Consider the following 127,615-nt stretch of genomic DNA (forward strand, 5'->3'; position numbering starts at 1 on the left):
ATGAGGAGGATCTGAGTCCTGACTCACTGTGTGGCACTGGACAAAGTACTCTACCTTGCTGAATCTCTATGGAAATACTTCCCTCATGGAGTAGTTATGGGAAGATTAAATGAAGCAGTGCACATATGATATCATTTTGTAAACTCTAAGGTGTGCCATAAATGTCCACATGCAAAAAAAGTCCACATGCAAACTGGGATTCATAGTGTTTTTTTTTCTTTTCTCTGACCTACTTCCACTTCTTTCAGCCACCTAAATTAAGACAAGTGATGCACTGGGTAAAGTTTATGCATTCTTTTCTGTATTGGGGTGTTTAATATCCATTCATGTGAAGATCCATGTTTGATTTAATTTGGATATCCAATAGTGCCTAATACAGAACTTGGCACTCAATAAATATTTGTTCAGTGGGTGAGTGAATGGGAAGAGTTGTGCCCACTTTTAGAGGAGAAAGAAAACGTTATCAGAAATAAATAATTATCTGGAAAATTAGATTAACAAATAAATCCATAATATTTGGTTTTCATGATATAGCTGCATTAGTAGACCAACAGGTTAGGAAATCCTTTAGTTTGAATATGCCATTACCAATGGGCTGAAAATTTACCATCAGATGAGTCCTGCATGGTCTGAGATAACAGTCACTGGCTTCTTTGTAACAGGCACAAATTATTAGCAGGATTTACCTGGTGGCTCTATAATCTGGTTCATGCAAGTAAGATCTTGTTTGGATAGACAATGCTTCTTGCTATCCTATGAGGATCCTATGTGACCATGTACATAAGAAGCTTTGTAGAGGACTGCGTACATGCTTTCATTTCCATTAATATTATTTTCTGCCCAATCAGTCCCTCCTGGAAAGGTAATTTCAAACCACTGTCAAGAAGTCCTATCCTTGAGGCCTTGCTCTAAAGTGTCACTTTCTCACTGAAGGCTGGACTTTAAGTAATTTCCTTTCTTTCGTACCAAAAAATAAGCTCCTTGATTATCACAGTACAGATATTCAATAATATTTGTTAAATAATCGACTGAATGAAATATTTTTAGAAGGCAATTTTAAAAAGAGGTGTTCATTGCTAAATGGGAGGCCTCATTCTCCCCCACTCTATTAAATATGCTGCTTCCAAGAGGAGAACTGAGCTACTTTATTTTCACTCTAGGCTTTCCCCAAGTTTGGTAGGACTTTATATAGAAACTTTATCTTTTTTATAGTGTGAGTTCAGTTTTATTTATGCTGATATATATGTATATGAAAAGAGAAAGATACATATATATAGGGAGAGAGAGAGAGACAGTCAATCTATGTTATAGTCAATACATTTGTAACTTTTTCTGCTTAAATTTTTCCAGTTAAATTTCCTATACAAAGTCATTGCCAGTTAATGTGCTCATTGATGCATTGATGACATAGAGCTTAAATTACCAAAATACACTTAGAAAGCTACAGTCTTGGACTCCCCTCCCTCTCCAAACTGAATATTTAACAATGTCATAGCTTGCATATATAAATAGTGTTTGAGAAGACAGTCATATCTCAAGTACAAGAATATCCATTCCACCTACTTTGAATTACAATATTTCCATTACTTTGTACAGTGTTTATATATAGATAATAATAGCTTCTTAAATACTCATTGTTTAGTTTAATTATTGTTACCTTTGCAGAACAGTGTGACATTATAGAAATTGTTTTGGTTTTATTTTGGAAAATTTCAAACATACACAGAAGTAGACAGAATAACATCATGAACCCCCATGTACACACATCACTCAGCTTCAATAGTTACCAACATGTGGCCTTACTTGTTGCAAATATATTCCTTCCATTCTTGCTCACTCAATTCCTATTGCACAATTTTAAAGCAAATCCCAGACAGCATATCATTTCACCTATAAATATGTCAGTTTATAGAAACTATTTTGAAAGAAGTATTTGCCATCTCTTCTTTGTTTACTGGTGTGTATAACAATATTAGTCTCCTTGAAGAAGATGTAAAATCAAATATTCTCAGCAAATAGGCTTAAATAATCATTTGGTCCTCAGTGTCCAGAATAATCACACAGTAGGTGTTCAACAAATGTCTGTTTGTGGGTGGAAGGGATAAAGGCTAAAATGTATTCATTCTTCCACTTAATAAACCAGGGCCTGGGAAAATCAAAAAAATATATTCTCAGCAAGGCAGTATTTTAGTCCTGTATTTTTAAAAAGCAGCTTAGGGACTTCCCTGGCGGTCCAGTAGTTAAGACTCCAAGCTTCCACTGCAGGGGGCACGGGTTCGATCCCTGGTCGGGTAACTAAGATCCCACATGCCGTGAGGCCAAAAACAAATTTAAGAAGCAGCTTAAAACAGCACGTATATTTATTATCTCACAGTTTCAGGAATCCAGGCTTGGTTTAGCTGGGTCCTTTGCTTCAGGGTCTCCCACAAGGCTGCAGTCAAAGTGTTGACTGGTGCTGGGGCCTCTTCTGAGACTCAACTAGGGAAGGATCCATTCCTAAAACCTCACGGTTGCTGTCAGGATTCAGTTCCTTGTGGTCTGTTGGACTGAGGGCCACAGTTCCTTGCTGGCTGCTGGCCAGACACTCACCTCATTTCCTTGTTGCCTAGGCCTCCCTAACATGGCTGCTTGCTTCATCAAAGTATGAAAGCTGAGAAGGCAACAGAGAGTCTGCTAGCGAGACAGAAGTTACCATTTTACATAACATAATCGTGGAAGTGACGTCCTATAACCCCTGCCGCATTCTACTGGTTAAGAGCAAATCACAGCCCACACTGGAGGGGAGACAATTACACAAGGTGTGAATGCCAGGAGACAGGGGTCATCGGGAGCATCTGAAAGCCAACATGTCATACCTCAGACCTAAAGTGTTGTTGATATGATCAAGGTTCAAAACAGCCTTCAGAGCTAGGTCCAATCACTACAGAGCAGGGCTCTATTAAGATTGGCTGTGGCCAAGAGGTGAACTGCGCACAGCAAAAGGTCTCTTAGACAACCTCCACTAATCTGACTAGCTGAACTAACAGATGCTTTCCAGCCTCTGTGGATGTGCTCACTAATGCCTGAGGTGACTGCCTGCGGGAGGGTGGAAAGCTTCCCTCAGACCAACCCTGGGTGCTCCTGTCTCGTCCATTTGGGTGGTATGCCTTCCACAACTAGGATCAGTTTGTCCCTGTCTTAGTCCATTCTGGCTGCTATAGCGAAACACCAGAGACTGGGTGACTTATACACAATGAACTTTTCCTCACATTTCTGGAGGCTGGAAGTCCAAGATGAATGGGCCAGCATGGTCACATTCTGGTGAAGGCCCCTTTCTAGATTGTGGACTGCCAATTTCTCACTGTGTCCTCACATGGTGAAAGGGGTGAGGGAGTTCTCTGGAGCCCCTTTTATGTGGGCGCTAATTCCATTCATGAGGGCTCTGCCCTCATGACCTAGTCACCTCCCAAAAGCCTTACCTCTTAATGCCATCACCCTGGGGGTGAGAATGTCAACATATGAATTTTGGAGGAGGGACACATTCAAACCAAAGCAGTTCCCAAACCTGATAACACCAGTTATTGTAATTATATTATAACTAAACACTACATAAATCGAATAGGTGTGACTATAAAAATGTTTTTATAAAAACTAAGTTTAGTCCCGCCCCGCCTCCACCCAGCCCTGGTCCCACTCCGGAAAAAAAAAAAAAAAAAAAAACTAAGTTTAATGCTTATAGAAATTACTATTAAGAGACTCAAGTTGCTAAAATATCATTGTCAGTTTGTGGCTGAGATATCTGTAAAGATGAGGAAAAATATGAAAATCTAGAAATATTCTGCTTTCAGATTTCTATACCCATGTCTCTAAGTCCTTTATTCATTTCAAATAAACAGAAACTGGAAATCAGACAGAGCATAAATGTGATATTTAAACAAGAAAGACAAGGAGAAAAAACCCATCAGCATATTCACACATGGGACAAAAAGCTTGGCCTTAAATCAATAGATTGGTGAGCAAGTGTACAGGTTTCAAGGTAGAATAAAATGTTCATGTACCTTTTTTCCTTTTTTTGAATGATTTTGTAGTTAGCATGTATTGATCTCCTATATCAGAACTGGCTGTTGACAGTCTACTTGTGTATCCCATGGGTAAGGGCTCACTTCCCACCTACCCTCTGCTGTGCTCTTCTTCCAGGTGGTACCACCCTTGCTTGAGCCTCTGACTTCGATTTCCCAGCACCCAGTTGTTGGTGTTCCCTGCTGGGTAGCTGACTCCATTCACCCATGGGCTTAGGTGGCTGGAGATCTGGCTGACTGCCATGCAGACCAAGCACCCTGCTTCTATTAAAACAAAGTGAAATGTTTTCTACCAAAGCAGCTTCCTCCCAGACATATGTCTGTGTGCGTGAGGCAGCAGTGACTCTTTATAGTTTATGATGAACCAGTCATAACAAGTCACCATGATCTATTTCAGGCCAGGCCCTCTTCCTTTGACTCACATGGAATCTGAAAGGTTAAAATCTTCTACTGTACATACTACAAGACACTAAAAAAAAACAAGATCTTCACCCTACAGTTAATTTTTTGGTTTATATTTTTCTGATGATAAAAGTAGTACATATTCATTGTGGAAAATCTAGAAAATAGACATGCTCTTTGACCTACCGATTCCATTTCTGAGCATCTATTCTGGCACATGATTTATGATGTGCATGGATGTTTACCGTAGCATTGTCTGTAACAGCAAAATATTGGAAACAACAGAAATGTACATCAAAAGGGAAAGAGTTTGGGCTTCCCTGGTGGCGCAGTGGTTGAGAGTCCGCCTGCCAATGCAGGGGACACAAGTTCATGCCCCGGTCCGGGAAGATCCCACATGCCGTGGAGCAGCTAGGCCCGTGAGCAATGGCCGCTGAGCCTGTGCGTCCGGAGCCTGTTCTCCGCAACGGGAGAGACCACAGCAGTGAGAGGCCCACGTACCGCAAAAAAAGAAAAAAAAAAAAAAGGGAAAGAGTTTAATTACAGTATCCCCATGCTTTGGAATCTATGCAGCAGCTTTAAAACATGATGTTAATCTATACGTACTGACATGGAATGGTTTCCAACACATATATTTCCTTAAAATTATTTGTATCTTTATCACAACCAGACATTGCTTTTCCTGTTGAAGAGGCTATCTGATTTGTTTTAGTAAAATACAGAACTAGAGAGACAGTTTTGACTAGGAAAGCTTACAGAGTAAACACCATCCCTCTCTGTGACTGGTAGATATTTTCTCTTTATCCGTATAGCTTCCATTTACTGCTTTTTTTTTTTTTGCAGGGGTAGACATAGGTGTTCTATTTTAAATTTTATCAAAGTATTCAATAACACAAGCATAAGGTTAAAAATATGAAATAGTACAGGTTTTTAATGAAATGCAATAGTTCCCTGTCCCACTCTTCTCCATTTAATACATACTTCCTAGAAGCAACTATTTTTAACCATTACTCTTTTTAATTCTTCTGGTGGTCACCCACTAAATGCTAAATAGCACACATATCATTTAAAAAATTCAAATTTTGCCCAAATGCAAAACAGTCTCCTGACACATGACCTCTATTTCTACTCCTCCAGAAGTAATCAATTTGTTGTCCTTTTTCCGATTTTATTTAATAAGGTAATATATTCACATAATTCAAAAATCAGAAGTACTTAAAAAGGTACACATTGAGAAGTCCCACTCCCTCTCCCTTCCACCCCCTTTTTATCTGGTTCTTTTATACTATTCCAGTATTTATGAAATATATATTCTATTGTCCTTTGGTACACAAAAGTATCGTACTAAAAAAACCCCACAAAAAACAAACAAAAACAAAAGTATCATACACTAAACACTGTCCTGCATTTTGTTTGTTTGTTTGTTTCTTTCTTTCTTTCTTTCTTTCTTTGGAGCAGAGAAAGTTTTATTGCAGGGCCAAGCAAGGAGAATGGGTGGCTCGTGCTCAAAAAAACACGAACTCTCCTGCACTTTGTTTCTTAATATTTGACAACACATCTTTTCGTATCAGTACATAGACAGCTTCCTTTTTTTATATATAAATTTATTTATTTTATTTTATTTTTGGCTGCGTTGGATCTTTGTTGCTGCATGCGGGCTTTCTTTAGTTGTGGCTAGCAGGAACTACTCTTCATTGTGGTGCATGGGCTTCTCAGTGCAGTGGCTTCTCTTGTTGAAGAGCATGAGCTCTAGGCACGCAGGCCCAGTAGTTGTGGCTTGCGGGCTCTAGAGCACAGGCTCAGTAGTTGTGGTGCATGGGTTTAGTTGCTCCACGGCATGTGGGATCTTCCAGGACCAGGGCTCGAACCCTTGTCCCCTGCATTGGCAGGTGGATTCTTAACCACTGCACCACCAGGGACAGCTTCCTTATTTTTTAACAGCTGTATAATATTGCATTCGGTAGATGCACCATAATTTAACCAGGCCCTTACTGATGGACACTTGGACTGTTTTCGTTCTTTTAATTGATTTAGAATGTTTTGAATATAAGACCATAAGACCCGGAAACTTTGGGAATATGACTTTGGCCATTTACTTTACAAATTGCTTTCAGGAAGAGATAAGGGGAGTAAGGAACTCCCAGCAGAAGTTAACCAGCTACCTTTTACAGCTGAGCACAATCTAAGATTTCTCCCATAAACCTTTTCAAGAGTAGTTTTGAGACCCATGGGAAAGGCAGGCCCTCGCCCTTGAAACCATTTCCACTAAGATCAGGAACAAGACAAGTTTGCCCACTCTCACCACTATTATTCAACATTGTTTTGGAAGTTTTAGCCACAACAATCAGAGAAGAAAAAGAAATAAAAGGAATCCAAATCGGAAAAGAAGAAGTAAAGCTGCCACTGTTTGCAGATGACATGATAGTATACATAGAGAATCCTAAAGATGTTACCAGAAAACTACTAGAGCTAATCAATGAATTTGGTAAAGTAGCAGTATACAAAATTAATGCACAGAAATCTGTTGCATTCCTATACACTAATGATGAAAAATCTGAAAGAGAAATTAAGGAAACACTCTCATTTATCATTGCAACAAAAAGAATAAAATACCTAGGAATAAACCTACCTAAGGAGACAAAAGACCTGTATGCAGAAAACTATAAGACACTGATGAAAGGAATTAAAGATGATACAAACAGATGGAGAGATATACCATGTTCTTGATTGTAAGAATCAACATTGTGAAAATGACTATACTACCTAAAGCAATCTACAGATTCCATGCAATCCCTATCAAACTACCACTGACATTTTTCACAGAACTAGAACAAAAAAATTCACAATTTGTATGGAAACACAAAAGACCCTGAATAGCCAAAGCAATCTTGAGAAAGAAAAATGGAGCTGGAGGAATCAGGGTCTCAGACTTCAGACTATACTACAGAGCTACAGTAATCAAGACAGTATGGTACTGGCACAAAAACAGAAATATAGATCAATGGAACAGGATAGAGAACCCAGAGGTAAACCCACGCACATATGGTCACCTTATTTTTTTTTCTTTTGTGGTATGTGGGCCTCTCACTGTTGTGTCCTCTCCCGTTGTGGAGCACAGGCTCCAGACGCGCAGGCTCAGCGGCCATTGCTCACGGGCCTAGCTGCTCTGCGGCATGTGGAATCTTCCCGGACCGGGGCACAAACCCGTGTCCCCTACATCAGCAGGTGGACTCTCAACCACTGCGCCACCAGGGAAGCCCCTGGTCACCTTATTTTTGATAAAGGAGGCAAGACTATACAGTGGAGAAAAGACAGCCTCTTCAAAAATGGTCCTGGGAAAACTGGACAGCTACATGTAAAAGAATGAAATTAGAACACTCCCTAACACCATACACAAAAATAAACTCAAAATGGATTAAAGACCTAAATGTAAGGCCAGACACTATCAAACTCTTAGAGGAAAACATAGGCAGAACACTCTATGACATAAATCACAGCAAGATCCTTTTTGACCCACCTACTAGGAAATGGAAATAAAAACAAAAATAAACAAATGGGACCTAATGAAACTTAAAAGCTTTTGCACAGCAAAGGAAACCATAAAGAAGACAAAAAGACAAACCTCCGAATGGGAGAAAATATTTGCCAATGAAGCAACTGACAAAGGATTAATCTCCAAAATTTGCAAGCAGCTCATGCAGCTCAATATCAAAAAAACAAACAACCCAATCCAAAAATGGGCAGAAGACCTACATAGACATTTCTCCAAAGATATACAGATTCCCACAAACACATGAAGGAATGCTCAACATCATTAATCATTAGAGAAATGCAAATCAAATTTACAATGAAAAAAAAAGGAAAAACAGAACAAAAAAAATCTACAATGAAGTATCACCTCACACCAGTCAGAATGGCCATCATCAAAAAATCTACAAGCAATAAATGCTGGAGAGGGTGTGGAGAAAAGGGAACCCTATTGCACTGTTGGTGGGAAGGTAAATTGATACAGCCACTCTGGAGAAAACTATGGAGGTTCCTTAAAAACTAAAAATAGAATTATCATATGACCCAGCAATCCCATTACTGGGCATATACCCTGAGAAAACCATAATTCAAAAAGCGTCATGTACCACAACGTTCATTGCAGCTCTATTTACAATAGCCAGGACATGGAAGCAACCTAAGTGTCCATCGACAGATGAATGGATAAAGAAGATGTGGCACATATATACAATGAAATATTGCTCAGCCATAAAAAGAAACGAAATTGAGTTATTTGTAGAGAGTTGGATGGACCTAGAGTCAGTCATACAGAGTGAAGTAAGTCAGAAAGAGAAAAAGAAATACTGTATGCTAACACATATATATGGAATCTAAAAAAAATGGTTATGAAGAACCTAGGGGCAGGATGGGAATAAAGACACAGACCTACTAGAGAATGGACTTGAGGACATGGGGAGGGGGAAGGGTAAGCTGGGACAAAGTGGGAGAGTGGCATGGACATATATACACTATCAAATGTAAAATAGATAGCTAGTGGGAAGCAGCCACATAGCACAGGGAGATCAGCTCAGTGCTTTGTGACCACCTAGAGGGGTGGGATAGGGAGGGTGGGAGGGAGACGCAAGAGGGAGGAGATATGGGGATATATGTATATGTATAACTGATTCACTTTGTTATAAAGCAGAAAGTAACACACCATTGTAAAGCAATTATATTCCAATAAAGATGTTAAAAAAAAAAAAAAGATGAGGGCTTCCCTGGTGGCGCAGTGGTTGAGAATCTGCCTGCCAATGCAGGGGACACAGGTTCGAGCCCTGGTCCGGGAAGATCCCACATGCTGCGGAGCAACTAAACCCGTGTGCCACAACTACTGAAGCCCATGTGCCTAGAGCCCATACTCCATAACAAGAAAAGCTACAACAATGAGAAACGCATGAACCACAACGAAGAGTAGCCCCCGCTCTCCACAACTAGAGAAAGACTGCGCGCAGCAATGAAGACCCAACACAGCCAAAAATAAATTAAATTAATTTTAATAAAAGGTTGATAACATATATCAATATTTGAAAAGTTGCTTACATTTTGAAAACAGGAGAAGAAATAGAAACCAGGTAAAATATACTTTTAGCAAAAGGCTCAGAAATATTTTTTGAAAACAAGAGGAGTCAGAAGAACCAAGAGGAGTATAATAGTGAATATATTAAAGAGTTTATAAATTTCATTCAAAATAAGGCTTCTTTTCTTTGTTGGCTTTTTTAAATTAAATATGTGATTTTGGGGGCTGCTTTCATTTTCAAAAGATAAGCACTTTCAAAATATTTAAACTAATCTTGGCTGTATTTATCATATTTCCAAATAATATTATATGCATGTTATCATTTCTTGATTTGTCCATTTGAGACATTATCCATTCACTTTCCTTTTTCTTGTTAAAAGTACATATTGAAGGTCTATTATATTCATTGTGCTACAGCTTAAACATAACATAAAAAATAAACCATGATTTATCAAGGTTTTTATAGTTTCAAGGTCTTTATAATTTAGGAACTGAGTCAAGAACACAAAAGTTAATGCATTAAAAACATAGGACTTCCCTGGTGGTCCAGTGGTTAAGACTCCACGCTTCCACTGCAGGGAACGCGGGTTCAATCCCTGGTTGGGGAAGTTCTGCACGCCGTGAAGTGCGGCCAAAAAGAAAAGTATATATATATATAATTATTATATTTTAATGTAAGGCATATACATGTTCTTTAGCACTATTCCCTAAATACCTCTTGCATTATCCTGATTTCTTTTTATTAATAGACTTTACACTTTAGAGCAGTTTTATGTTCACAGCAATACTGAGCAGTAAGTACAGAGATTTTCCATATATCTCCTACCTCCACATATTCATATCTTCTCCCTTTCTTTTTTTTTTTTTTTTTCCGATACGCGGGCCTCTCACTGTTGTGGCCTCTCCCGTTGCGGAACACAGGCTCCGGACACGCAGGCTCAGCCATGGCTCACGGGCCTAGCCACTCCGCGGCATGTGGGATCTTCCCGGACCAGGGCACGAACCCGTGTCCCCTGCATCGGCAGGCGGACTCTCAAGCACTGCGCCACCAGGGAAGCCCTCCTCTCCCGTTATTAACCTCCCCCACCAGAGTGGCATATTTGTTACAACTGATGAACCTACATTGACATGTAATCATGCAAATCCATAGTTTATGTTACCATTCACTCTTGGTATTGTTCATTCTATGGGTTTAGGTAAATGTATAATGATAGGTATCCACCATTATATTATGATACAGTCTATTTTCACTGCCCTAAAAATCCACTGTGCTCTGCCTGTTCATCCATTTTCCTCTCACCCCTGCCCCAACCCCTGGCAACCACCGATGTTTTTTTGTCACCACAGTTTTGCCTTTTCCAGAGTGTCATATAGTTGGAATTATACAATATGTAGCCTTTTCAGGTTGACTTCTTTCACTTAGTCATATACATTTAAGCTTGCTCCATGTCTTTTCGTGACTTGAGAGCTCATTTTTAACATTGTTAAAAATAATATTATTATATTAATAATATTCCATTTCTCTGATGACACATGTTGTGGAGCATCTTTTCATATGTTTATTTGCAGTCGTTATATCCTCTTTAGTGAGGTGTCTGTTAAGGTCCTTGGCCCATTTTTTTATTGTTTTTTTTTCTTACCGTTGAGTTTTAAGAGTTCTTTGTATATTTTGGATAACAATCCTTTATCAGATGTGTCTTTTGCAAATACTTTCTCCCATTGCATGAGTTGCCTTTTTACTGTTGTTATTGTCTTTGGATGCACAAAATTTTAAATTTTTCTTGAAGTCCAACTTGTCTGTTTTTTCTCTTGTTGCCTGTGTGTTTAGTGTCATATCCAAGAAATCATTGTCAAATTCAATGTTGTGAAACTTTTGCGCTATATTTTCTTCTAAGAATTTTACAATTTTAGGTCTTACATTTAGGTCTTTGATTCATTTTGGCTTAATTTTTGTATATGGTGTAGGTAAAGATCCAGCTTCATTCTTTTGTATGTGGATATCCATTTTCCCGAGCACCATATGTTGAAAAGACTGTCCTTTCCCCAATGAGTGATCTTAGCATCCTTGTCAAAAACCATGACTATGTATGCAAGTGTCAAAGGACCGTATCAAGAATATGAAAAGATAATTCACAGAATGGGAGAACATTTTTGCAAATCTTATATCTGATAAAGTTGTTGTATCCACAATATGTAAAGAACTCTTCCAACTCAGCAACAAAAAGACAAACAGCCCAATTAAAAATAGGCAAAGAAGATATATAAACTTCTCCAAGGAAGATATGTAAATGGCCCAAAAGTGCATGAAAAGATGCTCGATGTCATTACTCATTAGGGAAATGCAACTCAAAACCACAATGAAACACCACTTTACACTCACTAAGATGGCAATAATCAAAAAGATGGACAGTAATGAATGTTGGTAAGGATATGGAGAAAATATGAACGCTGATACACTGCTGGTGTGAAGCAAAATTGTGCAGCTGATTTGGAAAACATTTTGACAGTTCCTCAAAAAGTTAAACATACTTACTATATGACCCAGCATTTCCACTTCTACTTATACACCCAAGGGAAATGAAAATATACAATCTCACAAAACCTGTCTGTGAATGTTCATAGCAACATTATGTATAATAGCCAAAATGTGGAAACAATCTGTGTCCATTGATCTATCAATAAACAAAATGTGGTGTATCAATACAATGGAATATTAATCGGCCATAAAACGAATGTAGTACTGATACATGCCACAACATAGATGAACCTTGAAAACGTGATGTTAAGTCAAAGAAGCCAGACACAAAAGGCCACATATTGATAATTCCATTCATTTGAAACATCCAGGATAGGCAAATCCATAGAGACAGAAAGTTAATTAGAGGGCAGGGTTCTCAACTTGGTGAATATACTGAAAAGCACTGAACTGTACGTTTTAAAATGGTATGTGGCATGTGAATTATATCTTGGGGGAAAAAAAGAGGAAGAAAATGAGGGGGGAAAGATACCACTACGAAGCAAATGAAATTGCTGTTGTTGTCACAGATTCTCCTAAGGTGCCAATTATTTTCTCTATGAAGGGAAGGAGTAGGTTCCTGATAAAGCCAGCATCTAATTGGGAATGGCTGTGCTCCAGGAGCCTGCAGGACAAATGTTAATAACACTTCTCTAATAGTCACTCCGGTAATTTCTCTGGAAACGTGTGCCGTACATTTTGCTGTTAAAAGCACATTTCTGTTAAAAGCACACTGATGTTTTCTGTTCAATGTTCTATCCAAAAGTTAGATGCATAGGTTGTTCTAGGAAGATGTTTTCCTCTCCAGCTGGTCTATAGACATGCCAGTGAGCTGATCATGTTTGATGAAAAGCTGAGTCTCACTTATACACCTTGCTGGCCTATGAAAGAGGATTGATGCTGTGTCAGTTAAGTGACGTGCTCTGGTTCGTAATTTAAATCCCATAAGTTTGTGATCATGGCATTTGTTTTTACATTGAAATGGGAGAATATAAATACTTAGGTTTGTGTGGAATGATTTTGTCACCTAGTTTTCCAGTGAAAAGTTTTTCCTTCACTTGTTTGTTGTTAATGTTCTTGGCTTCCTGCCAATTCAGTAACAACGACCCCCCCACACACACATTGTCATCTTGTCATCTGAAAGAATTCTGCAACTGTAGATTTGGAACAAATGTCTAATGGATGAATGAATGAATGATGTGTTTTTCTTGTTTATTTTTCATGGGGGTTACAGAATCATAAATAAATGCTTTATGTTGTGATTCAGCCACTAAGAAATTAGGTCCAACATCGTTTAAATGAGAAGTCAGTTGCCAGGAAGCAGATGGACAGTAGTGTGATGGGATCTTTTATGAACATGCATCATCTTTGTCCCCAAGCAATAGCATGATACCTAGGAGCCCCAAAAAAAGCCAGGCAAGAGTGAGAATTAAGCTATAAAAGAAGGTGGGTCTTCCTGCGCTCAGTCCCTTTACTTCCTCCTCCAAGCAATTGACCTCCACTTAACTCAGTTACTGAATGAAGGCTTCATACTGGCATGGAGTGTAGTTTCCTAAAGGACCCCCATAGATTGGGTTTGTTGCGCCTAAGCTAACAGTTACTGCTCTCTGTTGCCCCTTGTGGATGCTCCGGAGGAATACAGCCTGATAAACTGATAGAAGGAACAGACAGCTTCATCGTGGGAGATGAAATAGTCAGAAGTCGAAGAGTCTTAGCAACAGTTGTCAATGAATAAGGGCAACCCCTACGTTAAGGTTGGAAGTTGCTTTGATTGCTCACTTGCGAATGACAGCGCTCAGCTCACAGGAGTCCTTGCCCTATTTTGTCTTGCCCTGTTCCTAGACCATTTGTCAGCCCTATTTTTCTCCCCTTCTTTGAAAGTGTATTGAAACTCCAACCTGAACGGCACCCGCACTTAGACCACAGTGACTGTCCCTGGTAATTACTCATGGAATTACTGAACTAACCAAAAAATCTTTCTGTGGCAAGTCCAAATTCCTTTCTTCCTGCAGCGTCTCCCTGCTGTCTAAATTTCTCACCTGAATTTGGAAGCTTGCATGGATTTTTATCATCTACTCCACAGTCCGAGTTGGTCCCATATCCCCACCACTACCAAGCTCGTATGTAAATTTTGTCCTTATATTTCAGGCCTAGTCCACCTCTAGGCCCATTTCCCATCAAGCCTTTCTGTGTGTGTCTTGTTTCTGCCAAAAGGTGGGTTCTAAGCATTAGGGTCACATCATTTCCATGCTGGCTGGCATACAACTAAGAACACAGGAATTATTTAAGAAATTTATCTGAAGAAAACGAAAACACTAATTTGAAAAGATATATGCACCCCCCATGTTTATTACAGCATTATTTACAATAACCAAGATATGAGAACAACCTAAGTGTCTGTCGATGAATGTGAATGGGTAAAGAAATTGTGGTATATACATACAATGGAATATTATTCATCCATAAAAAATAGTGAATTCTTATCATTTTCCACAACATGGATGGACTTCCAGGGCATTATGCTAAGTGAAAAAAGTCAGACAGAGAAAGACAAATACTGTATGATCTCTCTTATATGTGGAATCTAAAGAGAAAAAAACCCCACCAGGTTCATAGATACAGAGAACAGATTGGTGGCTGTAAGAGGCAGAGGGTGGGGGGTGGGAGAAATGGTTGAACTGTTTGGGGGGATTTTTTTCATTATATAAATTGAATAAATTTTTTTAATTTAAAAAGGAAGGGATTGGGACCCCCCTGGCAGTCCAATGGTTAGGACTCCGCACTTCCACTGCAGGGGGCACAGGTTCAATCCCTGGTCACGGAACTAAGATTCCGCAAGCCGTGCAGCTCGGCCAAAAAAAAAAAATATATATATATATATATGTATGTTATATATATATAAAACATATATATTATATATATATATATATGTATATTATACATACGTATAAAGGAAGGGATTAGGGGATGGTGGACACAATCCTAGCACCTTTCCTCCACTTGTCTCTGCAAGACAGTTATCCCCATACTTCCAACTGGAGAAGCCTTTACACTTAACAGTAATAATGAAAAGAACAATGGCTACCATTTATTGAATGGGCACTAAGGATCAGGCACTTGATGTGCAGCCCTATGAGGGAGGAATTATTAGTTTGATTTTAATGTTGAAGAACATGAAGCTCAAAGAAGATACAATGCTTGGGCAAAATCACACAGCTAGCTAGCTTGTGGCAGAGCAGGGGTTCAAAACTAGGTCTACCTGTCTCAAAACCTATGTTCCTTTAACCATAGCACACGGCCTCATTTTTGGTGCTATAATAAGAAAGAGGTGAACTGGGTAAGGGGAAAAGGATGTAATTTGATCATTGCAATATACATTCTATTTACTTTTATTATCCTTCCTATGATCAATTCTCAACTCCAACTATAAAGACAGGAAATATGTCTCACCTAAAACTAAATCTGTATTATACTTCTGGGAAAGGGTATTTTTATACAAATTCAAATCACAGAAAATAACAAAACATGGTTTTCTTTCTCTCCCTATTCTCTTTTTGATTCCACTTACCTTTATTAGAATTTTCAAAGGCAATTTTTCGGGTAAATTTTCTTTTGGAGTAAAACCTACATACTACATAAAGTATACAAATCTTAAATACACAGCCCAGTGAATTGTCACAAACTGAGCACAGCCATGTCCCCACCACCCAGATCAAAATAAAGAACATGACCGACATCCCAGAAGCCTGCCTTGTGCCCTCTTCCAAGTCACTATCTGGCTGTCAACAGTTATGACTCCATTTCTATTATTATTGATTACTGTTGACTGTTGTTGAACTTTATGTAAATGGGGTCATAGAGTATACTCTTTTTTTTAACTTTTTTTGAGATCATTGTACATTCTTTTCTTAAAAAAATATTTATTTATTTATTTGGCTGCGCTGGGTCTTAGTTGTGGCACGCGGGATCTTTAATTGAGGCATGTAAACTCTTAGTTGCGGCATGCATGAGGGATCTAGTTCTCTGATCAGGGATCGAACCCGGACCCCCTGCATTGGGAGCGCGGACTGTTAGCCACTGGACCACCAGGGAAGTCCCAGAGTATGCTCTTTTGTGTTAGCCTTCTTTGTTCCAACATTATATCTGTGAAACCAATCCACATTATTGTAGCATAACTTTAAAAATACACAAATGTATACATATATTATGTATGTGTATATACATATATAAACATATATGTATACATAAAATTCTTTTGTATAAATATAAAATATATTTATGCATTCTACAGTTGATGGACATTTGGGTGATTTCCAGTTTGGGACTATTCTGAATAATGCTGCTATGAACATTCTTGCAGGTGTTTTTGGTGGACATATTTCCTTACTTCCCTTGGGTATTTATTGATTTATTTTAAAAATTTATTTTATTGAAGTAGAGTTGATTTACAGTGCTGTGTTAATTTCTGTATTGGGTATATATTTAGCACCGGGATTGCTAGGTCATAGGATACACGTGTTCAGCTTGGTAGATACTGCCAAACAGTTTTCCAAAATGGTTGTATCAATTTTTACTACAATGAGTAGAGTATAAGAATTACTCCACATATTTGCTAAACTTGCCATCATCAGGCTTTTAAATTTTAGATTTTTCAGCTAGATTTGTTATCACATTATGGATTGAATTTGATAATAAGTTAAGCACTTTTGCATGTGGTAATTGGCTACCTGTAGATCCTATTTTCTGAAATATCAGTTCAGTCTTTTTATTCATTAAAAAAATGAACCGTCTTTCTTTTTCTTGATATGTAACAACTCTTTATATAGTCACACTAGGAGTCTTCTGTCATATAAATGAATTTCAAATGTTATCTCTCTATGGCTTGCCTTTCCACTTTTTAAATGGTGTCTTTTGGTATACAGAAGTTCTTCATTTTAAGAAAGACCAATTTATTAATATTTATCCTTTCACTTATTGCTTTTTATTTCTGATATAAGAAATATTTGACTACCCCCAATTTTCTTATTTTACCTTCTAGAAGTTTTATCATTTTACCTGTTACAGTTAGTTCTACAATTGATCTGGAATAAAAGTTTGTGTGTTGGGTGAAGTTAAGATTCCAAATTCATATTTTCCCATATGGATTCCAAATAAGGTACTATTTATTGAAAAGATCATTATTTCCCCCATCAATTAAAATAACACCTTTGTCAAAACTCAGGTGGCTAAATATTTATATTGGATTCTCTCTTTTGTTCCACTGGTCTATTTGTCTATCCTTGTATAAATATCTGTGTTAACCAAATCTTTTTATTTTCCGTATTGTGATGCTTTGACAATGGAGCCCTTGCTGATCTTAGAGGGACTGCCTTTCCCAAGGTTAGCTAATTCCTAGAAATAGTACACAACTCGCCTGGGAGGGTGCCCTTCAAATGCAAAACAACAACTCCAAAGCCCATATAGGAAACTATCTCCTTTGTATGAATATGACACTCTAGGTCACTATCCACCTTCCCATATCACCCCCAGGACCAGGTACCAGACAACTAGGGATAACCCTTATGCCCCAGAGCCTAGCTTGAAATTATCCAAACTAGTCAATCCTAAACTGCTCACCCTGCCTCATGCACCCTTCTCGTGGAAACCACAATAAAGGCTCTTGCCCACATTTCCTCCTGCTCCCTCTACCTCCTCTGGTGCCGCCCTGTGTCCCCCTCCCCCATGGTGTGGCATTGTTCCTTTTCTTAGGATCTGTGAATACAACATACTATCTTCAATGCAGTCGGCTCCTGGTCTGTCGGCCTTGCCATTAAAACCTCTATTTTAAAACAATACCACACTGCTTTGATTACTGTAATTTAAAAATAAGTTGGGGGACTTCCCTGGCGGTCCAGTGGTTAAGACTCTGCGATCCCAATGCAGGGGGCACGGGTTCGATCCCTGGTCGGGGAACTAAGACCCCCATATGCCAAACGGTGAGGCAAAAAAAAAAAAAAGGTTGGAATATCTGATGTTATGAATCCTATATTCTTTTTCTTCCTCAAGTTTGCCTTGACTATGTTGGCCCTTTGCACTTCCATATAAATTTTAGAATCAGCTTGTTAATTGCTATTAGAAAAAACCTGGTATCATATTGTATTTATAGGTCAATTTGTGGAGAATTTATATCTGTACAATATTGCTTCCTCCAAGCTATGAACAGGGTTTTTTCCTCCATTTACTTAAGTATTTTTTATGCTCTCTCAGTAAGGTTTTGTGCTTTCCTGTATAGAAGTCATGTTTTACCTTTTACTATTTTTCTTGATATTTAATGTTTCATGATGTTATTGTAAATGGCATTGCTTTTTAATTTTCAGTTTCTTTTTATTGCTAGTAAATAGAAATACACTTGCTTTTTTTATATTAACCTTGTATGCAGTGACTTTGCTAAATTAATTTATTAATTATAATCATTTGTGCAGACAGATAATTCAGACGAAGCTACAGATCCATGTTGCTGTATGGTGAAATTGACAGGTTTATTTCTCCTGAAACTTACACATTGTTGTAACTCCATCGATACATGAGATTAAAAACCTAAATAAATGAAATGACATCTCTATATTCATGGATTGGAAAAGCTAAAACTAGGAAACTTTTAGAAAAAATCACAGGCATAAATATTCATGACCTTGGATTTGTAAATGGATTCTTAGAAAGGACATCAAAAGTACTAGCAACAAAAGAAAAAAATAGATAAATTGGACTTCATCAAAATTAAAATCTTTTGTGAATCCAAGGGAATTATCAAGAAAGTATAAAGACATTTCACAAAATGGGAGAAAATATTTGCAAATCACATATCCAATATGGGTCTTATATCCAGAATATATAAAGAACTTTTCAAACTCAACAACAGAAAAAGAAATGATCCAATTTAAAAATGGAAAAAGGATCTGAATAGACATTTCTCCTAAGATGTACAAATGGACAATAAGTACAAGAAAAGATGCTCAACAAAATTAGGCACCAGAGACAATGATTGCTTATAGGGTACAGGGTGTACCCTATAAGGTACACCTTTATGTAGTGATGAAACTGTTCTGGAACTAGATAGAGGTGATGGTTGCACAGCATTGTGAATGTGCCATTAAATTGTACAATTTTAAATTATTAATTTCAAGTTATGTGAATTTTACTTCAATAAAAAAGAGAAAATGAACAAAAAGAAAAATAAATAACAAAATGGAAAACTTAAGCGCTAATATATCAATATTTCACTAAAAGTAAATGCAAGTACGTCTGTTGAAAAACAGAGGGTAGAAGGGTGGGTAAAAAACATGGTTCAACTAGATGCTGTCTACAATACTCACTTCAAATATAATGATAGAGAGACGTTGAAAGCAAAAGGATGGAAAAAGCTATATCCTGCAAACATTAATCAGAAGAAAGTGTTGCAGGAAGGGGGACCCCTTCCAGGGCCTGAGAGTGGGCTCTTGTCTAACACTCAGAAATGAATTATCAGAGAAGACACACGTGGGGACAAAGCAAAAGACTTTATTGGAAAGGGGCACCCGGACGGAGAGCCGCAGGGTGAGGGAACCCAGGAGCACTGCTCTGTCACACTGCTCGCAGTCTCAGGTTTTATGGGAATGGGGTTAGTTTCCGCGTTGTCTCTAGCCGCTCATCATGCTTGTGCCCATATTTGATCTGAGCCAGGGTCCTTCCTGGTGGCACATGCATCTCTCAGCTAAGATGGATTCCAGCGAGAAGGATTCTGGGAGGTTGGTAGGACAATATTATGGGCTGGCATCGCCTCCCTCCTTTTGACCCCTCCCGAATTCTCCTGGCAGCAGCACCATGCTCCTTATCGGGAGCTGTTGCGAGATTACTCATGCAAGTGGTTATCATCGTGCCTGGCCAAGGCAGGAGGTTTCAGTCAACGGTTCCCTAACGAAAGCAGGAGTGGCTTTATTAATACCATGTAATGTAGACTTCAGATGAAATATTACCAAGGATAAAGAGGAACATAGCATTGTGATAAAAGGTACAATCAACCAAGAAGACAGAGTAATCCTAAATGTGTACGCCAAAGAACAGAGCTTCAAAATACATGAAGCAAAAACTGACAGAATTGAAAAGAAAAATAGACCAATCCAAAATATAGTTGAGGACTTTAACAACATCTCTCTCAATAGAACTACTAGATAGAAAATCAGCATGGATATAGAAGAACTGATAAACACCATTGTGGTAGGGAGAATAATAGCCCCCTAAAGATATTCATGTTTTAGTCCCCAGAACCTCTAACATTACATAGCAAAGTGGTAGGCAGAATAACAACCCCTTCGAAGTTATTCATGTTTTAATCCTCAGAACCTAGGAATATGTTACATTATATGGCAAAGGGGAATTAAGGTAACAGATGGAATTAAGGTTGCTTATCAGTTGACCTTAAAATATGGAGATCATTCCAGATTATCTGAAAGGTTAAATGTAATCACAATGGTCCTTAACCATGGAAGACAGAGGCAGGAGAGGAGGTCAGAGTGATGTGAAGTGAAAAGAATTCAACCCACTGCTGGCTTCAAAGATGGAAGAAATGGGCTATGAGCTAAGGAATGTGAGCAGCCTCTAGAAGCAGGAAAGGGGAAGGTAATGGATTCTATCCTAGAGCCTCCAGAAAGGAATGCAGCCCTGCTGACAAACTGTATTTTAGCCCGGTGAGACCCATTACAGACTTCTGAACTACAGAACCATAAGATAATAAATCTTGTGTTGTTTTAAGCCATTAAGTCTGTGGTAACTTGTTACAGCAGCTGCAGAAAACTGATTCCAACCATTAGCTAACTGGCTGTAACACTCCACCAAACAATAGCAGGACATACATTCTTTCTAAAAGCACATGGCACAATGACCAAAATAGACCACATCCTGGGTCATAAAAGAAACCTCAAAAATATTAAATTAATTGAAAGCATACAGAAATTGTTCTCTGACCATCATGCAACCATTACCAGAACAGAGAGCTAATAGTTAAATCTCCAAACACTTGGCAATTGAACAGCACATATTGAAATAATTTAATGGCTAAAAGAGAAGGCTCAAAGCACTCAGAATTACATTGAACTGAATGAAAATGAAAACATAACATATTAAAATTTGTAGGATGCAGCTCAGGCAGTGATCAGAGGGAAATTTATAGCACTAAATGGTTAGAAAAGAAGAAAGCTCTCAAAACATTAATCAAGTCCTCACCTCAAGAACCTAGAAAAAAGAGAGCAAAATAAGCTCAAAGCAAGCAGAAGGAAGGAAATAATAAAGAGCAGAAATCCGTGAAACTGAACAAAGAAAAACAGAGAAAATTAATGAATCAAAACGCTAGTTCTTTGAAAAGACCCATAACATCGATAAACCTCTTGACAGATTAACAGTGGAAAAAGAGAGATAGCACAAATTACAAATATTGGAAATGAAAGATAGGCTATCACTACAGACTCTGAAGACATTAACAGGATATTGAGGGATTACTATGAACAACTCTTTTTTTAAGATATATAATTTTTAAAATTATTAATTAATTAATTTATTTTTGGCTCTGCCGCATGGCATGTGGGATCTTAGTTCCCTGATCAGAGATCAAACCCGCATCCCTTGCAGTGGAAGCACGGAGCCCTAACCACTGGACTGCCAGGGAATCCCTTTTTGATGTGATGGCAAATGCAAATCAAAACCACAATGAGATATCACCTCACATCTGTCAGAATGGCTGTCATCAAAAAGAACAAAAATAACAAATGTTGGTAAGGATGTGGAAAAAGGGAACACTTGTACACTGTTGGTGGGAAGGTAAATTGGTACAGCAACTGTGGAAAAGAGTATGGAGGTTTCTCAAAAAACTAAAAATAGAACTACCATATGACCCAGCAATTCTACTCCTGGGTATATATCCAAAAAAACCCAAAACACTAATTTGAAAAGATACATGCACCCCAAAGTTTATAGCAACATTATTTACAATTGCCAAGATATGGTAGCAACCTAGGTATCCATAAACAGATGAATGGATAAATTAGATGTGGTACATATATACAATAGAATACTACTCAGTCATAAAAAAAGAATGAAATTTTGCCATTTGTAGCAACATGGATGGACCTTGAGGGCATTATGCTAAGTGAAATAAGTCAGACAGAGAAAGACAAATACTGTATGTTATTACTTATATGTAGAATCTAAAATATACAGCAAACTAGTGAATATGACAAGAAAGAAGCAGACTGACAGATATAGAGAACAAATTAGTGGTTACCAGTGGGGAGAGGGAAGGGGGTAGGGGCAATATAGGGGTCGGAGATTAAGAAGTACAAAATATTAGGTATAAAAAAAGAAAGAAAAGAAATCTCCAGCCCCAAACAGAGAATTCTACCAAACGTTTAAATAAGAAACAACGGAAGTTTTACAGAATATCGTCCCAGAAAAATAGCGGAAAAGGGAACATTTCCTAACTCATTTTATGAGGCCAATATTACCTTCATACCAAGATTAGGCAGAGACAGTACAAAACAAGAAAACTACAGACTGGTATCTTGCATGAACTTAGACATAAAAATTCTCAACTAAATATTAGCAAAGCAAATTCAGTAATATGTAAAAAGAATTATACACCACAACCAAGTGGGGTTCATTCCAGGAATCCAAGACTGGTTCAGTAGTCAAAACATAATCTACCATGTTAACAGTGTTTTAAAAAAAGGATTACAGGAAGCTATTCAGGTGATACAAACTTTATTTGACTCTTCATGAAGTGAACAGTCTTTCTTCAGAGAACTGCAAAACGGAGTGGAAGGCAAGTTTATAGGATACAAAATAAAGAACAAGAAAGAGACAATTAGAAAATATCTGATTGGCTGGAGTCACATTGCCAGCTTTGTGTGGGTGAGAAAGCCCAGAGTTTGCTTGGCCTTTGGGGATTGGCTGACTGAATGTACTGCGTTTCTGGTCAAGTGGAGCATTTACAGGGACATGAGAGTTACCTAACTTTCAGTTTGCTGATGTGGCACCCCAGGCAGGAGTGACTCCACTTTGGGCCTAGAAAGTTATTTCAACAACAGACAAAAAAAAAAGTGTCGTCATATTAACTGATTCAGAAAAAGCATTTGACAAAATTTTAAACTCATTCAGTGCCTTAGCTTGGGCTGCTAAGTTCTGGAGGCTTCGGTGTCCAAGATCAAGGTGCCGGCTGATTAGATGTGAAACTTCTTCCTGGCTCATAGATGGCTGACTTCTCACTATATCTTCACGTGGTGGAGAGATTTTGTGTCTCTTCCTCTTTTTATAAGGGCATTAGCCCCATGGGAAGAGACCCACTCTCATCACTTAATCTAGCTCCAATCACCTCCCAAAGACCCTACCTCCAAATACCATCACATTGGAAATTAGGGCCTCAACATATGAATTTGCTGGGAGCCATAAACATTCAGCTCATAACATTGATGAGAAAAACTCTCTCCCAACTAAGAATAGAGGGGAACTTTCTCAACTTGATAAAGATCATCCTATAAAAACCCCTACAGCTAACATTACACTTAATGGTGCAATACTGAATGCTTTCCCCAGAAAATAAGAACAAGGCAAGGATGCCTTCTACTCTCTCCACTCTTTATCATCATGGTACAAAAGCCCTAACAGTACAAACATGCAAGAAAAAGAAAGGCATACAGATTAGAAAGGAGGAAATAAAACTGTCCCTATTTGCAGATGTCATCTTGTCTAAGTATAAAATCCCACAGAATCTACTAGAGAACACTAAGGATAAGTGAATTCAGCAAGACCAAAGGTCACTGGGCATAGGATAACACACAAATATCAATTGTATTTTTATATACTAACATTGAACAAGTGGAAACCAGAATTAAAAACAATATTACTTTCAATCATCAAATAAAATGAAATAAGTAACATTTTAACAAAACATGTACAAGATCTGTGTGCTGAAAACTACAAATAAGCAAATAAGCACATGAATAGATGTTCAACATCATTAGCCATTAGAGAAATGTAAATTGAAACCACAATGAGATATTATTACATACCTATCAGAATAGCTAAAATTAAAAATAATAATTCAAGCAAATGCTGGTGAAGATGTGGGGAAACTGGATCTCTCATACATTGCTGGTGGGAATCTAAAATGGTGCCGACATTCTGGAAATTGTCAGTTTCTTACAAACTTAAACATACACTTGTCATACAACCCAGCAACTATACTCCTGGCACTTATCCCAGAGAAATGAAAATTTATGTTCACACAAAAACCTGTATCCCACTGTTTATAGAGGCTTTATTCACAATCTCTAACATACTGGAAACTACCCAGGAGACCTTCAATGGGTGAATGGGTAAGGAAACTGATATATTCATGCCATGGAACACTACACAGCAATATAAAGGAAATAAGGTTTCATATACACAACAACCTGGATGGGTCTAACAGACATTATGTTGAGTGAAAAAAATCCAATCTCAAAAGTTTACATACTATATGATTCAATTTATTTAACATTATAAAAATGACAAAATTATAAAAATGGAGAACAGATCAGTGTTTCGGAACCATTTTTTCATTTTTGGCCCCCCTAAGAAGAGTTTTTAGACAATTTTTTCTAATTGCTTCCCCCCAAATGAAATACCAAGGAATAAGATTTTATCAAGTAGGGCTGAGTTTTGGAAAGCTACAAATCATTGTAATGGCTAAGATTCTTTTTCAGGGAGGAGGGGGCAGAGGCAGGTTGGAAAGGATGGGGAGGGAGTCACACTTCTCTGAGGATGCATTTTGGTAGAGTTTTGACTTTTGAAATCTTGCCATTGTTCTACATTTTCCAAGATGAAATTGAATCAACAGGATTGGGGGAGAAAACTAAAACGGAATGCAAACAGAAACAAATGAATCTAACTGTGTTTCAAATGAATAATGTAAGCACATGGAAAATAACCAATCCAAATAACTTTTGAACAAAGTACTTGGTCTATATATCCCTGGACGAGCGATAAAAAAAGAACTGCATACAACTCTTCAACCCATTTAAGCAGGTTTTTTTATATAGTAGTATGAGTGCATCAATTCTGAAACTATTTTATGTGTATTGGAGAAAATGAGTTAATATTGTCACAAACCAGACTTCTGCTGGAGGAAGGGAGATAAAAACTTTAAAAAGGATGCAAGCAGGAAATATCTTGTAGAGTTGGAATGGAATTAGAAGTATCAGTATGCACTCACAATTTCTACAAAATTAAGGAAAAATAATTGGAATGTGGACTAGAAAGTATTAAATATATCTGTATGTATGTATATATGTATATGTTTACATTAATGCATACACAGATTATATTTTATTCTACTAGAAAGTATTATTTGTATAGAGAAAATGAGAGATATCTGTATAACTACTGATTAAGAAATGATCCCAGATTGGGATTGACGTATACACACTACTATATATAAAATAGATAACTAATAAGGACCTACTGTATAGCACAGGGAACTCTACTCAATACTCTGTAATGGCCTACATGGGAAAAGGATCTAAAAAAGAATGGATATATGTATATGTATAACTGATTCAGTTTGCTGTACACCTGAAACTAACACAACATTGTAAATCAACTATACTCCAATAACAAAAAAAAAAAGAAATGATCCCTAAAAAGTTGTTTTCAAAGTAACCAGGAATTTAACTAAGTGTTCCTTCTTTTAGTATCTTTTTTAACTTTTTAAATCTTTTATTTATTATTTTTCTTCTCTTTTTTAAAAAAAATATTTATTTATTTATTTCAGCTGTGCCGGGTCTTAGTTGCGGCATGTGGGATCTTCATTGCAGCACATTTAGTTGCGGCATGCAGGCTTCTTAGTTGCGGCATGCACGTGGGATCTAGTTCCCCAACCAGGGATTGAACCCAGGCCCCTTGCATTGGGAGCACGCAGTCTTACCCACTGGACCACCAGGGAAGTCCCTAAAATAGCCTTTTATTTTTGAAACCGTACATGTTTTCATATGTTAGAAAGTAGTGTAGAAGTTATGGGGGTTTTTTTATGTTAGAAGTAGTGTAGTTTATTGGTTAATAGAATGAGTTTTGAAGTCAGAGAGTCTGTGCTTAAATCCCAGCTTTTTCAGTTATTAGCTATGTGATCTCAATCAAGTTATTTAATCTCTATGAACCTTGGATACCTGATCTATAAAATGAGAGTAATAGTTGTGTTACTCACAGGGTTGTGTACATAGAGTGCCCAGCATACTGTAGTTGCTCAATATCTAACAGGTATTATTGTTGTTGTGTGTAATTATTATTACTGAGTGACCCAAGTCATATAGTTATGGTATATTGCTTATTCCACAAGTAAGAAAAATAAATAGGGCTTTGTGCCTAATTCAGGTACCCAGAAGAAACAATCACATAACTTATCTATTCTCATGTTATGTATTCACACACATTCTGGGAAGTCTTAACTAAAGTCTCAAAATATTGATATTTTAAAATTGTCTAACACTTGCTATAACTCCATAGGAGAGGAAATCAACATAAGAAATGTTTTGTATTTTGGGCTTTTAATCGGAATGGTTTAGTTACTAATGGAGCAATAAGTTGTCACTTCTGGGCTGAAGGTATCCTTCAGGAGATAAAGGATAACCGCTCTGGGGCGGTAAAGATCCCAGAGTCAGCCATCTTGTGTTTGAGTCCTAGAACTGCCTTTTCTCATTGTAAGACCTTGGGCAAATCACTTAAATTCTTTATATATCAGTTTCCTCATCTGCAAGATCTGGATAATATTGTCTATTCATAGGATTATTATGAGGATCAAATGAGAAGGGGTGTGAACATGCTTTTGTACACAGTGAGGTGCTACACAGTATATCAGATGGTATTATACATTTTGTGGCACAAACCTCAAAGACGACAAGGGAAAATGGTTCTAGTGTACTTTGACTTGGTTTTATAAACTATGATTTTGTTACTTACTGAATGCCAATAGTATTCTCTGTAGCTATTCAAAAATAGATTTATGAGATATCAATGTAGTCCATGAACTGTAGAGTGCTTTTGCACTTTGTCCCTTCTTTCACCTTTCCCTGAGCAGCCTGTTGAAAGTGAATTATCTTTTGGTAAGAAAATAATTGCTGTGAGAAAAAAAGTCCCACAAACAAAATCTACTAAGATTTTTGTTGATCACTTGGAAAGCAATTTACCTACAAATAAAAACGAGGGTAGCCAAATCAGTATATGCTTTTTTGGGCTCCAGAATTATTGATACTATCCATTAGCATATAATCCAGAAATGGAAATAAAGTCTATATTGTTGGCTTACATTTCAAATATTTCTCTGTTTTGTTTTTTGGGTTTTTTTTGCGGTACGCGGGCCTCTCACTGTTGTGGCCTCTCCCGTTGCGGAGCACAGGCTCCGGACACACAGGCTCAGTGGCCACGGCTCATGGGCCCAGCCGCTCCGCGGCATGTGGGATCTTCCTGGACCGGGGCACGAATCCGCGTCCCCTGCATCGGCAGGCGGACTCTCAACCACTGCGCCACCAGGGAAGCCCCTTCTCTGTATTTCTTAAGACACTACCTCAAAGTGCCAAGAAAACTGGGTGTGAAATTTTAAAATGTACTTATCAACCTTTTTTTTTTTATGTATGTGAGTCTAATCTATGTCATAGATTCATTTAAATTGCCTGGTTATTTATGTATTTTGTGGATAAAGGCTAGCTGTCCCCTCTAAATGACAAGATCTTGTTACAATTTATTCATTTATTTAGTAGATTTACCTAGTTCCTTTGATCTCTAGTTCATCCTTATTCATTTAGGAAGTAATGAAAAATAAAGTATGATACATTTTTCTATGTAACTTTCTGTTTTGGTTCATCCTGTTTCACATTTTAATTTAGATGACAAATAAAAAGCATGTTTGAGCCACTTGCTAAGTCAAACTTCCCGGATTCAAGTTTTCTCATGACAGCAGTTACAGTTTATGAATTCCTAAACTCTAGTCTATAAAAATAACAAGCTTTATTTTTCATTCTCAACTCTTCAGAAAACTCTACCAAACCTCAGTTGTTCTCAGATGACATTCCTGAATCTATGGTTGAAATTTTAAATGTACATATTTTCCCCCAATGACACATATTTTAAGAAGCACTTAGGAACATTTGAAAAACTTCTTTAATGATTCATCAGACTTCCCTCAGCCTCTGTATCCCAGGAAGTCTGTGTCGTCTTTTTGCTCAGTAATTAGATATAGGGGTTGGGGTAGTGGCTGGAGACGCTGAGTGATGTGGTTACAAAAGAGTCACTTGTAAACTAAATAGTTAAAAAATAAACAACTAAGATTTCCCAGGTCGACCTGCATTTGACTTCAAGTCATTCTGTTTAGGTCCAAATGTAGTTTGACAAAGAAATTGGAAGCAGGTAGAAGGTATATAGACCTTTTACAATCCCACAGGTAAGAAAGAGAAAAAGCACTTTCATATCGTCATAGACTCTTCAGGTCTGGAAGGATTAATGAGAATTAAAGGTCATCCACTCAAGTCACCCATGTGATGCTAGAATCTCCTTTACAGTACCTTGCCAAATCTTTGTCTAGCTTCTGTTTGGATACTTGCAATGACAGTTAACTCACTATCTCAGAAGGCAGAGAGTTCCATTTTTCTTACATTGATGCAAAATCTGTAGTTTCCAGCCGTTTGTTTTAGTTCTACTCCCTGAGGCCATTCAGAAAATGTCTAATGCCTCTTCCACATGACAGTCCTGCAAATATTTGAAGACAGCTCTCATACCCGCCATGCTACGTCTTCTCTAGGCTGAACGTCCCTAGTTTCTTCAAATGTTCTTCCTAGGACAGTGGAGGAGCTTAATAAATATTTGTGGGGTGAATAAACAAGTGGTTTCTTTCCTTTGAATATATTCTGTTTTGACTACATCACTTTAGAATTAATATTTATGGGGTACTTACTATATGTTACTTCATTTAATTTTCACAACGACCTTATTATTATCTCTATCTTACAGTTAAGGAAACTGAGACACAGAGAGGTTAAGTAACTTACCCAAGGTCACAGAATTAAAAGTAGACAAAACTGGAATGTGAAGTAGGGAAGTTGTGACAGTAAAACCCACATCACACTATTCTGCATTCTTGAAAGTGTTGCTCAGAAATGAACACCAATACCTTAGGTGTGGCCCAAAGTAAGTATGGCTATGATCTCCTTTTTAGTTATTATATTTCCACGAATGTAGCCTAACATCAATTGAATGTTTGGAGGGGACAATTCATATTATCGGCACACATTAAGCTTACTCTTTCAAAGTGACAGCATTCTCAACCTGTACTCATGCAGTTGGCTTTTTGAGCTCAAATATATGACCTTATATTTTGCCCCTGTAAAATTTCATCTTTCTTGATTCATTCAGTCTCTGTAACTTGTCAATATCTCTTTGAGTTCTAATCTTGCTATCTAATGTAGTTATCATTCCCCCAGGTTTGCATTTGCTGAAATACAAGGGGCCGGTCATGCTCTCTCTATTTTCTTGAGAAGACCGATGAACAGAGGAAGGCTGCAGAAAGAACCCTGTGGCAAACCACTAGAAACATCCTTCCTCTCCCCTCCCCAGACATTAGGGGGGTGGGACTGAAAGTTCCAACCCTCTAATCCTGGTTGGTTCCTCTGACAACCCGCACCCACCCTTAGGTGAGTTCCAAATTCACTCATTAACATACAAAACACAGCTTTATGGCTCTTATCACTTAGGAAGTTCCAAGGGCTTGGAGCTCTGTGCCAGAGATGGGGATGAAGACCGAATACATATTTTTCATTTTAAATCACAGTATCACAGTATATTTTACCACACTTTAAAAGAAACAGTCCGCCCATATTTCTCCACTTGTTAAAGAGCCTTTGTCAAATGCCTTGCTGAAGTCTAGAGAGGCCATATGTCTACACTTTATGATCAACCAATTTGGTAATCCAATTCAACCTGCCTAAATTACGCTGTCAAAGAGAGAAACGAAGTTAGTTTGATATCTGCATCTATATCTATCAATATATAGATATATCCTCCTCTCCTCTCCTGTATATAAATATAATCAGATTATATATAAACATATCATATCAGTTGGTCCCTTCTTTATCCAAATATTCAAAAACAGGGAATTCCCTGGCAGTCAGTGGTTAGGACTTGGCGTTTTCACTGCCAAGTTTCAATCCCTGGTCGGGAAACTAAGATCCCACAAGCCAAATGGTAAAAAAAATTCAAAAACATTTTCCTTTAATAATCCTTGCTAGAATTAACCATTGTATTAATAACAAATTATTTTTAAGGAATCTACCTTCTTCTCTTTGGGGGGAAAGCTCTATAGTATATTAAGCATCAAACAGATAACATTTATTATTCAGACTCTTACTTTGCGTACTAGGTATATTCTCATTTTACATATGGAAAAAACTGAGGCTCTGAGAATTATTTATCTGACTCAACCAAGGCCACACAGTAGTAAATGTCAGAGTCAGGATTCATCACACTGTTGTCTGGTTCTAATGTCCACATTTACTCCTCCAAGCTACTTTGCCTACTTCCACCCCTGCTGAACACCTCTTTTCTCCAACAATTCCTCAATCAGAGAAGAAAGAAGCACAGTAAGAGTTGAAGAGATATTCCTCTTCTACGTCATCCATCAAATTGCAACATTAGCCCTAAGCACCAGCTGTATACCTTTCTTAATCTTCCTTCTCCGTCTTCTCTGACTATAAATTCCCTAAGAGTGGTTTATTGTTTCTTTGTTTTTTTTTTTTTGTTTTTCTTTGTTGTTGTTGTTTTCAACATTTATTGTAAGTCTCAGATCATTAGAGCTCCTTCTTGTCATTATTCATCATGAACTGTGACACCCTCTTGTATATTTTTCCTTGCATATGTGTCCTTGCCTTCCAGTTTTCATTCACTCACTCATTCAATCAGTAAACCTTAACTGAGTACCATATGGGTTAAGCTTTGAGACTATGGTGGTAAACATGATGGGCAGGGTTCTTGTCCTCATGGAGTTTATAGTCAAATGAGAAAGACAGTTGAGAAGGTATTTATATTGCAATGTGAAAAGTGCTGTGATAAGTGTAAACCACTGAGTTCTGTGAAACACAGAGGAGAGAAAACTAACCTTAACCCAATTAAGGATGCACAGTGGGGCGAGCAGAGGTAGGGAAGGCAGGGCCATAGAAATCTTCCAGGAATTGACATACGAATTGAATTTTAAGGGATAAGTAATAAGCTTGGAGAAAAGGGTAGGGACATGGATTCACAGCAGAGAGACTAACACGTTCAAAGCCCAGGAAAGAAAAGAAAGCCGGATTATTTCAGGAAATATGAATAATGTGGTATGGCTAGACTAGAGAGTGGAAGCAGAGGAATACCTTATTTTGAAGGTGGAAACAGTCATCTGGATCACAATCATGAAGAACCTTGTAAGCTATGCTAAGGTTATAGAAGTGTTTGATTTTAAGCAGAGGAATCATGTGATGACATACGTGTTTATTTTATAATCAATCTGGAAGCAAGGTGGCGAATAAATTGGGTGGGGGAAGAAAGAGTGAAAGTGTGAAGACCATTGAAGAGAATGCCACATGGGGTGAGAAGCTAAAAAGAGAAAAACCTCTTAAAATCAAAGCAGAGTTTTCTAGAGTCTCCTGGTTCTCAAGAGGCAAAGATCAGCATTAAGGACTATCCAGGGGGAGGGCTCTGGTTACGTTGCAGGCCCTGGAGGGCTATGCTCTAGAAACAAGGGAGAACCAAAGCACTAGCAAACTGCAAACCACCCTTAATCAGCTCAGTCTCTGCTTGGGCTAAAATGATTGATTATCCATTCTATCTGCCTAGCAGAGAAAAGGATGGACACTTTCTGAAAGAAAAGAACATCAACAGGAGTCAGAGTCTCTACAGTTTTTATACACAATGTCCAGCATTTAACTAAAAATTACTGTGTGCCATGAGAAAAAACAGACTGTAGAAACAGACCCACAGAGGATCTACAAATTAGAGTTAACAGACAAGGACTGTAAAATAACGGTGATTAACGTGTGAGAGAAAATAGATGATAAGATGGAGAATTTCACCAGCGACTTGGAAGCTGTAATAAAGAATCAAGGTGGTGGAGTAGGAGTCCCGAGGATCCATCCTCCCATACAGATCAACAGTTAGACAGCTAATCACAAACAAAAACAGCTCTGGGAGAGCTCTTGGAGTCCACTTGAGAAACTTCAGCAACACAGTAGAACAAGAAGAAACCTGAGAATAATCACACAGAAAAAGGAAAAACAGCTTCATTTTGCCTGCGTCATCCAGTCCTCCAGGCTGACACTGCTCAGTGCCAAGAGGGAACTCCCCAGCTAGAAAGAGTTCCCTCACCAAGAAAGGGAGAGCAAGGTGAATGACCAGCTTTTCCAGCCTTTCAGGGCACTACATGAAGGACTCACTTTGGTTTCACCCCACCCAGAGACCAGCAAAACTGAGATGGCTGGGAACAAGGAAGAAGGGCAGGGGCTAGCAGCCTCAGCCACATAGTGGGGACAACAGCAGTTCCCTGTGACCTGCTTTGCAGAAGACCCCAATAGCTTCTGCCACTGGGCAGCATAGTTTTCACTGGCTTTCACCCCACGGGTTATCATGTTGGAAGACACCAGCCATTGGAGTCCCTCCCTGCTAGCTCCCTACCTAAACCCCTGTAGCTGATCCCTGCCATTATGTACACACTCAAGGCTAACCTCTCCAGCTGTGCAACTGCATGTCCCCAGCCCAACTTCCAACACCAACCTCCATGGCCATGCACACCCCTGTGGTGGGATCCTGCAGCACTGGTGCAGCTACTATGGAAAGCAGGGTGGAGGTGCCTCAAAATATTAAAAATAGAACTACCATGTGATCCAGCAATCCCACTCCTGGGTATATCCAAAGGAAAGAAATTTACTATCTCGAAGACATATCTGCTCCCCCATGTTCATTGCAGCATTATTTAGAATAGCCAAGACATGGAAACAAACTAAGTATGCATCAGCAGATGAATGGATAAAGAAAATGTGACTGATATATATAATGGAATACTATTCAGCCATAAAAAGAAGGAAACCCTACTATTTGTGACATGGATGGATCTTGAGGGCATTATGCTAAGTGAAATAAGTCAGACAGAGAAAGACAAATACTGTTAATCTCGTATATGGCATCTAAAAATATCAAAGTCATAGAAACAGAGAGCAGATTGATGGTTACCGGGGCTGGGGTTGTGGAGAAATAGGAAGATGTTGGTGAAAAGATACTAACTTCCAGCTATAAGATGAATGCGTTCCAGGAATGTAGGGTACAGCACGGTGAGTGTAGTTAACAATACTGTATTGTAAACTTGAAAGTTGCTATGAGTAAATCTTGTGTTGTTGCCATAATGACAACAGTAACAACAAAATGGTAAATGTGTGAGGTGATGGATGTGTTAAACTTATCATGGTAAACATTTTATAATATATACATGTATCAGACTTCCCTGGTGGCCCAGTGGTTAAGAATCTGCCTGCCAATGCAGGGGACACGGGTTCGATCGCTGGTCCGGGAAGTTCCCGCATGCCGTGGAGCAACTAAGCCCGTGTGCCACAACTACTGAGCCTGAGCTCTAGAGCCCGCGAGCCACAACTACTGAGCCCGCATGCCACAACTACTGAAGCCCAAGCTCCTAGAGCCCATGCTCTGCAACAAGAGAAGCCACCGCAATGAGAAGCCCGTGCACCGCAACAAAGAGTAGCCCCTGCTCGACACAACTAGAGAAAGCCCACGCACAGCAACAAAGACCTAATGCAGGACTTATATATATAAGATATATATTAAAAATATATATATACATATATGTCTATAAAATATGTATATATATACATGTCTCAAATCATATACAATATATGGAAATATATAAATATATATATATACACGTATCAAATCATCACATTGTACACCTTAAACCTGCACAATATTTTATGTCAATTATATTTCAGTAAAGCTGGAAGAAAAGAATCAAATGGAAATTATAGAACTGAAAGCTAATATCTGAAATTAAGAAGTAACTAGAAACATTTACAAACAAAATAGACCTGACAGAACACAGGATCAGTGAATTGATAGACAGTTAACTACATAGCACCTAAATCGTAGTACTGAGAGAAGAAAAGAATAAAACATAGAGAAAAGAACAAACAGACATGTGGCACACATAGTCTGTTTGTTCGACAAATTTGACAAAATGTCGAATATACATGCAATTTAAGTCCCAGAAGGAGAGGAGAGAGAACAAACCGGGCAGAATTGAAGCGATTATGGATGAGCATTTTCCAAAATTGAGTAAAGACACTAATACACAGATGCAACCACACACAGGCTAAATGCAAACACACAAAAAACCACTTATAGGCATGTCAGAGTAAAATTGCAGAAGTCAGAGACTAAGTCTTAAAAGCAACCAAAGAGAAAAAGACAAATTACCTTCCAAAAAAGCAAAAGAAGTCTTAAAAATGACTTCCCCAGCCCAACCTGGAACATTTTGAAAATGACTCCCCTAAAATCAGGGTTACATTTATGAGTATGCCTTTAGTTCTTTTTCTGACAATTGCAACTTACTGTCAACCCAGTCACTTTCTCTCTGTGTTACTGACATTTCCATATTATCAGCAGATTCTCTAGAATGAGGTCCATGCTCAATGGGAGTATGGTATGGTGGAAATAGTAGGGCTCTGCTTCTAACAAGCTCTGTGACCTTGGACACGTTCACTAACTAAGCTCTTTAAACCTTGGTGATGTTTCTCATCTGTAAAATTCAGACAGTATCCACCTTGTGGGGTTAGTGTGGCAGTTATGTGAGAAATGCTTTTAGCACAGTACCTGTTATAATATAGGAATTCTGTGAAAGGCAGCCGGTATCCTCTTTTTTATTTAACATCTTTATTGGAGTATAATTGCTCTACAATGGTCTGTTAGTTTCTGCTTTATAACAAAGTGAATCAGCCATACATATACATATAGCCCCATATCTCCTCCCTCTTGCGTCTCCCTCCCTCCCACCCTCCCTATCCCACCCCTCCAGGCAGTCACAAAGCACCAAGCTGATCTCCCTGGGCTATGCAACTGCTTCCCACTAGCTATCTATTTTACATTTGGTAGCGTAGATGTGTCCATGCCACTCTCTCACTTCGTCCCAGCTTACCCTTCTGCTGCCTGTGTCCTCAAGTCCATTCTCTACATCTGTGTCTTTATTCCTGTCCTGCCCCTGGGTTCATCAGAACCATTTTTTTTTTTAGATTCCATATATATGTGTTAGCATACTGTATTTGTTTTTCTCTTTCTGACTTACTTCACTCTGTGTGACAGACTTTAGGTCCATCCACCTCACTACAAATAGCTCAATTTCGTTTCTTTTTATGGCTGAGCAATATTCCATTGTATGTATGTGCCACATCTTCTTTATCCATTCATCTGTTGATGGACACTTAGGTTGCTTCCGTGTCCTGGGTATTGAATAGAGCTGCAATGAATATTTTGGTCCATGACTCTTTTTGAATTATGGTTTTCTCAGGGTATATGCTCAGTAGTGGGATTGCTGGGTCATATGGAAGTTCTATTTTTAGTTTTTTAAGGAACCTCCATACTGCTCTCCATAGTGGCTGTATCAATTTACATTCCCACCAACAGTGCAAGAAGCTTCCCTTTTCTCCACACCCTCTCCAGCATTTATTGTTTGTAGATTTTTTGATGATGGCCATTCTGACCGGTGTGAGATGATAGCTCATTGTAGTTTTGATTTGCATTTCTCTAATGATTATTGATGTTGAGCATCCTTTCATGTGTTTGTTGGCAATCTGTATATCTTCTTTGGAGAAATGTCTATTTAGGTCTTCTGCCCATTTTTGGATTGGGCTGTTTGTTTTTTTGATATTGAGCTGCATGAGCTGCTTGTATGTTTTGGAGATTAATCCTTTCTCAGTTGCTTCATTTGCAAATATTTCTCCCATTCCGAGGGTTGTCTTTTCCTCTTATTTATGGTTTCCTTTGCTGTGCAAAGGCTTTTAAGTTTCATTAGGTCCCATTTGTTTATTTTTGTCTTTATTTCCATTTCTCTAGGAGGTGGGTCAAAAGCATCTTGCTGTGATTTATGTCATAGAGCGTTCTGCCTATGTTTTCTTCTAAGAATTTTATAGTGTCTGCCCTTACATTTAGGTCTTTAATCCACTTTGAGTTTATTTTTGTGTGTGGTGTTAGGGAGTGTTCTAATTTCATTCTTTTACACGTAGCTGTCCAGTTTTCCCAGCACCACGTATTGAAGAGGCTGTCTTTTCTCCATTGTATCAGCCAATATCTTCTTTCAAGATGGAGCATTTTCAGCAGAGCAGGCAAAGTGTTTACGAAATGTTTCACTTTCAGCAGGAGAAGCAACTGCAACCATCTGATGGTAAAGAAGATGATGGTGATGACGATGATGACTCTAACTGCCATTTATTGGAGCACTTACTATGTGCCAGTTTACCTTTATTTACCCCAATAGCAACCCTATAAAACCAGTACTATTATCATTCCCATTTTACAGTTGGGGAAATTGAGGCTTAAGGAGGATAAGCAACATGCTTAAAGTGGAAATGGCAGAGCCCAGATCCAAACCAATATGTCCCCACCTTTGAAGTTGTGCTTGGGATGTTAGATGACCCCCACCACTCATTTATGCGAGGCTGGCCATGGCTCTTGGCAAGACTATCTACACGATCCATCTGGAAGGCCTTTGTCACACCCCACAGTGATACTGCTTCCATGCCTCCTTCCACTAGCCTGGCCCAGTTTTCTCCGTAGTTCCTTCATTCTCTGCTTTTTGGACTTGTCCGCAACTGGATACCTCTGAAGTCTCAAAATATGACATTTCCTTAGGATTTTTTTTTTTATGTGGTGAGCATTCTACTAGGTTGAACTTCCCTTTCCCACTTTTCACTTGTCTCAATGACATCTTGGTCCAATCCTACCAGTTTCTAACCCCTTCAATGAGTAACAGAGTTTCATTTTAGTAATTAAGATTCAGTCATGCTGATTTCTAAGCTTTAGCCTTTGATTTCATACAAAGGTCTCTGTTCTCAGGGCAGAGTTCCCAACATGGGTCTAGAGCAGAGTAGGGGGTTTCCTTCTCTCTTGTCTCTCTTCCCTCTTCTGCAACGAGAACTTTAGGGTTGAGATAGGAAGGAGGAAGAAAAATACAGACTGTCATTTGCCTGACTGTGGTGAGGTTCCTCTCTGCTATTTATGAGCCATCATTACAGGACAGTAGATTTTAATGATCCCCAATGGGGTGTATACCCCTAGGGGAGGTGCAAGATACTCCATTGGGTACTGTAAGAGAATATTAGAACTTGTAACAATAGTTTTTAATCCAAAGAAATTTTTAAAAGTCAGCTTCACTAATGTTTAATATGCAAACTGACATCAACACCTTCCCTGGATCCATATATCAGATGGTCACAAACAAGGCCTGGAGGATTCGTGGGTAAGAGGGGAGTTCCACAAAGCAAATGACTTGCAGCGGTGCTCTCCCGCATTTCTTAGCCTTTTAGTTTTGCAGTTTACCTGTGGAGGGTTAAATATGTTTATGCATAATGTTATCTAATTTGAGCTAAACCAACTTTAATATAATGGACAAAATGTTTCAGAAGATCTTTGCAAGGAAGCCATAGGTTGAAGTGAATGCTAATAATGCAAACACAAACAAAGAAAACGGCAGAGCAGAGGTTTCCCATCCTCCCAATATAAACACATCTTCATCTCTGTTTCAAGGTGAAGACTGAGACACTCTAATCAGATGCAACAGAAAGTCAGGCAAAAGTTTTGCTAATTCTCAAGGAGACAATTCGAAACACCGAGTTACATTCACATCTTACGTCGTTTGCTTTATCACACAGTCCCATTCTACACATTTCAATATAAATAGTTAAAACATAAGCATCTCTCCTGATGCATTACTGTTGCCTGCTTCCTTTATTCTTTGATATAATATAAATAGATGGAGGAAGGGAAGGATTCCAAGATGATTTCAAAGTATCAGTCCTGGGTGACTGGATGAGTTGTGATGTGGAAAGTTAACAGTGAAATGGTAGGTGATGCTTTTGAGCAAGTAAAACCTGAGGTCAGAAGAAGACATCTAAGAAAAAACTGAATAAAACAAACATACACAGAGACAAACACAGTGCATTTAGAGATATATACTTAAAGCATTGCATTTTGAAGAACTTGAAAAATTGGATTTATAAATTCAAATCTCTATAAATGGAAGTATATTGTCCCAGCACACCAAAGCAATGTGCTATATGACACTTAAAAAAATACAGATATTCAATCCTGAGTGCATTTATAAACAATAACACATTTTGAGGGAAAGGTTTCAGTTCCAAATTGGTGGTGCATGAAAAAGTGTAAACACCATGCCATTTTAATTATACAATTTGCAAATAAAATATTGCATTTAAAAAAACCCCTGACTTCTCAACAGAAACCATAGAAGCCAAAACACAGTGGTGTTATTATAGTGTGAAAGAAAATGACTTGCCAAAGCAAAAATCCACAACCAGTGAAAATATTCTTGAAAAATGAAGGTGCCATACTTATGTCAGACAAATAAAATCTGAGTGAATTTATAGTCAGCAAGGCTACACTAAAGGGAATTCTTTAGACAGAAGGAAACAATCCCAGATGGATACTAAAAACACAGGAAAGAATGAAGAGCTATGGACAAGTAAAGATATGAGTAAAAACAGATCGATTTAATTGTACAAAACAGTAATAGTAATGCTTAGTACGGTTTAAAATATATAGAGAATTAAAATGCATGACAGGGACTTCCCTGGTGGTCCAGTGGTAAAGAATCTACCTTGCAATGCAGGGGACACGGGTTCGATTCCTGGTCAGGGAACTGAGATCCTACATGCCGCAGGGCAACTAAGCCCACGTGCCACAGCTACTGAGCTCATGTGCCTCAACTAGAGCCCGCATGTGGCAAATTACAGAGCCCATGGGCTCTGGAACCCCCGCACCACAACTACAGACCCCATGTGCCCTGGAGCCTGCGCGCCACAACTAGAGAGAAGCCCTCCCGCCACAATGAAAGATTCCACATGCCTCAACGAAGATTCCACATTTCACAACTAAGACCTGATGCAGCCAAAAATAGATTAAATAAATAAATAATAAATATTTTTTAAAAAATAAACAAAATGCATGACAACACCATGGAGTTTGGGTGGGGTTCATTCCAATCTCTAACTTCAGGGTTAGGCATGTCATACAGATGTGGCCAATAAAATGATGATTGGTTGAGTGAGGAGTATATGACCAAAGAGGAACCCATAACAAACCAGCAAGCACCAACCCTGAAACTTTAGCTGGAAGTATTATGGTATAGGCATTTTTTTCCACTGGGGTTGCTAAGCAGCAGGTTGCAAGCCTTGAGATTCCAAGGCTTAATATAACAGTGGGATGGCCTATCTGAAATGAATCCAGAACAGAAGGAAGCAGAGATGATAGACGGACAGAGGTTTATTTTGGATTTAAGATCCTGGATCCACCCATACCTGAAGTTAGCCTATCTCTGAAATTTGCAATATGTGTATTAATTAAGTTCCTTTTTAAAAGTATGAATACAATAATGCAAAATGGGAGTGTAAATGGAGTTAAAGAACCTTCAGATTATAACGTTATTGGTAAAGTAGAAAAGAAATAATTTGTATTAGGCTGCAATAAGTCAAGGATGCACGTGCAACCTCTAAGGCAACCACTAAAAGAATGACAAAAGAATGTACAAGTGGGGACTTCCCTGGTGCTCCAGTGGTTAACAATCCACCTGCTAATGCAGGGGACAAGTGTTCGACCCCTGGTCCAGGAAGATCCCACATGCTGCAGAGCCCACGAGCCACAACTACTGAGTCCGCGTGCCACAACTACTGAACTCCGTATGCCTAGAGCCCGTGTTCCGCAATGAGAAGCCACTGCAATGAGAAGCCCACACACCACACCAAAGAGTAGCCCCCCACTCGCCACAACTAGAGAAAGCCTGTGCACAAGCAACAAAGACCCAATGCAGCCAAAAATAAATAAATAAATGAACAAATTTATAAAAAAATAAAGTATAGAATGTGATGATCATATATATATATCATTGTAGAATGATACCAAGATCAAGATAATTAACACATCCCTTCACTTTACATAGTTATCACAGTTACCTTTTTTGTGTGTGTGGTGAGAATGCTCTCAGCATCTTTCAAGTGTACAATACTGTATTATTAACTATAGTAACCATGCTCTATATTAGATCCCCAGAACATATTCTTCTTATAACTGAAAATATGTACCCTTTGACTTGTATCACCTCATTTTCCCCTCCTGCAAAGCTTTGTCAACCACCATTCTGTTTTCTGTTTCTTTGAAATCAGATTTTTAAAAAAGATTCCGACATATATACACTACCGAATGTAAAATAGTTGGCTGGTGGAAACCAGCAGCATAGCACAGGGAGATCGGCTCAGTGCTTTGCGCTGACCTAGAGGGGTGGGATAGGGAGGATGGGGGGGAGGCTCAAGAGGGAGGATATGGGGACATGTGTATGCATGTGGCTGATTCACTTTGTTGTACAACAGAAACTAACATAGTATTGTGAAGCAATTATACTCCAATAAAGATCTATTAAAAAAAAAGATCCATATGCAAGTGATACCATGTAATATTTGTCTTTCTCTGTCTGGCTTATTTCACTTAGCATAATGCCCTCCAGATTCATCCATGTTGTTGAAAATGGCAGGATTTCCTTCTTTTTATAGCTAAATGATATTCCATTTCAATGAATAGCCAATGAATGGATAAGGAAAATGTGACATTTTGTTTATCCATTCACTGATGAAGGACATTCAGGTTGTTTCCTTATCTTGGCTATTGTGAGTAATGCTTCAATGAACATGGGGTTGTAGCTATCTCTTGGAGACTGATTTCAATTCCTTTGACCCAACGCAGCCAAAAAAAAAAAAGAATGTACAAGCAACAAGCTAATAGAAGAGAAAATCTGAATAACAACAACAAAGATTAACGTAAAAGAAAGCAAAAAAGGAAAGAGAAGGGAACATAAAACAGCTGAATCAAACAGAAGAAAAACAGCGGGAGGTAAAAATCCAAACATATTTCTAATTTCATTAAAGTTGAGTGGACCAGTGATGAAAATGTTCAAAAATTGATTGTGGTAATGGTTGCACAACTCTATGAATATATTAAAAGCCATTGAATTGTACAGTTTAAATGGGTGAATTGTGTAGTATGTGAATTATATCTCAATAATTTTTAAAAAGTGAATGGACTAAATATACCAATCAAAAGGTCAAAATTGTCAGACTGGATAAAAATAAAACTCAACTACATACAGCTTACAAAAGATACACCTTAAATATCAGTTGAAAGTTAAAGAATGAAAAAAGATATATCCTGCAATCACTAACCACTAGAAAGCTGATGGAGCTGTACTAATACCAGCTGTACTAATACCAGTACATGATCAGAGATAGAGAAGAATATTTTGTAAAAATAAAAGAATCAAATGACTAGGAGAATATTACAAATTCTAAAGCCATATGCACCCATAATAGATAAAAAGCAAAAACTGTTCGAGCTGAAAGGTAAAATAGACAAATCCACAGCCACAGTAAGAACAATCTGATAGATGGAGAGCAAATCTTTAAAAATACAACATTCATTCATGATTAGGAAAAAACCACTCATAGCACATTAGTAATAGAAAGGAACTCTTTTAATCATATAAAGTGTATCTACAAAAAAAACACCCCAGATCAAACATCATGCTTAATGATGAATTATTGAAAATTTTCTCCCTGAGGTCAGGACTGAGACAAGGAAGTCTGTTATCACAACTTCTATTCAACAAAGCTTGGAGTCCAGTGGCAATAACACAGGAAAAAGCAATAAAGAGTATATGGTAGGAAAGGAAGAAAGAAAACTGTCATTATTTACAACAACATGAGTTGCACTAAAAAAAAAAAAAAAAACAACTCCAAAAGAATCTGCAGAAAATCTATTAGAATTAATAAGCAAATTTAGTAAAGCTACTTGATAGTTTATATCTAAAAAATCAAGAGTATTTCTATATAATAGCATCAACTAAATATGAAATGAAATTTTTAAAGATACCGTTTACAGTAGTATCAACAACATCAAACAACTAGGAATAAATCTAACAAAAGATGCCCAAGAGCTTTAAACTGAAAACTAAATAATATTGAGAAAATTTTTTAAAAAGACAAAAAATAGAGTGATACACCTTGTTTATGGATTACACAACTCAATATGGTAAAGATGTCAGTTCTCCCCAAATTGATCCATAAACTCAATGTAATCAAAATCCCAACAGGTTGCTTTTATTCCACTAAGAAATTGACACGTTGATTATAATATTTATATGGAAAAGCAAAGGGTCCGGAATAGTCCAGACACATTGTGGATCTAAATGAGAATGATACACCAACAAAACTTCTACAAGAAAGTAAAGAAGAATATTTTTATGACCTTGGCAAAATTAGTGATTTCTTGAAGAAGACCAAAGGCATTAACCATAAAATAAACAATGTGGAAAGGAATAGGTGTGCCTCTGTTCCCATAAAACTTTACAGACACTGAACTTTGACTTTCATGTTATTCTTTAGAAATCATTATTAATGTATAAAATTAAATTTACAAATTATTTTATAAAATAAATTTCACAAAAATGTTTACCAAGTAAAGTTTTACAAAATATTTTTTAAAAAGGAAAAAGTTCATAAACTGGACTACATTAAATTTAAGAGATTCTGTTGATTAAGAGAGTAAAAAGCAAAGCACAAAGTGGGAAATGATATTTGTATATTATATAACTGACAAAGGGCTTGCTTTTATCCAAAATATATAAAGAATTCGTACAAATAATTATGAAGGCGGCAGAAAAATGAAGAAAAGACTTGAAGAGGTGTTTCTCTTTTAGCACTGCTTTAGCTACATCCCACAGATTTTGATACATTGTATTTTTCATTGTAATTCATTTAAAATATCTTCTAATTTACCTTCAGATTTTCTCTGACTCATGGATCATAGGGAAATCTGTTGCTGAATTTCTAAGAGCTTGGAAGTTTTTCTTTTGTTGTTGTTATCTTGGTTTCTAGTTTTATTCCGTTATGGTCAGAGAAATTTTCAATTCTATCAAATTTGTTTTGTTTTATCACCTAGAATATAGTCTAGCAGGCTCACCTTACAAGAAATACTAAAGGAAGTTCTTCGGACTGAAAGCAAGTGACCCCAGAAGGTAATCTGAATCTACATGAAAAAAAAAAAAGAGCCCTAGTAAAGGTAATTAAGTAACTATAAAAGACAGTACAAATCCATATTTCATCTCCTTTCTTCTCTTCATTAATTTAAAGAGCAACTGTATTAAGCAATATGTGTATGATTGTATTGTTGTGCCTGTAACATGTAAAAACGTAATACATTTGACAATAACAGCACAAAGGAGGTGGGCGGAGGCAAGTTGTATTGGGGTTAGGAAATGATACCAGGTGGTTACTCAAATCCACAGCACAGATGAAGAGGACTAGAAACAGCAAATAAGAAGGTAAATGTAACAAACTCTATAAATATATACTTTGTCTCTTTTCTTTTTAAAATATTAATTAATTAATTAATTAATTTGGCTGTGCCTGGTCTTAGTTGCTACATGTTGGATCTTCTTTTAGGATCTTTTTTTAGTTGCATCATGCAGGCTCTTAGCTGCGGCATGTGGGATCTAGTTCCCTGACCAGGGATCAAACCCGGGACCCCTGCATTGGGAGCGCAGAGTCTTAACCACTGGACCACCAGGGTAGTCCCTGTCTCTCTTCTTTTCTCAGCTTCTATACTACACATAAAATTATATAAAGTAATAATTGTAACATTGCATGTTTGGGTTTGTAACATATATAGATGTGATATGTATAACAATAATAGCACAAAATGGGGAAGAAGGAACGGAGCCATATAGGAGTATAATACTTCTATATGTTGCTGGAGTTAAGTTAGTATAAATGTAAAGTAGATTCTGGTAAGTTCAGATGTATATGAGAAGCCCTAGAGCAACCACTAAGAAAGCAACTTTAAAAGCAGAATAAAAAAATCATTAAAAGTATGAAATTGTTACACTAGGAAATACTTAATGCAAAAGAAAGCAGTAAGGAAGAATAGAGGAGTATAAAAGGCATGAGGTTACAGTTGACCCTTGAACAACATGGGGCGTCAACTCCCCCACCTCTGCGGTCGAAAATCCGAGTATAATTTATAGTCAGCCCTCCATATGTGCAGTTCCTCTGTATCCACAGTTCTGCATCGGCGGATTCAACCAACCAGGGATTGTGTAGTACTGTAGTATATGCATTTATTGAAAAAAAATCCATGTATAAGTGGACACACACAGTTCAAACCCATGTTGTTCAAAGGTCAAACGTATATAGTAAACAAAACCGGAAATATCAATGAAAGTCCAACTATATCAATAATAAAATCAAAAGTGAATGGATTAAACAAGCCAATCAAAAGGCAGAGAATGTCAGTCTTGAGAAAAGAAAACAAGATCCTACTATATGCTGTCTACTAGAGGAGTCACACTTTGGATTTAACGATGCAAATACGAAAAAAGTCAAAGGATGGAAAAAGATACATCATGCAAGTAGCAACCATAAGAAAGCTGGAGTGGCTATACTAATATCAGACAAAGTAGACACCAAGACAAAATCATCACTAGACACAAAGAAGGACATTTTATATTGATAAAAGAGTCACTCCATCAAGATCATATATGAAGGGTTTCCCTGGTGGCACAGTGGTTAAGAATCCGCCTGCCAATGCAGGGGACATGGGTTCAAGCCCTGGTCCTGGAAGATCCCACATGCTGCGGAACAACTAAGCCTGTGCCCCACAACTACTGAGCCTGCGCTCTAGAGGCTGTGAGCCACAACTACTGAAGCCCGCATGCCTAGAGCCTGTGCTCCGCAACAGGAGAAGCCACTGCAAAGAGATGCCCGCGCACTGCAATGAAGAGTAGCCCCTGCTCGCCGCAACTAGAGAAAGCCCGTGCGCAGCAACAAAGACCCAACGAAGCCAAAGATAAAATTTTAAAAAAATAATATATGAAGTATAAACATATACACCTACTACAGAGTCCCAAAATACATGAAGCAAAAACTGCCATAAGTGAAACAAGAAATTAGACAATTCAACAATAATAATTGAAGATTTCAATACTTCACTTCTGATAATGGATAGAAAAACCATGCAGAAGATGAAAAGGAAATAGTCTTTTTTTCTTCCAGTTTTATTGAGATATAATTGACATTTCTCACTGTATAAGTTTAAAGTGTACAGCATAATGATTTGACTTACATACGTCATGAAATGATGACCACAGTAAGTTTAGTGAACATCCATCGTCTCATAGAGATACAAGAATTAAGGAAATAGAAAAACAATGCTTTTTCCTTGTGATCAGAACTCTTAGGATTTACTCTCTCAACAGCTTTCATATATAACATATAGCAATGTTAATTCTATTGATCATGTTGTACATTACATCACTAGTACTTGTTTATCTTATAACTGCAAGTTTGTACCTTTTGACCACCTTCATCCAATTCCTCTTCCCCCTACCCCTTGTCTCGGGTAACCACAAATCTGATCTCTTTTTCTATGAGTTTGTTTGTTTTTGAAGTATAATTGACCTACAACACTATGCTAGTTCTTGCTACACAACCTACTGATTTGATATTTCTATACATTTCAAAATGATCAGCATGATAAGTCAAGTTATCATCTGTCACCATACAAAGGTATGGCATTATTATTGCATATATTCCCCACACTGTACATTTCATCCCTGTGACTCATTTATTTTGCAACTGGAAGTTTGTACCTCTCAATCTCCCTCACCTATTTCTCTCCTCCCCCCACCCCCATCTCCTCTGGAAACCACCTGTTTGTCCTCTGCATCCGTATCTCTATTTCTGTTTTGTTATGTTTGTTCATTGGTTTTGTTTTTTAGATTCCACATATAAGTGAAATCATACAGTATTTGTCTTTCTCTGACTTATTTGATTTAGCATAATACCTTCTAAGTCCCTTCATGTTGTCACAAATGGCAAGATTTCATTCTTTTTTATGGCTGAGTAGTATTCCATTGTATATATCTTCTTTATCCATTCATCTATTGATGGGCACTTAGGTTGCTTCTATATCTTGGCTATCGTAAATAATGTTGCAGTAAACGTAGGAGTGCATATAGGAAATAGAAGTGTTAAATAACACTATAAACCAACTAGAACTAATAGATATATATGTATTGCTATATACAGATATATATGTATATCTATCTATCTATCTATCTATCTCCACAAAATAAAAGCAGAATATACATTCTTCTCAAGTGCACATGGGACATTTTTCAGGATAGACTATATATTAGGCAATATCATAAGCCTCAATACATTTAAAAGAATTGAAACCATACAATGTTATCTGATGACAGTGGAGTAAAATTAGAAATTAATAACATAAAAATACTGGGAAACTCACAAACGTGGAAATTAAACAACATATTCCAAATAAACAATGAGCCAAAGAAATCACAAGAGTGATTACAGAGTATTTTGAGATAAATGAAACTGTAGGCACAACAAACAAAATTTATGGGATCCAACTAAAGTAGTGTTTACAGGGAAATGTATAGCTGTAAACACCTACATTAAAAAAGAAGAAAGATTCAAATCAATAACCTACCTTTCCACCTTAAGAAACTTAAGACAAACAAAAGAACTAAACCCAAACCAATTAGAAGGAAATAATAAAGATTAGAGTAGAAATTAATAAAGTAGAGAATAGGAAAAGAATAGAGAAAATTAATGAAACAAAAAGTTGGTTCTTTGAAAAGTTCAAGAAAATTGAAAAAACATTTAACTAGATTAACCAGGAAAAAAAAGAGAAGACTCAATTTACTAAAAACAGGAATGAAATAGAGGACATTACTACCAACCTTGCAGAAATAAAAAGGATTATAAATGTATACTATGAACAACTATGTAACAAATTAGTTAACAGACAAAATGAACAAAATTGCTAGAGAGACACAAACTACCATACCTGACAGAAAAGGAAATAGAAAATTATGAATAGAACTATAATAAGCAGAGAGACTGAATTAGTAATTTTAAAACTACCCACAAGGAAAAAAACAAAACAAAACAAAACTAAGGATTTAAAGACTTTACTGATGAATTCTACCAAATATTTAAAGAAGAACTAATAGCACTTTTTCATAAACTCTTCTAAAAACTAGAAGAGGAGAGAACACTTCCTAACTCATTTTATGAGGCCAGTATTACTTTGCCACCAAAATCAGACAAAAACATAGCAAGTAAAGAAAGCTAAAGACCAATATATCTTATGAAAACAGAAACAAAAATCCTCAACCAAATACTGGCAAACTGAATCCAGCAACATATAAAATTAATCATACACCATGACCAAGTGGGATTCATCCCAGGATTCCAAGGATGTTTTAACAACCAAAAATCAATTAATGTAATGCACCATATAAATAGAATAAAGGACAAAGCTCACATGATCATCTCAATAGATGCAGAAAAAGTATTTGACGAAATTCACCATCCCTTAATGATAAAAATGCTCCATAAACTAAGAATTGAAGGAAACTTTCTCAACCTGATGAAGGACGTCTTTGAAAAAACCCACAACTAACATTGTATTTAATGGTGAAAGTTTTTCCCTAAGATCAGGAGTGAAACATGGATGTCTGCTCTAGTCACTTGTATTCAACATTTTTTATTGAAATATTTTTGACATATAACATTGTGTGAATTTAAGGTATACAACATTTTGTTTTGGTACATTTATATATTGTAATATGATTCTCATTGTAGGGATAGTTAGCACCTCCATCACATCATATAATTATCATTTCTTTTTTTGTGGTGGGAATAATTAAGATCTAGTCTCTTTGCAAGTTTGATAATCATAATACAATATTGTTGTCTATATTCACTACACTGTGTATTAGATTTCCAGGATTTATTTACCTACTAGTTGCAAGTTTTTATCCCTAAACAACGTCTCTTCTATTCAACATTGTACTGGTGGTTCTAACTAGGGCTTTGGCAAGGAAAAAAAAAGGCATCCAGATTGGAAATGAAAAAGTAAATAATATTATCTCTATTTGCAGATAACATGATCCTGTATATAGCAAATCCTAAGGAATACACTAAAAACCTACTAGATATAATAAATGAGTTCAGCAAGGTCATGGACACAGGACCAAAATACAAAAATCACTTGTATTTCTATACACTAGCAATGAACAAATTGAAAATGAAATTAAGAAAATGATTCCAGCAGATGCAAACTATTATATATAGAATGGATGAGCAACAAGGTCCTACTGTATAGCACAGGGAAATATATTCAATATCCTGTGATAAACCATAATAAAAAAATATAAAGAAGAATATATATATACGTATGACCGAATCACTTTGCTGTACAGCAGAAATTAACACAATATTGTAAATCAACTATACTTCAATTTAAAAAAATGATTCCATTTACCATGGTATCAAGGAGAAATAGGAATAAATTTACTTAGGAATAAATTTAACAAAAGATGTGCTGACTTGTACACTGAAAACTACAAAATACTGATGAAAGAAATTAAAAACCTAAAATATTAAAAATCATCCCTAAAAATCTGCTTAATGAAATATTTAAATAAATTTGAACACTTTCAAAAAAAATCATCCCACATTCATGATTGGAAGACTTAATATTGCAAAGATGGCAATACTTTCCAAACTGACCTACAGATTCAATTCAATCCTTTATCAAGAACCCAGCTGGTTTTGTTGCAGAATTTGATAAGCTGATCCTAAAATTCATCTGTAACTTCAAAGGACCCAGAATAGCCAAAACGACCTTGCAAAGGAAGAACAAATTTGGAGGATTCACATTTCCTAATTTCAAAACTTTCTGCAAAGCTATAATAATCAAGACAGTGTGATCAATGGAAGAGCACTGAAAGTCCAGAAATAAACTGTTACATTTATGGTCAACTGATTGTCAACAAGGGTGCCAAGACCATTCAATCGGGAAAGAATGGTGTTTTCAACAAATGGTGCTGGGACAACTGGATATCCATGTGCAAAAGGATAAAGTTGAAACCCTACCTCCCACCATATGCAAAAATTAACTAAAAATTGATCAAAGACTTAAATGTAAGAGCTAAAATATCTTCTCAACAAAAGTGTTGAGCACAGATTACGTAGATTTTACTAAGTAGAAACATCAGATTTCTAGACTTGCAGGGATTAGTTTCCAGCTCTCCAAAAATGTACATTCATTCACTTTGTTATCTTCAAGATACCTTTGTTAGACTAGCTGTTTGCAATCAGGTCCTTTGCACCTATAAATTCATTGTATAGGCTTATCCATGCTTAAAATGCCCATAATTTTTACTCATCATAAAGGATTCTGGATGTCATCAAAACTTAACCCTTTTTTTCTCAGGAAAAGTGTTCTCGGGGAAAAAAAGTACAGAGGTGACTTGAAATTGTGAAATCAAAATTGGATTCCAAATAAGTTAGAGTTTTCATAAGAAATTGAGGAAGCACTGTTTAATTTGACTGCCCTTTACTGGGTGACATTTTATTTTGAGTTCTAAAGCCATCTGATTTCCAAAATTTACATTGGCACTGTCTACTGAATATGCAGAACGATGAGCAAAGTTGATAAGATATCAACAATCTTTAGTTTTATATTTTTTGCAGCTTCACTATGATCTTAAAAGAAATCAAGAAGATGATTTGAAATTCTCCTTTTAAAATCAAAGTATCTAAAAGCTAGGAGGAACATTTTTCAGTTGCCATGATTTGACACATCATTTGATTTACTGTAGAAAGCATGATTCTTGGTAAGATCTGACAAAATCAACTCCATACTGCTAGGGGCCAACCCATCTTGTACCAAAATTTCCCCTTTTGTTCACCCACAGGACATTTTAGTTGCTATCTTGGAATGAGGAAACGTAACTTTATTCAAAGAGCAATGAAGAGAAAGATAGAATAATGCATGTTTGTTGGTATGGTGTATCTAGGGTAAATCAGTGGCCACCAATTTCAGCTGAACATTAATGTCTTTCTGGAAGACCCAAAGCATCTAATTGATTTATAAGCACTTATCTGTCTTATACTTCACTTGTGATATTCAATCTCCATATATGCTTACACATCCTGTTCTCTGCCATGCCCAGTCCCAAATTCTTTTCAGTTTATTGCGCAGTTATGTTCTGTTTTGGTTGTTTACCTCCCTAAGCCAGTTGTGTGTGCCCTTCTACCTGTCATCAAAATAACATAGTCATTTATTTAGTTTTCTTTTTGGGTGATTTCTGGGTCAAGCTGGAGTTGGTATTGTGATTGTATTCATTTTCTTTATCTGACCACTCAGAGCACAATGCTCATAATGTTAAAAATTAAAGTACCACTATCTCCATACAAATTGCAACAGTTAATCCACAGGCAAAGTCAAAGACAGAATGTTACAAATCATGACTGAAATACATGTAAATTACAAACAAAGTTGCATTCCTCTGAGTGATACAACAATGAATGATGGGCTATTGTGAACAGCGGATCATGGCTGCCAACATCAGTGGTCAGGGTTAAAGACAGCAACGGTGACTACGGATAGATAATCGATGCCATTGGACACTGAAAATAGCATTGCTTTCAGCCCCTGCTTTTGGAGCCACAGTATGGGTTTGGTACCTTTCCCTCAAACATGAGCAACCATTGCTGAAAATTGATTTTTTGCATACTGGGGAAGAGTTTCCTGGGATGCAGGACTTTCAGTGCTAAAACTGGGACAGTACCAAGGAAATCAGGATAATTGGTCCCCCTATTATGTCTTTGTTAGCCTTCCAGAACACTGGAAGGGCTGTTTCTGTCAGTTTTGTCCAGCTTTTTTTTTTTTTTTTTGCGGTACGCGGGCCTCTCACTGCCGTGGCCTCTCCTGTTGCGGAGCACAGGCTCTGGACACACAGGCTCAGCAGCCATGGCTCACGGGCTCAGCCGCTCCGCGGCAAGTGGGATCTTCCCACACCGGGGCACGAACCCGTGTCCCCTGCATCGGCAGGCGGACTCTCAACCGCTGCGCCACCAGGGAAGCCCCTGTCCAGCTTTATAGTTGCTTTTTGGGGGAGAAGATGTGTTAACTTTCTTAATTTATCATGCTGGAAATAAATCTCTCATACTATGTATACTACATATTATTTTTAGTGTGCCTCTCTTTTACTAAACTGTAAACTCCATGACAATGGGGATTTTTGCTTGTTTTGACCACTGCTGTATCTCTGGTGCTTCGCACATCATTCATAGGCACTCAATAAATTTTTTTTCTTTTTTCAATAAATATTTTTTGATGAATAAATGAATTAATGACACCTGCAGGAGTGCTGGAGATTAAATTGGAAGAGGGAAAATTAAATCAGATAGCCGAGTCAGTAAACTGGTAGAGTGGTCCAGGTAGGAGATGGTAGAGACAGTGGAGATAATGAATAGTAGGCTGATTTTAGAGATAATTAGGAGTCAAAATTGCCACGATTACTGATAGAGCACAGATGAGTGGGGGGAGTGAAATAGAGGGTGTCAAGGATGACTCCTTGATCTATGGCCTAAAGAACTGGGTGGATAGAGGTGCCAGTCAGTGAGTTAGCAAACAGTGGACCAGGTTTATAGGGAGAAGATCACCAGTTCTGTTTCAGACATACTGAGTTTGAGATGCTTTTGAGGTGACTAAGCAATTTCAAATAGGCAGTTGGATATATGGCCCTAGAATTCAGAGGAGAAATGTTGACTAGAGAGCTAAATGAATGTTTTGTCAGTCCCAGTGGGTGGTAAATAAAGTGGTGGGTGTGAATGATTACCAAGGAAGAGAGAGAACAGGGTCTAAGATCAAGCTGCAATTGTACTCTGCATGTGCTTAAGTTTTTCCTTGGATTAAAGAAAGGAAATCACTTGCTTGTCAACTGGAGCCTAAGTTAGGATTTCAAATCATAAACGTTTTAATGATTTTGCAATGCAACAATTAGAAGAAGTTTCCAGGTTTTCTCCTACTTTTCTTTTAGGTCCCATTTTTAGAGACGAGGCATGTTCATGGCATACTTGGTATCCATTGGTTGTGCTTTTTTTAAATTTTGGTGAAGGTTGTGACTTTAAGTATTTCTCATGTCCTCTTGTGTTTTCAGCACTGTGCTAGGTGCTACGGAGAATATAAGAGATACCTACCTTGTTGACTCCTGAGGAGTCTTCTAACTATTGGTAGGAAGAATTGCATATTAAAATTGGAAGAGATCTTAAAGATAATCTAGTCTGATTTCATCATGTTTTTTAGAACCTGAAAGTGTGTCCCAGAAAGATGAAGTGACATTTCAAGTTCAACATGAAACGATAGAGATCTGATTAGAAGCCAGGGCTCCTGATTTCTGTCTAATCAAGTTCACTACTGTTTTTCACTAAATCACTCATTCATTTAACAAACACCGAGTGTCTAAATGTTCTAGGCACTTGTGGTAAATTATGCTACTTTTTCTTTTTTCTCCCGCTGCGGAGCACAGGCTCCAGACGCGCAGGCTCAGCGGCCATGGCTCACGGGCCCAGCCGCTCCGCGGCATGTGGGATCTTCCCGGACCGGGGCACGAACCCGTGTCCCCTGCATCGGCAGGCAGACTCTCAACCACTGCGCCACCAGGGAAGCCCTATGCTACTTTTTCATTAGCATTCACGTCTGGTGATTAATAGTAGCATCCATGATACCCTGGGCATTCAATAAGCAGACTTGATGGACAACTGGGTGTGGCTTATAGCTAGATCATCCACTTTCCATTTATAGCCATTTCTTCTCTTAATGCCCGAGGGAAGAGGAAGTAAGTGGTAGATTAACATATGAAGCAATTAGAGAATAACATAGTGTATACAGTGTGTAATTAATTGCTAAATTCCATTAAAGGATTCTAAGTGCAACAGAGAGTTGTAGGAGCCAAGGCCCAGAATACAAGACAGCAGTCTCAGACAGGACAACGTCTCCCAACAGCAGTAACCACTGGCTCCCTGGCATGTTCCTGGCATGTCCAACATTTATGGGACAAGCACTATGCTAGGTGCGAAAGGGTAGAAAAAGGATTAGGACATGGTCTCTCCTCCCAAAGAGCTCACTGTCTAGTGGGAAAGACAGAAGTACATATAATTTCAATATAATGTGGTAAATGATGAGATCGAGGTCTGGCCAGGATGCTATGGGAGCAGAGGAGGGGAGCTTCACCCAATCAAAGGGTAATTAAAGCTTCCAGGAAGTGAAGGGCTGACACCTGAACCAGGTTTTAAAGGCTGCTAGGTCCTAGCAAGTCGAAGAAAGCTGTCAGAGGAGTTGTAGGAAGCAAGAACAGCAGAAATAAAGAAACAAAGGCCTTTTGTCTCCCTATGCCACTTATCGGAAAACCTGGAGACAGCTATAGCTACTCTTAAGTAGAACACTCCATATGGCTGCCCATAAAGCTAGCTCTTGTAGCTAATGGTTACTGAGCTCTGTGGGCCAGGAACTGTGCCAGCTGCTGCATGTGGATTATCTCAACCAATCCTCAAAAAAAAAATCCTTGAGACAGGTACTTCCGTCATCCTCAGTTTACAGATGAGGAAACTAAGGCTGAAGTAACTGAGAAGTTAACCTGAAACTCGGATTTTTGTCCAGGCCATTTGGTTTTTGTCTCCTGGCACAGACTATATCTCATTGTGAATATTAGCTCCCCACAAATCTTATTCATATATAATTCCTCTAGTTTTTAGACTTATTATTATAATATGTGAGATTAGTGTAGACTTGTCTGATCATGTTATTTAACCAACAGCAAAAATAGGGCCAAGGAACAAAGATGCTCAAGATTACCTGGGACCCAATGGCAAAGCCAATTATAAGGATGTGACCTCACATGTCCTCACTAACAACTATGTCTAAGAATGATATTTATCAGAATGAAGTCTCTTGGGCACTCAGATGAAACTGATGACACGCCCAAGTGAAAAGGTTTTTTTTTCTTGTTTTCAGCTTGAAGGCTATAGGTCAGTGGTTCTCAAACTTTCGTGTCTATGACAGTCTTACCTGGGGAGCTTGCTAAAAATATAGTTGCTGGGCCCCATTTCATATCTATGCCAGAATTACTGGGGTGGGGGGCTTGGGCTGCTGTATTATTAACAAACTCTTGAGATGATGTCATTCCATTCCAATTCCACTTCTCCCTGTTCTTCATTACAGTCTCTTTCCCATTCTCCATTTTCTACTCTCTTTTCCATTGTCCATTCTCCACACCCAGCTTCAAATTGCTAAACTAGGGAAAGACATCAACACAAAGTCTCCCGAGGTCCCCATCTCCTCACTTAGGTACAAGGGTAGCTCCGTAGGGTGGCCAACAACAACAAAAACTAAGTAGAGGGACTTCCCTGGTGGCTCAGTGGTTAAGAATCTGCCTGCCAATGCAGGGGACACGGGTTCAAGCCCTGGTCCGGCAAGATCCCACATGCCGCAGAACAACTAATCCCATGCGCCACAACTACTGCCTGTGCTCTAGACCCCGCGAGCCACAGCTACTGAGCCCCTGTGCTGCAACTATTGAAGCCCACACGCCTAGAGCCCGTGCTTTCACAACAAGAGAAGCCACCGTAATGAGAAGCCTGCGCACTGCATTGAAGAGTAGCCCCCGCTCGCTGCAACTAGAGAAAACCTGCGCACAGCAACCAAGACGCAATGCAGCCTAAAATAAAATAAATTAATTTTTTAAAAAACTTAGAAAAAACAACCTAAGTAGAAGAGCATAGGCACCAAATGCTGGTAGCCTACATTAGCAGGTAGACCAAACAGATGATATGGCAGTTAAGGGATACAAAGAATAATAATAATTGCCCTTCATATTTATTGGGGCAAGAACTTTAATGTACGTCATTATCTGTCCTTGTGCTCCATAACAGCTTTGCAAGTAACAGTAATCTCATTTGACTGATGTATAAACAAAGGCTCAGAGAAGTCAAATGAATAACCCGAGGTAACTGCTAGTTAGTGGCAGGCCAGCAATTCAAACCCAGGTCTTCTGACTCTTATGCAGCATCTCACACAAATATATAGCATTCTATCGTTTTTCACAGAAACATTTAATATACTTAATCCATCAACTTTAAAAATAAAGAATAAAAAATATAAAATGTATCCAACATACAAAACACAAGTAGACTTCAGTTCCATGTAAGTGACATTTGCTTCCTTCTGAACCAATCGTGCAAAAGTTGTCGTAATTTTACAGTGGTTTATGTGATTAATTGATTAAGGTCTTTCTCCCCCACTACACCCAAATGGACCATGTCCATATTTATCTAACACATAGTAGGTGATCAATAGGTACTTAATGAATGAATGCATAATCCACTGGTGTTGATTACAGCTAGAAGGGAGTGAATTTAGGCACTACGTGAATTTAGCCTTTTTGGTTAGGCAGGAGCAGAAATGTTAGCGGTATCTTACACAAAAACACTGAAGATGGGGAAAAAATTACTTTTTAGTTGCTGGATAGGATGAACTTGCTTGTACTAGACATAGTGATTTGAGCTCAAGGACAGGGCTAATCTAACCAGAGCAGATGCAGTTGCTAAATGGTTGTTTACAGGGTAGTGAAAGTCAAGAGACTGTATCAATTCTACAAAAAAAGAATGAGGGAAGTTTCTTAATGTGTGGTCCTCAACAGATTGGCATCAGACTATCTGGGCAGTTTAAGAAGGCAGATTCCTGGACCCAAACCTTCAGAATCCTCCAGGTGCCAAAGAATCTGCATTTTTAACAAACTTCCAAAGTTTAAGACTGGCTGGACTGGAAGGGGGTGGGGGTCTAGGACTCTGTCTAGGGAGAAGCCTGCATTTAAAAAGAGAAGAAGAGAAACCTACAAAAGAGACTGAAATAGCAGCCAGGGAGCCAGAGTCAGAGTCCATGTTACAAGACAAGGAAGGTGAAAGTTTCAGAACAAGTAAATGGCCTAAAGTGTCAAATGTAACAGAGACGTCAAGAATGAAGACGGAGAAAAGTTGTGAAGATGGGATCCAGATTTTTCTGGATCTGGACCTGTCTTTTAAGACCCAACTCAAAACATTTCCTCCCCAGGGATGTATTTCCTGCTCCACTGGACAGAGTCCACCAAACTTTGCCGTATGTAATTCTATTATAGCATTTCACCTATTGCACTGAAATTCTGTTTTTCTTTCTTATTAGAAATACCTGTTTTTCTTTCTCATTAGACTGAGAATTCCTTGAAGGCAGGAGCCGTGTCTTACTCCTTTTCAAATGTCCAATGTCTGGCATAATACCTGGCATACAGAAAATATCTGCAAATGTCTGCCGAATGAGTGATGGGAGAGCAATGGGAGGGAAAGAACACAGTCTGGCAGTGAAGGTAGAGTCTAGCACTGAAGGTAAATGAGAGCAGGGCAATTGATGCTGCTGGAGCAGAAAATAAGTAGGGAATCAGTTCCTCCAGAGTACAGAAAAGATGTGATTAAAGCCACAGCTTTAGCTTTAAAAAGCAGAAAGGACAATTCTCTCTCTGAATCTTGAAGGAAGCCAGAGAGGATGGGTGTACAAGATAAAGTAGCTTAGCTCAGATGGCCCTACTCTAAATAAGTCAGGAAGTTAAAGACTTTGCTGAGAGTGAGGTACAAAAAAAAGCAGGATCTAGGGCCTGAAGCAAAAAGTGAAAGGAAAAGGAAGAGCGTTGGTGGAAGTGTGCTGGTGAATCAATAAGAGATGAAGAGATCCAATGCTCTATCCTCAGGCATTGTTAAGAGCACGTTATCACAATCTGACTCCTTTCTGTAGCCCTTGAAATAACAGGCTGCATGTATCAGTCATGCTAACTGGAACTGGCTACCAGACCTGGGACCTGAAACTAACTGGAGTCACTGATCTCTTCCTCTCCTGAACTCTCCCTGCACTTCCTTTCCACCGCAAATGCACGTGCTGCAGTCCATCCTCTATAGTAGCTATTTGTCTTTTCCTTGTTAGACTGTAAATAGTTGAGGGCAAAGGCTGTGTCTTATTCACTGTTGCATTGTACCTTAGCATAGTGCTTTGTACATAATAGAGGATGTCTGTACCAGGCACACACCTAATATAGCATTTATCACATCATACTGTGTTTGTTTGCTTGTCTGTCTCCCTTTTTAGACCATGAGCTCAAGGTCAGGGATTGAGTTGATCTATGTCTCTCTTGTGTTTGGAACTTAGCAGCTGTGCAGATGTTTATTCAATCAAATTTTGTTAGAAGGAATGCATGGATGAGAGAATGAATAAAAGAGAGTAAAATATGGGGATTTGTGAAGAAATCTAAAAAGATGACATACTGCACAGGCACTAAATTTTGTCAATTACACAATCTTCAGTCTCATCCTGACATCAGTAAGTGTGTAAAGTTGGTGGAAAATGATGCTGGGCCTGGGGGGAGGACCTGTTTTCAAACACACTGTGAATATTTGGAATACACATTCTGGATCTTCTTATGTAAATTTCCAGCCACTCCCTTTCAAGGGTACAGGGCCTGGGTGAAAGGGCTAAGGGTGCTGCTTTATCCACCCTTATTAGGTACCTGTTCGTATGGGATACAAGGTTACATCAAACATGGTTACTGTTCCCTTGAGGATTACAATTTAATGTTGTCATTGCAGTGAAAAATAAAAAGAATGATGAAGCAGCATAGAAACAGCAGTGGATCAAAACAATGAAAATCCACTGCTTTCCCCCGCCCCCTTTTTTTTTTTACAGGAAAAATAGCTACTTGAAGGGCATCTTTAAAATTTCATTGGTTTGTTAGGAACTTCTTTTCTTTTCTTTTAAACCACTGGCTAGCAGTCTGTGAGCCCAGTAGAAAATAACAAAAGCTGACCCTTACATAGGGCATACTATGTGCCCAAGCGTTATTCTATGTGATTTACATATATTAACTCATTTCTCTTAACAATCCTATGAGATGGACACCACTGTGATCTCCATTTTGGATGTGCTGAAACTGAGGGACAGAGGTAATGCAACGTGCTCAAGGTCATAGAGCTAGAAGTGGGGGAGCTGAGATTCAAACCCACACAATCTGGCTTCATACATCAGAGGAAAGCGCTCAGTTTAGGTGTCAGGTTTACTTGTGTGAAATATGAAGAAAATCACTTATCTTTTCTGATTATGAAAAATCTCAGAATTTATACAGGGCCTGTTATACGCCAGGGACGCTAATACACGGTTTACTGGCATTATCTCATTTCTTCCTCACAATAAACCCGTGAGATACTATTTTTATCCCCATTTTAAAGACACAAATTTAAGGCACGGAGATGAAAAATTATTCGCCCAAAGATTGAAATCCAGGCAGACTGACTCCACTACGAGCTTCTCAGTCTTTCCTGGCAGTAAAACGAGAGAACGGGGGACCTCAAAGGGATGCCACGAGAGTACAATGAAATAATGGATATGAAAAGGCCTCGGTGAACAAGTGCAAGGGATAAGGCCTACCCACTTGAATCACTGTTGAAAACTGGTTACCCGGGGCCTCTGGCCAACGGTTTCTAGTCCCAACCCAGCCCCTTCTCCGCCCAACCCACAGCGATATCTTTGAATCTCTTTCTCTATCTCCTCCGATCCTGCCCCCAAACACTTGGCTGAGCGGCGGACCGGAGAATAGAAGGTACGCGCGCGAGCAGGAGGCGGGGCCTGCCGCCCCGATCCGTACCGGGGATGGCTTCTGCACATGCGTTGTGGCTCTACGGCTTCAGCTGCCTCCTCGCTGCAGCCAATCAGGGCCCGCGGCGCGCTCGAGACGTATTAACGCTATGTGAGTCGTTGCGTGCGAGGGGGGCGACGTAAGGGCGCTCCGCGAGCCCGTCTGTTCTCGAATGAAAGGAAACAACCTCCGGCGACAGAACCCCGCTCCCAGGCGCTGCCGGAGAACCAAGACCGAGTTCTTTCTCTTTCCCCTCATTGGCGCTTCTCCCCTGCCGTTCGCCTCTGGGCCCCGCCGGTGAGTCCCCACGGTACCTTGGGGCCCCCCATTCTCTGCCCGGCGGGAGAAGACAAGGAGGATGGCGGTGGCCAGGCCGCCGCCCCTGCCCGTTGTTAAGGGGGACTCTTGGTGGTCTCGCTTTATTGTCAGGGACCCCAGAAGCGCCGCTCATTGAAGGCGCTTGGCAGAGAGGCTGCTGAGAAAAGTGCTTCGGAGGAGCCAAGGGAGAGGTTAGGCTTAAGCCTAGACTTCGGGGGAGGGGGCGCAACATTTAAGGAGGACAAAATACCGGGAATTTTTAGCCTTTGCCATCGCTTAGGACATATTTGGGAAGGAGGGAGACTCCCAGTTTGGGAAGAGTGAGAGGAAGAATTGTTAGGATGGCAAGAAGGGTAACCTTACGGAATGAGGAAAAACTCCGGGGTGGGGGGAATTAGGGGTGAAACTGAGATAGGAAACGAAGACTATTAGAGGACGAACTCCTGGCGGGAGGAGGGTTAAAGAAAGTGGTAGGGTGATATTTTCCTGGATCCAGGAGGATTGGAAAAGGACAATTAGGGGACCCTGACTTTACGACCGAAAGGAACCTGCTAAAGTGCTTTATTGGAAGATAGTTTTGCGAGTTTATCTAGCGCTTGATTAGAGGGAGATCTTGGAGTCTACTGTGTATTGAGGAATAAATAACGGAGAGGCTCCGGTACGTTATGTGTACCATCCTTTATTATATGGACGAGCAGCACGGCATTCTTTTGAAATTTCTTCGTTTCGATATTCTGCGTGGAAGTTGAAAAATCCTTTAATTTCGAAAAACCTTTTCTTTTTATCGGCTTACTACGTAATATCAGGTCTTATTCATACAGTTCAAATTCTTTCTCTACCCTTGGGTTTGAAACAACTGGAAAATTCCTTTAGTTTCCTTTTGAATAACCGCAAAAAGCAGTGCGAAGCATGTAATAATATCGTGCAACCAAATTCAGGTGCCCTTCCGGTTCATCTCTTATTCGTTTATTTCTCTCCAGTGTAACTTTCCTGACAGAAATACTGCTTCTTGGATCGTTTATATATTTTGATCTGTATATTTCAACTTCCTTGCGTGTGGAATTGTTTGATCTTCCGGAACTGCAGTTTTTGTTTTGTTTTGTTTTTCCGTGAAAATGGTCTTTCAGATATCAGACACTGAATGAGCTCTCGAGTTGGTTCTTGAATGCTCTCCTTGATGTTTCAGGTTATTTCCACCTTGGTGCTTTAAAGCATCTTGGAAAATCTGAAATGCACTGATTGCTTCAGCCTAACTAATCGGGTTTTTATATTTTTTCGGACATGTAAATTATGTTTCTCACGCTGTTATCTTTGCCTCTTTATTTCTGCTTTATAACATTATCCATAATGCTATGTTTCTTTTAAGGAAAAGGTTTCATTGTTGGGTGGAAGCATCAAAGTTTGATCTCCGCATGCCCTGAAAAACCTTTTAGACTAAAATTAAAATGCCATATACTGTATGGATCATTATGAACCCCTTAATATTGGTCCTTGGAATGCCCTTATTCTCCTCAAGTAGAGACCACAAATGTGACAGCGTTAGATAAAAATCTGCATTTTTATGATGAAGACATTTTTACTAGGAGTCATTGTTTCCATGATGTTCTCCACTTCATGTTTTACAAGGAGGCTGTAAAAAAAATTAGCAAGATATGCACAGATGCATTATTTGAATTTTAGTGGAAAAATCCATTTACTCATTGCACGTTGGGGAAAGTTTTTAATTGGTTTGGTGCACTTTTATGTGCGTTTCTGTTCACTTTACAAATTATATTTAAACTGATTACAGGAAAAATACACTAGAGTATTTTTGAATGCAAAATAAAGTGTACCTTTTTTTCTCTTTTAGATTTTGGGGTCTTTGATACCTAGAAAAGTAGGTTCTCAAAATTAGGATGAGAAATTTACCTGTTTATAAATGGAAAGAGGCAGGATTCAATATGGGTAGAATTTTGGGGACACCATTTTCAGAATTAATTTTAAGAATAAAAAGTGATGTTCTAATCTAGGAATTTACTTTGTCTTAAGCTGTTTTTATAGCTTATGCTAAGGTTGTACAGAAATTACACATTAAGACGTCTGTATAGATTGGATTCATAATGTGCCATCCTTTCAGCTGGCCAAGGATGACCAGGAGAAATGCTGAATACATTACAGTGCTTTCAGAGTGCTTACTGTTCATTGCACAGTAGTAAAGAAAGCTAATTTAGAACTCAAGTAGCAAATTCTGGAGCTATTTATGAATTTTGATGTTTTGCATATTTAATTCTAAAGATGTTGGCAGCTACATTCTTGATAAAGCAACTGAACACATATTTGCCTGAGCAAATGCAAACACACTTCCCCTTTTGTTTCTTTTGTTTCTCTGTTATGTTCTTTTTTTTTTTCTTTAATCCTAAAAGTATTTGCTGCCTGTTTTCAATCAGTTTCACGGTTTATAGCCAGTGCTATGAATACAGTACTGTTGTAAAGTATCCGATGCCATTTGGAAGAGTGAAGTATTTAAAATTGTAAATAGCCTTAAGAGTTTGTTAAACCCATCAATGCAGAGACTGTCAGGGCCTTTGAAGTTTCATTAAAGAGAAAAACCTAGATGTAAATTGCTGAGAAGACCTGTTTCTTTGTGACTTCGTGTTCAGTTTTAAGTATTTGCATTGTTACATTGTAAAGCACTGAATGGTTTGCAGCTACCACCTTGCTGGCTTCCAACTGCTCCTGTTCTTGTTGGTGAGCAAGTGCTTCTCAGAAAGAAACAGTGTAGTGTTAGTGAGTCCATTTTTTCAACATATTTTGAAAATGTTCAAATGTATGGAGGAATGGAAAGAATTTAGTAAATGTTAACACAAAAATTTGAGATTTTATTGACTGTAATGTGTGTTGTGGTAACCTGGGTCCTGAACTGCTTAGTTATGTTGATTTGGGAAACCTCCACAATTCAAATAACTGATTCTACATTTGTTTATAGTCTTCTGAAGAATCCATGTTGAGATTGATGATCTAAATCTGAAACCTTCCATGTTAGAGCTTTTCTTCCCTTTTTTTGTTTGACTATACTACCTATAGTTATAATTTGACTAAATTTAAGGCTCATTCAGAAAAATTTTCCTTTCTTTATACAGTATTACTAATTAAGGTATGAAAGTTACTACATTTAGAACACGACTGTCAGTTTGTAACTTTAATAAGCATATTTTTGGAGTAACTCTCAGAGTCAGGTAATACAGTTGTTTTTATAAATGATTGGTTCCTAAAGTCTGCGTTTTTGAATAGACTGGTGTAAAGCTGAATGTTTTCCTTACTTGCAAAAGGAATACAATAGCAAAAACTAATAAAGATGTATACATGGTTTTTTTAAACTTGAAAATAATTCAACTTTTAAAAATAAGTGTTCCAAAGTCATGGTTATGTAAATTCATTTCTCATTTGTTGGATTATCAATATGTGAGCTTTAAGGAGTTGTGCAGTTACAGAATTCTGTTCACCCTGGATATTGTGTAGTTCTCTTATTAGTTTTTGCTCTGCTCTTAGATGTATAATTCTTTGTCTCCTGGAAGGGGCACCTAGCTAGCTATACATGAAAAATGTTTTTCATTAATTATGTCAGCAGATGACTATTTTAATATCATACACTGTTCGTGTTTTATGTATCCATGCAGAAATAGTTCTAATTATTTCACATGTCCCTTAATTTGAGAGCAGTTTGATTTTTCTCAGTACTTCATTAACTTATCTTTATGCATATGCTGTACATTTTTTAAAATTACAGAGGTTTGAATATTAATTTGTCTATACTAAATAGCTATTTTTAAGTGCATATATTAAGACCTAGGTCAAATATTAAGCAATTTATATTACTGTGTAAACTGATTTTTAAAACAAAATTAACCATTTTGTTGCCCTTCTTATTCTCTGTAGCATTTCTTGAGACATAAAGTGGCATTCTAAAGGCAATTTAAAAATCATGTCAAGCTCAGTTGAACAGAAAAAAGGGCCTACAAGACAGCGCAAATGTGGCTTTTGTAAGTCAAATAGAGACAAGGAATGTGGACAGTTACTAATATCTGAAAACCAGAAGGTGGCAGCACACCATAAGTGCATGGTAAGTATGCCCGCAGCAACCAAGAGATCTGAAACCATGAGAATCTTAATAATGAATATTCCTGATTACTAAACAAAACAAAACAGCAAAACCAGTTAAACTTCTAAGAAATGGTTTCTCCCTAATGCTGTGCCATTTTTACTTGAATATTTCCTTTTAAATTTAGCATCTTATTCACTGTTTCACTGTAATTTCTTTATATATGAACCTTAATTTTTTTTAAATGTAATTTATAGCTCTTTTCATCTGCTTTGGTATCATCACACTCTGATAACGAAAGTCTTGGTGGATTTTCTATTGAAGATGTCCAAAAGGAAATTAAAAGAGGCACGAAGCTGGTAAGTTGGTATTTCTGCCTCTTGAGAATAAAACTTACTTTAAGCTCATTAAGGAGGAAATTGCTTATTTTAGAGTGTATCGTGTTATTAACTGAGTGTAATTTTTTTAATTGCAGTCTTATTTTTTTCCCCAAATCAGCAAATTGCAAGGCTAGGTTTAACTTATTTGTCAATCAGTGAAAAAGGAGTGAATCAATATGTATATTCATTTTTTTTCTTTTCAAAAAGAATTAAAATCTTCTTGGAGGCCATGTTGACTTACAAAACAAGCAGTTTGCTTAATTTGAATATTTCATGTGTTAAAGTCTTCATTCACGTATATTTTGATAATTAAAATTCTGAAATGTTTTCATTTTCCATTAATAAAGTAATTGTGATCATTACAAATGAAGATGACAGAACCCTTTCAACAGGAAAATGTTAGTAGTTGCTGCACAACGTATTTTACCATGGTTCAGCTATACAACACAGCATTTCTGACTTTGGATAACTTTTGGTGAATCTTACAGTTTTTCTGAAGCTGTGCTAAGTGTAATGTTCCTACAGTTGTCTTCACTACCAAGTAACCAGTTTGGCAAGATACTGTATTGCTCTGTTGGAGAGGTAGTGTCGTCTCTGTTGCTATTTAATACATTATGGTTTACATTGAGACAGTGTCTTCTCATTTGGTTATTTTTCTCCTCTGAGCTCTTTATTGAAATTACATCTGTAAATGTACCTTCAGTAGCTCCACTATCAAGTGTTTCATTATTTTAAAGATGGGTTTGGCAGAACATATATCTATGTTCCTAGGCACTAAGTAATCTCATATTTCGTAAAGAATCTAATGGGAAAGGGGGGCTATCATTTTTTTTTTTTTTTTTGCGGTACGTGGGCCTCTCACTGTTGTGGCCTCTCCCGTTGCGGAGCACAGGCTCCGGACACGCAAGCTCAGCGGCCACGGCTCATGGGCCCAGCCGCTCCGCGGCATGTGGGATCTTCCCGGACCGGGGCACAAACCCGTGTCCCCTGCATCGGCAGGCGGACTCTCAACCACTGTGCCACTGTGCCAGGGAAGCCCGGGGGCTATCATTTTGATGTCAGGAATAATCTATTTTGAAAAGTAGTCAGTTTTCTAGTATTAGTTGAAAAAAAAGAGAAAAGCAATATGAAGAAGTTCAAAGATAACATTTGAGATTTGTTTTAAGGATAAATAGTCTCAAACCCTAGAATCAGTATTGGCACAAATGGGAATTCAGAGGTCAGACAGTTTTTGTTGTAGTGAGACCTTAACTGTGAAAATGTTTATATTCCCCACCCTCAAAACTGTAGATAGCAATAGAATGCTGCATTTTTTTAAAAATGAGTTTTTTTTTTAATTTGGTGGTTTTAGATTTCTTCATGTTACTGTGGCTTGCTGAGTTTTGAGAACCAGAGCAGTTATGTTTTTATTTCCTAGTCCTTAAAAACAACTTTGGGTACAAAGAAAGAATACTATTTACTTGAAGCTAGTTGTACTGTAACCCTTATCACCCCATTATTTATTCCTTGGCATTATGAATATTCCTGGAAAATGCATCTACATCCTGACTTGTTAGCATTTTTGTTATTTGACATGGCTGCTCTAGTCAGAACAGAAGCAGTTTTGGTCCCTGATGTTACTGTGTTATTAACAAATGCAGTGCCTAGTTTTATATGAAGCAGCAGCATACATCTGGCAGTATTGCTGAATTCAATGGAGATTTAATTTATTTGTACCTGTTTGTGCAGAAAGCATCAGAACTTTGTACAGATTTCACTATTATAAATGGTTTTGATTAATTTTTAATGGTATGGTGTAGGGAGTTAATTTTTTTGCCCAAGTGTAGTGAGTTATAAATAACTAAGCTTGTTCCTTGATCTAGGGAGTAGAACAGTATTGGAGGTTAAGACCACAAGCTTTAGTAACTAACTAGCTGGGTGACCCTGGGCAAGTTGATTTACTTCTCTACACCATGTTTTCTTCGCCTGCCAAAAGGAGATAACGGTAGTACTTGCCTTCCAGGGATATTGTGAGAATCAAAAAAGAGACGATACAGGATTTAGCATGGTACCTGGTACATGGTTAAAACTTGATAAATGGTAGCCCCTGTTGTAGTTATTGTTCGTAAGTAATAATAAGATCCTGCTAATATTGTTGTAGGCTAATGAAAAGGATGCTGGGCTGGGAATTCTCGAGGCCTGTTTTTAAATAACTGCCACTGACACATTATATAACTTAGGACAAGTCACCAACAGTAAACGGATAATGCTGTATCACTGCTTACTAAACAGTGATGTTGCATAACTAAAGAGTGCTATAAGAGATATAAAGAGTTACCTTAGGAAAGGTGTGGGTTTTTTCTTTTTTCTTTTCTTTTTTGGCTGTGCCGCATGACTCGTGGGATCTTAGTTCCCCGACCAGGGATTGAACCTGCGCCCTTGGCAGTGAAAGCATGGAGTTTTAGCTAGTGGACCACCAGGGAATTCCCTTAGGAAAGGTGTTTTGTAGCCATTTTGAGGCTGTGGGCATCCAGCATTGAGGAATAGTGGCAGAAGGAGAGAACTTTTGAGCCAGGTATATAATTTTGCTCCCTTTCCTTCTCTTAAAATGTCAGAATTTAAATAATTTACATAGGGGCTAGGACTGGAGTAGCATTTGTATGTTTAATTTTGAGATAATTTTTTTTTTCTTTTTTTTTCTTTTTTTTTTTTTTTGGTGCTACGCGGGCCTCTCACTGTCGTGGCCTCTCCCGTTACGGAGCACAGGCTCCGGACGCGCAGGCTCAGCGGCCATGGCTCACGGGCCCAGCCACTCCGGTGCATGTGGGATCTTCCCGGACCGGGGCACGAACCCATGTCCCCTGCATCGGCAGGCGGACTCTCAACCACTGCGCCACCAGGGAAGCCCAATTTTGAAATAATTTTTAAGTCACCTTTTAACCTTTAGTTTTGTCCCTTCCATTACATCATTTTTACGTGAAATACTATCAAGTAACCAAAATTCCAGATTTTGGTTTTCTTATTTACTTTTCCCTTTGTAGATTTGTCTAAGCAATAAAAGGGCCATAAATCAAATAGAAAGGGAGAAAAAAGTGAAGAGTTTCATGTAAGTAGGTAAGCTACGTGTAAACTAGATAATCAGTTTCCATAATTGACTTTTTAAGGCATTTTATCCTGTGAGTCTGCCCTGGCTCCTGTTCATCTAGATTTTAGGTGAAAAGTGGGTCATGAATTCCCGTTGAAAATAATGAAAAACAGGAGTGCTGGTCCATGGGTGCTTTTAAGACAGGTTCCAGTCTGTATCTCGTGCTGGCTCCAGAGGTTCTCACTTGCCCCAAAGAAAAGTATAGAGAGAAGAGTCTGGGGTTTGAGGTGAAAGTATATAGGCGGCCAGATGGGTCAGAGTCTTGAGAGGATGGGAATTCACAGTAGAGCAGGAGGTATGGGTGGCAAGTGTGTTCTTGCTGCCATAGGCCATTTTCCAAGATTTTCATGTCAGCCACAAGGATCAGGGAGGAAAGCCATTCCACACGAACATATTCATCTCTTTTACATCACCTTTAAGCACCAAGATGGACCAGGAGACATTTGCCAGCCTACTAAGGTTTTTATAATTGGAGACTCTGTTTTTGCAATTAAGACAGATTTTTTTTTTCCAGAATGGTTTCTAGTTCCTCTTGAATTCATATGTGGAGACACCACATCTGTACCATCTACGCTTATTCTCCAGCCATCTAGCCAAGAAATGCAAATTTCCAAGTAAGATTATGAGTTATCGTTGCCGTTTTCATTTGTTTAAGGAGACACTTGAGTATATTTGAAGAACATACTCTTGCTGGATGAAACTAGGTGGTGAGATCATTAAGAGTATCTACATCGGGGGAATTACCTGGCAGTCCAGTGGTTAGGACTCGGCACTTTCACTGCTGGGACCAGGGTTCAATCCCTGGTCAGGGAACTAAGATCCCACCAAAAAAAAAAAAAAGGAAAAGAAAAGAAAAAGAGTATCCACATCAGATAGTTACTGTTAAAATTGGTACCTATGTCACATATATCACAGACTCTAGGAACAGAAGGAGTTGAGAGGCCATTTAGTTCACTTTCCTTCCCCTTAGGCAAGATTACCTAAAAGCCATGTAACATAGATTTTTTTGTCTATCTTATTTTAAATATATCAAGAAATTGTGATTCTACCCAAGCAACCTGAAACAGGACCAGTATTATATAACACTCTTCACAGTTGCGAAATTCATCCTCCTGTATAACTCAAGTATCTCACTTAAGTTAGAGTCATTTATTCTAGGTCTGCCTCTTTCCATTAAAAGAAATATTTGGTTTTTTCTATATTAAAAATGAAAAGTCCTTCATAAACTTGATGACTATCCTCAGGTCATTCCTAAACTTTCCCTTTTTCAAACTAAATTTTACTCACATGTCTTAAGAAGTCCTTTGAACATTTTTCCTGCTTTTTTCAGTAGCAGAAATAGCTAACATTTATTGAACACTTAATATGTGCTAGGAACTGGGCTAAGTACTTTAAATACATGAACCTTTTTAATCCTTACAGTCATATTGTGAGATAGGAAGGTATTCATTCTCACTTTACAGATTAGGAAACTGAGGCTCAGAGAAGTAACCTGACTATGGTCATATAGCTAGTAAGTGGCAGAGCTGGAATTTGAATCCAGGGCCAGTTAACTCCAAAGCCAGAACTCTTAATCTCCAAAGCCAGAACTCTTACTCTCTAGGTTATACTAGACTGCCTTTTAAGCTACCTAACCAAAAATCACATTTTAAAAAATGTAATGATTAGAGCTTAGAAGTTTTCTAATAAAGATGGAAATAGTACTGAACTTAGGACATAATCAGACTCCTATTAATATATTCTGTTAATAGCATTGTTTTGGGGACAAAAATCCTACATACATACTATGTAAGAATATGCCAAGTCTCTATTGCCCTCAAGATACTTTTTGTAGCCTCTGAAAATAAAAAGACAAATTTTACATAGTGTTTAGTTTATTTACTCAGTACCAGTAGAGTGCTTGGCACCCCAAACAGGGTGTCTCATTTTGAGAGTTCATGATCTAGATATTGGGCATGCCATGAATCTGCATACATGACAATTTATAGATACACCTTTTTATTCTGTGCGGGAGGGATCTTGCCAATTTAGGTGGTTAAGACTACTTCCTAGAGATGGTAAGTTTAAAAAAAAAAGGATGAGTCCATGAAATAGGTTAACTATAACAGAATGGGTCATTGAGACTGGCAGTAATGGATTAGAATTGAGAAAGGTGGGATGATTACAGGGTCTTCAAACATTAGCAGGAATTTCAACTTAGATAGGAGGGGTAAAGCAGGATTTTTCAGGAGACAGGTGATACACAGTAGTCATTGTGGAGGATGAAGTATAATAATGGCAGCATATTTGTCTGCTGTACATAGATGTCCTGCAGGCATCTTAAACTCAACCAGTATTTATCATCTCCCTACCCTGAAACCAGATTCTCTTTCTGAATCATTTACCTTCAGTTCTTCCTTCTTCCACATCAGTCACATCGATTCTACTTCTGGGATGTCTCAGCCCTCTTGTCTTTCTTACTGCGACCCTGTATCCAGTCTTCCTCTTCCCATCCTTCCAACATACTGCTGGTATTTACTTGATCTCTACTTTTATAACCTAGTATCACTCACTTCCTGACTCCAAACCTTTACTGATTCCTTACTGCCTACAAAATAATATCTGCCCTTCAGAAGTCGTACCTTAACCCACTTTTTCCATTCCTAATGTCATCCCCTCTCCTCTCGGTTTCCCAAGTATCCTCTGCTTGTCCCCATATCTGTGCATGTACAGATGTTATTCATCTCCTAGCTGCCTCTCAGAACTTCTGTCTGTTTCTGAGTCTAACTCAACCTTCACCTCTGTCATAGAGTTTAACAATATGCATTGTACTTGTTACACGTGCGCAAGCCATTCTTCTCCACTGTGTTGTGAACTCTGGGAGAGCAGACTGTATTTTCTTTGCCCAGCATAGGATTAAGTGGGGGAAATGCATGGAAAACACTTAGCATGATGCTTGGCGTATCATTTGTGCTCAGTTATACTCTAGTAAGTGGGCACTCATTAACTGTTGGCTGAATTTGAAGGAGGGAAGGGCTTCAATTGGATGATAGTGTGAAGCTTAAATAATGGGCTAGGTGTAAATTGACCACGGAAGTAATAGTATAAGCATAAAATTCCTGTGTTTTGGTTAATCAGTGTTTTAGTGTTGTTTGCAGCTCTAGCAGTTTGAAGAGGAAGGAGAGAAATCTAGAGGGAAAAATCAGGTTGGTTATTTGTTCAGGATGGTGGAGAGCTGTGTATGCCTCAAACAAGGGCGTTTTCATGTTTCTTCAACCTTCACTCTACCAGTAGGGTGTTAAATTTTTGTTGTTTTCCTCAGGCATTGTATTCGTCAAGGCCTCCATCTAGATTCTAGAAATCATCTGTCTGTCCATTTATCAGATACTTAATTGGGTGCCTACTTTGTACCAAGCACAATGCTAGACACTTTGTATGCAATCATGAATAAATGTACTTTAGCCTTAGAAGTATGTAAAGAATGCCACAGGGGAGCTGGGAGAGAGGACCATAATTAATTTTACCTGAGAAGTCAAAAGACTTCATAGAAAGTGACATTTGAAGTGTGTTCCACTGGGAAAATGATGCTGTAGAACTCAAAGGGGGAAGAGTTTCAAGGAGGAGGAAGTACTTTTGACAAGTATTAAATGAATATTAAATGCCAGTGCTATTTAAAGTAGAGTGTGTGTGGCTTATTTGGCATTCAGTAAGGGTAAAATGGAGCACCCAAAGTGTATAGAACGCAACCACTGCTTACTACATACAAAGAAGCAGAAGATGCCAGGTAATTAATGGTGCTACCAAATCCTTAGAGCACTGGTACTTAACCAACTATTAAACCAGAAAGGGGTGTGGGTGGGTTGCAGATAGGTATTTTCTGAAAAAGATTCCCAAGTGATTTTTGATGAACACTTTCCGTTACGGACCATTGCCTTAGGACAGGGGTTGGGACACTTTGTGTAAAGGATCAGATAATAAATATTTAAGGCTTTGCTAGCCATATTGTTTCAGTTGCGGTCACAGACTATACACAAAGAAGTGAACATGTCTGTGTGCCAGTAAAACTTTATTTATGAAAACAGGTGATGGGCCGAATTGGGCTTGCAGGATCCTTGCCTTACAGTATTTTGGGGGAAAAACAGGTAAATTTTTTCCTGAAGATTTGTTCACTGGCTTCGTTGTCATCTGTGTAACTAAGTGTACATGCGTCATGAATGTGTTTGTATAAATGTGAATTTTTTGCAAGCTCGTTATGGCATGCAGATTAATTTAAATGTGCGCAGATACTTTACCTGTCGTTTATATAAAATGAACTTTGTTTTACTTTGGAGGTGATTAAGGAGAATGAATGTGAGGCCAAAGAGAAACTTCAGATCTAATGATGAAGACAATCAGGTCTTTGACTATTACTGAATAAATTAATTTTTAAAAAATTCACAAATTTTTTTCCTTTGCCTTCATTGAATATTGATACTTCTTTGTAATTGAGAATACTGTAAATTTATGTCATTATATAATCACTTCTCGCTTATTTGTGCTAATGGAAGAGAACCCAAACCAGTAGTATAAAATAATCTATGTCTGGTTTTGGGGGGATGTCTTGGTACTTATTTGAGCATGGATTGTAGTTGGTGTTCTTCACAGATTAAGTATAGTAAGCAGCGTGGCACTTTAGAGTACCCTCAGCCTGAAAGACCTACATCTTAGAAGAGCTTAAACAAAAAGATCTGAGCTCAGAAAAACTCTGAATCTTTCAGATGAATAAAACAAACTTCAAAAGCTCCGATAAGATAATTTTATATTCCTCATAATGATGATTCATAAAGTTGGATGGAGTTGGAGTATGTGATATTGAGAGCTAGGTCAGGAGACTAGGTTAAGTAAGAGCTTGACAGGCTTACTTGCCCTCTGATTTCCAAGAGACTTCTGAAATTATTTATTCAGTAACTGCTTAGAATTATCTATTACTTTAGTAAAAAACAAGTGCTTTTCAGTAGCCCTGTTTTTTAGAAGCACTTGGAATTTAAGGTCCTAATCTATCAAATCACTTTTCAGTGACTTTGACAGCTTTCAGATTTCATTTTTGCTTTCTAGCTTTCTACTTAGACCTAATTATTTTATTATATAACCCTTATTAAGAATATTTTATTAAGTTTGTATTTTTTGAGACCTTCTTCAAAATGCTGTATATATATATTTTTTAATTGTAGCTGTAGGATAAACCAGAAACAGTTATGAGTTCATGTTCCACCTTTCCGGGCAATGGTAATTTTTTTTTAGGGGTTTTTAACAAATCAAGTGGACAGCATCTGCTAACCAGATAATTCAGAGGTTACTCTGTTTTCTGACTGTGTTGGATATGTGAGGTATTACTCTATATAAAGTAATGAACCTGGAGTTAGGAGCATTTTTTAGGCAGCTCTGAAAACTTGCCCCAACCGCACTGTCCTCCATTCTAGTTTTAACCGGAGGTAGTGTTTTCTGTTATTAAAAATAACACAGAATAACAAACACCAGTGTAAGGTGAACTACTCTCACTTTATTTTTGTCTCGTTTCTCCTGTGAAAATATCCTAGGTACACTATTCCCAACTCCCAAGTGCTTTTTTTAAAAAGATTTTTTGACCTGGACCATTTTTAAAGTCTATTGAATTTGCTACAATATTGCTTCTGTTTTATGTTTTTGGCCCCGAGGCATGTGGGATCTTAGCTCCCCAACCGGGGATGGAATCCGCACCCTCTGCATTGGAAGGTGAAGTCTTAACCACTGGACCACCAGGGAAGTCCCTCTGATTTTTCTTTGTTTTGCTTTTGTTTTTTTTTCCTACAGACTTTTTTTTTTGAAACCTCTTTCATTCTCTGTACATTTGTAGCAGTTTTCTTGCAGCAGGTATCTTGAGAGTAGTAAGTACTTGGCTGTGAGAATTTATATTTATACACTGGTGGTCAGTTACTGACATGCATAGTAGATATACAGCAGTTAAGCTGAGCAAGCTAAGACTTAGAGCTTTTCCCCAAGAGCCTTCTCTTTCTGCCTGTCCTAGAAGTTGTCAATCTCATTTGTTTTGCCTTGTCTCTGTCTGTGGTCTTAGTTGAGTTTTCCCTGAGCTTCCCCCATAGCAACTAAGAAAGCAGTATTTTTCCTTTTATTAACTTAAGACTTCTTCCTTTTGCAAAGTGAATTTCAGTCCTGGCCTATTTCAGTTGACTGAGGAGCAGGTATGTCCCAGCCTCTGTCTTCAGCGGGACTTTAGCTAAGTCATAGTCCTTTCAGTTCCGTTTGTCTCCTCTCATGCGTGACTTAGTTCCTCTTTCGTCTGTGGATCAGCTCCTTGAGACTCTGCTTGTGTGGCACAACTTAATCTTAACATAGTAAAGCTTCACAGACAGTAGAACCCTGGTTACCAGGGGCAGGAGGGGTGGGGGAAATGGGAGATGTTTGTCAAAAGGTACAAAGTTGCAGTTATGTAGGATAAATAAGTCTAGAGATCTCCTGTACAGCATGATGACCGTAGTTAATAATACCCTATGGTATCGTGGAAATTTGTTGAGAGTGGATTTCTGGTGCTTGTACCACATGCACTAAAAAAATGGCAATTATATGAAGAGATGGATATGTTAATTAGCTCAACTCTAGTAATCATTTCACTATGTATATGTATATTAAAACGTATACATCCTAAATATATATAATTTTTATTAACATTTTTTAAAAAGATAGTATGATATGTAAACATCTATAAGAGTCTCTTTTTCTAATCTCCCCATTTTGGAAGAAGTAATGGATTATTGAAATTTATTAGGTCTACTAGGTAGCAAACTGAATAGAGGAATAAAAGTAAAAGAAAAATCATTAACAACAAAGAAATTTTCACCTCTATTTAAAGAACTTGAAATCAGGGTATAGGCAGGATAAGCTGAGAATTGACATTTATACCTATATTGAAGACAGGAAGTTGGCCTTCAACAGAATATTTGATATGTGGGACAGACCTTTTTTCAGGGAAGAGGAAGTCCGCCACTGTCCTTGAGAAATGTGTTCCTGTCAGATTAACTTTGATTTGCCCACATGGAGAGCAACCTGGCTACAGTGCAAGCATGACACTCGTTCTGCTGAGGGCCCAGTAGGGCCTGTGACAGATTGGAGGGCAAATAAATGTTTTGTGTAAAGAGGAATACAGGATAACATCACTCAGGTCCAACCAACTGGTGCCTTGCTGTGTCGGGGGGGCCCGTTTTCCTATTATTCTACTTTTTTTTCAATAGAAGTCCTCTTTGTTTTATTTTCCATAATACTTTTTTTTAAAGAAAAGTATACTAGCCACCTATCTATTTTCTCAACTTCTTTAATTTTCTTTTTATCTCTTCTTGATTCTCTCTGCTCATTCTGTGTCCCTTCAATTGGATTGTTCGCAATTTCACCTTTCCAAATCAGACTTTTAAAATATTTTTAGATGTATTTTAGGATAATTATGTCAAGTCTGCAGGTATTAGAAACGTGAATGAGAAAAAGATATGCCATATGATATTAAAATCTTCAATAACAGAGTAACCTGAGTTTCTGTAGTTAACTGGTTATACTTTGGGCAGATTTGAATTTATAACCAGCCAAAACACGTTTTGATATATTTTGGGCATTTGGTTTCCTTCTCATTCTCGATAATTGAGTACTACATGGTAAGTCACAGTGTTTGTCTTCCAAAAAACTCGTTCTAGAAGCACTTGATGGATAAAGTCTATACATTTATAAAGATAAATTAGTCATACAAGGAAGTAAAATGGTAATAGCCAAAATGAATACTCTATCTTAAGTCCCATAGGCGTTCAAGTAAAAAGAATTATTTCAGGTGTTGCAATATAGTAGTGATGTCTTGAACACAGTAGTGTTCCCATTCTGTATTCATAGGTACGCAAGCAGATATACATTTTATATTTAGTTTTATTATGGACACTTTTTTGGTATTTTCTTAGTACTTTGCCAGAATTTCTTATACAAGCAGAAATACCTGCTTGTGTATGAATGCTGCATAAAATAGATCCTGTGAATTCTAATTAAGAAAAATTCCTACTCCTAGGCTTGAGAAGAATCTTCCACTCTCTGAAAACATTTTTATTGGGATATCTTCCTCTTTCTTTTCTTCCTTGAGATAAACTGACAAAAATGAGAATAAGCTTTTTCTCACTTAAAAAATTTTTATTTGTTGTGAGTTGCTGTAGTTAACTGGTTATACTTTGGGCAGATTTGAACTTATAACCAGCCAAAACACATTTTGATATATTTTGGGCATTTGGTTTCCTTCTTATTCTCAGTAAACTGAGAGATGGGTATTGAAATCATTTGCTAGAGTATTTCCAATGGTTTTTAAATAATTTTTTGTAATTTCCCCTTTGTAGAAAAATCAGAAAATATATGAAATGATGAAGAAGAAAACCAATCACACACAGATAGTCACTCAGCATTTTGCTATGTTTACTTCCACCTATTTTCAGAGTATATGTTGTAAACATAATTAGCATACCTAACTCTGCATCCTGCTTTATTTTTTCACTTAATGTTATACATAAACCTTTTCCCATGCCATTAAAATGTTTTTGAAAAGAGTAAAGAACATTCCTACATATGGTTGTACCGTAATTTATTTAAACATTTTTCAGTGGTTGTTTTCCACAGGTGGTTTTACATTTTGGGCTATTCCAACTTTGCAGTGAAAATGATTGCATATAAATCGTTTAAGTATGATTTATTTTGTAGACTAGATTAATTCAAGGAAAATTACTGGATCAGAGAGTATAAACTTTTAATAAGTTCTAAGATAAATAAAGCAAGTTGCTGTCCAGAGAGTATACCAATTTCCAGCAGTATCTGAGAGTGCCCATCTCACTGTGTTTGCCAGTGCCGAGCCTCTACAGGATTTTTAACAGTACCTCTCCTTTTATTTTTGCTTCCTCATTGAACTCAATAATTTTTTTCAGAATGTACCCATGCAAACACATTTTCGATGTAATTTCAAAATGAGCTACTTGCAGTACAGTTCTTAATGAAGTAATGGTAATGTTCAATTTATTAAGTTAAAAACCAAGTGACAGTATGTACAAAATTACATAGAAAAATACTTTCACGTAAGCATAGCAACACTGTAATGGTGTCTACACTTGGTGAGTATGAGTGATCTTTTAATTTTCGTTGTGCTCTTTCGTGTTTTCCACAATTTCTGTAAGTCTATGATTTTTTTGATTAGAAGTATAATTTACCAAAATAGTAGAACCTCATAAATAAGTTGTAGTACAAATGCTCCACCTCCTCAAGAATTTATAAGCCACCCAAAAGCATTTAACAGCTTTCCCTGCTTGATAATTTGGCACAGTGTTTCTTTTTACAGTATTGCTTTGAAGTTTCTATATTTATTTAAGGAAGTGGTGTATTTCTTTCGCATTAATAATGGGCACTGGCCATCATGTTTTCTGGGAAGTACCTGTATTGAGAATGTTTGTTTCTGACTTACATAGGAGTCTTTTTTAAATGATAGCTTGAATGAGAGGTTGAGTGTTTGACTTGCTTAGAGAAATGTAAGGCAATTTATTAGAATTTACATTAGCCTCTTGGTACACTAAAATTGCTTAGGAGCCAAGTAATGCAAAAATTAGGATGTTCTTTATGTTAAAATTAATCAAGAGGAAGGAGAACAGTTCCAAATGAGGCATCTAACAACAAAGAAACAAATGAACAGATTTTAAGATTTACCTTACTGTGAATTTATTTTTGCATGGCATTTATAGCTTAGGAGACAGCCTGATTAAAAGTCCACTCAGTACCGTATACTATGATATGTTAATCAAAACCATTAACAGTCATTGTTATGTACTTTTCTTAAAGAATTTGTTTCTAAATTTAGACATGAGCTAGTTAAACAGTATGAATTATCCAATAAAGTCAGAAGGTAAGGTATATTAAAATATCTTGAAAGAATCTGTTTTATCTACTTCCTTGACTTCATAATGTGAGAGGTAAGTAACAGATTAAATTAAAATAGATGAGCATGTTTTCACAATCAATTTGACATCACAAAATATTTTTAGGGCTCGAGGTATTTGAAAATCTACCTAATTCTTTTATCTTCTCTCCTTCCCTCACTTGAAATTGATTTTACCAGGTTTCCAAATAGTATGTGAGTTTTTTTCTAAAAATTCTCATTGATAAGTGGAAATGTGAAAGAAAATTTTTTCTGGAATGAGCCATTTTCTCCAGTTACTCATTTCCAGGAAGATCTGGATTGTGAAAAGGTCTACAGCTTACATTCCTGATTTGCAACATTTCAGATTTTCTCTTAACCACAATGAACCAATAGATATTAATAATATTCCATTAATTTTGTCATAGTTTAACATGGGAAAAAATACTCCCAGTAGAATTTGATTTGAATTATTTCTGGGTGAGAAAACAAGAAAAGTAGCATTATTAGTTACAGAACTTTTCAATAACCAATTTGTTTTCCTTGACAGAGATTTGATATGCCTCTAACCTGATTTCATAGCCATAGCAAAATCACACACTAATAATATTATTTTATTGTTTTCCTGTAGATGTGTTCTTTGTGCCATTGTCCTGGAGCTACAATTGGTTGTGATGTGAAAACATGTCACAGGACATACCACTACCACTGTGCATTGCATGATAAAGCTCAGATACGAGAGAAACCTTCACAAGGAATTTACATGTAATTATTTAACTTCTCTTTTAGTTTTTTTAAAACAGTCATACTTTCTTTAGGCCTTTGTAAAAATTTGTTCCCATTTCAAAGCATTTCATCATCATCGTAAAGGGTGTTTTTGGTAGGGAATTTAATGCTTAGAGAAATGGCATAGAAAGTTTAATGATAAGGTTTTTGGAATCCAGCTTGTGAATGGGGTGAAGTGTACTGCTCATTCTTAATTTGAAAAATGAATTTGGTTTGTTTACTTTTAATTTCTTCATTTTTTGTAGGGTTTATTGCCGAAAACACAAGAAAACTGCACATAACTCTGAAGGTACGTTATTCAGCCACTTTTCAATTTCAAGAGGAAATTTGAGTAAAATATGAGTGAATTATACTGTATTGACTTTTACCACAAGACATATCTCAATATTGAATACATTTTGAAGAATTAAAAGCATTCGGGTGCTTTCTTCAGTAGCACATATACTAATATTGGAACGATACAGAGAAGATTAGCATGGCCCCTGTGCAAGGATGACACGCAAATTCGTGAAGCGTTCCATATTTTTCACAACATTGTAAATCATCTATACTTCAATTAAAAAAAATAGAATGCTTAACCCAGTTCCTACAGAGATTCAAAGCCTTTTGAGAGCAGTTTTATTATATCTGTAAATTAATTCCCTTTTTATTCCTATTATTAAGATTTATAACTAAGATATTTAAGTATAGAGAACACGTTCTGTTCGCTTTTAAGTTTAAGCCCTATAAAAATTATTCAAGTTATGAATGAACCATTATGAGGGGGAAAAAAGAGAGAGAAGCATTCAAATAAACTAATGTACATAGTGAAAAAGATCTGAATTTTTAAGAAAACTTTTACCCCAAAATTCTTATGAAGAGTATGTTGAGAATGTATTTATCTTTAGGGGGAAATGATGCTAGTGGTTACAGATTTCTGTGTTCAGGTAAGTATGTTAGTAGATTGTAAAGGTAATAATTAGAAACCTTGCTACTGTCAGATAAAGAAAACGTGAACTGGGGATACTAGTGCATTTTGTGATAAACAGGCTTTCTGTTAAATTTTTATTCACATTGTAGTACTTCTTTTTCTTAATACAGACATGTTCATAAGAGGTAATCACTTTTAAAATACAAAGTTTTAAAATTGTTTTATAGTTTATTTCCACTTAAATTTATACAAAACCAGGATAGTCATGTTCATGTATAGTTAGCCAAGCTGTAGTTGGTCTTTAAAAGGTATGGGAAAGTTCTCAAATTGAATTCTGACTTGTTTCAAACCTTTTCAAACAGATGGTTTTGATACTTTTACTAGCAATATAAAAAGGCTTAGATTTAATTTGAGATTGTTCTATCCTTCCATTTAGATTAGAGATCTTTAAAGTTTTTGTTAGCTTCTGAGAACGTGTTGTTTAGCATTAAGAATGGTTTGAGCCTGTTGTTTTAGGAAGTTGTTGCTTTTATAAAGACTTACCTAGTTATCAGTGTTAGCATATTAAAATTTGTGGCCCTTTTTTGATCTCTTAGATCTTGGTTTTATAATACAAAATAGTATTGTTTCCCCTTCAGGACCAGATTGGTCTAAATACTTTAGAAGTGCTGGTTAAAAATTCAGTGTTTAGCAAAAACTTGTCATTAAGGTAAACATATTGGACAAATAATAAGAACAGAATGTTTTTGAGGTGATAAAGTACAACTGATAAACTTTATAGTGTTTTCCTTCAGTTTTTTCCTCACTTAATTCTGTAATTGAATTGAAAAACCTTTCGTGAAAGGTTAAGAGTAAGCTTTCCCACCTTTCATTGCTTCAGGTTTTAACAGCGGATTTATTTGATTCTCTTCACAATTGTAGTGAGCATATATGAAAAGGCAAGGATTGAGACTTAATAATCTGACGAATACAAGTGTGTCAGCATACTGGGGCAGGATATTTGAGGGTGGCAACGATGATTAATATAGTCATCTCCCCTTTTATTTCCTCAGTTTCTGAGGCTGATAGTACCATCTAGTGGTAGAGATAAGTCAGTGCAGACTACATAAAAATAATTTTGACCACCTTTTTGCTTTGAGAAACTTTTTAATGAGGAAGATCTAAATTCATGCTTTTCAGGAGGGCTTTCCATTTTTTTTAAGATTTTTTCATGTGGACCATTTTTAAAGTCTTTATTGAATTTTTTACCATATTGCTTCTGTTTTCTCTTTTGGTTTTTTGGCCCTGAGGAATGTGGGATCTTAGTTCCCCGACCAGGGATCAAACCTGCATCCCCTGCATTGGAAGGTGAAATCTTAACCACTGGACTGCTAGAGAAGTCCCAAGAGGACTTTTCTTTCAATATAGCTGGCAGGAATACTACAATTCAAATTTGTGATACGATTGATTTGAATTTTGGGTTCAGTGTATAGTTTGGTAGCACATTTGGGTTCCCTGTATTATTGACACATGTAGTATGTTTATACTCATCTTGTAGAACTTGAAAGGATAATATTACAGTTTAAAAGTATGACAGAGTTTCTGTTTATTGAATTTTGACTTTTATCACATTCATCTAGCTTGAATTTATTAGATATTGAGTGCTTTGTCAGAAACAGAACTTGCAATTATTTCATTATTCTAATGGGAAACATATATGCTACTTTATGATTGTAATTTATGTTGGGGGTTTATAGGATTGTATTTCAGGGACTGTCTTTGAGAATTGTATGGCAGTAATCTATACAGCAAAGAGGAATTGATACCTTTGGCGATTTCTTGATCGTTTTTGCCATTTGTGGCTCAGTACCTACTTTGCTAATACTCAAAACGATAAATACTATGTAATTCAGTCTGTCATGTTAGCTTGATATAACATGAACTGTGCTTTGAAATATTAAATTTGAGAATCTCTTTACCACCTCCATACTTTTGCCTTTTCCAGAATGTCATATAGTTGGAATCATACAGTATGTAGCCTTTTCAGATTGGTTTCTTTCACTTCGTTGGCCTTTTTTTTGGTGGGGGGGGGGATTAGTTGTTAATGCTTACAAGAAAGGATCCAATGAACGAGAAGAGATTGAAGGTACAAGAAGGAGGATTCAGTGCACAAGTGGAACAATTGTCCTGTGATAAGGAGGTCCTTTCCACTGTAATAGGAGAGAAGGAAGAGGATAAGTGGTTCCTATCAGGTCTGTTTTCTCTGTGACGGAGAATGTAGGGGGAGGGGTGAGGGTTGGAAGTTGAAGGAGAGAGAAGTTGTTTTGAAAGAATAGTTGTGAAGACCAGGGGAGGAAGTTTGCCTAGAGAAATGTAAAGTTTCTGGACTGAATTGGACCAGTTGAGGTTGGTAACCGTGAATTTATAAAGTGATGCCATCAGTCAGGTTGTGTGACATTTCCTACAGCAGTACAGGATCCTGGGTGTAGAATAGAGAAAGTATCTAGTTGGTTCATTCAGAATCGGAATTTTTCCAAGTGGGTTCAACATAAGAGTAAAGGGATAAGGGAGTTTAGAATATTTGCGAGAGTAAAGAAACTGAAAGGAATTAATAGACTGGAGGTCCTGGTAAGATTGAAGAACAATGAGAATGAAAGTACTTGGGAAAGCAATCATCTGTGGTTCCAAAGTATGATATAGTGATTTCAGAGGTAGAATCCTTTTAGGTGACTATGAGGTATCTGGGTATGATTATAGGGATTAGGTGGTTGATGGAGGACATCAGTGAAGTCTAAGGAACTGAATGGCTGGGTGTTGCTTGGATTGTCCATGTGGATAGTGAAATCACCCAGCATGATGGGCAGGGGTCAGGATGGAGAAGAGGGCTGTGAGCTGTGTGCTAAAGAAAGTGATGTGTGAGTGGAATGATTGGAAGTTGACAATTATTAGCAAGAAGGAGAGGAAGAAGGTAGCATAGTCTGTGGACCAGCAGAATGGACGTCATCTGGGAGTTGTTAGAAATGCCTGATCTGAAGCCCCACCCCTGACCTACTTAATAGGAATTTAAACAAGATCCCAGGTGGTTTGTATGCATATTAATTTGGGAAGCAGTGGTTTAGTTGAATGACATGGACCTCAAAGGTGCAGGGCTTTTTACAAGGGAATGGAGAATTAATGGCTCAACAATGCTGTCTAGCAGAATTTTCTGTGACGATGGAAATGTTCTATATTTGCACTGTCCAATATGGTAGCCACTAGCCACATGTGGTGATTGAGTGCTTAAAATGGTGTAGTGCCCTCCTATATGTTAGAAATGGACAGGAATAGCCAGAATTAAATCCTACATCTTATGTCCCCCCCCCCCGTTGGCCTGTGTTTAGATAATAGGTATATCCTTTACCTTTTTTTTAATAACTTAATTTATTTTATTTATTTATTTTTGGCTGTGTTGGGTCTTCATTGCTGCGCGCGGGCTTTCTCTAGTTGAGGTGAGCGGGGGCTACTCTTCATGGTGGTGTGCCGGCTTCTCATGGCTGTGGCTTCTCTTGTTGAAGAGCACAGGCTCTAGGCGCACGGGCTTCAGTAGTTGTGGCGCGCAGGCTCAGTAGTTGTGGCTTACGGGCTTAGTTGCTCTGCAGCATGTGGGATCTTCCCGGACCAGGGCTCGAACCCATGTCCCCTGCATTGGCAGGCGGATTCTTAACCACTGTGCCACCAGGGAAGCCCTTTTACCTTTTTTTTAAAGCAATATTTCAAAAATGTCAAATGTTCGCAATAGCAAATAGCTTTAGCTTGTAACAGATGCCAGTCTGTATTTTGTAGAAGTACTTTAATATGGTAATTTGTCATCACTAAACATATGACTACTTATAAGGAACTGTGATTACAAATGAATGGTGGTTCTTTTAAAATCATTTTCATTAAGGGTATTACGGTCTTTGCATTAAATAATTTATATGGATCAAAGTAATCTGTGAAGAGATAGAAAACAGTATCTAGAGTAGATGCTGGGTGTTAGATATTCACAGCAAGAATGTGTAGAATGTAAATCATCATCACAAACATAACCTCAGCTCAGTTTAAATTCTTAATTGTAAGGAGCCAAACTTGTGGTTTATTATACTTCTTAAATTACCCAATATAGAATGTTTTGCATGGGATGGGTACTCGAGAAATGTTTGTAACTTATTCATTTTCTTTGGCTTGAAACTAAGAACGGTATTTAACGTGTCACTTGTTCTGGGGTGACACTTCTTGTCCTGTAGCTTCTCTTGTGCTGGGTGTCAGTAGAGAAAGATGAATTAATAAAACAGGGTTTCACTCTGGGGGGAGTTACAGAATTTAGCAGCAGATATGTGACTAACTGATTAAAATACAGTGGTGATACATGGAAGTACTTAGAGATAAAGGGGCATCATGTTTGCATCTTACTCTTTAACCTTTCAGAAAAAGGTATATGGATAGAGAGAATGAATGATAACGTATATATGGTAAGATATTAACATTTGGGTGAAGGGTATATAGGAATTTTTTTTTACAGATTTTTATAAGTCTGAAATTAGTGATAAGTGCCACAGTTACAGTGACCATAAAATCCCAGGTGTTCTGAGACAGTGTAAACAAATCAGGGACTTGGTGGAGCCCCTGATGGACAATTTGGGAGCTTTATTAGAGGTGTTTGTCAAATCATATCTCAGTTTATGTTTCAGGAAATAGTTATATTGGAAGTATGTTGAAAGTGTGTTGTCATTTATGTAGATTCAAGCCTTTGCCTGGTTTAATACTCCCTTAATATTTTCTTTCCCTTGTTCTTTTTCTCTAGATTATGCTGCAGTTTCCAATCTACATTACTTTTATTAAGTGGAAGTTTAGGGAGATTTTAATATGGTATCAAAGTGTTTAAAAACCTTTTTAATTTAGGTGCATTGAATAGATTTATTAAGTACTGGAAAGGCAGTTTTGTACACTCATTGAATATGGGCTTTGAATTCAGATGTATATTTGAATCTTAACTCTGCCACTTACTAGTCACATGATCTTGGGCAAGTTATTTAGTATCTCTTAGAACCTTAATACTGCATCTGTAAAATGGGGATTAAAAAAAACCCACCTGTAGGATTATTGTAAGAATTAAATGAAATGATGCATGTGAAGCTCTTAGCAATGTGCCTGGCACATAGTAAGTTGCTCAGTAAATACTACATTCTGTATCATTATGGTTGTAACCATTATTCCTTGAAAACTCTACCTACCTCTCTTACCACTCATCTTTTCATGTGCTCTTCCTTGGAAGATAATAGAATTTAAACTGTGTGATTTAACTCGGAAAATTTTAGTAGTGTATTCATACTGTGCTCTTTGCTAGAATTGACTCCATTTTCTTTCTTTGATTCACCAGATTTGTTGACTACCCATGTGCAAAGTGCTGTGCTAGGCATTATTTACACTCATCTTTGTTTTAGCACACTTTATAAACTTTCATTATAGGAAGTTTGAAACATACGCAAAAGTATGTTTGAAAAAAAATCCCAATTCACAGAAAGATAGACAAGATGAAAAGTCAGAGGGCTATGTACCGGATGAAGGAAAAGATAATACCCCAGAAAAACAACTAAATGAAGTGGAGATAGGCAACCTTCTAGAAAAAGAATTCAGAATAATGATAGTGAAGATGATCCAGGACCTCGGAAAAAGAATGGAGGCAAAGATCGAGAAGATGCAAGAAAAGTTTAACAAACACCTAGAAGAATTAAAGAACAAACAAAGAGAGATGAACAATACAATAACCGAAATGAAAACTACACTAGAAGGAATCAAGAGCAGAATAACTGAGGCAGAAGAACAGATAAGTGACCTGGAAGACAGAATGGTGGAATTCACTGCTGTGCAACAGAATAAAGAAAAAAGAATGAAAAGAAATGAAGACAGCCTAAGAGACCTCTGGGACAACATTAAATGCAACAACACTTGCATTATAGGGGTCCCAGAAGGAGAAGAGAGAGAGAAAGGACCCGAGAAAATATTTGAAGAGATTATAGTAGAAAACTTCCCTAACATGGGAAAGGAAATAGCCACCCAAGTCCAGGAAGCGCAGAGTCCCATACAGGATAAACCCAAGGAGTAACACACTGAGACACATAGTAATCAAATTGGCAAAAATTAAAGGCAAAGAAAAATTATTGAAAGCAAAAAGGGAAAAACGACAGATAACATACAAGGGGACTCCCATAAGGTTAACAGCTGATTTCTCAGCAGAAACTCTACAAGCCAGAAGGGAGTGGCATGATATACTTAAAGTGATGAAAGGGAAGAACCTACAACCAAGGTTACTCTACCCGGCAAGGACCTCATTCAGATTCGATGGAGAAATCAAAAGCTTTACAGACAAGCAAAAGCTAAGAGAATTCAGTACCACCAAACCAGCTCTACAACAAATGCTAAAGGAACTTCTCTAAGTGAGAAACACAAGAGAAGAAAAGGACCTACAAAAACAGACCCAAAACAATTAAGAAAATGGTCATAGGAACATACATATCGATAATTACCTTAAACATGAATGGATTAAATGCTCCGACCAAAAGACACAGGCTCGCTGAATGGATACAAAAACAAGACCCATCTATATGCTGTCTACAAGAGACCCACTTCAGACCTAGGGACACATACAGACTGAAAGTGAGGGGATGGAAAAAGATATTCCATGCAAGTGGAAATCAAAAGAAAGCTAGAGTAGCAATACTCATATCAGATAAAATAGATTTTAAAGAATGTTACAAGAGACAAGGAAGGACACTACATAATTATCAAGTGATCAATCCAAGAAGAAGATATAACAATTATAAATATGTATGCACCCAACATAGGAGCACCTCAATACATAAGGCAACTGCTAACAGCTATAAAAGAGGAAAACGACAGTAGCACAGTAATAGTGGGGGACTCTAATACCTCACTTACACAAATGGACAGATCATCCAAACAGAAAATTAATAAGGAAACACAAGCTTTAAATGACACAATAGACCAGATAGATTTAATTGATATCTACTGGACATTCCATCCAAAAACAGCAGATTACACTTTTTTCTCAAGTGCGCATGGAACATTCTCCAGGATAGATCACATCTTGGGTCACAAATCAAGCCTCAGTAAATTTAAGAAAATTGAAATCATACCAAGCATCTCTTCTGACCACAGTGCTATGAGATTAGAAATGAATTACGGGGGAAAAAACGTAAAAAACACAAACACATGGAGGCTAAACAATACGTTACTAAAGAACCAAGAGATCACTGAAGGAATCAAAGAGGAAATCAGAAAATACCTGGAGACAAATGACAATGAAAACACGACGATCCAAAACCTATGGGATGCAGCAAAAGCAGTTCTAAGAGGGAAGTTTATAGCTATACAAGCCTACTTCAAGAAACAAGAAAAATCTCAAACAATCTAACCTTACACCTAAAGGAACTAGAGAAAGAAGAACAAACAAAACCCAAAGTTAGTAGAAGAAAAGAAACCATAAAGATCAGAGCAGAAATAAATGAAATAGAAACAAAGAAAACAATAGCAAAGATTAGTAAAAATAAAAACTGGTTCTTTGAGGGCTTCCCTGGTGGCGCAGTGGTTGAGAGTCCGCCTGCCAATGCAGGGGACACGGGTTCGTGCCCCGGTCTGGGAAGATCCCACATGCTGTGGAGCAGCTAGGCCTGTGAGCCATGGCCGCTGAGCCTGTGCATCCAGAGCCTGTGCTCTGCAACGGGAGAGGCCACAACAATGAGAGGCCCACGTACCATAAAAAAATAAATAAATAAAAGTAAAAGCTGGTTCTTTGAGAAGATAAACAATATTGATAAACCATTAGCCAGACTCGTCAAGAAGAAGAGGGAGAGGACTCAAATCAATAAAATTAGAAGTGAAAAAGGAGAAGTTACAACAGACACTGCAGAAATACAAAGCATCCTAAGAGACTACTACAAGCAACTCTGTGCCAATCAAATGGACAAACTGGAAGAAATGGACAAATTCTTAGAAAGGTTTAACCTTCCAAGACTGAACCAGGAAGAAATAGAAAATACGAACAGACCAATCAAAAGTAATGAAATTGAAACTGTGATTAAAAATCTTCCAACAAAAGTCCCGGACCAGATGGCTTCACAGGTGAATTCTATCAAACATTTAGAGAAGAGATAACACCCATCCTTCTCAAACTCTTCCAAAAAATTGCAGAAGAAGGAACACTCCCAAACTCATTCTATGAGGCCACCATCACCCTGATACCAAAACCAGACAGATACTACAAAAGAAGAAAATTACAGACCAATACCACTGATGAATATAGATGCAAAAATCCTCAACAAAATACTAGCAAACAGAATCCAACAACACATTAAAAGGTTCATACACCGTGATCAAGTGGGATTTATCCCAGGGATGCAAGGATTCTTCAGTATATGCAAATCAATCAACGTGATACACCATATTAACAAATTGAAGCAGAAAAACCATATGATCATCTCAATAGATGCAGAAAAAGCTTTCGACAAAATTCAACACCCATTTATGATAAAAACTCTCCAGAAAGTGGGCACAGAGGGAACCTACCTCAACATAATAAAGGCCATATACGACAAACCCACAGCAAACATCATTCTCAATGGTGAAAAACTGAAACCATTTCCTCTAAGATCAGGAACAGGACGAGGATGTCCACTCTCACCACTGTTATTCAACATGGTTTTGGAAGTCCTTGCCACGGCAATCAGAGAAGAAAAAGAAATAAAAGGAATACAAATTGGAAAAGAAGAAGTAAAACTGTCAGCGTTTGCAGATGTCATGATACTATACATAGAGTATCTTAAAGATGCCACCAGAAAACTACTAGAGCTAATCAATGAATTTGGTAAAGTTGCAGGATATAAGATTAATGCACAGAAATCTCTTGCATTCCTATACACTAAGGATGAAAAATCTGAAAGAAATTAAGGAAACACTCCCATTTCCCATTGCAACAAAAAGAATAAAATACCTAGGAATAAACCTACCTAGGGAGACAAAAGACCTGTATGCAGAAAACTATAAGACACTGATGAAAGAAATTAAAGATGATACAAAGAGATGGAGAGATATACCATGTTCTTGGATTGGAAGAATCAATATTGTGAAAATGACTATACTACCCAAAGCAATCTACAGATTCAGTGCAATCCCTATCAAATTACCAATGGCATTTTTTACGCAACTAGAACAAAAAATCTTAAAATTTGTATGGAGACACAAAAGACCCCGAATAGCCAAAGCAGTCTTGAGGGAAAAAAACGGAGCTGGAGGAATCAGACTCTCTGACTTCAGACTATACTACAAAGCTACAGTAATCAAGACAATATGGTACTGGCACAAAAACAGAAACATAGATCAATGGAACAGGATAGAAAGCCCAGAGATAAACCCACGCACCTATGGTCAACTAATCTATGACAAAGGAGGCAAGGATGTACAATGAAGAAAAGACAGCCTCTTTAATAAGTGGTGCTGGGAAAACTGGACATCTACATGTAAAAGAATGAAATTAGAACACTCCCTAACACCATACACAAAAATCAACTCAAAATAGAGGAGAGACCTAAATGTAAGACTGGACACTATAAAACTCTTAGAGGAAAACATAGGAAGAACACTCTTTGACATAAGTCACAGCAAGGTCTTTTTTGATCCACCTCCTAGAATAATGGAAATAAAAACAAAAATAAATAAATGGGACCTAATGAAACGTAGATTCTTTTGCAAAGCAAAGGAAACTACAAACAAGACAAACAGACAACCCTCAGAATGGGGGAAAATATTTGCAAATGAATCAATGGACAAAGGATTAATCTCCAAAATACATAAACAGCTCGTGCAGCTCAATATTAAAAAAACAAACAACCCAATCGAAAAATGGGCAGAAGACCTAAATAGACATTTCTCCAAAGAAGATATACAGATGGCCAAGAAGCGCACGAAAAGCTGCTCAACATCACTAATTATTAGAGAAATGCCAATCAGAAGTACAATGAGGTATCACCTCACTCCAGTTAGAATGGGCTTCATCAGAAAATCTACAAACAACAAATGCTGGAGAGGGTGTGGAGAAAAGGGAACCCTCTTTCACTGTTGGTGGGAATGTAAATTGATACAGCCACTATGGAGAACTGTATGGAGGTTCGTTAAAAAACTAAAAATAGAACTACCATACGACCAAGCAATCCCACTACTGGGCATATACCCTGAGAAAACCATAATTCAAAAAGAGTCATGTACCACAATGTTCATTGCAGCTGTATTTACAATAGCCAGGTCATGGAAGCAACCTAAATGCCCATTGACAGACAATTGGATAAAGAAGATGTGGTACATATATACAATGGAATATTACTCAGCCCTAAAAAGGAATGTAATTGGGTCATTTGTAGAGACGTGGATGGACATAGAGACTGTCATACAGAGTAAAGTAAGTCAGAAAGAGAAAAGCTAATATCGTATATTAACGCATATATGTGGAACCTAGAAAAGTGGTACAGATGAACCAGTTTGCAGGGCAGAAACAGACACAGATGTAGAGAACAAACGTATGGACACCAAGGGGGGAAAGCGGCAGGGTGGTGGTGGTGTGATGAACTGAGCGATTGGGATTGACATATATACACTGATGTGTATAAAATTGATGACTAATAAGGACCTGCTGTATAAAAAAATAAAATTAAGAAATTTAAAAAAATGTAGGGACATGAGGAGAGCATAAAAAAAAAAAAGCCCCATCACCCAGCTTTAGTAACCGTCAGCTCCTGGCCAGTCTTGTTTCATCTATACCCTTACCCACTTCCTCCACCTGGATTATTTTAAATTCAATCCCAGCTATCCTATTTCATTTTGGCACACTTAATTAAGAATAATATATTTATGTATGTTACATATTTATATATGTATATGCATATGCCTAAAAGAAATCATTTTTCTGATAACTTTACTGGAAAAGCAGAGTTTACTTGTGACCAGGGGCATGCAGAGCCAAGTGCTCACCACGTTCCCATTGGAGACGGCAGGGCAGATGACCTCCAGTCTTGCTTTTGTAGCTGCCCTAAAGATTCAAAGCAGATGTGGTAATGCTTACCCCAACTTGAATGCTTGGCCTTTTTCTTAAAAAACATTCCGACAAATGTTATTGAGTGCCTGCTGGGTGTAGGCACATTGGGAGTTTAGAAAAGAAGCCCCTTGTGGACAAAGAGCTTACAGTCTACACAAGGTATGACAAGTAATAATTAACAATTGAATAGAATTTCATAGTTTATAAAGTGCTTTTCTCAAACATTTTCTTAAAGCAGCCTTTTCAGGAAGGTGTTCTTATTAGTCCCATTTGATATACCAGGAGACTTGCGAGTGTTAAGTAACTTCACCAAGTTAAGGCCTAGAAAGTGGCAGACTTCAGACTTTCTGTCCAGGGGTCCTTTCTACTTCATACTGTTAAGTGATGTGAGAATTTAGGAGAAGGAAGGAAATGGGGCTTAAACCAGGAAGATATAAGATGAGGAAAACATTGATTAGGAGGGAGAAGAGAATTGGTAAAGGGACAGATAGGGCTTATACAATACTAGGAGGAGGGGAGAGTTGGTTTCCTGGTAAGTTGGTCACCCCCCTGTCGCATAGGGGCAATCAGAAGGGTAACAGAGAAGGGCCTGGCCATTCTAAGGTGACATGGACATCTGTACTCATAAAGGTGGGGAACACTTGGTGGCACAGGAAAGGAGGACAACCTTATTTTGCTACCTACCTTATCAAGTCTGGATTTTTAGAAATTGTAGTTGTGAATACAAGGGTAAGGTTTTATTTTCTCCCATATTCTTTTGTTTGAATAGGTATATGAACATTGTACAAAAATCAGCAATACAAAAGAGTGTAGACTGTAAGTAAGCTTTCCTCTCATCCTTGTCCTTGTATCTCAGTTTCCAAATTTTTTTTGCTAAAAGCAACACCTACTGTCAGTTTCTTTTTTGTCCTTCCAGAGCGATGCATACATAAGCATATGTATAGCTATCCTTTTTCTAACTTGCAGGAGCATATGAAGATGTTTATTTCCATGATAGTGGGTATTACTACTTCCAAAGCATATAGTAGTGACTCACTGACATGTGTTTGTCCCAACTCTGCTACTCCCTAGCTTTATGATCTTAGGCAAAATTACTTAACTTTTCTGAATTTACTTATCTATAAAACGGAGGATGGGGATGGTGACTGATACAACCTCATGGGGCTGTTTTGAGGTTGAATAAGATAATGCATGTAAACTGCATAGCACATCCTGTATAGTCAAAACTCAAAAAGCTCTAATGTTAGCTCTTATATTTTGGGTATTTGCATTTACATATTAAATGGAAAAGGGCAAGATGCGGAATAGTATGCTTAGAATGCCATTTGTTTGTATATGCTTTTAAAACGGATTTGCATATGCATAGAAAATAATAGCTGACATTTATTGAGAGTGTCTTATGTGCCAGGCCCTGTTCTAGATTAAGTACTTTACAGGAACTAACTCATTTAATTCAAGAACCCTCTGAGATAGGTCTCAGGTCCAAGGACACACAGTCTGTGACAGATCCAGGATTCAAAACCAGGCTCTCTACCCTTGAGATTGAGAAAAGAAGCGTTAAGTTAACGGTACCTTGAGAGGAAGGGAGTGAGTATGAAGAAAGGGAAGCAAGGAAGCTAGGGTACCAGCTGGGAGTGCAGAGCAGATGGAATTGGAAGGTGGAAAGGAAGATTTTCCCTACTTTTATGCAGATAGTTCTTTATAATTATTATTAAAAATAACTTTTAAGAATGTTAAAACATTTTTACAGTTTTGAATTGGAAAAATAAACAATAAGTAACCATGAAAAATTTAAACAAAGGTGCTGTGACTAGCTTCATACTCACATTTTCATGTGCAAATAATTTTCAAATATTTTCTAGGATAAATTCCCAAAAATAAAATCACTGGGTCAAAGGGTTTAATCTTTTTAAGGTTCTCAATATGCATTGCCATATTACTTTCTAGAAAGATTGTGCTAGATTATATTCCCGTCAGCAGTGGCTGACTTTACCCCCTCCTTTCACCACACTGGATGTTATAAATTCTTTTAAATACAAACGTAGTACATAGCCCATTGTTAAAAAAATTAAAATAGTACAAAAGTACTATAAAAGTAATTCAGAAAGCCCTCTCTTCACCCCAAAATCACACTCTCAGTAGTAGTAGAGTTCCTACTACTAACAGTTTGTAAATCTTCCTAGAACCTTTCTTACATACGTACAATCTTACATATATATGCATATGCTCACTATTTGTAATACAATGGCATCATAGTATACATAGATAATGTTATGCAACTTGTTTTTTTCATTCTGTGATGTATCAGACACCCTTCTCTGTGCATACAGATCAACCTCATTCTTTTTAACAGTTGTGTTACATCCCATAGAATAAATAGAACCATAGTTTATTTAAGGATTTCTCTTAATAAAAATCAGTTATATTTATTTTTTATGTGAAATAGGAATAAAACTGCATTGATCTTCCTCATACGTATGTGCTTATGTACTTATGCAAGTGATTCTATAGGATAAAGTCCTAGAAATGGGGATGCCAGGAGAGACTCTGTGCATTTAACATTGGGAATCAGTACTGTCACATGTACCAACAGTGTATGAGAGTGTCCAGTTCCCTACAACTGTGCTGGATATTATCATTCTTATAATTTTTACGAATCTGATTATCTCATTTAATTTCCATTTCTCTTGTAATTAGTAAGGTTGTGCTTCTGCCCATGTTTTTTCAGTCATTTATATTTCTTCTGTGAATTGTCAGTCCTATCCTTTGCACGTTTTTCTTTCAAGGTTTGTCTTTTTAAAATTGATTTGAAGTGCTGTCTGTAAAATATAGATATTAATTCCCTGCCACTAAATGGCTTCTTAGGTGTCCTAACCCCAAGATTATAAAAAAAATAATCTCTTCCATTTTCTTCTGTTACATTTCTGGTTTGTTATTTTATTAGATTTTTTGGATCCATCTCTAATTTTTTCATATAGTATGAGAAAAGGAATCTGAATTTTTAGAAAATGGGTACCCAGTTGTGCCATTATGTCTCTCCCCCACTCATTTGAAATGCTACCATTATCATACTCTGATTTCCCATATGCATGTGGGTCTCTTTTCAACCTGGCTTTCTCTTCTGACATGTGTCTATTCCTATGCCAGTGTTTTAACTACTGTTGCTTTATGGTATATTTTGATACCTTTTTTTAAAAAAGATAGTCTTGTGTATTATATATTTACTCTTCTAGAAAACTGTGGAATCAACTTTCAATTCTGTTTTATCAGCGTTTCATTAAATTAGGTTAGCAAGAACTGATACCATTCTAATGTTGATCCTATTCATCCAGAAGCATGGCTTATCTCAACATTTTTGTGGGGCTTCTTTTATATTTGTATTTCTAACACATTTTTTGTTGGGTTTATTGAAGTTTTTTACAACTACTTAAAGACTGCTATTTTGATAGGTGAAAATGGTGTATCACTTAATTTACACTTCTTTGACTTAGAGACATCAAATTTTCTAAAAGTGTATTTATTTATTTATTTTAAAGTTTACTTTGGCTGTGTTGGGTCTTTGTTGCTGTGCGCGGGCTTTCTCTAGTTGCGGCGAGCGGGGGCTACTCTTCATTGCGGTGCGCAGGCTTCTCATTGCGGTGGCTTCTCTTGTTGCAGAGCATGGACTCTAGACGCATGGGCCTCAGTAATTGCAGCACGTGGGCTCCGTAGTTGTGGCTCACAGGCTCTAGGGTGCAGGCTCAGTAGTTATGGCGCACAGGCTTAGTTGCTCCGCGGCATGTGGGATCTTCCTGGACCAGGGATTGAACCCGTGTCCCCTGCATTGGCAGGGGGATTCTTAACCACTGTGCCACCAGGGAAGTCCCTAAAAGTATATTTAACTACTTATGTTCTACGAATTATTTGATCATACGGTTCACCCATTTTTCTGTTGAGGTCTTAATCTTTTATGAGCTTATCAGATCATAAAGATACTAATCCTTTGTCATAAGTACAGCAGATATTCTTCCAGTTTGTTTGCCTTCTAATTTTATCACTTTTTTTTTACTTTCAGAAGTTTAAAAGTCTAATATAATTAAATCTGTCAATCTTTTGTGATTTTTTTTTTTTTTTTTTACTATTGCTGGTAAAGTCCCTAAAATTTTATACTGAACGATTCCATGTTTAGGACAGACAAATACGCCATCTGGAAAACTAGCCATGTTGGCCTGATAATGGAATCAGTTAAGTAATTTCTTTATAGGTGTTTAACAATGTAGTGTTATTATAGTGTTAGTGATTATTTGTTTTCATTGTAAATAACAGAATATTATGTATATCATATATATGCTGTAATATATATCAGGATGATTGGAACATTTGGTTATGATTTTTCATTTTAATTTTTGGCACATGCAAGTAATTCTAATAGCTTTAATGAAATTCTGTGTCTTAAAAATTGTCAGATTGAATGTTTAAAGTAGGTGGCGTGTTCTGATGTGAAATTTGCTATAGTGTTAAGATCAGAATTATCTTTAATTGACTTGTCTGTCTTCACAGGGAGAGTTATTCACATGAATTTGTCTTATTGCCTATAAAACACTATCCACTTTTACCTTCCCCCCCCTTTCTTCCCTTAAATCCTACCATAGTTAGGTGAAGTTACATTGATATAAATTTTTATTAACTGTTTTGCAAATGGTCTAATACTCTCAGTTCTTAGAGTTTATATATTCAAATATACTGATTAAATTACCCTTTTCTTATCATAATGAATGTGCTTTTATTGCTTAGGAAAAAACCCTTTAAAGTATTTATTAGGAAAGATCAGCATCTGAGAAGAGGAGTTGATATGCTTTCTCATGGAAGAAATTAGTCCGTGGAATTATAGTCGATAATTTATGGTAAAAGAAAAAACAATGTAGGTATTAGAACTATGCCTAAAACTTTCTATAGTTTGACACTAAGACAAGTGAATATTTGATTTTTATACCTTTTTGAACACTAAGTACATTATCTTATATACAGTAGGCCCTCAATAAATATTTTTAGTGAATAACTGAATGAAGCACCTCTATTAATGGTAGAAATACTTTTCAAATTACTGGGAAGCACAGTTCTAAAACTTCTCCATAAATTTTGTTTAATCCATTAACGTATACACAGACAACCTGCACCATAGCTTTTCTACCACTTATGTTAGAAATTCCTTTTATACTTAATATTTGTTTAATTACTTGATCAATTGGTTAGTTCATTTGTAGATATGTTCCTTGGTGAATTTGATCTTTTGATTTTCATGATAGTTTAAAGAGCTATCTAGAGCAGTGCTGTACAATAGAACTTGTCTGTAATGATAGAAACATTCTATATCTGTGATGTCCAGTAGAGACTCAGCTTGCCACATGTGACTAATAAACACGTGAAATGTGGTCAGTGTGACTGAGAAACTGAAGGTTTAATTTTTTTTTTTTTTCTTTTTTTTGCGGTACGGGGGCCTCTCACTGTTGTGGCCTCTCCCGTTGCGGAGCACAGGCTCCGGACGCGCAGGCTCAGCGGCCATGGCTCACAGGCCCAGCCGCTCCGCGGCATGTGGGATCTTCCCGGACCAGGGCACGAACCCATGTCCCCTGCCTCAGCAGGCAGACTCTCAACCACTGTGCCACCAGGGAAGCCCTAATTTCATTTAATTATAAATGACTTAAATTTTAAAAAGCCACATGTTGCCAGTGGCTACTATATTGGACAGCACAGATACACCTACTTTATTTTCATTTAGCTTTCCAAGTTATAGCAAGTTTATTTTCTGGGTAATTGTTCTGATTTCACCAACAGTGTGAGGTAAAACTCTTTGAAACCTATGGTAAAAAAAAAATTATACAAGATCTAATTCTAAAAAATTCCCTTATTAGAGTTTAGAAATGTTTATTGAATTATGTGCACAGTTAAGATCACAAAACTGATTTTCATAGAATTATAACTTTGATGGAAATAATTAATTTTACAGTTATTATAGTAAAACTATTTCTTTGTATTTCATTTTTGTTGCATTTATATGAAATGTTAGGCCACTATATCAAACATACCACAGATCATTTCTCCCCATATCTTGAGGTGATTTTATTCTAAGGAGAAACATATGTTCTAAGGACCCATGAACTAATGCTCATTTTAAGATTGGTCCATGTAAAGCTTTTATTCATTTTTAAGCAGCTGATCTAGAAGAAAGTTTTAATGAACATGAACTGGAGCCCTCATCACCTAAAAGTAAAAAGAAGAGTCGCAAAGGAAGGCCGCGAAAAACTAATTTTAAAGGACTGTCGGAAGATACCAGGTCCACATCCTCCCATGGAACAGATGAAATGGAGAGTAGTTCCTATGTAAGTAGAAAAATGTTGGATTCTTTCTTTTTGTTGCACCATGAATATTTCATCTGAACTGTGTTGATAGGTAAAGTTAATCATTTGAAGTGTTAACTAAGCTTGAGGTACTGATAGCATATTTTCATGGATTTTTTTTCAAGGTTTTCATTTTCTTTTACATTTGCAGAGAGATAGGTCTCCACACAGAAGCAGCCCTAGTGACACCAGGCCTAAATGTGGATTTTGTCATGTAGGGGAGGAAGAAAATGAAGCAAGAGGAAAACTGCATATATTTAATGCCAAGAAGGCAGCTGCACATTATAAGTGCATGGTAAGTATGGTTCTTTTTATGTGCTTTTAAACACAAGTTTTGGAAAAGCATTTAGCTAGTAACCTAATATAGAACTTTCCTCCCCAGCATTAGTGTTTTAGAATTATGAATAGTGTATCCTATAATCTCAAATCTTTTTTTAAAAGTATAATTGACTTACAATATTATATTAGTTTCAGGTATACAACATAGTGATTGGATATTTTTATACATTACAAAATGATCACCACGATAAGACTACTTACCATCTGTCACCATACAAAGTTATTACAATATTATTGACTCTGTTTCCTATGCTGTACATTATATCCCCATGACTTATTTATTTTATAACTGGAAGTTCTATAAGCCCAAATCTTCATAAACTCTAGATTTTAAAAAATATAGCCTTTATGATTTAGTGCGATTTAAAGTAATCCTAAGTATAGTTACTATGTTCCAGATAATCCATAATTAATGATTTCATAACTGTAAAAATTTCAGCTTTATAAACTTGTCTTGGAAGCTATGTTTGGCCTCCACTATAACCTCGTAAAAGTCTTTCTTATTGCACTTCATATACTATATTGCAGTTATTCATTTATGAACCTCTTTCCCCTAATAGACTCTTAAATCCCTTGAGGGTAAGAACTATATCTTATCTTTGCATCCTTAGATCCAGGTCTGACATATAGCATATGTAAACATTTTTGAACTAGATTGTATTGAATTACTCATCCCATTTATGATTAGGTTTTAAAAAATTATATTATTTAGGGAATTCCATGGCAGTCCAGTGGTTAGGAGTCCACGCTCTCACTGCCAAGGGCCCGGGTTCAATTCCTGGTCGGGGAACTAAGATCCCACAAGCCACATGGCATGGCCAAAAAAAATTTTTTTTTTAAATTATATTATTCATATCAGAGGTTCTTAACCAGAGATGCATATCAAATTTACCTGGGGAGCTTTTTCCATAATATGTACCCTTGGAGTAGATCCCAAACATGTCTAGTTTGAAAAAAAAATCTCTAGGTGATTCTCATCTGCATCTATGATGGAAATTTGTCATTTTAAACTATTTTTGAAACTGTGGAAATGTAAAATAGTTGAGATGACAGGGTGACACTGCTGAACTCTCCTTGTTAAATGAAGCATTTAATCTTGGCTCCACACTGGCAACCTTAGTTTTATTCCATTGTCCTTATTTTGGGTTATATTTTAATCAGACGTGAATAGATTAAAAAATATTTGAGTCAGTACTTGATTATTATTAAAGAAAAGTCATCTTTCTCAGGATATTAAAATAATGTAACGTAAGTGTTCTTAAGTTGTTTAATCTTTTTCTCACAAGGATTCTGAATATTAAATGTTCCTGCATTTTTCTTTTCTAGTTATTTTCTTCTGGCACAGTCCAGCTCACAACAACATCAAGAGCAGAATTTGGAGATTTTGATATTAAAACTGTACTTCAGGAGATTAAGCGAGGAAAAAGAATGGTCTGTGCTTTTATGTTTATGCTATGCAACATTACTCTTCTGACTTTGTGCTTTAAATTTAGAACACATCTCAAATTTATCCAGTCATCAAAAAATTTAATATAAAGTAGTTCATATGTTAAAGTGAAGTATATATTTGACTTATTTGTAATATAATAAAGGATGCTGATGTTACTGAAAGTTATTCCTCTTTCTATGTAACTTCATTACCTAAGACAATTATACTGAGATTTATACTTCAGGGTATCTGAGAGTCTTTTAGTAAAATAAATGAAGATGTGAACATGACACACCTTATTAAGTTTAAAATGTTAAATTGTTTAAGCTCGCTTAAAGAAAAATTCCATGACCCCAATAGAACATTGAGAATCCCCCCTTGTTGTTATTCATTCTTTTTTTTTAAATAAAAGGAGATTTTTTCAGAGCCTTCTGTTTAGTTAAAGTTCACATACATAGTTATATCTTTTAATATGTTTATCATAGCTTTAAAGTTTCCTTTATAAAATGTGCCTAAGTCTCATGTTTTTAAACATACTGAATTACTAATAAATAGCTTTAAGAAATAATGGCATCTTTATTTGATGACTTACTCCTTTACAGTCTGTGAATATTATAAAATGTCATTGGAATGCAGAATCTTTTCTTTAAGACAGCAGTTGTCTCTAGAAATGACTATTTAAAAATTTTTTTATTGTGAAAATTTTCAAACATCAAAATTAGAAAGACTAGTAACACACGTCTATCCGTCACCTTGACTCATCAGTTATCAAGAATTTGCGGCACTCGTTTCATCTATGCCTTTTATTCTTGTTGCTTGAAGTATTTTAAAGCAGAGCTGAGACTTCATATCATTTCACCTCTACATATTTCAGTATGTATCTCTTAAAAGTTGGACATTTTCTTACCTAACCACAATGTCATTACACCTTATAAATTAACAATGAGTCTTCAGTGTTATTTAATACCTAGTTCGTATTTCCCCAATTGTATCAAAACTATCTTTTTAAAGTTGGTTTGTGTGAATCAGAGGAGGTTCACATATTACATTTGGTTGCTATATTTCCCTTAAGTAATCTAGGGCACTCCCTCCTCCCTGTCTTTGTTGTCTCTGTTTTTGTTTTGTTGTATGCCATTGACATGTTGAAGAAAACAAATTAATTGTCCTGTAGAATATCCCACATGTTTTATTTGTCTGTTTGCTTTTTCACAATGCTATTTAACTTGTCCCTCTATCCGCCAGATTTTCTTTTAAAGTGGAAGTTAGATGTAAAGCTTGATTAGATTCATTTTCAACATTTTGGGGGGTAAGAACACTTCACAGGTGGGACTATATCATCCATATTTTATCACATCAGACAAGTCATAATGTCTGACCTTGGATTCAGGTGGTGAGTTGATCCCTCCATTGTGAAGCTCCCCTTCGATCTTTCATCTGGTGGTTTCAGGCATTGTTGATCTTTGTCTGAATCCATAAGAAATGACTTTTTCTTTGTGGAACTGCATTTTTGAAGGTATAAAGATTTTTGATGTCAGTTGTTCCATTTAAACCCAGTTCAGTTTTTTGATACTTTGATTACTCTTCTAAAAATGAAACTCCTTTAAAACAGAATGTGGAGTACTAAAAAAAAAATAAAGGGGAAAAAAATCACTTCATCGTATGTAGCACAATGTTGTGTCATACAGCTAAAGTCAAATAGGTGACTAGGATAACAATTCACATTCTCTTGATCAACTTATTTACCTCTGCACTGTTGAATCTTAGTGTCAACACTAACCTAGCATTTCCCCAAGTGTGCTCCAAAGGAAGTCAGTCCATCGGGATGCTCTCCCACTGCTCCAAAGTTAAAAGGGCATCTGGAGTTCAGTAAACTTGGGAACTGTTTACTATACCCTCCTTCCTGGAGGAAGGCTGTCAGAAGTTCTACAATCAAGTAATCTGTTGAAAACTAGCATTTCTCAAACTTCTCTGACTATGAAACCCTTCTTCCAACAATCACCTTAAGTCTTAAAAAGATGTCAGCCCCTTTAGTCTGTTTCTGCCCTTTTGCCTACTTGGTAGCAATCCCTCTCTGAGAATCTTCTCATTCTTCCCCCCAGCCATAGTAGGAAAGGAACTGATCTCAGGGAGAAAAAGAAGCCAACCACTAAAATACAGAATATATTTTTGTGTGTGTGTTTGGCAGTATTAAGGAGTGTTCCCTTTATGTTTAGATGTCAGCTCTCTGATGGTTAGTAGAGTTAAATAATGGAAACATCAGGGGTGACTACATATTAGAAAGTCTATCAAAGTATGATTTAAATTGCAGTGTTATTTAATACATATGCTATACAATAAGTTCAGTGCACTCTTTTTCAATAGAAAAACTGGCTGTTTTCTTTGTAACGTGGACTGTTTGGCTGAAATAGCTAAAATAGAAGAAATAAGGTTGCATAAACTTTGAAATACTGCTTATGATTATTCTTTCTCTTCCCTTAAACAGAAATGTACACTTTGCAGTCAGCCCGGTGCTACTATTGGATGTGAAATAAAAGCCTGTGTTAAGACTTACCATTACCACTGTGGAGTACAAGACAAAGCTAAATACATTGAAAATATGTCACGAGGAATTTACAAGTAAGAGAACAATTGTCCATTTTCCTAAACTTGTCAGTAAGTAACTGCCCTTAAATAGATGACATTAGTTTACTTGCTCACTCTTCTTAGGTGGTGTTTAGCCAAGTGTAGAATACTAAGGACTCTGTATAAGAAATGAGTACTGCAATTGACATTTTCCTCTGCCTACACATCCCTGGATTAGCATTCATTCAATCAGTATTTTTATGCTTCCTGTGTGCCAGGCATTGTGCTAGGAGCTGGGCATACAATAGTGATCAAAACAGACAGAGACAGTGTCCTCATGAAAGCTTACAGTCTAGTGGGAGAGAGATATATCAATTAAATGGTCACATAAATATACAATCATAAACTTCGTAAGTGCTGTAAAAGATGTTACAAAGCGCTGTGACAGCATGTAACAAGGAGGAGCTAACCTACTAGTCTGTAGTGGGGGAGTGTTTGGGAATTTCCTTAAGGAAATAGTGCTTGAGCAGAGATATGAAGGGCGAAATGAATGTGGGCATTGGGAAGGCGTTCTAGGCAGAGAGAACAGCGTGTGCAAGGCCCTAAGATGGGAGAGAAACAAGGGTGCAAATGAGGGGGTGGGTGGTAGGAGGCTACTGCTGAGGGTCCAGGTGAGAATTGTGGGTAACTTAGAATAGGATATAGTTGTGAAGGCAGAAGTTGAAAAGATACACTTGGAAGACTGATGAAAGAGTAAGGTTTGGAGATTTGGGATTACATGTTACCCTCCTTTTTATGGGCCTCCACTTACCAGTGCTGCGTTGGGCTAGTGTTATCAATGTGAATCTACAATGGTTCCCTTTGTTTAATCGAATGGAGAATAAGTTGGTAGAGATCCCTGAATATTTATTTGGTTTGCCTTTGCAAGTTGTAAAGCACTTCCTCGCTCTCACATTCCCAGCGTGCAATAAACCAGTGACTCAGGGTCTCCTATTCCATGGACAAAGCAGTTTGCGTAAGCAGTCACCAAGTCATTTGGGTGATTGCGTGAGGTGCTAATGCTGTATTATAAAATTGGCCAAACTTCGCTTAATAATAAAGGCACATGTTTTTCAAGTGAGTTCTATCAAGCCTTGAAGGAACAGATAATTCCAATGTTATTTAAAGACGTCCAGCACATAGCAAAAAATGGAAAACTTCTTGGTTCATTCTGTAACACGTGCATAGCTGTGACACCAAACCTAACAAAGACAGCATTTAACAACAAAAATTTTAAAACTAGAGACCAGTCTTAACTTTTATAAATATATGTACCAAAATCTGAAATAAAATATTAGAAAATCAAATCCAGGGCTGTAGTCTAACAATTTAAAGATTATTCAAAATTAGGAAATATATAAATGTGACCTGTTACAATTAATAAAGAAAAATCCTAGTGGATAGTGAAAAGACATTTGATACCATTCAACATCCATTTCTGAATTTTAAAGTAAGGTAGCAAGAGTGCTCTTGGTGGTAAGCTAGGAGTCTTAATAGAGTGTTAGGAGAGACAAAAACGGCAAACAGCTTATTTAGTGTTAAAGTAAATGGACCATGGTTCTTAGCCAGAGCTGAGCCTCAGAATCGCCTGGAGGTGGATACGGCCCTCTTTAGAAATGTTCATGCCTAGGCCCTACCCTCAGATTTAAATTCAGTGGGTTGAGGCCCAAACCATGTATTTTGATGACTCTGCAGGTGATTCTCAGGTTCATCTCTAATTGAGAGCCACTATATCAATACACTTTCATTCAGATCAGGAACAAGACAAGGGTGCCAACTGCCAACGTTAACTTTCACTCTTTTTCTGGAGGGTTAAGCCTGTGCAATGAGAAAAGGAAGGAAAATGTATAGTAAATGTTGTGAAGGAGAAAAATACAATTGTCAATATTATTGATATTACTGTCTACCAAGAAAATCCAAAGAAATCAGCTCTGAATTTATTAAAACTTATAAGAGCTCAGTAAGGCTGCTGAATATGAGATGAATTCTTAAAAACAATTCCAGTAATAACTACTTAGGAAATGTAAAGGAAAAATGTCTATCCCACCACACACACACACACACACACACACACACACACACACACACACACACACACACACACACACACACACACACACGTGCATACACATACACCAATGGTGAACCTCTTTTAAAAATAGCATTTTACATAGGACCCCAATGAATGACGAAATATATTATGTTCCTTGATAGGCTCAACTTTGAAAGATACCTATTCTCCCCAAATTAATCTATATACTTAATACAATTTTAATGAAATCCAACTTTTTGAGTTTTATCTAAAAAAGTAAATGTGGTATTATTGTCTATTAGTAATGATTGTTACCTTATATAACAGGAAAAGAAATAGAAGCTTAAACAAGATAGAAGTTTGTTTCTCCCCTAAAAGACGTCCAGAGGAAAGCAGTGCAGATGTGGTAGGCAGCTTTTCAGTGTTATCGTTGGCCTCCATTAGCGTCTTTCTGCTGTCTCCTCCTTGGGCTTCCTTCCATAGGAAGCAGGAGGAAGCAAGGGCAAAGGAAGATGGAAGGACAAAGTAGCTGTTGCTCCAGCTGAGTCAGGCTTTAATCAGCCTTCCTAGAAGTTCCATACATGCTTCTGCTCAGCATCTCATTTGCCAGAATTTAGTCATATGTCCAAAGGAGGCTGGGAAATATACTCTTAGTGGACACATTGCTACCCAAACAAAATATGGTTTAGTACTATGGAGGGTGGTGGGGGATAGATAGTGGGGTAGCCAACTAGTATAGCACATGAAGCCAAGAAAATTTTTAATGCAATTGAGAGGAGAAATCCCCTGTTAGATATCAAAGCCAATCATATAGTAATTAAAACAGTATCACATAAGATAGATCACAGAAGATCACAGAAGACAGATCCGTGTCTTTGTTGGAATCTTATAAATAATTGTGGTAGCATTTTATATATGTGGAGACAATGGATTAATTCAGTACCTGATATCTATACAGTTGGCTCTCCATTTAGAAAACGGTCTTGACCCAGGGAACTCTACTCAATATTCTCTAATAACCTATATGGGAAAAGAATCACTGATTCACTTTGCTGTACACCTGAAACTAACACAACATTGTAAGTTAACTATACTCCAATAAAAATTTAAAAACAAAGAAAAAGAAAAGAAAACAATCTTGAGTATAGGTGGCCTTTCTAAGCATGATAGGGAACTCAGAACTTTTATTTGACTACATTAAAATTAGACTACCTAAAGAGAACTCCAAATCATTACGAAAAACACAACCCAGTTTAAAAAATGGGTAAAGGACGTGAACAGGCAGTTTATAGAAGAAATAGCCATGGGTTATAAGCACACGAAAAACTGTTCAACCTTATTAGTAATGAATCAAATGCAAATTAAAACAAGATCTTACCAATTTTGGCAAAGATGAATAGGATTTAGACTATCTACTGTTAGCTAGGTTTTTGAGACACAGGCATTCTTATTCCATGTTAAGGTTGAATATAATAAATTGGTACAATTTTTTAGGAGAGCAATTTATTATTGGAGATGAAAACCTTAAAATAGTATATATCTTTTGCTACTAGTGTGCTTGTAGGGATTGAGCAGACAACAGTGCAGAGATGTATGTGCAAGAAGTGTCATTGCATTATCGTTAGTGATAGTGGCAACACCCACTAGGGCATCTTCTTAGACTCAACTATACTTCAAACTGACAAGATTACCCCAGATGGCATCAGTCTACTCAGGAAGAATATAGACAAGAACTACAGCTTGTCAGCAGGGTGGCATCAAATATTCGTCTTCTCTGAGAGTCCTTGCAGCAGTCATTGTAGCAGTACAGCTCAGGTCCAATAAGATATGATCCACATTGGGGGAAAGCCTCATACCCCATTGGAGTCAGCACCTCTTAACAATACAGTCATATAGGCATAGATAATTTTCAGGTTACACCACACTGAAAGAGGACCAAAGATAAGACTTCTTATCAGAATATGCATATTTTTCCCAGTCCAGGTACAGTCTACCAACTGGGGGGGTAACATAGCTTAGTAAAATAGTTGACACACTAATTTTTGTTAAGTTGCTAGAGGAAGAGAGCTAAAGAGTTAACCAAAGGTGAAATTCTCATGTGGAATGGGAAAAGATTTTTAACTTTTCACCCACAATAGCAAAGAAAGAAAGAGAGAGAGAGGGAGGGAGGGAGGGAGGGAGAAAGAGAGAAAGGAAGGAAGGGAGGAAGGGAGGAAGGAAGGAAGGAAGGGGAGAGAGAAAGAAAGAAGGAAAGAAAGAAAATCAAATCAGAATTCTATCAGGAGATTTAGTAAATAAATTTTAGTACATACATGTATCTAGTGGAATACTATGCAGAAATTAAAGAATAAAGTAGACCCATGTGTAGAGTTGTGGAGAGGCATTTCAGTGATTGAGTCAGGGGAAAAAGTTGCATAATTCTATTTTAGCATATAAAAAGTACGTGTGTACACACACGTACAAGATTTGTGTATGTTTTTTATACATAGAAAATTTTCTAGGAGCATAGTCAGCAAACTTAATAGTTGTCATCTCTCATTCGTTGCATAGGGGTGGAGAAGAGGCAATTTTATATTCTCCTTTATATGGTTCATGAGCAATCCATTATTTTTAAAAGTAGCCAATAATATTTTAAAATAACAAGCCCATTTAAAATGTTTAGAATTAGATATGTGGAGAATTATTGTGTTTACATTTTAACTTTATTTAGATATTTTCACAATAGTTATCCGTTTTCATTTCAGGAAAAGATGGAAAATGTAGATAAGAAAAATAAAACTAAATGTCAACTTTAATTCTACCACCAGAGATAATAACTTTAAATCTTTTGGAATATTTTCTTCTAGACATTTGTGTGATTGTGTATATGTGTATATTTATAAAAACAAAACTTTCTTATATATACTCTTTTATAACCTGTTTTCCACTTACTATATCTTTAGTAGAGGCATTTTTTTTCTGTGACGTTAAACAGTTGTACATCACCATTTTAATGGTTGCATAGTATTCCAGTGTATGGGTGTATTAGTTTGTTTAATCAGTTCTCTTTTTAGACATTTAGATGGCTTTTATTTTTTAGCTGTTAGAAAACCATGTTGCAGTGATCATTTCTAAACAAAAGTATTTGGACTGGGATCCATGATGATTTGAAATGCTCTTTTTACTTTTTCACATTGAAATTTGTTTCTTAAATCTGCTTAGAAGTGGATTCCAGATTTTTTCATAGAGACCATGGAGTTCAAATGAGTCCGTAAGCAGGCAGTTTGGGGAGAGAAGAATGGACAATGAAAGGAAATGCAAGGAGGAATATTTCTGAATGAAGTGGCTTCCTTCCCTCCTACATGTGACTTGCTTTCTTTCTTTACCAGCCCTTTCTGGATCCTGAATATATTCATATTAAAAAGGCGAGGGAAGATTATATAGTGATCTGTTTATCCTGTTTTATTGTCTTTATTGTATTTCTAAGCTATTTACATATGTATTTTTCTAAAATGTCAGCCTCCCACCATAAAACAGTAAGTTCTGTGACAGCAGAGATCTTGTTTGACTGGTCAGCACCTGCGGCCTTGGTGTCCAGACTGGTGAAAGACACATAATAGGCCTATGGGAAATAGTCCTTGAGTGAAAAATAATCCGATAAAAAGATTAAAATTTGTTCTAACAAGAAAGGGCTCATCCTTTTAGATAAAACTCTGTTATAAAAATTTCTAAAAGCCCACAAAAATAGAAGAGTATAACAACCGCAGTCTCAGCAGGTACCAACTTATTGCCACGGTTGTTTCATCTACATTTTTTTTCTTTCTGAGGTATGTTAAAGCAGAATCCCAGATCTCTTGTCATTTTATCCTTACATACTTCAATATCACTATGCTATCATCACATCTTATAAAATTAACAGTAAATTCTTAGTATCATCTTATACCTGGTTCACTTTGGCATTTCCCCAATTGTCTTGAAGATGTCTTTTTAGACTTGATTTGTTCAAACCTCAATACATGCAAGGTCCTTACATTGCATTTAATGGATGTCTCTTAAGTCTCTCTCAATATAGAGCAGTCCCCACTCCACCCTTGCCTTTTCCTTCTACCTGTTAAGGAACCCTGATAAGTTGTCCTGTAAAAGTCCCATATTCTAGATTTATCAATTTGCATTTTCCTGATGTCATTTACCTCATTTCTCTACCCCTCTGTATATCCTGTAATTTATAAGTTGGCTCAAAGGCTTAATTAGATTCAGGTTATATTTGGGGGAAGATACTTCATAGGTGCACTATATAGAAGTGATATTTGATATTTGAACTCATGATTGAACTCATGATTTAAAGTGATTCCTAACATGCAGCGTTTGAAGAGTAGAAATTCTCCATAGTTCTTTGAAAATGTTTTAAGAATAAAAACTGATGAGCAAAACTAGGTCAGAAGTCAGTTGTTATTGCTGCCCCCCCAGCCCCACCCCTGCCGTTTATTCTACTCACTTGTTAGAAACTTTTCATGTTAAACCTAGTCTTACACCATTTGTGGCAGATGAATTCCTGTGATCATCTTTTATCCGTTGCTGACCACAAGAGGGCATCCACTGAACATTTTCTAAGCATTGTTCCATCTTGTCATCTTGTGTATAATTGACCTAAAACTGAGCTCAGATCAGCTCCCACCCTTCTTTGATTATTGTAGGGGTATTTAACTATAAAAAATATAGTGATGTATATACAGTAAAGTGGCCTAAACCTTTGTTCAAAATCACCTGCATTGCTATTTTCATTAAAAACAATGAATTTCAAGTATATACCCAAGTAAAAGGTTGTCGGAACAGCATGATGTCAAAGTATCCCTCCAGAGATGGTTTGTTAATTTCAAAGAGGGAATACTTACCCTTACGATAGAGAAATCTGGCCGTTTCTACCACCTTAAAGCAAGTGAAAACAGCACACTCATAGCAGGACATTCTGAAATTACATGCATCCTGAGGTATGCAGGATTACCTACAAAGTATCCTGGACTAACAAAGGAAAGTTGAACCTAAACTTAACCAAGGCCTTAGACCTTGTTTCTAGTTTACAGGAAATAAAGGGTGAGAGAAAACCAAATAAAACATTCACAGGGACTTCCCTGGCGGTCTAGTGGTTAGGACTCGGCGCTTCCGCTGCCGTGGCCTGGGTTCAGTCCCTGGTCAGGGAACTAAGATCCCACAAGCTGTGCAGAGCGGCCAAAAAATGAAAAAAAAAAAACTGTAAAAAAGACTCTTAAAAACCAAACCAAAACAAAAACATTACCACAGTTAGATAAATCCAAAATGTGGTGTAGTTGACGAGGCATATGGTCTGACTCTTCCCAGAAGGTCAGTGTCATGGGGAAAAAAAGAAATTAAAGGAGCCAGTCTACATCATGAGAAACATAGCTAAATGCAGTACCTGGAAAACTGTTAGGTGACTCATAAAGGTGTTCTAGTAAAGGCCAGGACACTAATGATGAAAAGGTACTTGAGGAGTTTGAGTAAAATTGTTTCATGAAATGTGAGCAGAAAGCAGCAGCATGTATACAATTTATATTATTTCCTAAAATGTGCTTTGAAATTATGTATATGAACCATTATAGAATTTCATTATTTCATATATATACCTAAAAGTTGATATTTTCATGTTGGCCAAGAACTTTTTTTAATCTCATTGGGCAAAGTGAGGAATTGCCTTATATTTGGACATATGTGGTTTTATTTCAGACGAACTTTTATTATTTCATTAATAGAGTGCTTTCCTTTCTATCTTTTAGACAGAGATGGACCTATAGCTAATTGTGGGGTGTTTTTTTAGTGTGGATGAGGAAACCCAGATTTTAAATGGGCATGGACCTCATCCACTAATGACATAAATATATTCTCATGAACAATGACAAAACATTTTGAGATTTTTATCTTTCATCATTGTAGACTATATTGTAAAAATCATAGTGGAAATGATGAGAGAGATGAAGAAGATGAGGAACGAGAGAGTAAAAGCCGGGGAAAAGTAGAAGTTGATCAGCAACAACTAACTCAGCAGCAACTTAATGGAAACTAGGTATGAAAGTTAATTATATTGGCTCTGTTGTCAGGATACAGTATACACACTGATAAATACGTATTGAGGTAATAATGTGCAGTATGATTTTTTTAATGCTATTATGTTTAGTTAAGCATGTTACTAGAATGCTGAGGATGTGTAGGCTTGCATAGTTTTTTTCTTTTAACTAGCTGATTTTGTAATAATAAACACAAGCTATCCACTTTATCAATAAATGTAGTTGTAATGTCAAACCAATAAGATATTCTTGCTCCTCAATAACATTATATTATTGTGTTCCCCTCAAGCATCATATTTTACATTTTTTTATCATCTTTTAAACAGGTTCATGGGACAGAGTTAGAAAACTGGGAATGAATAAGACATCCATAACTACTATTCTTTTTTCACTGTTTTCTAAAATCAAAAAGGGTTTGTAACTTTTTACTGCCCAACTCTTAGATCCTTCATTGAACTGCCTAAAAACATCTTGTTTGTTTTATGAGCCTTCACTAGATGGCAGAGTTTGACATGTTGATATTACGTAGCTGTAGTTTGCAGTTTCTGGGAAGCAATTGAAACACTATTAACCCTGTGTATAGTGTCAACAGTTAAAGCAGACATTGAAATGAAGTAAGCTATATTTCTGGACTGAACAAAGTTCTACTGTTTAGAGTGTCTAAGTTTGTTTAGTGGATTCATACTCAAGGGAAAGCATAAGCAAATTTCACTTTACAGTGCAAACACGCCTCTGGTGGCAGCACATGGGAATTTATGAATTTTTTTTCCGCACTCAAGTAATGGAGGCGAGAAATGAAGAGAACCTTCTTTTTCTCTTGGCTTCGACAGCACATGCTAAAAATCTCTTCCAAGAAGTGTGCTAAAGCTTTTCTTTTGGTTCCTGTTAAAGTTGTTCTCACTGACCAGCATGGACTCAGGCAACTGGTGATTGATTATAAGCTCTGAGCTCCAGTGCTTACGGCAAAATTCTCTTGACAGTAACCCTCTTCTCTTTTCATGTCATACAAAGAGCTTCTAGCAAAATGATTGGATCCTTTCAAGTTTAAACTAACATTTGGCAACAGCAAATTAAGCCTCTTTAACCTTTAAAGGGTTACCACTTACTAAGGACTTTAGCCACCGTGTCTGAAACCCGTTCCTCTCAAGTGCCGTGTTGTTGTGGAACACTTCATATATTGGCCCAAAGTATGTAAGGAGATCTCATGTGCTGTAGAAGTAAAAAAAAAAAAAAAACAGTCTTTGCATAAAGCAGTATTTATTTTTAATTTTGTGACCACTATTTTAGAAACTTTATTTAATATTTTTAATGTTTTCATTAATTGCTTTGCTTATCTATAAAATAGGATTCTGTGTCCTATTTTTCTTCTGGTAGGGTTCAGTGGTGTTTTATTGATCATCTGAATTGTTCCTCAAAGCCTAAGAACCCAGCTTTTTAGAAAGGATTTTCACACTGGCATTTCTAGCTAGTGATATTTTCTTCCACTTACCTGCTGAAGCACATTTATATATTTCTTTATGGCAAAACCAAAAAATTTTAGTTGTGTTCTGCCGAATATTACCATAGCACCTCAATATCAAGGGTAGGGATTCTGATTTCTGAATTATTAGTTAACCTACCACATTAAAGCAAATTAGCCAACAAGAAATAACATGTTAACTTGACTGTACATTGAGATATTCTGCAGCTTATGGAAAAGCATTTTAAAAATGTAACAGGTGGAAAATTACACTGTGCTTAACGACTGATTTTTTTTAACTGCTAGTCCCTTAAAGTCACATTTGTCAAGTGTGTATTCACACATTTACTTAAATCAAGGGACTCGATGACTGCTTTATTTTAACCATCTTTTATTATTTTTAGAAGGAAACTAGCTTTAGTAGTGGATTGCCCTATATGTTTTTCTCCTTTTACTCTAAATATACCATTGGATTTTTTGTGTGTGTATGTGATGAATTTTCAAAATTCACCATGACTTGAAGTGCAACGACAGATCTAGATGTTTGTTTACCAAGCTATGTGACTTTTCCCAAAGGATCTGTACTTTATTTCCCTACAGCAGCTTGAAACCCATTATTTTAAATCTTTGAATCACTGTGTCTAGATCATTTTTACATTGTGTGCCATAGACTTACCCATGGAATAATAGAGCACCTTCATTTTTGGACAACTACTGTAATGATGTTTTTAGGAAAAATGGAAGGTGCCGGGGGTAATAATGGCCAGTCAATAATCATGTAATGGACTTCAAATACAATAGCTGTCAGTTAATGGATTTGTTATGTAATAAACTGTATGACTTTGTATGGGTTTCTTCAACCCTTTCTCTGCCACTAGCAACCAGAATAGCACTTTACCATTTGGTTGGCTAGATAAGTGGCTGGCTACCTATTTTTCTCACTGTGGTGTGATTGGCTAAATAGTCTTTCATTAAAAATTGAAATGTAAATTGAAGTCACATGAAAAATCACCTTTGGTTGTAAACCTCCAATATTTTGATTCTCTATCCATGTTTTCGTCACATGCTGAGTAAAAGTGCCTTACAATGTAAAAATTGTACAGTACTTATGTTCCCAAGTAGCATCATCATCTTCTGGGTAGTAATTACATCGTGGTATGACTATTTAGAAAAATGGACCTCAGCAGTGTATTTACCGTTCATCTCCTAAGTCCTTAACTGTAGTTTTAATAAGCATGACATTATTTGATAAGTATATAACATTTACATCATTTCAAAAAATACTGCCATGACTGTCTTTTATGCGTACTTTAGCTTGAAATTTTGAAGCGTCTTTTCTTTTCTCCTTTTTTTTTCCCTTTTTTGTTTTGTTTTCGTTATCGATATTAAACAGTGTAATCTTTGCAAGCGTATATTGAAGATTATTCTGGAGCATTTATTGCCTTACCAGAAATGTTAGTAAGAAATGTTCTTTAGAGTAGAAAGATAGACTTGAGTTTCTATACTTTAATAAGAGCTCTTTGTTCCTGGGGGGGGGGGATGGGAGGGGTGAGTTTTACTTTCATCTCAGTTTATTAAATACCCACAAATGAAATACATTTTATTTCAAGGATCATCCATTTTAGAATTTCAGATAGTACTTGCTCAGGAGTACATGCTACTCAAGATATTAAGAGAATAACAAGATATGTAGATCTACTGTTGAATCAGAATCTATGTACTTGAACAAATGTGTGACTCAAATATCTCAAAGCAAAAGAAAAGTGTTCTAGAATGTTGTTGCTTTTTTAAAAAGCACTAAAGTTAGACCAAGGTATACAGTTTTGTTCTAACAGACATTTAGGTTAATTGTAAAGATAAGGAATGCATTATGGGTCAAAATCAAACATTCCTCTCATGTTATGTATATTTTGTTCCTGTTATATTGGCTTTATTTTCAGAATTGTAGTTTGTAGTATTAGTTTCCTTTTATTGGTATTCTTGCATATACTATTCATTCAATAAATGAGTTATGACTTTCATGTTCGTATTTATGTCTTTTTTGTGCAAGGGTATGATGAAGCTTATTTGTAACAGCAATAGTACTGTGTTCCTTTTAGTCTTGCTTTTATTTCAAGGTGAAATACCTAGTTTGTTTAACAAATTTGTCGTTAAACAAGTATGAGAGAGAAAAATGTGAATTTGAGTTTAGTTCAAAGTTTCACACATAAGGCTTTATCAGGGAGAGAATCAGCAATCTTTCAAAAGTATGATAGAGCTGCATTACATTTTGGTTCTTTTATCATTCCATGATAAAGATACCTACAACTTAAATCGGGTCCTCTGGAACCTAGTTAGAAGGTGATTTTAAAAATAAACCAAAACTCGTAGTACAATTTATCTGCTTGCTAATAAGGGTGCAGGATTAATATCCTTGTCATAAAGGGATTCCACCTTAAAGATTTAAATGTACTCCCTTTACTCTGGACAGCTTACTTCTAGCAGTAGTGCTCATGTATTGAGATGGTCCTATCCAGGGCAGAAATCAAAGTTTTAATTGGTAGAATTTGCTCATTCCATACATACAATTCCTAACCTGCGTTCCTGCATTCCTACTCAAAAGGAAAAAGAAATCAAGTAAGAGGTTCTGATTAATGCTGGAACTATAGGAGAGTGTGCTTTATTGCAACCGCTACACACATGCTTGGCAAGTGTGTGTGTGTGTGTGTGTGTGTGTGTGTGTTGAAAATCCATTACTTAGTTTCATTTTAATTACCCCATAAAATTATAAAGAGAATTATGTGGTTTTCTTTACCTAATTGAAACTGTTGACAGCTGGGGTTTGGGGTTGGGGTGTTTTTTGTTTGTTTTCTTTTCTCAGCTGCAGTCATCAGCAATTGCTGCTGATCATTCCAAAGCATAAACGTGCTAGAATTTCCTACGAAAATTCTATGGCCAGCAAATGGCCAGTCCATGTTTTTAAGGGAAAACCCAGTCCCTGAGACAGTGCTGCTTTATGTATCAACCAGTGTTACATAATTTTGCCGTGTTCAGATAATGAGGTAACTGGGACATTAAGGACAAGGCAAAGGTGCATTCTTGATTTTTCTTCAGAAGATGAAAGCTATAAAATACCAGTTACGATGAAAGTTAATGATAGTATTTTACCTTGTTAACTGTAGCAGACGTGTTCTCCGTGTGGTCAGCGTACTGAAGTTAGTCAACCAGACTTGGGTCTTTGTCAAAAGATAGCAGATCCGTAAACATCCAAATTCTACCTTTGCCTATACCTCTATAGGCTATAGATGTGTTTTTATGTTGGGGGTGAGGGTAGCAGTGGGGAGATAGGGAAGGTACAGCTGGGCAAAGAGCTAACTAGATCTGCTGTGTGAATGAAGGGCAACCTTTTAAATGGAACCTGAGAGAGTAGATATTCAAGGGAGTGTTAGGAGCAGGGAGATAGAAATAAACTGTACTTTAATGTGGACATTGGATTTAGACTGTTGAGTTTCTACAAAGTCATTTGCACAAAAGGGTAAGGTTTTTCTGTTTGAGTAGCTTTAAAATCACAGCTATTTACAGATTTCTTTTGAATTTTATTTTATTTTTTATACAGCAGGTTCTCATTAGTTATCTATTTTATACATATTAGTGTATACATGTCAATCCCAATTTCCCAATTCATCCCACCACCACCACCCCACCACCAGATTTTTTTATTTATAAAAGTAATATATATACCCATAAAAAGAAATGAAGTACTGATACATGCTACAGCCTGGATGAAGCTAGCTAAGAAGGGGCTAAGAAGGCAGCACGAAGTGTCACATACTGTAGGATTCCATTTATATGAAATGTCCAGAAGAGGCAGATTCATAAGAGACAGAATGCAGTTTAGTGGGTGCCAGGAGCTGGGGGGAGGGGAGGATGAGAGTAACTGGCATGGAATTTCTTTTGGGGGTGATGAAAATTAGATAGTGGTGATGGTTATATAACTTTGTGACTATACTAAAAACCACAAATTATATGCTTTAAAAGGGTGAATTTTAGGGAATTGCCTGGTGGTCCAGTGGTTAAGGCTCCGCGCTTCCACTGCATGCCACACGGCACAGCCAAAAACAAAAAGGTGAATTTTATGTTATGTGAACTTTACCTCAATTAAAAAAATATGTAGTCATTGTACAAAATTAAAATATAAGATATATCAAGCAAAATGTGAGAATCCCCCCCTTTTCCACAAGCCTACTCCCCAGTATTTGATGTGTATTCTGCCAAATGCCTGTGTACAGATATAACTTAGACGCGCTTTTTTTTTAGCATAAATAGGCTCATGCTGTACCTACAGTTCTGCACCTTGTCTTTTTCGCTTGAACAACATCACAAGGTGTCAGCACAACTAGATTTCTCACATGCTGTTTAGCGGCTCCATGGCATTGTAGGGTATGGTTCTGTCCAGTCTCACGTGCACCTTCATGTCCTTAAGCAAGTAATTTCTTAGGCTAAATTTCCAGAAGTGGAACTGCTACGTAAAGGGCATGTACATTTAGAGTTTGGATAAAAATTGCCCTCCAGAAAATTGGTACCAATTTAAAAGTCCACCTGTAGGGATTAAGCTTCCTTGCTCTGCTACTCCAAAGAAGTGCTTTTTAATGAAAAGAGGTGTGGTACCTTTTTTTAAAAAAAAAAAAACCATACATGCTCTACAGAAAATTCTATGAGGTTTTGATTTTGTTGTAAAGACCAGATAGACTGTATCTCAAAGTGGAATATGAATTATCTTCGGGAAAATGGACACTATATTTCATTTGTGAAAAGATTAAGTCAAAAGGTTTTGTTTTGTATGTATTATTAACAGTAGTAATTGGTGAATCATTTTCCTTCCTTCTGCTTTCTGAACAGTAACAGCTTGCTCGTAGCTGTTCATTGTTGCCAGATGGATCTGCTTCTCTTTGTGTCCAGGGTCGAATATGGCTCAGTTTAGTGTACTTGAAGGGGTTGTGTACTGTTTTGTTGAAGAATTCCTATGACCTTTATCTGTCGTGATGGTTCCTACTCCCCAAATCATGACTCCAACAACTGGTCAATTATGTAAAAATAAGATAGAATCACTTGACCTTTTCAACTAGTTGTTTTGTCCTTGTATGAATAAAATCTAAGACTAACTAGAAAAATTGACTTGATATTTATATCATGCTTTTAGCTTATTTGCTAGAAAATTGGTTTTTTCATTTAAGAATTTCAAGCAACAGTTAGTTACCTGCATGTCTGAAAATAAAGTAAGAAATAAGAGTAAAAATAACATGAATATTTGGTTATCAAGAAAGTTCCTAAATAAAGAATAAATTGAATGTAGTCAGGATGAATTGATGCCGTATGATGCCGTTAGTTTTTTTCTAATTCTCAAAGTCACATTTTGTGCTAACTGGGTATTTATGACATTAGCCAAACAACTATTTTACTTAAAAAGATTTAAGTCAGATGTATAATATTACAAAAATAATTTTTAAGTATTTTACCAATAACCTGACCTTTGGTCATGTTTCCTTCCCCCCCCTTTTTTTATATGCTTATAAAATAATTAAGTCTTTAAGGAGGGGTGACAAAACAGGATGACTACACTAGAGAGTTCTTTCTGTAACTTTGAACTGCAGCAATCATGGAGACTGGTGTTACTTTCACTTCAGAGGTTAGCCATACAACTTAACACAAAGGCTTATTTTCAAATGTTCCTGACCCTTAAGCCCAATAGGCTTATGTTCTATATTTAGTATTGATTTAATATTACCAGGAAGCAATAATTCTTTGGACCCTGGTCTCATATGTTCTTGGTTAGAGAGCAAGCACAAAAGATAAGCAGTGTCTGAAAGTTTGCAGATCAGAGAGCTGGAATTTTGGCATTATCCTCAAATACAACAGTCTTTCCGGACCTCCCTTAGAAGAGTTGTTCTTAAGCATTTCAGCTCATCCCATGTGCCCAAACAGCCTAGGGCAGCTATCCAGTATGCTGGGGGTGGAGGTACAGGAAGAGGGGTTAAGGAAAATGTATGTCGCTTAGGGAAAAGACTTGACAGGTGTTCTTTCTCCCTGGGAAAGAGGCAAGGTAGGAGATTTAGGTAGCCTTTACTGCATTTAATAACTGAGGTCACTCCATTCCATGAAACTTGGAAATGCAGCCAACTATTTGTAGGCCACTTCCTAGAAAGATTGACACAAAACATTTAGAACATTCATATCTTTATTCTTTTTTTCCTTTGATGCCCTCCTGGAAACTCTCTTACCTTAATTTCCATGATCTATACCACCCCTTCGAGACCAGTCCTTTCCTGACTCTTTTCCCTACCCTGATCTAAGTGTTCCATGGTGTCCTGGTCTTTGCCCTCTTGTACTGTTCTCGCTTGTCACCACAGTCTACTGCTCCAGCTGTCACCTGTGTGTTCTGCTGATGAGTTCCAGTCCCTACCCACAGTCTGCTCCACCCGCTGAAGCTCCATGCTGAGTCTCAAATGAGACTCTGTGCTATTCTGGACATTTTTACTCAATCTGCTGGCTACTCAAGCATGAGTCTCAAACCAAGTTGTCCTGATAGTGCTACAGTTCATCTACTTTGATTTCCACATCTACTTCCTTAGAGTCTGTCATTCTGTCTTTTGGATCCATCCTCTCTATTCTTACTGCTGATTAACTAGTTTGGATTCTACTGGGTTTTGTTTGTATGTTTTTCTTTTTAACTTTTTGCCAAGATTCCTAACTTCTTCCACTCTGTGCCCGTGTTCACCAGACTCTTAGTTCCTTCGTTTTCTTTATTGGGCAGTTTTTGGTCTTGCTTCCTTAACTACTCAGTTTGGATAAGATGGTTAATCACCTCCATTACCCTTTGACACCACTGGCCTCAACTTCCCACTTCTTGTAATTCTCTTCCACCTTTTTGTCTCCCCTCTGCCTAGAGTTCACCCCAGTCTTACATCTGGGGAAGATGACCTGCTAGAGGACATCACAATGCAGACTGATGCCACCAAAATTTTGGTGTTTAGTCTCAAATTCTCCATATCAGTCTGCAATCCTTTTTACTTACGTATGGACTCTAGATTTTGGTGGCCTTGGCTCAGATCCCATGTAACCTTGACTAGGTTGCTGACTCTCTCTGTACCTCCATTATCTCATCTTTTAAATGCAGGTGAAAATACTACTCCATGCATAGACCTGTGAGGATTAAAGGAGGGAACCCAGACTGAAGATCTCCGTCCCCTAATCCACCGTCCCTTGTTCCTGTGCTCCCTTCTAGTTTTACCCTATTTCTTTCCTCTTCTCATATAATTTTCTTGAAAGTCAAGTCCCCACTTGATGTCTCCACTTACATATCTTTATTATCCATTCCTTAGCGCACTGTACTCGCTTCTGTCTATACGTCTCCATTTCTCTCAACTACATTAAAACCACTCGAGCAGAGTTCACCAGTGACTGTTGCTAAAGCCAGCGGGCGCTTTTGAGTTCTTACCTTACTTGACTTCTTGACTCTGTTTAATGTCCCTGACAGTCCAAGCACCATCATATGGTTCTCTGCCAGCCTGCTTTTGCAGATGACCCAAAGATAAGAGTAACTCATAAGGTGACAGGAGCAAGATTGAAAGGGCCTTCCAGTGGTTGGGACTGTACATGGACTATCTACCTAGCCCCTCCCCACTAGCAGAGATTTAATAGGTACCTATGCAAAATCACAATCTGGTCTTTCCTTGGCAAAGGACCTACACATACAGAGTGGGGTGAACTGTAGGCACCTGGGAGGTAAAAGGGTAGAAGGGAAAGTTGAGAGAAGGAAGATGTTGAGGCCATGGGTATCAAGAGGTAGTGAAGTTGATTAGCCAACTTGCTTGTGAAAAATGCCACGTGGTAAAGGCAACTCAAAGCTTGAAGCACATCAGAAAGCAAAATGCATTTATGTTCATAGATACACATATATAATTCTTGCTTAGTAGAAAAAATCAAAGTTAAGGTATTTGCCTACTTATAAAACCTATGAAAATCACCAGAGGTACAATGGTGAGACAAAAGCTGGGGAACTGTAAAAATTCTAAGCCTGTTATGCAGATAGAATCAGGCAGCAGACACCTGAAAAGGGGCCACACAGGAGCAGAGGGAGGTGGATAAATTAAGAGCTTTATGGTCTGAAGACCTGGGTTTGAGTCCTAGTTTTACCACTAGTAAGTGGTAACTCTGAGCAAGGTAACCTCCCCTTCTCTCAGCCTCAGCCCCACCCCATCTGTCAAAATAGTATCCCTGTTATATATATATATATATATATATATATCCCTTAAACCACTGGGTTGTCTTAAAGAGCAAATAAGATAAAGTTATTTTAAGTGAAATCAGCCGATTCATGGTAGATAACAGTACAGAAAAGTAATAGCTATTCCCTTTCCACACAGTGATCCTTCAGATATAAAAGTGAAGCTATCCCATTACTTTTTAAAGTTTTTAAAAAATATTTTCACTATTCACAGATGACCTGACGCTCATCGTACCTAATTTAGAAAATACAGATAACTAAAAAAAATTTTTTTAATCCCTCATAATCTTGTGGACCATAGGTCACCATTATATTTTTTGTAAAATCTTCAATGTTTCTATGCATATATGTAATCATATAAAATGGGCTCATATTATACCTACTGAGTTGTATTCTGCTATTTTCATTTAAAACTTGGAAATTTCTTCACAGGTCAGTAAATACACTCTATCATTCTTACTGGTTGCATAATAGTACATTTTGTGGCTGTATCACAGCTTATTTAACCATTTCCCTATCATCAGACAGTTAAGTTGTTTGCAGGTTTTTTTGTGGCCATTATTTTGCTAGTGCAAACAGTGCTGATCTAATCATGAAGAAACAGCAGAGAACTCCAGATTGAAGAATGTTCTACAGAACAGCTGGCCCATACTCTTCAAAAAAGTCAACGTCTTGAAAAACAAAGGCAGAGGAACTGTTCCAAGTTAAATGTGACCAAAGAGACATGACAACTAAAAGTAACGTGCGATCCTGAGTTGGATCCTGGTTCAGAAAAAGAATTCGTGCTATGAAGGACATTTTGGGGACTTTTAACTAAATGTAAATATGGACTGAATATTAGATGATACTGTATCAATGTTAATTTCCTGTTTGTGATCATTGTTGTTATATAAGAATATCCTTGTTCTTAGAAAATACATACTGAAATGCTTAGGAGTAAAGGTGTGTCATGTCTGCATTTTAACTGGTTCAAAAAAATAATGTGGGTGTGTGTATGTATGTGTATGTATAAAAAGACATAAAGCAAATAGGGTAAAATGTCATAAGTTGGTAAATCTTGGTGAAGGATATACAGGAGTTCTTTGTATTATTCTTGTAACTTATCTGTAATTTTGAATTTTTTTTCTAAGTTAAGTTAAACACACCAGCAGAAACAGCAGCTCTTGTTAAGGGAGCCTGAAGAAGGAAATAGGAGTAAGCCTTGGTGAGCCATCAGGATATTTCACTAGGGAACCACATCTGGAGGAAAGAGTATAAACTGTATTCGGATCAGGTGGCCTAGAGAGGAGCCCTCTCCTTTCCCATGCAGGAATCAGGGTGATTCCCAACCTTTTCTACTGAAGTACACCCAAAATAGAGGAAATTGGTCTTTTGAGCTGTTTTCACCCTTCAGCTGCCACTGTTATGCTTTGTATCTCATTTCTTCATCTATCTTAGATTCCTTTTTCATTTTGTTGAAGTAACATTTCTTTTTTTCTTATAGGATACAAAGTAACAAATATTTAAAAATAATGCTGAGATGAACATTCTTAAACATATAGCTTTCTGCCCTTGTCTGATTATCTCCTTAAGATAAATTTCTAAACAAATTCCCAAGTCAAAGTTCTGTGCACATTTTTTAAAGTCCATTAATTCATATTACTAAATGCCCTGCAGAAAGTTTTTACTGTGAACACATTAGCCAGTTTCAACAATTATTAACTAACTTCCAATCTTGTTTCATATACACCCCTACCTGTTCCTCTCCCACAGAAATATATATATATTTCTCTAAAAAACAAAGACTTTTAAGAAATAACAATCACAGTACTATTATTGAACCCCTCCAGTGTTTAAGTTTCTCCAGGGGTAAGTGCTAAGTGTTTGTTATTCTCATCTAAATTTCCACAGATTTGAGGAGGGAGAAGCAAACAGAAGTTCTTGAGGTTTTGTTTGAAATCATCTTAAAGGTCATAATTCACTTTATATATAATTATCTCTATATTATATGTTATACAGGTATATATTACAGGCAATTCTGGTAGACTGTATAAAATCAGATGCTTATTAATCTAGTTTAATGCTAATTTAAACTCTCCAAACACACTTTATTAGGATATACGATCAAAATAATACAGACAAAATACAATTGCTAAATAATTATTACAAACATTTGTCGGACAGCATGCCTTTAAAAGTCCACACACAAAGTTGAGTAGAAACAGTTTTATATATTCATGTAAATTGCAGAATTTTACCTGGATTCGGCTAAGCAAATTATTATGAAATAGCTGCCAGTGAAAATGAGTTATTTAAAAAGCAGTTGATTAGGCAACAGTGAATTTGTTGCCTAGTCAGTTGCTTTCTAAATTTCTAATAAATGGTGGAAATTAGGCATAGTCTTAATTATGTAGTAACAAAGTCATTATTAGCATTATTTTTTATCCATGCTGATACTATTCCTTTAAACTAGTTTCCTGTATTAGGAAGGTGTTTCCAAAGAAAATCCCATGATTCGTCATTTCCACTGGTAGTTATTTCGCATAGCCTGTGGACCAGCTAAAGGGTGAAAACAGCTCAAAAGACCAATTTCCCCTATTTTGGGTGTACTTCAGTAGAAAAGGTTGCGAATCACCCTGATTCCCAATTCCCTGATTCCTGAATGGGAAAGGAGAGGGGTCCTCTCTAGGCCACCTGATCCAAATACAGTTTATACTCTTTCCTCCAGATGTGGTAGTTGCTGTTGGTGCCCTGGCCAGGTCCCTTTACCAGCTGTGCCCCCATCCCACATTAGCTTCGAGTGCACCTTACACCTGGGACCTCTGGTTTCTTGCCCTTGCCTGATGGGAGCCTGGGAGGCTACACTCACCCTCTTCCAAGGTAGTCAATGATTCCAGGATACAAAATCCTTGTCCCCCGGGCCTGAAGGCAGGACTGCTGCAGCGGGTCAGTCCAGGGCTCTGTGTCCTTGCTCACCTCTCTCCCTCTCCTGCTTCGATTCCTCCCTTGTGAGTTTTTCTTTAAGAGCGCCCCCTCCACAAATCAGAGAATTGAAATAACGTATCAGTCAGGGAAAGAGTTATGCTTTTCTTTTAGAAATTTAAGTTTCAGTTGCAAGTCCACTGATAGTGAATTTTTAAGCAAATGTATTCATTCCAAGGGCATTGACACAGCCTGCTAAACTGAGGGTTAGAAGTGGAGCAGAAAAGAAAGAATGGGGCCTTTGTCTATGCCTGTCGGAAAATAGAGCATTAAAAGCAATTCTGATAAGATTCTAAGACAACCGCAACTAGATTTCTCATCAGTTTTACTCAGTCCTGTTTCGATTTCCACTTGGAGTAGTCGTCTACTTTTGTGAAGTCATCTGCCTCTGCACCAAAATAGTCCTGGGAATCCTGAGTCTTAGGTGCACTGGAACAGTCTGTCAGTTTTATGCACCTGGTAGCAGTATCAGCTTACACTGAAAAGCCTGCTTCCTTCCTCCCGAGGCTCTGAGACTGTTCTTTACCATTCCTTCCAGAAGACTCTCTAGCCCAGAGCTGTCCTACAGAACTTTCTACAGTGGTAGAAATGTTCTGTGTCTGGCCGCTGAACATTTGAAATGTGGCTAAGTAGGACTGAGGAACCAAGTGTTTTACTTTATTTAATTTTAATTCACTTAAACTTAGATTTAAATAGCCACGTGTGGTTAGTGGCTGCTCTATCAGATGGCACAGCTCTATCGAATTTATAGCAGGGCCCTTTAAGTAAGTGTGAAGGGAGAGCAGAAACCAAGTGCTGAAAGATGGAATGGTTCTGTTTCATTTTTTAGAGTAACCAAAAGTATCAGAATGGAGGGAAATGGAATGCCTTATTAGAGAATTGTACGCAAGTGAATGGACCTACTTGTAACTTTTTATTAACTTAGTGTATGATAACCCTGAGGCAAAAACATATTATGAACAGAGAAAGCCTTGATAAACCTTCAGGGTGTTAAAATCTGTCCCAGTACAGTGTGTGCTATTTAATCACTTTCAAACAACAGAGCTATTTTAAACTCAGCCATAAAATCTTCTTTAGAAGTCAATTTATCTGTCACCTTGTTACTACCCAGCTTGAAAAGGTACCAATTTCCTATAGTAGTATTTGGCCTATACAAAATTAACCTAAAGTAACCTGAGCTTCTGTCTTTGACTTAAAACTTTCCCTGTGTTGGAAGCCTGAACTATATAAGACAGTTTACTGTTGAGCTCGTTAAAAATATATGAAGCATATCTATTATACCTAATTATTTCTAACACACACCCCTCCATCCTGATACCACGGGTCAGCAGATGAGGGAGTAAGCCTTTGGTGCTAGCAGCCACCTAGGAGGGTGCTAAAGATGGTTTGGTGTAAAATACCCTGTTCATTTTAGTATTCTGAATTTTGGGCCCCGTCCTGGAAAAGAGCAACATTAGAAAGAGATGTCATGTCAGCATACAGATAACCTGAGAACCCCAAGAAGCCACAGCCTTAGCTGTATTAATAACCGGAGCAACAGTGCTTTCTGAAAACCACAATAGCAGGTAACGTAACCTTAGGGATTTTAACTTCTCTAGAAGTAAGGAACCCTTTATTATTCTTTCTGTCTTATTTGCTGATTTTTCTACAATTGTCTATAGCAGAAACACTCAAATGCAGCACATAAGCATGAAGGTCGGCCTTTTAAGAGTACAGATTTATGTTGGGTGAGGCAACAACTCTGCCTTCATTTAGAAAGTAATTTTGGGGACTTCCCTGGTGGTCCAGTGGTTAAGACTCCACGCTCCCAATGCAGGGGGCCTGGGTTTGATCCCTGGTCAGGGAACTAGATTCCACATGCCACAACTAAAGACCTGGTGCAGCCAAATAAATAAATTTTTTTAAAGTAATTCTTTTATTGCCTCACCTTGAGAACAAACTGTGTACTTAATGTGTAGTCCTTTTTATTTTTGTGAGCTACTAATTCTATTTTATATAAGGTTCCCTTTTCAAAAAAGAATTTAACATACCTCAAAATGTACGTATTTCAATATACAAATTTAAGTATACATACACATACTAAATACTGATAGATGGCATTACATTTTAAACCTTAGTTGTTAAAATATAATTACTCTTGGGACTTCCCTGGAGGTCCAGTGGTTAGGACTCCACGCTTTCACTGCTGAGGGCCTGGATTCAATCACAGGTCGGGGAACTAAGACCCTGTGAGCCGCGTGGCATGGCCAAAACGAACAAACAAATAAATAAATATAAATTACTCTTTAAAAGCTTATTATAAGACTCTTGGTTTTTATCATCATGATTTAAATTATAACCTAGTGCCCAGAGCTTGGTTTCTAATGCCACTCTCCAATGAAAGGAACCAGGGCTTTTGGGGGAAATGGCTGATTCCAAGGGTAGGGCAGGGAAAGTACAAGATGAGCCTAGAATATCATGCGGTGCCAGAAATTAAGAAAGTGCCCAGGACTTCCCTGGCAGTCCAGTGGTTAAGACTCCATGCTCCCAATGCAGGGGGCACGGGTTTGATCCCCTGGTTGGGGGAACTAAGGATCCCGCATGCTGCATGGCGCGGCAAAAAAAAAAAAAAAAAAAAAAAGTGCTCAAAGAATGGTGGGGAAATATCAAGACACAGGAGCCAACATAGAGGGACTCCCAACAGCCAAATCTTGGGCAATTTGGGCAACAAAGTAATGCTATTAATGGATCATTACCTATAAGATAAAATTGGAACCCGTGAGTCCATGACGATATAAATAATTTAATAAATAATGACTGGGGAGAAGGGAACGCTCTCCATTATAATAGCATTTCAGCTAATAAACTAAGAAGGAATGATGTTAATAGGAAAATCAACATTTGACATACACCCCAGTAATAATTACTTCAGGCAAGAATCATCAGTGGATGCTAAAATTGGTGAAAGTTTGATGAGGAACAATATTTACATAGTCTTAGTATCATTCCTCATAACCTTTATTAGTTACAAAGGGGAAAATAGTATCTTTATAGTGAAGAAACCTGGCAGACACTGCCTTAACTGAGTGATCCAAATGAACATCAGTAATGGGACAGATTGGTAGCATATGCCTCCAAATACGAAGCACTGTGAAGGACACACCATCACAGCTGCTGTATTTCTGACCCAAAATGGAATGCCTGAAATTTAATGAGGCCGTACCATTGGACAAACCCAAATTGAGGGAAATTGTACAGAATAATAACTCACCAGTGCCCTTCAAAATTGTCAAGATCATATATACACTATTGATACTATGTATAAAATAGATAACTAATGAGAATCTACTGTATAGCACAGGGAACTCTACTCAATGGTCTGCGGTGACCTAAAGGGGAAGGAAATCCAAAAAAGAGGGGATATATGTATATGCATAGTTGATTCACTTTGCTGTACAGTAGAAACTAACACAACATTGTAAAGCAACTATACTCCAATTAAAAAAAAAAAGTCAAGATCACAAAGAGTGAGGAACTGTTCCAGAATGATGGAGACTTCAGGATATGCAACATGCATTCCTGGATTCAGTGTGGTCCAGGAAAGGGATAGTAACGAGACAATTGGTGAAATTTAAATAAGGGTTCTAGATTAGTTAACACTGTTGTAGCAATGTGAGTTTCCTGATTTTGATCATTGTACTGGGTGTGGTTGTATTGGATGTTAACACTGGGGAAGGGTATACTGGAAACTTTGAGAGAGAAAGCAAGAAGAAATAGGGCAGCAGGAGAATCAGGAAGGTGGTGTTCCGGAAGCCAAAGAGATGGCAGAGACATTCAAGAACAAAGTGATAAATAGTATCAAATGCAATGTGAAGGACAGTTATACAAGGCCAAAGATAGTGTCCATCGGATTTGGCAAGATAGCAGTCACTGGTGTTCTTTGTCAAAGCTGTTTCAGTCCAATGGTGGATGCAGAAGACAATGAAAGTTTGTTGAGGGGAGATGGGAAGTGAGAAAGTAGATAGAGCAAATATGGAGAGACTCATCACCTCTGGGCCTGGAGGATAAAGGGGAAGAAGCAGTGTAGATGTGGGTGGAAGGAACTGATGTGATTCAGGCCTGATTCCTTCCCTCTCTTCATAAGTTAATGGGTTGAGTCTTCATTCTAGAGTGAATTTGATGGGGTTGAATAGGGCTGAATGTTAAGAGCATTACTGAGGGGAACAAGACGGGGAGCTGACCAAGCACTTGTGAAGGATTGTGGAAGGGTGTTTAGGGCCCAGTTGAGGTTTGAGACCGTGAATCTGTAGAGGAACCAACCCGCATGGTTGCGGGGTTTTCTCCTACAGCCCTCCACAGCCTAACAGGTAGACAAAACAGGCTGTGGGTTGATCCAGGGTGTGGCTTTGCCATTGTGGCAGAGCAGAATTAGAAGGGCACAAAGGACTTCTGGCAGTGGTGAGAGAGTGGTTCATGTGGGATGCAAACTGAACTGGGAAGTCAGGGATGTAAGGGAAGCCGAGAACAGGGTGATAGACCGTGGAATTGGAGGTCTCCCGTGGATCTGAAGCATGCTTAACGTTAGGCAGGTGGCCAAAGTGAACTGGAGAGGGAGAAAACTCTCAGAGATTGGGGGACTTCAGTTGAAGAGCTGCCATCAGCAGCATTGGAAAGCATCCCCCAGCTGGCCCTATACCATTGTAGGTATATACATTGTAGGTATATACATTCCAGTTTGCCCAAAACATTCCCAGCTTATGTGTTATCCTGGCATCTTGTCCAGTTTAGCATTTGTCCCAGATTTTTCATTTTCCCACGAAGTGTATTAATAGTTGAATTGAAATAAGCCAGGATGGGTCTGTTGCATCACCACTTTTTAATTCCAGCTTCTGCCTTGGTCTCATCTACTAGCTTGTGAGATGCATGTACAGAGAACCAAATTCTCACTTTAACAGAGAGTTAAACCTAAACAACAACCAGTGATAACTCTTCTCCCTTTTCCTAAGTTTTTCCAAATACAAGGTAACTAACAGCTCCCTCTCAAGGACAGTGTGCTGGGTGTTCACTGATAACAAAGCAAGTGCACTGACACTAGGAGTTAAAGACAACCGACTCATTCTTGTCCTGGGTAGGGATTGGGGGGGGCAGTATTCACCACTGTGCCCCTTGCTGGACACTGGGTGTGCCAGCTGGGTGTGCCCGTGCCAAAACCTGCAAGTTACAAGAAGCTGCTAGGCCACCAGTCAGTAGGCCAGTGGACACAGGGAATTACATATTTATGTGTATGTAAAATACATTCAGGAAATAGAGGCAGAAATATGTCCTGCCATAGAACATAATACAGCGAGTCATCTGAATGCTCTTGGTACAATGGTTATGTCATTCATTATATGTTGCAAATCTACAACCCTTATTTTTTTTAAATTTGCAGTCCACCCTTTCAGCATGGGTTCAAAAAACTGAAGTGCATAACTGATAAAAAAATACCAAATTTGTTATTCCAGAAAACTGATCATGAATGTGTAACATGAACAAAACATTTTTGATAGTTATTATCACTGACTACATGAAAACCAGAAGACATGTCTACAGAGACAGCATCATCATCTACCTCAAAGGTTTGTAGTTATTTTAAGAAGGCCGTGCAGCAAAGGTGATTTAACAAGATGCAGCTGCAGAGAGGGTATCTTCATATTGCTCGTGAATGACTCTTTTTAGATCAAATAACTTCTTCAAAATTCATTTACTCATTTTTGATTTCAGGTTTCCTTGTACATGATGAAAAGTGAAACAATACCTTTTAATAAGTAGCTCTATTTGCAGGAGAACTTCACAGTTAAATGATGTCAGTTTTATATTGATATCGTGAGATGATTCAAATTGAAAATCAGTTATATTAGTCAGGGTTCTCCAGAGAAACAGAACTAACAGGATATGTGTGTGTGTGTGTGTGTGTGTGGGAGAGAGAGAGAGAGATTTTAAGGAATTGGCACACACGGTTGTGGAGACCTGGCGAGTCCAAAATCTGATGGAGAAGGCCAACAGGCTGGACACAGGGAAGAGGTGCAGTTCCAGTCCAGAAAGGCGGCAGAATTCCTTCTTGCCTGCAGGGGAGGTCAGCCTTTGTTCTATTCAGGCCTTCAGATGATTGGATGAGGCCTACCCACATTAGGGAACGTAATCTGCTTTACTCAGAGTCCACTGATTTAAATGTTAATCTCATCCAAAAAAACACCTTCACAGAAACATCCAGAATAATGTTTGACCAAATATCTGGGCACCATGGCCAAGCCAAGTTGAAACATAAAAATTAACCATCACATTGGTTAATTCCAGTAATGGTTCAATTTGTCATCCAATTCATGGAATCAAAGTAAAGCTAATGGGAATTTATTCTGATGAAGGCGAAACATCTGACATTGAGAAAGCTATTGCAAATTCAGTTTGAAAATTCAACATTTAGGATAAGTATTTTTTAA

General features: G+C 37.3%; 1 protein-coding gene and 1 non-coding gene across 4 annotated transcripts; both read left to right on the plus strand.

The window, feature by feature from the left end:
* Positions 1–59,153: 59,153 nt before the first annotated feature.
* On the plus strand, positions 59,154–111,460 carry PHF6 (PHD finger protein 6). 3 transcript variants are annotated; one of them, XM_030849081.3, is made up of 11 exons: positions 59,154–59,312; positions 63,249–63,432; positions 63,669–63,770; positions 77,475–77,608; positions 77,875–77,918; positions 95,830–95,999; positions 96,169–96,312; positions 97,683–97,787; positions 100,268–100,401; positions 108,344–108,473; positions 108,801–111,460. In XM_030849081.3, exons 2-10 carry the CDS (start codon positions 63,295–63,297, stop codon positions 108,471–108,473), a joined length of 1,101 nt encoding a protein of 366 aa, XP_030704941.1. In that variant the 5' UTR covers positions 59,154–59,312; positions 63,249–63,294; the 3' UTR covers positions 108,801–111,460. The 3 variants fall into 3 exon arrangements, with proteins under 3 accessions (XP_030704941.1, XP_069900827.1, XP_060148779.1); XM_070044726.1 differs by having other exon boundaries at positions 111,327–111,460; XM_060292796.2 differs by having other exon boundaries at positions 95,833–95,999; positions 108,344–111,460.
* On the plus strand, positions 78,050–78,156 carry LOC115848392 (U6 spliceosomal RNA). The gene has a single exon (XR_004037661.1). It is a non-coding gene; the product is annotated as a U6 spliceosomal RNA (small nuclear RNA).
* Positions 111,461–127,615: the final 16,155 nt, after the last annotated feature.

The sequence above is a fragment of the Globicephala melas genome, chromosome X (assembly GCF_963455315.2).
Source record: "Globicephala melas chromosome X, mGloMel1.2, whole genome shotgun sequence".
In the NCBI taxonomy this organism is placed as follows: domain Eukaryota; kingdom Metazoa; phylum Chordata; class Mammalia; order Artiodactyla; family Delphinidae; genus Globicephala; species Globicephala melas.

Coding starts and splice junctions, on each gene's coding strand:
- PHF6 (XM_030849081.3), top strand. CDS start 63,295: ATGTCAAGCTCAGTTGAACAGAAAAAAGGGCCTACAAGACAGCGCAAA. Junction 63,433..63,668: donor CAGCACACCATAAGTGCATG/GTAAGTATGCCC, acceptor TGTAATTTATAG/CTCTTTTCATCTGCTTTGGT. Junction 100,402..108,343: donor ATGTCACGAGGAATTTACAA/GTAAGAGAACAA, acceptor TCATCATTGTAG/ACTATATTGTAAAAATCATA.